Source organism: Lathamus discolor, chromosome 5 (assembly GCF_037157495.1).
Source record: "Lathamus discolor isolate bLatDis1 chromosome 5, bLatDis1.hap1, whole genome shotgun sequence".
NCBI lineage: Eukaryota > Metazoa > Chordata > Aves > Psittaciformes > Psittacidae > Lathamus > Lathamus discolor.
This window is the reverse complement of record NC_088888.1, coordinates 116,521,359-116,632,841: the sequence shown is the minus strand read 5'-3', so window position 1 is coordinate 116,632,841 and position 111,483 is coordinate 116,521,359. Positions and strand designations below refer to the sequence as shown.

Genomic DNA, 111,483 nt, shown 5'->3' with positions numbered 1-111,483 from the left:
AGCAATGATTGGAAAGTCCCCTTGGTGCAGCTAATCCAGATCTCTGGCTAGGAGAGAGGCACTCCTGCCCACAGGCCTTCCCTGCTGCATTCCTGGCAGCTTTTGCCAGCATTCCTTGGACTGCTTCCTTTTCCCCTCTCCCTGAGACCAGCATTTAAAGCTTCAGATCCCTGTGAGCCCTGGATAGGAACACAAGACTGCATCAACCCAGGAAGAGGGAAACCAGCCTTCTCTGCATCATTTTCTCTGTTCTTACTTCAAAGTCATTATTTCTCCTATTAGACAACACAGTTTATAGTTCTGTGCACTCAGGAAGGATAATCCCATGAATGACCTTATACATTACATATAATCTTGTCTACCTCTTTCTGCAGAAGAAATTCACAGGGATTCCAACTGTATCCCAACTATAAATACGAAAAAAATGAGCAGTTGCCAAAAATATAAAGAGGTAAACTTGGACAGAAGGCACTGCTGACAGTCAGTGGTGGAGGTGCCACAGGCATTACAGTGCTGAAGAACTCGAACAATCACAAAGATTGTTTCCACAGTGCTCTAACACTCATTGAATTTCTCTGTAGAAGATACACACAAGCAAAGAACCATTAAGTTCTCCCACTGGAATCATTGAAGGTTGTAATCTTTTGACCTGCAGCGAGCTGCACTGCTCAGGTATGAGTACATACATACAAACAGATCTCCAGAGACAAGGCTTAATGACAGATTTTCCATCAATGTTGATGCTCAAAATGTTCAATTAAAAATATGTAATTCATAACGTGCTGTTATTAATTAGCATTGACAAAGTGTAAGGCTTTGATATTCTGTTTTTCCTCAATGTTCCCATATATAAATGCTTCATACACTAACTGTAGTGCCTTTGTTTTCCTCCCCCAGAGAACAGACACTCCTACTCCCTTTATCCCACATAGCAAGGCACAGCCTGGTATTCCACCCGGTAACTTCTGTAGCCTTCAAACCACCCTGAGAGAAGCAACAAATAAACTATCAGTTGATGATGATGAAGACAAGAACCATATGAGTCTGTTGGAGGTAAAATGGACCTTCTGCCCCTTCTCAGCATGGTAACTACCGGGTTAGGTGCCATCCTGCTGTTATGGGAGTGACCGTTGTAACATCCTTGGTAGATCTTCATCAAGCTACAGTGTGTGTGCTGCCAGGACCAAATGTTCTTAGAAGCTTGAACTGAATCATTATGAGTTTAATGTGAACTCCAGAGGGCCCTGTCTGCAGAGAAGTGGCAGTAGCATGCAACAGTATCACAACATACTCTATTTTCTGACTATGATGGCACTCTTCTGCTCAATCTAAGTTGCTATGCCAACAGATTCACCTAAGATACTTCCACATTTCAGGCTTACTGGAACAAAAAAGCCCTGGCCAATTCTATGTATAGAATGTATAGTCTAAACTTGGTGCTTTCTTTTCATTTTGTGTTTTTTTTTCAGGGTTATTTTTTGTTTGCTTGTTTTTAATTAACTGATTATTTTAGTCTATATCCTTCTTCTAGGCTTTTATTAAAAGTCATAGAAATGAAAGATTAAATGAGGTAATGGTCCTTAGGATGCTTTGAAAAAGCAGGCTGGCTCTATCATATCTCAGATCAGTTATGAGTTACCTGCTGTGTAGCACCTTAGATGCGGAATTCCTGGGGGAGGAGGAGAAGGATTTAGTGCAATCTGCACCAGATAATTCAAACCCATGCTTTAAATCACTGCAAAAACACCAGACCATTTCTCTGCAATTACTTTATCCATGGTCTACAGATTTTCAAACAAGACTTCACTGGAAGTGAGCAGGTACAAATTATTAGCCATTACAGTCAAGAATAAATGCCCAGCTCTGGTAAATTTTCTCTTCTATATTTTCATAATTATTTCAATTCCCACTGCTCCAGTAAAAGAAAATTAACTGCTGAGGATTCAGGGGTTTGAGGCAATGTTCTTTCAGCTCACAACTGTTTCACAAAAATCACTGCCCTATGAATATGAAAAACATAGCAAACTTTTACTTTGCCTTTGTTCTCAGTAGTATATCACAGTGAACTGTGGAACTTTCAGTGAACCGTGGACTGATTTCCTGTCCATCTCCCATGGATTTTCTGGTGGTTTAATACTATGGTTCAACACATATTGCAGCCTTTCTGTCATCATGGACGCTCTGTTCCGATATGTAATTTCATAAAATTCAAAGCAACTCAATTACAGGACCTTAGCCTCTCTTTCAATTTTCAAGAAAAATATTTAACATCGAGGGTGGAGACAAAATGTGCTCAACACTAGCTTCCCTTTCTTAAGAAACCAGAACAGAACTGCCAGTGGGAAAAAAAAGCAGCAATCAAAAATACTCCATGCAATCACTAGATGGTGCTAGTTAGAGGAAATACAGCACGAAGGAACTTTAAGACCCAGGAGCCATCTGTAAGCTGGAAGCCACGTCAAAAAGACTCCCCCACACCCTTTGTAACATCGTAGGCCACTTTTCCCACACAAACACACTACAAACTTGCAGAACCTGGTGAAACTCCTTAAATGCAAACGCAACTCCCCTTCACTTGCTGAGTTTAATTCAAACTAGCACCTGAAGAGCAGCAGCCACTGAGAGCTCTGTGGTCCAAATGGAGATCAGAGACAGACTGAGGTCCAGTTAGCTCACACAGAACTGAACCGCTTGAATAGGGCACTTCTACCAGCATCCCTCATCACCCTGACTTGAGCCTTTAGTGCATGCAGCCTCATGAGCAGTTTCTGCTTTCCCTCAAGTTCAGCAGCATTTCTTAACATGCACTATCATATAGACTATTCACTAAAGCTACAGAACCTTCACAGTTCTTATAAATGGAAATAACCAAACCTGACTTCACCATGACATGTCACAAAGAATTTGCCAAATCACATGTTTCTGTAACCAAAATTACATCCACGTCGCTGTGTGGCACAAGCTAGAACCCAGCTAGCTCTGAACAAGATTGGAATTCAGCATTCTGCCAGTTAACAGGATTGCAACACCTAATGTAATTTTTCTGCAGTGGGTCAGCGCACTCTGTGCTGTCTCAGTCATGGCAATGAATCTGAGTTGGTAAATCTAATCTCCACTGCAAGGCTAAATAATCTGTCTTTCTCTTCCTCTATCCTACCGCCCCCCCCCCCCCCCCCCCCGCTACATTCTTGGGGGAATAATATTAGCATTTATGGAAGTAAACACCTCAGGGTTCTGCTAATGTGCTAATGAGCTACAGCCTTCCACCTTCAGATCACAAGCATGAATCATATTCAGCTCAAAGGTAAAAATACTGTTTCTAGCAGAAATTTGATCTCACGATGAATTCTAGTTCCAGCTCCTCCACAAATTCATCTTTATGCTTTTTGTGCAGTTGCATTTTTCAAGTCAGACAGGGCTTTGAGTTCAGCTCTGACCCCCAACTGCAGCAATATCGAAAATAATTTTGATATAGATTTTCAGGATATACAGAACAAACTATTACTTCAGAAAAGAGAAAAACAATTGATTTTTTTAAGTTATGTAAATTCTATGACTCTAATTCACAGAAGTGCCCAAAATACTTAGTTTTTTTCAGCAAAGAGCTAAGGAAAGCAAAATCTGTATAAATATAGAGCCATAGAATGGTTTGGGTTGGAGGGGACCTTGGAGATCATCCAGTTCCAACCCCCTGCCATGGACAGAACACCTTCCATTAGACCAGGTTGCTCGAAGCCCTGTCCAACCTGACCTTGAACACTCCCAGGGATGGGGCAGCCACGGCTTCTCTGGGCACCCTGTGTCAGTGTCTCACCACCTCCACAATGAAGAATGTTTCCCTCATGTCTAATCTAAATCTCCCCTCTGTCAGCTTCAAGCCATTCCCCCTTGTCCTGTCACTAAAGCACCCTTGTGCTTTAGACACCTTTGACACTAAAGGTTCCACTGTAGCCACATATTATTTAAATGATCCAATTTTGCTTACAGACCACAAACAGCTACAACTGATAGGTATTAGAAAAAAGTCATGCAAAATCTGAAGAACTTGCTTTGGGAACAATAACAGAGAACACGCTTTTAAATTCCAGCCTCTGCAAACCCCTACAGGGCTTGTGCTCTTTTTTCTTGCTAATAGAAAATAAGTCTTACGCCCCAACGTTGCTCATAGTCACTGCAGAGGTTCATCTCTTCCACAGGAGGGAGCTTTTCTCTTGCAAAGTTGACTGAATCTTTTGTAGTTCTCATTTTGGAAATGTGTAGGAGCTCTAAACAGTTCTGGAGTGCCCCACGCCTGACAGCTTCCACACAGTATTAGCAAAGTAGATTCAGAAAATGAACACCCCCCAGAAAACAAAAGATCAAGCACTTATAAGATAAACCATTCTTGAACCTTTGTGTTATATCACACTATTACTCCCCCTCCTCATGCAATTACTTAAATAGAAGAAACCAAGAATGTCACGTCCAACACCGTTTATATCCAGACGTATCTGACACATATAAACTTCACTCACGTGACTGAAGGTATCAGCTACCCAGACAGTACTAGAAAAGAAACAATAAACCATGGCAATTCAAAGAACAGAACATCTTGAGAAGAGATCTGGCCTAACAGATGAAACAAATAACTGAATACAAATTTGAAAATACATTTTAAAGGACACAAATGAAAGCAGTCCTCTCTCTGGACAACCATTTATTAACGCAGCAAGTGACATAAGCTTTACACTAGGGTCAGCCTGGATGGCTGCTCCTTCCTGAAGAAACAGACCACTTCCATCATTCAAAATCCTTAAAGGGCCACACTTGGTCTGCAGCTGTGAGCTGCAATTTCTATCAAGGTAGCACTGTGCTATCATCATATTTCACAGCTGCTACTTCCATTACTATTTCCTTAGCAAAAAATCACAAAATTCAGAGGTGACAAGCCAAGTAGGAGCAATGCTGAAGCTGTGCTGTTTTTGCCATCTAATAGCTGGAGGATTTCATACTCCCTACTGTCTTAAGTTCTAGTCCAGGGGGTATATCCTCCTCCTTATGTGTATAGCTAATTCCCATCATCAACAGTGGGAATAACACATGCACACAAAGGGGACAAGGAGCCCATGAGGCCTGTTGTAAGTAGTAATTTCAAAATACCAGGGTAAACATATTTTGCATGTGATAGCTAATAAGCCTGGGCACCAGTTTCTGTATTTAAGAACACATTACGGGTTTGTGCACTCAAAGCGCTACAGATACCCTACTCGCCTCATTTCCAGCTTTGTACTGTCTAGAACTGGTTCTGCTATGAGTAACTAACTGCTACATATACAGATTTATACACATAGATCTAATCACAGATCAAAGCTCTATGGACAAATGAGGTAGAAAGGATTACGTAAAATACATCTGCTCCAAAGATCTTACAATCTTGATGTATGACTAGCCACATAAAAAACAGCACATGCTGCTTCAAACTCCTTCCTCCTATTAAAGTCATAACTAAAAAAAAAAATATTACAAGGCATCCCTGTCTTCAATACTTGCTCTATTGCTGCAAAGCCAACTATGGTATAAGCATGCAGGCTGTGTTTTGGCTTACACATAACCAACACCAGTAAAGCCAGATTCAGCTGCAGGCCACGGTCAGCTAAACAGAAGGCTAAATGTTGAGTCAGAGAAGTCAGCTCTGCTCTGATAACTTAGTGGTGTTAACTTTAATCAAAGCCCAAGCTAGTATTTCATTAAAAAAACATACATCCAACCAACCTGCAGACCATGTCAGATCACACTCTATGCTCAGGGTAGTTTTGCAGAACAAAACTTTCCCTGTTCACAGATAATTAACCTTGCAAAATGATCAGGCTATATGGTAAATGTAAATTGATAAATATTAATAATGAAACAAAACGGGCCAGACAACATAGTTTGAGAAAAGACCGCAAGTCCTTACACAAGCAAAGGCAACCAGAGAGTTTTGTTTGTGTAACACTTAATAAGTCCCAGAGGGAAAAGGGACAGCTGTGTAAAGCTGCCTTAGTTGTCCCTTTTATTTTTTCATCATGATTATATCTGTTGCTGATGTTTCATAAACTGAAATGTCCAGAGTCTCCTGAAAACTCGGTGTGAATACTGATAAAGTGTGAACACAGCAGGAAAAAAAGCATCCTCAGTGATACATTTTGGAAGGTAGCTGAGATCATCTTGGAAGGTTAAATCTCCTTTGGTCAAGTAAAAATCTTCACTGAGGAACACTGCATTTCAGCACTCATTTGACTTACTTTAAGTACAAGGACTTAAAGTGACTGACATCAAGTTTCACAGTAGGACTTGGAGCTTCAAAGACAGTGTGTCAATATTTACACTCATTCCAGGACTCCTGTTTCTCTAAGTAGATTTTTCCCCCCTACTTTTGACAAGAAATTATGGACTTTTTAAAGATCCTCAAAATAATCACTCTCTCACAACTGGAAACTGCCACTGAAAAACACAGAACACTGGAGTAGATTATACTTAAGATAAAGAAGCAAAGGGCAGAGTACAAGGCATGTAAATAGAATTCAAGTCTGGGCAACAGGATTACTTGGTTTCACTCCAGTTCCAATGATCACTCTTATAAACTGATCCAGAATGTTTTAACCAAAGCTAGATACCTAGATACATAGCTTGATTTTCAGAATTGCCAAGCATCTATCTGCTTTACTTGCTTTGAAAGAAAAAGCCTTAAATCTCAGACAGCTCTGAAAAGGGAACAATTGCCCCTTGTCATGAAAAGCATTTCCTGATAAAGATTAGAAAAACACATGCCAACTAACACCTCACCAAAACCTTTTCATTTTCAAGCATATTTAGCGGCAGTGATACACTTACACACAAAAAGTTCACTGGAAGTTTTGGATGCTTAATTTGTTTGATCTATAGCTGTAAATTTTGTAACAGCAAGTTTATGACAAAAACCTGGTTTGGTGAGAAGAGCTTCACAGTTAGTATGTCATTACTAAGACTGTATATAACTAAATTATAGCCTACTTCTGCATCATGCCTGTAAAATTACTATGGATTGTAGACATAAAACTGAAGCATCAAGTGTGAGGTTGTTGTTTTTAAGTACTGCTTTCTAACAAGATGAAGGCTTAAAATAATTATTTGCCTCCCTAAGGTCCTCTTGGCCTCAACCCTTTCTCTGGAAAAAAGACAAGATAGGGTAGAATCCTCACCAAGCTACGTATCTGCTTATCCCCGAACACTGAGCAGCAGATCTTTTATCCCAATATGGCTCCTTTTTGTGCTACCCTTGAAGAGGCATACTACAATTTTAACTAAAGAAAAGGAGATGTGACTGACGAGTCCAACCGCAGTTTCAAAAGGGCATAAGTTAACTCCTGCCTGGCACAGCGAGAACAAGAAGCAAGTGTAGAAAACCAGAACAGTTATCAGGATGTTTCTCCTTCAATTAGATTGCTATTTGATTGTGAAACTTGAACTTGGGCAACTACAGCGCCTCCAGCTTAGGGGCAAAGGCAATACATTGATTGGGACGCACACTTCTATGGAACATGAAATACTCACGGGATGCCTGGATATCATTATAACATGCATGAAGCTTTACAGGAAGCATTTACAGAAAGCATTAAATACTTTTAAAAGAAGTTTTATGATCCAGTGTGGCTTTAAGGTGTTTGACCTGCTTGATAAAAGAGCATTTACAACATTCTAGGTGATGAACTGAAATTTCTGAGTAATGTCCATTGGCATTTCACAGATGCACACAAAAATGTTCTTGTTTTCCATACTCTGAATACAACAAATAAGAGCAGGAGCTTGTAAAAGCACCTGCATTGAAGTAGAAGTATAAATAGCTAAAAATCAGAATTCTCAAAAAAAAAAAAAAATCTGATATTTAAGAAAAAAAAAATAATTAGAAAGCATATGGACATCTTCACTGAGATTTGAGACATACTGCTCCAAAGTGGAGGAGGTTTGCTGGCAGGACTTTTGACCTTGCAGAGGACCCACACTGGAGCAGTCTGTTCCTGGAGTGTGCCCTGTAGAAGGAACCCAAGCTGGAGCAGGGAAGAACTGTAGCCTGTGGGAAGAACTCATGCTGGAGAAGTTCGTGGAACACTGTTTCCTGTGGGAGGGATCACATGCTGGAGCAGGGGAAGAATGTGAGGAGTTCTCCCCTGAGGAGGAAGGAGCAGTAGAGACAATTTAGGATGAACTGACCACAACCCCCATTCTCTGTCCCCCTGCACTGCTTGGGTGGAGATGATAGAGAAGTCTGGAGTAAGCCCATGAAGAAGGGAGGGGTGGGGGAAAGGTGTTTAAAGATCCGATTGGTAATAAATTAAACTAATTTCCCGAAGAGGAGTCTGTTTTGCCCATGATGGTATTTGGCCAGTGATCTCTTCCTGTCTTTGTTTCAACCCACAAGTATGTAATTGTATTTTCTTTCCCCTGTTCAGATGAGGAGGGAGAGTGACAGAACAGCTTTGGTGGGCACTTAGCATCCACTCAGGATCAACCCACCACAGTAAGTACTGGAATTGCTTTTAATCATGTCTGCAACAGGAAATAAAACTAAAACAAGAATAGATGAGCAAAAGTAATCGACAGTAGAAAAAAGGGCTGAGTCAAGTTGTGGCAAGATTTCAGACCCCATCGGGTTCACACAAACCATGCTGAGTCAGGCCATAACTCTACTGTATCTCCCAATTCCAATACTGTTCTGTAAACTTCTCACATGTACTTGCAGCACACCATTCTCCCAAATACCAGTTGTCCCAGCTTTTCAGGAACTGTAAACCTGGGGGTGAGATCTGTCTGTAATACCAGAAACAAAGAAGTTTGGTTTCCTGGGCACTAATATTCCATATTTGGTTGACTGGTCTTTAAGAAGTTGAAACCTTTTAACACAATTGAAGCTTTTAATACAAATGGGACAATAAGGTGTTGGTCCTCTACAACTTTTTGGTGTTTTAACAAAAATTAGGTGGCTATATCTTCCCTCCTGTAAGGATAATACAGAAATCTTTCTTCTCTGCTCTACAGTCTATTTTCACACAGGGATCTTATTATTTTGGAAAATTTTGCTGGTCAAATGCAGCTGATAATCACTACATACACCCTGTTCCTTAAAGCTAACTAAAAAAGGCTTCTCAAGATGTTAACACAGTAATACTACTTCCCTTGGCCACATCGTTTTTAAAGCTCAAGCAGTTACTGGCATTCACACAAGCAAAGATGCAGCTGTCTACAAGATTTTAAAACAAAAAGGGGTGTGTGGGTGTGGATGTCTAATCCAAAACAGTTATAAAGTAAGCTCCACTGCAACTCACTGTTAACATACCTTAACCCTCATCTGGAAGGACCACATTCAACCTTTGTATCCATTCCTGAAGGAAATAACAGGACTCCAATGTTCCAACAGCATTCTTTTCCACAACAGTGCCAGAAATGTAACGTGCACGGTCCTTTTAGGAGGCTATCAGATCACTCAATCTGGCTAACAGAGGAAAACCTTGCACAGTACAAACATCACACACCGAGAGCTGCAGACTCCAGTTTTCTTATATCTATGTTCTTTTTTAAACAGTACTTGGAATACTCACAAGATGTTTTTATTAGAACTGCAGTCAAGGACACATCAGCTATAATGAAACAGTAAAACTTAACTGCTGCCAACAACATTCTGCTTCGGTCTACAGTCAGTTTGAGCTTCTGCCCAACATTCACTTGCCATCAGACTCCCATACAGTGACACTAAGCTGCTTCGTCTTAAGAGTTTATTTTGCTTTTACTGCAACTCTTCACTATGCAGTTGCGCAGTAGTAAACATGCCCTTAACATCGAGTGGAAGTTTGGCAACAACTTGATTGCAAATGTAATCTACAACAGCTACAAAAGTTAACCATGCCAAAAGTAGAGTTACAGCTCTTAAAAACTCAAGACTATAAATGGTTATACAAAAATCACATTTCATGCTGGAGCTTGCTAGCGTGATTAGCAGTGCTGTGGTACACCTGCAATCATTTCTCTTTTTGCAAATATTGCAGAAGTAATGTGGATGCCCCACTACCTGACTATCTTCAGATCAGGTAACAGTACAAGAAGAGTAATAAATCAGTGGTACCACTTGAAACATGTATTGTTAAACAAGTGAGCACGTCTCCATGGGATCAGGACCTTGGATGGTGAAGTGATGATCTAAAGTGTGCTGCAAAATAAAATGGCACCATAATTTTAAAAGCTCAAAATGAAAGCCTGGTTAATGTAGCAAATAAAAAGTAAAAGCTTCCATCAAGTTTTAAGAGAAATGTTTTAAAAGCTGAGTCAGTAAAGCTTTATAGTTACAAAATACATTCTATTGCAATGTTTTATAAGACATAGGGAGCAGCTGAAAAAGGAATACGTCTGAGATTTATTTACAAATAGGCTACAAAAATAGCCAGCTACTCCGCTTGCTGCTATTAAAAGAAAGCTGAAGTAAAAAGATGAGGCTTCTCTGAAAGCAATTATCTAGATAGAGATGAAAATAAGATAAAACTGAAAATAGAGAGATGCAGTAAGTTGATTGTAACAGAGCTCCTGAAGTGAACATTCTGATAAGGGACTGTGGCCACTTTTCAGAGGCGAGCATATGAGAAGAGACATCAAATTCCCATTCTTTTTAGCATCTCCTTTTTTTACAACAGCACTTGGGTATAAGCAGTAGATATACTTGCCTCAGGAATATGCTCCTAAAGTCACAAAACCACTTCAAAATTAATACACGTTAGATAATTTCCTCACTTAAAATGGCTTAACTCCCAACCCAATACCTGGTTTTCAGTGATTTCACCTACAACATAGTCAGACCCTAAACAAGTAGCTTCAGCAGCAGTTTTGTAATCAGCTTATTTTCTAGCTGTGTCTCCCCACGCTTATCACAATCACACATTATCTGCTCTCCCCAGTTCCTCACTAATGTTCATGCAATCACATGGTCAGCCAGATCACAAGAACGACTTGGTGTACGCTCATTTTGGGGTGGGGGGGTGGGGTGTATTTTTTCAGTCACATTAGCTCCCTGTTTCCACCACACCTGCAGTCACTGGAATACAAGAGTGGCACAAGGGGGAGGTCAAGAAGGTGTAACAAGGACTAGCTGTGCCTCAATCAGATGTGAAGCTGCACTCTGATACAGAAGTTCAGGCCTTGGCTCACTACAGCATTTGCAACCCTCCTCAGCAAAGCACACTGACTTGAGGCCTCAGTTACTATGGTGATGAGCATGGAATAAATGTTTATATATAATTTAATTCTCCCTTCAAGAAAGCAGTTGTCCTTCTCACAGACAGCTACTCTTTAACTAAACTGATGTAGAAAAAGCATTAAAATTTTAAAGCTTAATATTCACTATTTTTCATTAGCAAGTTAATAATGATTTAAACCTATGGCAAGAACTAAAAAGCACATGAAAAATTAGTCAATGAGAATCCCATCTCTTCTAACATTTAAACTGCTAAGCTCTCTAGAGATGAAGTTAATGCTTGATTTTATACATTTTAGAGCTTGCTTAAGAAAAACAGGAATGATTAATAAAACTCACTGTTTAACAAAGCTTAAGAAATACTTACTGAATAAAAAATTAAAGTGCAAGTCCTTTTCTTCTATGCAATCACTAAACTAAATCACCCCTACTTGTAAAATATGAACAGTATTTGCTAACAATAAGCTTACTGTAAAAGCAGTAAGCCAATATAAACAAGTAAGTTTAGTCAAAATGCTTAGTTCATAAATTCATGAGTAGCTTACTTCCTTTTCAAAAGATTATGAATCACTAATTACTGTAAAACCATCTGCCACAAAGATGAATATTCTGCTTAGGGTTTTGGGGAACCTTTTGTCATAATATTTATATATAACTTGGACTTTTTTTTTTTTTTTATTAAGCAAATCCAGTCCTAAAATATGATCACTAGCCATGCTCCTTACCATCTAATATTGCTTTAAATTTATGGAATACTAAATTCAGAGTAGACAAGATGATTTCCTAGGATCAATGACTATAAAAAACAATGACAAACTTAACCAAAGACTGGATTCCTCCCTGAAGAAAAACAAATAATTGGCAAAATGCAGCAGAAACACTGCCAGATGATGAGCTGCCTCATTCTTTCCACTATGATGCCATCTGTTGCCAGCTCTTTCCTGTCCACATGCACTACACGCCCTCCAACTCTCAGCCTGACCCAGATCCAACCCTGGTCTCAAGTCTGATCATGAAATCCAGCTTTACTCACCCGTTGGGTGTCAATAACTACACCTGTGGCTGGAGATGGTGCACTGGGGACAGTGGGAAAGAAAAGAGGCTTCTACTCCCATCCATCTATTACAGCTCTCTTCGCTCACTGAACTTTTTCTCTCTTCTCCCCAGCCTACCAACACAACTACACATTATTCACTCCCCAGCCCAACTGCCAGAATAATTAATTTCAGGAAAACTTTACGTACATGAAACATTTAAGCTAAGAAGGATAATAATTTAAGAACCGAGTTAGGAAGCAGCCAAATGCAGATTCATGCAAGTAGATTTTATGTGGGAAACTTCCAGTAGGAAGGGCAAAGCCAACAGCGTATACCCTTCTTATACTGCAGCATGGAAGGAGCCAATGTACACACCTGGTATCTACCCACACTCTTAAACCTAATGGTGAATCTTAACCCTAATAAAATCGTTGAGTAACATTCAGTCATCCTTTACAGTTAAGCTGTAAATTCCCGCAAGGCAAAGACTTTGCTCTATGCCTTGCACATATTGTTGATAACACAAGGGATAATAGGAAGATGTACAGCTGATCATGAAGAAGCAAAGTGTAATTTTGACTTGCTCTAAGAATAGGCCAAACACCTTCCTACAGTTCGCATGCAAATCTATTACTGAAGACAATGCAGATATTTGAGGGAAGAAACTCAGTTTATAATCTGAATACCTATTCAGGGATCATCCAAATCAAACCCAGATCTTCTCAAACACCACGGTTTACAGCTTTATGATCTTCTATCAAAGGATTTTTAAGTTACAAGCATTTACACATTTATAGAAGCGATCTCTTGTTTCAACTGCCTTCAATTGCAGAAGGCAGTAACTAGATAATTAGGTCAAACCAAATCCCCTTTTATCCTTTAAAAAAACACGTGTCACTATTAATTCATAAAACATTAATTTATATTTACAAGATAATCTGTGGCAAGGGACCAGATGCCCCAAACACTGCCACAAGAGCTATCAGTTGTGCTGAGAGCCACGTAAATGGTTGATTGTACAGCTCCAAGTGCATATTTTTATTAATACATTTAATATTTTGAGTTGTTTTCAAAATTCTATGGTTCAGAGTCTTAGGGATCCTGTTTTCACTTAAACATGAAACAGTAAAGGCTTTAGTTGAGTATTACTTAAACTGAATTCACCATGAATTTAGACCATAGTACTGAAACAAAGAAAATAAATGCAGCTTGTAAGGTTTTCCTCCCTTTTAATACCTGACATTTAATTAATGAGCTATTCTGCTTACCTCTTTTATGCAGATAATAAAAATAAAATAAAAATCCCCTAACACTTGATATTACACTTTGAAATTATTTTCAGTCAAGAAGAACCTGGTTTTTTTTTTCCCCTTCTATGACAAAGTACTTAGGCTGGACATGTCAAGCAATGATGAATTTACCACATTTGAATATCATGTACTTTTAAAAAGTACTTAGAATCATAGAATCATAGAATCATAGAATAGTTAGGGTTGGAAAGGACCTCAACATCATCTAGTTCCAACCCCCCTGCCATGGACAGGGACACCTCTCACTAAACCATCCCACGCAAAGCTTCATCCAACCTGGCCTTGAACACTGCCAGGGATGGAGCACTCACAACCTCCCTGGGCAACCGATTCCAGTGTCTCACCACCCTAACAGGATTATGGATTATACTTCACAAATACAAATGCACACATAAATAATGTGATTGTAGAATAATTTCTAAAACTTCCACCTAACAGTGCTATTGCCTTTTGAAAAGAACATTTCAAAAGTTTATGTTATGAAGTTTACATGCCCACCTGAGATACTGAGTGTGTAAAGTCACACAGCAAATGAATTACAAATCTGCTGGTAAAAAAATCCTCTATTTAAACTCGGTGATGGGAACAGTGTATTAGCAGGAGGGTTCCCAAAGTGACATCCAGAAAAAGCATGTACACTAGAAAACTTGTCTTAAACTTTGGGGTTAACTCTTACCCACCTCACAGAGATTAAAGTGATCAATTTGTTAATACTGGTAGCAATGAATCACTGAGGTCCTGGTCAAGACTTGTCATCCCCAATTCTACAAGAAGCTTAATACTGAAGTGCTTAGTAATCCCTTAAAACAGAACAGAAATAACAGGGTGTAAGCTAAACCTAACGCAGGCAAGAATGTCTGGACCTGGTCCATGGTCTTCATCAGAACAGCATCAGGCAGAAGCACATTACTACAGATAAGGACACATTTGACCAAGGTTTGGTTCCTGAACAGAACCACACACCATATGCAGACATTAAGGATGCTGGAGAGCCTGTATGCTAGCTCTGAGGGAGTAGGCAACTGGAGCTGCCCACAGCAAGTCTTTCATTGGTCTGCTCAGGGATTCAGCGTATCTCCACCTCAGTCTCATAGCTCACTGGAACCAGACAATCCCTGGAAAACTATTTTCATCTCGTAACTGGAAGTTATTTGCAGAGTTATCCCAACACAAATTCTCTCAAAATACAGTTTTCATAGAATGGTTTGGGTTGGAAGGGACCTTAAAGATCATACAGTTCCAAACCCCCTGCCACAGGCAGAGATATCTTCCACTACATCAGGCTGCTCAAAGCCCCATCTCACCTGGCCTTATACTGTTCCAGGGATAGGGCATCCACAAGTTCTCTGGACAACCTGTTCCAGTATCTCACCACCCTCACAATAAAACCCAAAACTGTCATGAAATATACAGGAGAATACTCAAAGCTGGCTACTCATGAATACAGAACTTGAGCAAACACACTGGTTAATATAATGCCAAGAACTCAGTATTTTAAGCTTCTGTTATGTTCTATAGCATACATATAGAGATGTATGCTTTCAGTTAGAACGAACACCCACATATTCAAAACAGAATACATGTTCCCTAACAAATTAACCATTTGAGCAGTAAAATGTGCACTGACTGTTACTAAAATACCAATAAACTAAAGGACCTGCCACTGGAGAGGCAAATTCTTCCTTAACAATTATACAAACCAGATACCTAATTGAACACTGTACAAACCAGATGCATTCCCAAATCTAGAGTTACAGTACTAGAAGTTCTATATTTTTTGTTCTTTTGTTTTCTTAATTCTTATATACATTTCACTCCACATTAACATGAGCTAAAAGACGGTATAGTTCCTGGTTAAGTTTTATTTCTGTTCAGTGAAAGAACTCCCAAGAATCTAGTGCTTTATCAACAGATCCCAAGTGCTTTAGAAGCTTCCAGATCTGACTGCTTCAATGATGAATGTTTTTTATCTTAGTACCAAAAGCTTTACTGGCTTTACACATTCTCTGCTCTTTTTTAGAACCTTTAGGGGCCTTGATCACATAGTAACATTTCCTCTTTAAAAAGACCATTTGAAGGGTCACTCAGATTTTGCAGGAACTGTGAGGCTCTGAAAGCAACACAGCTCACATCTGGGGAAGTTTTTTGTTTTATTTTTAAAGCACTACTTACTCCACACAACTATTTCAAAGGCTCTGGCCTCCTAAGGTTTGCAACAAACAATTTTAGGCTGTATCCAAAGTCCTAAAGACTGTTGACAACCAGGTTATACTGAAAATTATTTCCCTGGAGAATTAATCTAAAATATGTTCTATTTATTGCACTCTGCACAGCAGCACTTAAACTAACAGCCCACACAAGAAGGGCTGCAGGTTGTTCAACATGAAAGGTAGATCTCCATTCATGTGTCTGAGAAAAAGTAGAAGCCTCCACACACACTGGACAAATTCTCTTACCGTCCCAGATGTGGGTACATCTTGCATGCTATCAATCAGGACTGTCCTGGTCAGCAGAGGAAGAAAGGCATTCACCCCCAAAAGGATTACATACATACTCCTCCTCCTCCCTAACAGCAGTCCTTCTCTCTTCCCTGACCCTAAGCTAAATCCAGTAATAACTGCCACTGTATTTGATCAGCAGAAGACTGGGTATGTATTTCCTGGTACTGAGGCATTAGTTAGTCCCTTTTATCCCATGGTACGATTACAGGATGCAGACACGGGGAATGGAAGCCTTCAGCTGCTTGCTACTGAAGTGTTGCTCGAGCTGAAGGGTTCCTATCCAGAAGGGCAAGATAGTATTGATGACCTGTATTTATTCTTTACTACATATGCCAAAATCAGCAAGTAGCATGCTGCCTCACCATGCCATGAGGGGTGTTTCTCAGAATAGCTTCTATTTGCAAGAGGGGCAGAACATAAACATTTCCCAGACATGTCCTACGCTTTTAGCTCTGCTGGTTAGCAACAGGAAGGTAGCAAAATACTCCTGTGAGCACCAGTCAGCCAAAAACCTGCAAATTACGTGGACCAAAAAGCCACTACAGTGTTGTTTATTCTAGTCCAAAATTGGTGTGAGCTATAACAAGACAGACACTGACTGCAACTACACTAAGGAGGTTTGTTAGACTGTCAGTACTGTCTCATCCACAGGCTCTACTGTTACCTTGGGAATAGTGGGCCCAACAGAACCGTATACACCTCAGTAAATCTTCATCCACTTTCAACCCACACAGTTGTAACGTTACTCATAACATGCTCTACTACAACTCTAAACAAGTTGCCATCTTTTTTTAATGCTGAGATTTACATACATTACAGAGTTCTCATGACATTGTGAAGTTAATTCACCTACCAGTGCACTAACTCTCCATTGCAATTTTACCAGCTATCCCTAAGTCTGCAGACAGGATCATGTAATAACTTCAGCTGAATGGGAAAAGACAAAGTTGAATCATAGCATGAATTTTTCAACAGAAATAGTTTTGTCTCATTAGTATTATCCTGATAAGAATAATCTGAACTACTCCTTTTTGTGTGATGATATTTTCTTAAACCTCTGTTTGGTTATTTACGTAAAAGCACATGCACGAAAGCCACAAAATGTTCTGTTGAGTTCCCCACCAGCTGAAAAGCATTAGAATCACTACTGGCCTTATTCTTCCTGCCACAGACAAGGCTTACAGGAGTGGGCTTTTGGAACTAAATTTCACGTTAAGGACAGGCTGGAGTATCTCTTATAAATGCTGCCAACCTAAACTAGGGACAGCACATTTAAGTAAATTATCATCCAGTGGAAAAACTCTTTGGCCTGTAGTAGAATTCCAAAGGTGGTGGCACATTTTCCAGAGAGCACAATTCTTCCCTATTGACAGAGAGAATAAAATCGTACTGTATGACTAAGTCACCCAATATTTGATGGTATTTACTTAGGAATTTCACTTTCATTATGCATACCTGTCTGCAGAGAGACAGAACTAGTGGGGCATAAGTCCAGTATGAAAATATGAGCAAATGTCTTTATTCTGATTTTTGAAATATCCTCTAGGAAATCTGCAAACCTTTCTGGAAAAGGAAAACCTCTTTTTTTTCTTGTGGGAGCACTCAGCAACAGCATGATTGATCAGAAGCTAATGTAAAATCCACTGAAGTTACAAATCCATCCCACACCAGAAAGTAGATGGTACTTTGCCAAATAGGTAGGAGGCAGAAGCATCATGACTTACAGCTTACCACAGTTACAAGCTGCACCCCATCCCTGGCAAATGCCCCCTTTAATTACGCAGCCTCTTGCAACATGGAGGCCCAAAGACTTAAATAACACAAGATCATCAGATTAACACAGATTAACATCAAGCCCAGCCAAGTTATAATTCCTGTAAGGAATTCTTTAACCTCTGTAGAAAGCAGGAACTCCCAGCAACTGTAATAACTCTGTAAACAAAAAAAAAAAAAAAGTTGCTGTCTTTTAACTACTCTTTCTCTAAGGAATAAGAGGAAGCCAGTAAACTAAATCATTTTATGACTCCTTAGGTGACCATACTATGTTAAAAGTGCAAAGACCAAGCATTCACTGGCAGAGTCTACCCCTTCCAGCATCAGGGTGAAAGGATAAAACCTAGGATGTCAAAACACTTTGGATTCAGAACCTGAACCTACTTTATGGGAACAAACCACAGAATCCTTATCCAACAGCACGAGAGTATCTTCACTCTTGTACTGAAAGATGCGGAGCAGGACTGAAACTTCACCCACCACCTAACAGCTGAGGTGATTTTCTAGTCCCATGCTGCAGATCCAGAATATCCGAAGACTAACATGGTAAGAAAAAGGCAGGACCCAATGATGATTCTAACACCAGCGGACAGGCATAGTTGATAGACCAGGTGCTTTGCCCCTCAAGAAAAGAGCATCACCAAAACCAGTTTCATCACGCAGTTTCACTACAGCAGTAAAACCTGTCACAGCTATAAAAATACAGGCAGTATTCTGTACTAGAATCACATGAGTTCCTTGGGCGTTCCTAGATGCGCTTCTGAATTCCTGTGGCAAAAAAAAAAAAAATCACAACCTATGGCAAACTGACCTAGTTGGCAATGGGGTATACTTCCTCCTAGCTCTCAAATTGAAACTTCAAACCAGAGTCCTCAATATGCAGTCCCAAGAAAGTCTCTGCATGGAACAGATGCACAGAGTGGAGAATCATACACGCATGGTGCTTACCCCAGTGTTGTCTCATCTCCTCAGCTGAGGGGGCCTTGAACATTTATATGAATACATGTGATCATGCTGCATCATGTTTCCTTTGAAAGTCCTAACAAGCAGCTTAATTTTTCACACAGATGACGGCACTATAAATTAAAACAGATTACATGAGCACTGAGATCATGGTAACCAAAGCTATGGAAAAACGCATAGCTAAGATGGATGCAATCTACCATATCGTAACACAGACAGCATTTTTTAATGCAATTATTTTCTCTTCCATGACAACAAAAAGGGTTAATAGGCAGAGGACTTCACACTAAACACATTCATCAAACTCCCCACGACACATGCAGATATGCTAAAAGGTATTCCACATGACAACAACATCTATTTTGATTAGCTTTGAGAGAGCCGGGTTACTTACTGGTATTCAGAATTCGTCCCCAACTTAAACTATTAGAAGATCAACAATCAAGCAATTCCCCATTTTTCTCTCTGCCACAAGAGAAAGTATATATTAAGACCTTTTGGCACTGTTTCAGTTCAGACTCTGCTGTTTCACTATTAAATTATCATAGAATCATAGAATGGCTTGGGTTAGAAAAGACCTTAAAGATCATCCAGTTCCAACCCCCTGCCATGGGCAGGGACACCTCCCGCTAGACCAGGTTGCTCCAAGCCCCATCCGACCTTGCCTTGAACACCATCAGAGATGGGGCAGCCACAGCTTCTTTGGGCAACCTATGCCAGTGTCTCACCACCCTCACAGTAAAGAACTTACTGGTCTAGCTTGCTGCCTGAGTCATCACCTTCAGAATCTGTACTGGTCCAAAACCTGAACCAATCAGCCAACACATGACCAATGATAAACAGGTACCATCTTAAAATTATGCAAGTGATTGTTTCCACAGATTGAAGTTACATACATTAATAGCTCATTAATATCCTGTGCAGGCCAACCTCTTCTGCAGAATCAGCTACTACAAAAGATAAGAATTTCACAAGTCAGATATATGCATATCTCTAGCAAAGTTAAACAAAAGCAATAAGCCTTTACAATAGTGGTAGACAAGCACATCAGTGAAAAAAATCAAGCACTGTACTGGTGCTCACAGCACTTACCTCCAGCTGTTGCAAGGTCTTTGAGCAATCAGCCCACAGCTCTTATCAGAGTTCCCCAGAACAAATGTCTTCAGAAAGAAGCTGCCAATTATACCAACCCTAGCTACAGCTGGATGCCATCAAGAAATCTTATCAGCTGCTAGGCAAATAAGATCACTATATGAAAGTATTATGCAAACAGCACAGTCTCAAGAAAAATGTAACCTTTTAGTGTCAATCTTTCTTGCAAATTATTTCCATATATTTGTTCTGCACAGCACTAGTTGATACAGTGATACGATTACAGGCACAGGGTCAAATATACAGAAAGCATTTTCCCCTCATTTATCCAGTTTATTTTTACCAGTTTATTCTAGCCAGAACTGGTAGTAAGTCCAGAAAATCACAAGACCACACTTTGTAACTCAGTTAAGGGGGAAAAAAAAAAAGTACCATGCAGGGATTTTCAGTCTGTGGCTTCCAGTCCTTGGGGGCGGTTGATTACCACAAAGAGCTGAAAAGGGTACCTGAAGAAATAATCCTACTGTCAGGACATTTAACTCGCACCACCTTGGGCAGCAGAATCTACAGATCAGAAGCATTTACAACCACTGTTTCATTAAAAGCACATATGCTAGAGACAACTATATAGCTGCACTTGCTCGAGCAATTTAAAATCCAGCATTCTGCAGTGATGCAAAACAAACCAATGGGTAGCCAACAATCACCCTATTAACCTACAGCTTCACAAGACTTCTGTGGCCTGCTCCTTTCTTCTGGTCTTAAGGCCAGTCCTGTTCTTCATTTTCTAGTTAATGAGAGCAATGTTCCCCTGTGCCTCTAGCTCTTGCATTTGACCTTTTTTTTTTTTTTTCAGCTGAGCATTACTGGGTCTGAGAAGTACCATCTCCTTCCCTCCCAAATGCTGGCAAATCATACATGCTGTCACAAATATGCAAGAAAATAAGGGCAGACTCCCTTTCATTTCTCTCAACTGAAACGACAGATGTAGGTGTAAGAGAGATAAAATAAGAGGCACTTTATCTTTCCAGTCACTTGGCAGTTCTAGTCAGTATTGTATATCTTAAGATTTGCTTATTATTCTACCTGTTGTTACAAATGAAACGAATAAATATAGTGCATCAGTTTTACCGACATTAGAGTTCATTTTACATCATTAGAGTTCAAACATGCTGAGAATGGACGGTTTTCATTTCCATCTAAAAAGGCTTCCCCTTTTGCTCACAAAATACAGCATCCCTGCCCACTGTAGCTTAAACCACTTTACCTTCAGACCAAAAAAGGTGGCTTTCCTTTTTTCCTTCTAGAGCATTAAAGAAGAGTTTATTTATTTTTAGGACACACCTACTGGAACCCACATACATATGCTTAAAAACCATGTATTTTCAAGCTTTACTGCACTGTCCCAAGACTTCACCTGCTTTCCTGGGAAAAGCTGCTTACAGCCTGTTAAGGGTCATGGTGGAAGATTATTTGATTAGGTGGCAGCCCTCACCCTGAGGTTAACAGAGAGATGAATGCTCCATACAAATTGCAGTCAGCTATGTTTTTGCGTAAGGGATGTTTACATGAGGACCAGCACAAGGCAAGACAAGGAAGGATACACTCTGGGGATAAAAGATACATGCTGTATTAAAAAATAAAAAGAACTAAAAATTTAGTGACAGATAAGGCATCACAAATAGCACTTTAAAACAGGCATTCTAAGACCTGCAGCTAGAGTCCAGACACATAAGGAGGAGCATGAAAATTGTTTTCCAAACATTAGGTCAAGCCCTATGCAAATCACATCATTATTGTTAATAACACTGAAGAACCCAAACAGGTACAGAGTTTACATATGTTTATTTATCTGTAGCTAAAACAGCTTCCAATTATATGGGTACACATATTCATCCTAGTTTGAATGGTTGTAATTATGCTGCAGAGGAGCTTTACCAAACTCAGAAACTGACAAAACAACAGAGTTGTCTGAAACTTAGTCTAAAAACATAGTCGAGTATCAGTATTTCCAAAATTACTAGTCAGAAAATAATGCAAATTGTTAAATGCAAGTCATGGTTTTCAGCAGACTCTAATCTACACACTAACAAATGCCATCTTCCATTTTTAACACCTTTTAGAAGTCAGATACAAAAAAAAAAAGCTACTTTGACAAATACGCACAGCAGAAAGGAATTAAAAACTAATTAGTTCATATTTGTACTGCATCTAGAGGTTCAAAACTACTAGCAGTGACATATCTGCATTAAAAGACAAAATTTGTATGTTTTTTCCAAGTTCTTGGCTGTCTGTACTCGCAACTTAAAAAGGTAACAATTAAGCTATTATATTCCTCATTTCTGTTTATTTTAGTCCCATTACATTATGCAATAGAAATTCTAGCCATATTCATGTAGGCAACTTCATTTAGCTGATTTTACTCCAGATTTGCATCAGCTAGATAAGCCTGCAGCGACACAGATGTAAGCAGCAAGATTTGTTTGTATCAGAATTTATTTTTCTTTTGGAGATTTTAAGTTGTTAATTTTTAATTTTTTTTTTTTTTGGCTTAAGTCCAGTCAGTTTTAATACTAGCTTTCAGTGAAATCTCAGAATGTTTTATTTCTAGACATCCTAGCCACTAGAATTGGGTGGTTTTGTTGGTTTTTTTTTTTTGGTGGGTTTTTTGGGGTTTTTTGGGTTTTTTTCCCCCCAAAAAGAAAAGTTGTCCTAGCCACCTCTACATGTTAATAAGAAAAGGCAGGAGATCCCTTCCCTGCATCAGGCCATTTCACCATGTATAACCTCCCACTGGGGCCAGGCCCACATTCTTATAGCGAGGCCTTTTTTGCTGACTTGCTGTTAACTGAAAGCTTACAGTCATGCCTCAGTGTTTGGTTTACCTTTTGTTGATGCAAATTACCTTCTGTTCTCCACTGCTTAGTTTCACTCATCACCATGTTCTTAATTTACTTATTTTATTGCTAGATTTTTTCTGTGCAATCTCCTCAGTCCACTCTTTGTTCTTCCTGGTCAAGATCACCCCATTCTGCAGATGTAAAGGCGTGCTGGATATCAGCTTCTGAACAGAACCCTCGTCAGTCATTAACAGTTTCTAAGAAGTGCACATTTATTGCTGCACTTTGCTTCAATCTGTTAAATGAGAAATTCTGATCTGTTCTTGAACTTCACAGTCACCCCTTATTATTTAGGTTGCCGATCAGGCTTCCGTACAGGAGATGCCCCATTTCTCTTAGCATTTGCACATCAGCATTTGATGTCGAGATTCTAGGTTTCTCTGGAAAATCTGAAGGTAACTTGTGCTAGCCCTCAACCAGCTCAGACTCCCACAAACAGGGCAACAGTGATGCAGCAGTTCCTTTTCCAGAAGCTGGAAGAAGAGGAAATTAGGATTTTAAACTGGAAAGCTCGTACTCAGCTATGGTCCTAAAAAAAAATTAACCTGGTTTTAAACTAATAATTTAGCCCTCCCTTCCCCTACAAATGAGGCTGTCATTCACCTTGAACTTGGCAGAATTGATGGGCATTTCTCTGGCAAAACACATAGCTATTGTGAGCCAAAGATCAAATGCCTGAAAAAACCCATCAACATGATACTGAAACTTCTCTTTGGCAGTTCTAACACAACAATATTTTATATGCAATTATTATTTTCACGTCACCACTTCATTTGTCACGGTGTTAGGTGCTGTGTCGTGCTGCTCCAAAATAAACACATTCAGCAGAACGAGCACAGAAAGAAGGGCAACAACAGCTAAAAAGAATGTAAAATCAACCAATCTTTACTCCGTATTTTGCTCTACCCTTCACAGAGGTTTTTAAAGGTGTCATCTGGCCTACTTAAAGCCTTACAATATATAGGGATCACTCCCTGAGGGGCAGCCTTACTTATGCAAGCAGTTGCATTGCCCTACATCTTGCCTCAAAGGAGTTACTAAGACTGCATCTTTCATCTCCATTTGTGTTCAACTGTATCAGTCCTTTCACTTTGCAGAACACCCAGGGCACAAAGCATTAGCTACCAGCATCAAACCACAAACGTACACATAAACACTTTCATCACAGCACACTTCCTTTAGTTTTATGTAATTCACTATTAACACTGCAGAAAACACGATATCCCAAAATCTGTGTAGCACTGAGCATCTTCCAACCCAGACAGCCTTTTATAACATAACATTGAGACCCTGAGAAAACAGCCAGATGAAGAAAGGAGGCACAACTCACAGCTGTGCTTCCACTGGCCACCTGTGTAGAACATTCTGCATTAGTTTTGTTATTTTCTTCCACAGACAACAAAATCCACACAAGAGCAATGAGTGAAGCTCGAGCATCAAGGTCTCCAACAGCCTAAGCAGGGCGTGTGTGGAGGAACGCAGCCAAACAGCAGCTCTGGAGCACCTGAAGGAACCTCTCCCTGGACAAAGGCCTAATGCAGCAAATACAGACCTATCTTGTAGCAACACTCAACATCCAAGACGCTCTAAAAGGAATCATTACACCACTTCCTCCGCCCGTACGGGGCCCGGCATAACGACCACCACACCCAACGCCTCGCACCCCTCCCGCCCCGCCGCCATTTTGTCCTCCCCTCCTCTCCCTTGCCTCCCCCGCCTCGCTGGCTGGCGTCACCGCGCGCCCCGCCCCCTCCCGAGGGCGGTGCTCGGCGCGGCTGGGGCCCGGATGTGGGAGGCTCCGCCCCCGCCACAGAGCGTTAGCGCTGCTCGCGCCCCCTCCCTCGCTCCCTTTGCGCCGTTGCGGGTCAGTGCCAGCCTCTGCCGCAGTGAGGGGAGCCGAGCCGGAGCCGAGCCGGGCTGAGCCAGAGCCGGCGGCAGCGTCAGGCCCGGGGCGCGGCGGCGCCGAACACGCAGCAGCGAGACCGGGGCTCGGTGGATTCATCTGTGGGGGAGACGCCTGACACCCGCCCGCCGCCATGGTGAGGACCCTCCCTCGTTTTCCCCTCCCTACAGACCCCCCGCTCCCGCCCCGCCGGAATATTCCAGACCCGGCTGTGCCGTGCCGTGCCGCGGGGGTGAGGGGCGAGGCAATGGCCCCGCGGCCTGGCGCGGACGCCGCTCCGCTTCGCAGCTGCTGCCCTGCTTCTGACCCGTCTCCTCCGCCTCCCGCCCCCGAGCCGTCCACGTCCTCCCCAGGGCGAGCGTCTCGCTGGGCTTCCCCTTCCCGCTCTCCCCGCGGGCCACCGCTGTGGCCGTCCCGCGCCTCTCCGGGGGGTAGGCACGGCCGCCCGCCCGCTTCCCTTCTGCCGCCTACCGCCGCCTCGCCCCCGTGTGCCCCGCTGCCTCCTGCCGCCTCCCCCCGCCCCGGCAGCGCTCATGGCCCTCGGGCCTTTCATTCCCCCCGCCTCGTCCTCCGGCACCCCCTCACCTCACTCCCGCCCCCAAACCCGCTCCTCCGCCCCCCCCCCTTTCCCCTCAGTCCGGGGTTCGCCCTCCCCGGCCTGCGCTTCATCTGTTTTCCAGATGTATCGGTGAGCCCGGCATTTTGGTAGCGATGTGCTGTGGGGGTTGTTTTACAGTCTCAATGGGGTTCCCTCCCACCCCCCCCGCCCTTGGTGCAGCAGCGTTTCTCTGTTCGTGTGCAGACCGGAAAGCTATAATGCACGTAGCCCATGGCAGGGAGACAGGCTAGATAATGTATACTTTAATTGGGGCGCGTTTGGAAAGCTGACACTTCAAATATGATAGGCATGTGGGTTTTGAGACTGCAGGAAGAAGGTATGCGGTATGTTCAGGTGTGTGTATTTGAGTCGCTCTGGTTTTTAAATCATGACGATTTAAATTCCCCTTTTGCTGCCGTAAAATTAACCCAGAGATACAGTATGGAGTCCTGTAGTATTTTACGTCGACACTAGGGGTGTCTCCTGCTTTTCACCGCTGCCAAGAAATCAACGCCCTTTTTTAATAAACATTTATTTTAGCCTAAATTGTCCAGTACCCTGGCTTCAGGAAGACTCTGGCAATATCTTGGTTTTACAGCTGGAGAAATAGAAGTGGTATAAAGCTTTTTGTTCTTAACCCGTTAAAAGCAAGGCCAGCTGTTTATCACATTTCACATTAGACCTCACAGAGTCGAAAATGGGTTTCCTTTTGGTTTGAAGCAGGGGTTTGCAGTCTTTCCATTAAAAAATAAAGTTGTAGCAGAAGCTGATGTGCTGTGCTCAGGCTGTCTTTGCATGTGCACTTCAATGTCTGTTAGGTATGTATTTTGAGAAATACTTTGAAATGCATAAAGGTTTGTTTTCAGTTGGACACTAAACCAGTGTGTTTACTGAATGCCTTCATGCATTCTGGAACTACATTAAGACTGTGAGAAAAGGCAGCTTGTATTTTGAGTACCAGGTATTAGTGAAATAAAGACTTGAAAAGAAAAAAGTTATGACTAAAAATTGTGCCATTGTTGCAGTACTGTTAATTACTGTGAATATATAGACGGACAGTGATCATCTTCCACACAGCGGTTGTGCTTTAGTTGGGTCTTCCATGAAAATTTTGTTCTCAAAGACTTGCCTGATACACTAACATGTATAAATGTGAAGAAAATGTTATTTAATCATGATGCCTGTGTTAGTGACCTTTAATGAACCTAACTTTCATGTATGATTTACTTTGTTTTTTCCTCCATTCCGTTGTAACTAAAGTTGTCCTAGCATATTTTGGTGATGCAATAATGTTGATCATTACTTTGTGACTTCTTGAACAGTACTTGTGTCTGATCAGTTGCAGTATGTAAATGCAGATGCTGGGGGGAAAAAAGGTATGCTGGATATTATCTCTGCCAGTAAAGGTGTTTGCTCATATAAGCAGTAACTACACTAGGAGAGTCTTCACTATAGCTGTATCAGTCTGGTGGGTGTGGTAGCAGCTGATCTTGGATGCCTAATAGTCTGAAAACCAAGCTTAAAACTAAATAGCGGATAACCATTAGGAAAAAAAAAAAAACTTTCCTTTTAGCTGTCATTCTTTTTACTGTCACTACACTGTGGATGTTGTCACTGAAAGCATTCACTTGTAATGAAATAGACCTTGTTTCAACCTTTATTTGAAGAGAGCAATTCTTTTTCACAGTTTGAAGTAACATTTCTTTTATGTTTGTACAGGACTGGAGGGCTGTCAGTTCTAGTGAAGGAAGAGGTGAATGTATTGTGTTCATAGTAGGTAGCTTACGATAAAACATAAACATCTAGTGAGTCAAAGAATGTAGTGCTGGATGTTTTGCTGTAGTCAGTTCTAAAATAATCTATTGACAGAGCATAAGATGATGTGTCCATTACATAATGGTAGAAGTAATGTTGATATGCTATTTCTGTCAGAGTTGACTTAGCAAGTTTTTTCTATGAGTAGTATTTTCTAGGAAAAGGTAAATAGCACAGATAGATGGTATTAAACAATCTCGGTTTTGGATAGGTAAATTTTTTCTTTGGGTGGTGTGTATTCTGGTTTCATATGCAGCTCTTGAGCTTTCTAATTGTAGGACAGAAAACACAGAATTCCTCAGGAGTCACCCCAAACCATGTTACATAGTGCACCATGTTCTTAGCTAGACTATTCAGTTGTTTTGACTCACTTGAGTAGCAGTGCTTCTGGTGCATTTTCTCTACCTGAATCTGATCTAACAGTGTTTCTAAATTACTGAAGCCTGCTGTTCCAGCAGAACATTTTTTGCAAGAAGCCAAAAAAAACCCAGAAGACTGTCTTGAATTATTGTTTACTGCTTACCAGGGATTGTATTAAATAAGTTGGTTCTTAGCTGAAGAAAAACCTAGTTACTCCATTACCAAATCATTTCACAGCTATCATTACAGACATCTGAAACTGTCAGTTCAGTTTTGTGACAGGTAGCAGGAACTCAGAGGCACTCGGGTAGTCCATCTTGTGCCTGACAGCCTACTGGTGGTCTTCCACCACAGGTAGAATAACTGGTCTAGGATTCAAAAAGCACATCTTTAGAGATGAAGAAGTATTTGGTAGGGTTATTTAAGCCACTTTGTTTAAAAAATATATTTTATTTTGGAAGTAATTTCTAGAGGCACAGAGGCCCAATTTAAATATGCAAGTTAACCCTGTGATGTACAGATCCTGTTGGTAGAGGAGGAGACATTTAAAAAATGAATTATATTTTTTTCACTGTTTCTGCAGTAGAAATAGATTTCTGCCTTTACATGGTTAAACAGTTTAACAGGGAGAAATGAAAATTGAGCAGTTGAGGGGAAAGTGGTTTGTGGTGGACATGCATCAGGATCTTCAGAATGTTCATCTTCTAAGGCATCTAACTTGGCACTGAAAGGGAAGATTTAAAGGAGTGAGTTTAATAACATCCAGTTTTTTTTTTTTAATTCATATCTTGAAAGAGACGGGACTGAATTCTGTCAGTTGGTGCCAGAAAGGGAGGTCTTAGTAGTTCTGTTATTTCTGGGGAAACAAATGAGGCAGAAATACCCATTTTAGTGCCAAACCATTTCTTGGTCTCTTGCTGTCTCCTCATTTCACTCATTTTTGTATGTCAGAAAGGTATATAGGAAGTTGTTAAGGTGTAGGCAAGCTACTATAAGAAAATTATTTATCAGTTTTGATTGACATAATACATACTTTCAAGGCGCAATTAATCTAGCAGTGAAGATTTTACAGCTTGCTTGTAGCTGGGCTTTGAGTCAGCGCTTACCTGGCAATGTTGCAGAAAGAATAGCTTTTTTTAATTGTAGGTATGCTTAATAGTATTCTACTGTAATTCATAAATTGCACTTGCGTAATATTTTTCAACATTGCTTTGATTTCCCTGCTAGTAAATGAAATCTTTTACTTTCCCACCCTCTTTTATTGCCTGTGTTTAGCTGAGTTTAAGAAAATTGTACCCTCTCCTAAAATGTTACACATCTGAATAGGAGTTGAACATGAAACTATTAAGACTTTGGTTTAGTTATTTGAAATGGTGACCAGAACTTGTGTTTGTAGGAAAAACTTTCTTGTAATTTGAGCTAATATATGACTTCTTGAAAGCAATTTGGTCTTCATTTCCTTGCCCCTCCTCTTTCCTCTCAAGCCTGTTCTCCCTGCTCTGGGTAGTATCATTTGTGAACTTGTAATTGGGAGAAAAATTACACTGCGTTGTTCTTTGTTGATCAGCAGCCAGTTCATTTAGTGACACATTTTCCTATTTTCTGTCCTTTTCTTCTTCTGGCCAGGATATTTTTCTCTTTCCCTAAGCTTTATTCCTGTGTGTTCCTTACAGAAAGACCACAAGGGCAAAAGGGGCTGGCTGTTCCTGTGCTTCCTACATGCTGCTGCTTTGCCAGAATCATCAGCAGAAATGGGGAAGGTGCTACTGTTGAGGTCCTTGTTATGATCATACTCCTCCGCTTCTGGAGGAGCAAGCACTGGGGGAGTCAAGATTGAAGTGATGAGGAAGGAATGATGAAAGGCATGAATCTACATCAGGAGAGGAGTGAATAGTGCTTATGCTTAAAGGTTACACAGTTGGAACCTTCTGAGTAGGGTATAGTAAGAAAATATCTCATTTTACTTGCCTGCCCATTAATTAAAAAAAAAAAATTAAAAAAATTGGAACTCCGGGGAAACTGTAAGAATTTTATTGGCCGACTTGATTATATAATTTACTTAAATATGTTCTTTCTTTCCCAAAGACCCATAAGAGCTTATCTTGCTGTGCTCTCCTGAAGCTGGAAAATATTGTTCTTTTGTTTTATACATATTCTTTTGTTTTATACATGTTATTGTTCTATATTGTTTTATACATGAAAAGGTTTGAGGTCTTTGTGAGGTAATAACTTATCTAAGGCCTTTTTTATACATGAATATGTGATGTCAGAAATGAATATTTGTAGCTCTGAAAATAAGTAAGTCTAAATCAAATTAATTGCTAAAGTAAATAAATTTTGAGGTCTTGAGGCTGATGAAGTATTGGAGTTAGAATGGAGCCACCAGAAAATGTGCTGGCACTGTCCATTTGGCTTAAGGCATGTGGTGGTGCACAGTAATTGAAAGCTTGGGCATACACAGCCTTTTTTCATCATCTCTGTAGCAATGCTACCCACTTCAAGTGACTTCTTTACAGATTACACCTGGAAATGAGCCTTTTACATCCCATAAAAGCTTTTCAGTTTCTTAGATGTCAGTGGCCTAAAATAATCTTGACAACAGCAGTTTGAGAAAGATCTGCTGCAAAGATTGCTTTAATGTGCTGAATGAAGTGGGACAGACTTGGATATGGACCAACATCTTTTAACCTGGGGAACAAATAAATCTTACAGTATGCAAGTTCAAGTATTGTAGGAGTGTTTTCACTGCTGTTTCCCTGGATCAATGATCAGGAAGCCTAAAGTATTTGTAATACATGATTTTGTAGTGATTAAATACAGGACGAAAACCAGTATATTCTGCTTGATGTATGATGTAGCTAGATTGTTTTGGTCACTGTGTGAAATTATGTATTTCCTTAGTAATATCGAATATCGAGATCAGTTTAAGCAGGGCTAAATTTAAGCTATGGCTTGTCTTCCTATTTAGGACTGTTCTGTGTAATTTGAATGGGAAAATTCTGTGGCAAGGTTATTTGTTTGTTAAAGTTTCAGGTGTTTCTAAGAATAAAACCCACATCTCTCAAGTAAAGTAATTTTTGGGGTGACAGTTCTTTTAAATAGGAAAATTTAATCTTGGCATTTTAATGTAGCTTTCTAAATGTGTAGCATGAAATTTTTAATTTGGTACATGCTTTTTTAGGTCTTTTCCACAAAGACCTTTAAAATATTTTATATATTGCATTTTAGATTGTACCTAGCGCAGCCACAAGCATATTATTACTTTAGCTGCTTGGGAAGCTATGTAGATGGTGCAAAACAGGCTGGAGACTATATCTGACTTGTTTGTAACTTGACATTCAGTTGGCTCTGCTATTGATACTCCATTCCACAATTAAGGAAGAATCCTTAGCGATATATATATAATCCTTAAATGCATTAAAGAAGTCTCAGAAACCCTTTAAATGCTTTGGATTAAAGGACAGCATTGCTTATGAACTGCCAACAACAATCTTGGCTTCCAAGCTGTGAACAGGTTGTGCGAGGAAATACACTCAGGTGAATATGTGTGAAGTCTTGTGTTGGTGGACTTTTTTTAAGCAAACTGCTAAGGCAAAGATCAGCACTCCCTTAGTAAGCTGATACAGTGCCTATTTTAAAAAGCTTATGCAGTTTGAAGTTCACAAACACTTTGTATCGTTGTCCAAATCAGGTAAAGTAAGAATTAAAAAAATGTAGTAAGACTTTTGCTAAAGAACTTGAGTAACAAACTGGGAAGGATAGGAGAGGGGATGGGGTAGCAGACAGGAAGCCTGGAAGTGAAGGCCAGGATTAATAAATTTTTGTGAAGAAGCCAGCTACTGGAAAAATTGTTTCAGCTGTGATTCTCACAAGAATATAATCATAGGATCATCTTGAAATGCTGTGGAACTTCTTCCTGTGGTGTATTTGTGACAGGGAATTTTTTTACCTTTTATTTTGAACAGCTAGAAATTTTGAGAAGGAAGACCTCAGCTACAGTACTTCTCTCTTTTTTTGCCCCTTTTCTGTTGTCACCCTGTGAATAGCTCCTTTTTGTACACTTATCAGGTGTTTGGGTATTTTTTAATAGGTAGTAAAAGACAAAACTGCTGTTTCACTGCTGACTGCATAGTTTCTGAATAGCATCACAGAAGTTGAAAGAACTCCCTTGAATTCCCTGTGCTCAAAGATGCTATGGCTGGCAGAGAGGACTTGAAAAGGAGTGGGAGTTTTTTATGTTTTGAAATAAGCTTCATGGATATGGCATTAGGCCTGAGCTTACAAAGAACTTCTTCCATACTTCGTAGGCATAATGACAGAACAGCTCTTTTGGTGTTGTGTATGTAATGGTGTTCCCTTGGGGAAGTTGAATTTACTGTTGAGCCACTACTTAACAGGCTTAGCACCTTGGTGTCTCAGCAGAGCAGTCATGGGTCAGCTTTGTTGATAACACCGAAGGAACATGTCACAGATTTCTCAGATAAAAGCTTGACTGCATACAGATCTGCTAACAAGTCTAGAAAAATGGAAAGATTAATAAAAATTCTAACCAGCAATAACAAAAAATCCCAAATGAATAAACTTGATTTTTATATTTCATTTAATGAAACTATCTTAGCACTCTAATCGTTATTCTTCATAGAGGTATCTAGCAAAATGTCTATTCCCTACATATTCTTAAAGTTTTTCAGGGATTCTCATAAAAATGGGGTTGGCTTTCCTGAAGTAGTTCATTGAAAACACTAAGGTTGGTTATTTTAAGTAATATTAAAGCATTTGTATTGGGCACTGCTGGTGTTAGTTTTTTATTTCATATAGTGCATTAAAAATCAGATTAGTGACAAATACAAAATCAGAGAGACTAGTAAGTTTGAATTGTGTGTAGTCTGGAATGTTAAGTTGCAGCCCTCATGTTGGTGCGAGTTCACTTCTGAAAAGTTTTCTTTTAAGAAGCCAAGAAAAAATGAGCAATGAGCTAGAAGGTGGTCAAATTCCCTTTCTTAGGGAGAAAACAAAGTCACATGAGTAAAAGGGACTAAAATTGAGGGGAAGTAGTAGATGGTGGTTTAAAATTTGGCATTATATGTAGTTACGTAGTAGTACTGTAATGCTCGGTAGTAGGGGCAGAGCAGCTAAAGAAGAATTGGGAGGAGTTGGTTTAAGTGAGAGAGTGGGTGGTTTTTAGCAATAGTTACATTGTGGCTGCTTTCTCAGAAGTATTGTTTAGCATCTGTGCTGTGTCAAAAATGTTTTGTGACGTTAATCCATATTACCCAGCATCTCACAAGGCGTCGTTAAAACACGTTAAGATTAGAAGTGTTCTTTGAGTTGCAGTTCATGCCAGACTGGTGTACAAATACATACGTATTATATGGTGCCTTTAAGGTTTGCAACCAGTAGTTTTGGAACTACAACCTATGAAGATGGGAAGTTGAAGAAAAACAGTAGCCTGTGGTTTTGTGGGCAGATTATGTTTACATGTACAGTTACATCATTCTTTGCAGAGTGGATGCACTTGTGATTTGTGCTGTGCCTTGGATTGGAATGACTATATTCTTGATTGTGAGCTTCCAAAGCAACTGGTAATTATTACTGAAAGACACTGGGGCTCTGCAGGGATGCGTCTACTTCACTTATTCTGGGACTCGTGGACCCTATAAATAGCTGTATTTTTTTCTAATGCTGCTTTGCATGTACTTTCATGCTTGCTTTTATGTACATTTACAACTTACGGGAATTTACAGCTCTTCAGGACAGCTGTTTTTAATTGTATTGTTAGTTACAGCAATTAATAAGCTTTGATTTCTAACAGGATGAAGGAATCTTTTCTTTAGCAAGTGCTGTGACTCTTTACCAAAAATAATGCAAACATCATTTACAGTAATGAGGGGTGTCCCTCAGGGATTGGTGTTGGAATCTGTCTTGTTCAACATCTTTGTCAGCAGCATGGACAGTGGGATGGAGTGCACTCTAAGCATGTTTGCCAATGACACCAAGCTGTGTGTTTCGGTTGATACGCTGGAGGGAAGGAGTGCCATCCAGAGGGACCTTGACAGACTTGTGAGGTGGGCAGATGCCAACCTTATGAAGTTCAGCCAAGCCAAGTGCAAGGTCCTACACCGGGGTCGGAGCAATCCCAGGCACAGCTACAGGTTGGGCAGAGAAGAGATTCAGAGCAGCCCTGCACAGAAGGACTTGGGGGTGTTGGTCTAATCATAGAATAGTTAGGGTTGGAAAGGACCTCAAGATCATCCAGTTCCAACCCCCTGCCATGGGCAGGGACACCTCCCACTAAACCATGTCACCCAAGGCTCTGTCCAACCTGGCCTTGAACACCGCGAGGGATGGAGCATTCACAACTTCCCTGGGCAACCCATTCCAGTGACTCAGCACCCTCATAGTAAAGAACTTCTTCCTTATATCCAGTCTAAACTTCCCTGTTCAAGTTTGAACCAGTTACCCCTTGTCCTGTCACTACAGTCCCTAATGAACAGTCCATCCCCAGCATCCCTATAAGGCCCCCTTCAGATACTGGAAGGCTGCTATGAGGTCACCTAGTTCCAACCCCCTGCTACGGGCAGGGACACCTTCCACTAGGCCAGCTTGCTCAAAGCCTTATCCAACCTGGCCTTGAACACTTCCAGGGATGGGACATCTGTTTTTAAGCTACTAAAACTGGGTTGGAATTCTAATTTTAATCTTTTGAGTACCCTTTTATTAGCTTGTAGCTGAAGTGCTAGGTATCTCTCTTTGATACTGAATGTTAAATATTTGCATTCTTTATATAAATATGATACAAGTCAGTTCCTGCCCTGAAGAACTTGACCTAAAATAGTCTATCTTTTTAATTGCATTTGAATACTATTTCAGATGACCAACTCCTGAATGGACATCACCTCAATGTTATGATTTAAAAAAACAAGTCAGTATTTTCTCCATGACACAGGTCAAATAAAACTGTTTCAAGAGTTTGGAATATTCCATTGCAGGGAAAACCTTAATTGAAAGCAGTGTGGTATTTTTCTATGTGGCTTAAAATGGAAGCTGGTAATACCTGGCAAACCTGTTTAAGGTTTTGTAAAATTCTTGATATTTTAATTACAATGATTTTGATCCTTTTCTATTGGATCACAGTGTTGGTAGGGCCTGTTTTCAAACTGTGTGACTCATCTTTATTCTTTACTGAATTCTTCATGAGTCCCTGAGTGGCATAAACTAAACCAGAGCTTGTTAAAATGTCTCAATTTAATAGCTGACAGCTGTAAGTTCTGATGAAGTTATTTTCCTTTTGAAAAGGGGGGGGGGGAAGCCCAAACCCTAAGTATTAAGATTACTGTTAACTATTACAGATGGCTAATAATACTGGAATACAATCTGTTTTGCACATTCTGTATCTATGCAATAATTCCCTTTCAGCATAGTCTTCTTCTTCCTTTGATTTGCACATTATGCCCAGTTCTGCATCTTTGCTTCCTTGATTGTTCTTGTCAGTTCATGAAACCAAATTACTTTTTCTGTTTTCAGATACATGTCCTTCATGCAGTTCTTTGCAGTGTTCTTCAGCCTCTTCTGTGATAGATCCTGTATGACAATTTTATTTGTCATTTTCCATTTGTGATTTTTTTTCGCTGTACTATTTCCATTTTCTCCCCTCTTGTTGGGCAGCCATAAAACATTTATATCCCTTTTTCCAAACTCACATGGGCCTTTCTAGCACTAAGTGGTGTTAAATTCTCCATGATTTTTTTTTTTACTGGGAGGGAAGGCTGATGACAGCATCTATTTATGCAACCTGTTTCTCTGCTCTTAGAACATTTGATCAAGTAGCCTGCTGTGCTGTGTGACTGTCCTGAATCTGTTCTAAGTCCCTGTGGTTACAGCCTGTGTGAATTGATTATATTCTCTGAACTGGCACTTAAACTTTCCTGATCAAGGAAGTTGGACTCTTTTAAACTCTTAGTAGACTGTTGTCTTCAGTACAGCTGCATCAACTTTATTTTTCCTCCACGCCTTCTCAGATCCATTTAAAAAATACCCGTGCAAGTCTTGCCAAAGCCTTAACCTTTGCAATTAACTCATTACTGAATACACTGTTAAAATCTAAAATTCAGGATAACTGGTTGGTAGAGAAAGATGCGCTGATCACATTGGCTTTGAGTATTTCCAACCTCTTTCTATGAATAGGGGAATTGTATTCCACTGTAGTATAGTCTTTTGCACCAAGGAGTATAATTCAGTTGTATGATGCAGTATAATGTTAGCTTCATTTCTAGAATGTCCTTATTTTCTTTCCCCTCTACACATAACACTTGTAGTGAAACAATGAATCTATGTCCAAATCTCCGGAAAAACTGAAGCCCTCTAAACTTACTAACTGATGCTGATCTCCCTTCTTTTTTTTTTTTTGGCTTCCACAAGTTCACAAGCTGCTTGTGTTGAGAGACCTTTATCAGATGCATTGTGAACAAATACATTAATTGGTCTGTTTGTCAGTTGCTGTCTAGGGATAACATGCTCCCATTTCATTTCCAGCTAGGTTCTCATCTTTCATATTTACCACAGCCTCATACACATGTGAGATATATCTGATCAGTCACAAAGCAAGCCTGTAGCCATTTCTTGCAGAAGCTAGGGAGGAGGTTTGTTTTCTCTACTTGGGATTCTGTGACTATCGCTACTTGCTGACTTGGAAAACCCTCTCCAATGAGAAGTACTATTCCAGTACCTAAAGGGAGCCTACAAGAATGCTGGAGAGGCCCTTTTTACAAGGGCATGTAGTGACAGGACAAGGGGGGGAGGCTTTAAACTGAAAGAGGGAAGATTTAGGTTAGATACTAGGAAGAAATTCTTTACTGTGAGAGTAGTGAGATACTGAAGTAGGTTGCCCAGAGAAGTTGTGGCTGCCCTATCGCTGGAAGTGTTCTAACCTCGACAGGGCATTGAGCAACCTGGTCTAGTGGAAGATATCCTGGCTCAGTGGCAGGGGGATTGGAACTACATGATCTCTAAGGTCCCTCCCAGCCCAAACCAGGCTATGATTCTGTGGTGCTCCTTTTCTAATGCTCATAGCATTGCTGAAGAGCAGTAGATTCTATTAGAATAGAATAATAGAAGTGATCTATTCTGCCTGTACAATTAAGGCTTTTGGTGTTACATGTGATCATCTTGGTACAAACAAAATCAGGAATTTCAGAAACTTCTGGACGCTGAGTCACCCTTAGTTTTACTCACTTTTTTCTGTATTTAAAGTGTCACAAACCATATTTTTAAGAGATGGGAGTTTTGATTCTATAAATGTTGTTAATGCTGGCCTATAGCTTTTGAAAATTACCCCCCAAACAAGTTTAAATTTGCAAGCATGGTAACAAGTACTGAACCTTTAAATGACAGTAATTTCCACAACATACTAAAGCATGTTTACAAACCATTGCAGAGAAGAGGAAGCCTCCCTTTCACACCTCTCATGAATCCAGTGGTGAGAGTGCCTGACTGGATCTATTACAGAGAGTGCTGCTCGGTTTTTGATTATTTCTGTTAATTTTGGGGGGAGGTATTGAAATACCCATTAACTTGGCAGAGTTTTTACTGGGATTGTTCTAGAGAGCTGTTAGCTGAAGCTCCATAGTTATTTTTGGTTTTATAGTACCTGGAAGCTGAGAATTAAGTTAGTGTAATCGAAAGCAGCCGTATGGGAGCGTATCTATATATAGTAAATTATATTTCAATATGGCTTTAGGTGAAGTTAATATCTTCTTGTAAAATAGCTGTTCTGTTCCTATTTCTGTGTAGGGCAGCCAGTTAGTAATTCCCAGTTCTGCTGGACTACTATTCTGTTGCTTTGTGTTGGGGTGGAAGTTTTGAACATGGTCTGTTTTCTTGGAGCAGAAATTGTTTTATCTCCAAATTGTTGCAGAGAAAGGGAGAAGCTGAAAGCACTTTAATTACACACTAAGTATTTTACTTGTGGAACAGGTGTTTTGACTCTTTTGGGTAGTTCTGTCTTTATTTCAGGGATTATAAGATGCTAGATAGTATCTTGAGTATGATCTGATGTAACTACTGGTGAAACTGTGACTTGGTTCACAGTCCTTCCAGGTTATCAGGGATGCTTGTTATACTTTGGCTTCATGTTTTGAGCAAAGGTTTGTTTTCTTTGTTCTGTGTTACTTTATTTTTCCAAATCCGGAGCTGTTTTTTCACACAAGCATGACACAATTTACTGCTTGTAGTTGCTGCGTTCGTGTTTGACGATAAAGGGAAAAAATGCCTTCTTGGAAATGATTAAATCTGAGATGATCATAACTGACCAATGCCCAGTTTATATCTATTAGTATCTTGAAGAACGAGGTCAATGTGATATGTTTTTTGTTTCCCTTTAGTGCCCCATTAAGTGTAAGTTGATGTAATTTTTGTGTTACGAAGATGTTGACCCTTAGCTCTGATAGTCCCATGGCGCCTTAGTTACTGGGTATAATCAGTCACATGTTGTGCTTTCTCTCATACTGTTTGTTATAAGCTTTTGCATTATATTCTTACAAATAAAACTGCCACCTTTGAAATGCTCTCTAGAACTCTTACAGCTCCTCTTTCATTATTCATGAGCATTTATGGTTGGGATTTTTTTATATATATAATTTTCCATTGATATGTCTGTTGCCTTGCAGACTTCTTTGTATCTTCTAACTTGTATTTAGATTCCAATTTTTTTGGTTGGACAGCATAGTTTTGTTTTCATTTTCACTAATGTGGTCTTTGTGTAACAACACAGTCATGGGGTGGATTGATTGGGAAACATCATTGTGGTTATCTTTAAAGTTGAGAAAGAAGGCTGCTGTGGTCTTTGCTTTAGCTAAGGGAATTGAATAAACTTCAGTGAAGAGTCTTCTGTAGTAAACCTAGGAAGAGGTTTTGAAGGTGAAACCAGTATGTCAGCATAAGTGGAAAAAGTAAATTAGCATCTTGCAAACTTTTTCGTGACTCCTCCATAAGCAGTGGAGGACCAACTTGTCATGTGAACTCCTGATTGCGTCAGAGCATACTCTGATTTAGCGATGGCAGAACTTTATTGTTCCCCTACTAAAGGTTGAGTTGCTCCAGAATCTTTCCGGGGAAACTCCTTTCCTGGGCTTTTGGAGAGTTCATTATTCATTTATACACTTAAAATTACAGACTTCTGAGAATTTTCAAGAGTGATGCAAGCTTCAGAAATGCCAGCTCTGTAGTGATTGCATAAGTAGATTGGGTTGTTGCCTCCAAAGAGCAGTAGCTGGGAACTGCCAAAAGCAAAATTGTCTAATACCACAGAGGGGATCGTATATTAGCTCATAAAGTTAACGCTTTTGTTCCTGTGACTGTTTTTCTCTCAAGTTGCATTTACAGATTGCAGGGCTTGTGCAAGGTTTTGCTGTGAGAGTTCTGAGCTGTTTTGTCATGAGAGCTTATGATTTCTTGTACATATGAGGTTTTGCTTTTCTCCTCCATATAACAAAATTTGTTAGTTTTCTATAAATGTGGCAGTCTTTTTTTCTGCCTCACCTTGTTTCAAAAACTGCAGTATGTTTGGTTTTAGTACTGTTAATTATCTACTTGACATATTGCAAACTGAGGGAGATCATAGAAGAGAACTTTATTCACACGTTAGAGATGCAACAAATTATGCAAAGTTTAAAGCAATTCAGTTATCCTGTAGATTTTTTTTTTTATGATGTGTATATCAAACTTGTGGAAGATGATTTGTGCACACATACTCATATCTAGTGAACGGTATTACCAGTGTATGGTCTGATTTGATGACTTCTTTTCCCCTCCAAATTCAGGACAAGGACTTTGGAGTAAAACTGCTTTCCATCTTTGATTCTGCTTTCATCTTACGCAGTTTTGCAAACTTTTTCTTTGGTGTTTCTGCTTGCTCCTTATGTCTTACTCTGTTTTGGGAGGCAATTTTTCTTGGAGGCAGCATTTATCTGCAGCTAAGTAAATAATGTTGTATGTCTGTATGTGTAGATACACGATTAAAACAAGTACTTCATCGTGCCTTCAAGATCACGTAAGTTTAGATTTTTGCTAGAAGCTCTGCAATTGTAATTTGAGTTCAGATAGGAAATGCTATGGCATTTATGTATATGAATAGAAATCATCCCTGCTATAACTGAACACTTTATGGATTGCTTTTCAGTCCTGAACACTTCAAATTGAAAACATGAAAATTTAAAAAGACTTGTTATAGCATTTCAATAGATGCACTTTTCATTTCTATGTTTCTTTTAATATTAATAAAGCCAAAGTTGTATTAAAGGCTGAATCCTCTCACGATTACACTTTTGATTCCTTTAGTTTTCCTGCTTAGTAGAAGCTTTGGCAACGGTAGCTGTCTCTAATTCCGGGTTTGCTTCTTGGTTTAGGGCTTCCCTGTGATATCCTAGAATAGCTACTGTGATGGCCTTAAGCCATTAATATCTCATATTGGAGGAGACCTGTGGACAGTGGAGGATTTAAATAAAGCATAGCAGAAGTGACTGGCCAGCTGCCAGCTAGAGGACAAGTGGCTTCCCTTAAAATGACTGACAGAGCTTGAGCAGGCTGGATTAGATGGTGACTAAGGAGTAAATTGCAGGCTTTCCCTAAGGCTTTGTATGGTCTTTCTTGCCTCCTGCATCCTGAGGGGGGATGTAGTGGAAGCTGGTGTACACCCAAGAGGGAAGCACATTCTACAGAATCGTCACTTCTTTTGTTGTGAAAAAATTGAAGAAATGTATCCAAAATAAGGGTTTTATGGTAAGACTTTTTCCTGCTTCATTTTTTTTTTCTTTACACATGTCAAAGGGAATTATAACACTTCGTGTACCTGCAAAGAACAACAGTGCCAGAATGCTGTAACAGCTTTAACCTGATTTGATCTCTACTGTAATCCCAAATCCAGCAATCCCCTTTGCCTTGGTTCATTATCTCTGATGTCTGCAATGTAAATGCCATGTTGAAGAATTAGGTATTAATCTTTTTTTGAGTTACTTCAGTACTGAAGGTCACAGAGTGTTTTCTTGAGAGGCAGCATTAACAAATCTAGGCTGTTTTGGGGGTAACACATTTAAAACTTGAAATCTCCTTCCAAAGGTAAGTTAAAATAAGCTGTGGGGGATTTTGATTTTTTTTAGCAGTGCACTTTTTTGACTATGGAATACTTGTAGCTTTCCTTGATGTTTACTGTTGATTGGTATTGGGGTGAGGAACTGAGTTAGAGTATTCACAGCAGCTGTAAGACCCTGTCCCTAGTACCTTTGTAGTTTCCCCTTGGAATTAAGATCACACATAAAAAGTGAACACTGACACAGGTTCAGTGGTTTATCAGAATTCTAGTAAACCTTCTAAGAAGTGTAACTGAAAGTGTTGGACCAAAAGTTACCATAGCTTCAAGGGCTGATGATTACACTCATCAGCAGGTACAAGGGAGAGAACAGTTTATGCTGCAGTCGCAGAATGGAGGCTGTAACCAAAGAGGAAGGTGGAATAGAAGAGTATGTTGGCAGGCTTATGTCACTAGTCTTAAACAGCTAGCTGGAATTGTAACAGAGATGCTCAGGAGTTATGGATGTATCATGCTAGATAGTTGTATCCTCTTGAAAATTGTGTCTGCCAGAAAATAAAATGCCTCTGTCTCCTCAAAGGAAACCATAAATTGGTTGGACAACAATGTGTTAACTACAGATAACTTTTTTTTTTTTAATCCTAAATGAAACCTGGTAATTGTCTCTACATCTTTTTAATTTTTTTTTTTTAATAGAAAATATTACTCGACCTTCTAAAGCATTTGACATTTCTGTAACTACATTATCTGGGCCTTTAAAACATGCTTCTCATTTTCTTCAGCTCTTGTAGAATCAACATTTGGATGTTTGTGTATGTGAATAGAAGGTAGAGGAAAACCTATTAGCAGTCTCTTAGTAAAATTAGAGTTGTAAAATAACACACATCTTTCCATAAGCTTGCAAGAATTAGATGATAGCAGTTTACAGTTTTTCTGTGTGTTGGACAAGTTTGGCTTAGTGTCTTCAGCTTGAGAAGCTTCAAGTATTGTGTTACAGCTGAGTCAGAGAAATTAAAAATCATTAGAGAAATTCCTAAATAAATTGAACTCTTGCACTAGAATAAATAGCCTTCCTGCAAGGCTTTTTTTTTTTCCCTTTTTTTTTCCCCTCACAGTTTATGGGTTTTCCCAATAACCAAGTCATAGTTGGCAAAGCAGTTGTGTCCCCTAAGTACTTGGAATAACTTTAAAAGCAAGTTCAAGTGTGGCTTGTGTGGTGGTTTTTGTTTGTTTGTTTTTTATATATGTATAGAATATATATATGGGGTGCATCTTAAAATTTGGTGTATGTTGAATCCAGTCCTTATCTCTGTATATGCTGGGAACTCTTAACAGGTCATAGGAAGCACTAACTAAATACCAAGACTTAGGGTCAATACAGAAATTTCATAGTTTACTTCTGCAGATGCATCTTGTGTTCAGAGATGCAGGAGGAAGTAACTATAATCTGTTGCTTATAATCTATTGCTGTAATATTCACCTGTTTTCTGGTTGAGTAAAGAATTGAACATAATGGATACTCTTCCGTGAAAATACTGTAATTTTCAATAAGGCACCATTGCAAGACTTCTTTGGTAAAGACCATGTTCTGTGTTTCTTCCATGACCCATGCCATTCTGTACATTCAGTACATGAAGTCATTAAAGTTTGGTTAATAATAAAAATTACTACTTTTAATGGGAAGCTTTACTCAGTCAAGAGCAGGAGAGCACAACTCTGAATGAACTAGCTGAATGCCAGACTCTTTTACAAGTCACATTTGTGGTCTGTGCTACTTACGTGGTACCGTTACTGTTGCTTCTATGTTTTTCTTCCTTTCCTTTTCCCATGTAATCCCTTGCTTTTCTGGATAACTTGCAAAAATTCCTTGCTTTCTTGTAACCTGTTTAATTCCTTCTATTGAATATATGGACAACTGAATATTCGCTCCAAAGGATAAAAAGGTGCCCAGGTTTGGCACTCCAAATGCCAGAAATGTAATGAGATGGTTTCCAACTTCCAGATACTATATTGGACTTGTGGACAGACAAGGTGATAGCTGTGAAATATGCAATGGGACTCCTGCACAGATTTGGTTACAAGAAGGAGTGGGGCATAAGCAGAACTGAAGCTGTGAAAACTGTAATTGTTGAAGGTTCAATAAACTGTTGTCTTGGTTGGATTTGGCTTTCAAGTCTTGCACCTTAAACTGCTCTCATACTATCTCAGCTTCAGGATTAGAGGGACAAGGAATTAGGCTGCCCCTTGGAAGAGTGCGTGGGTTTGTTGATGGCCTGGGAAGATAACATAAGATTGGGAAATACAGTACAGCATATTGCTAGAAGATACTTAATTTTGGAACTTACTGAATGTGAGGTGGGTGTCAGGCATTTTTATGTATTTCTTTAATTCCGTCTGCCATGTTCATAGAACCTAGGTTGACAGTATGGAGTCAGCAGTGAAACTGTCACTGCTCTGAAGTTGCTTGAACTTCTACTTGCCTTCTAATTTAATACTCTTGAATTTTTTGGCTTTACTTAATTCTTTTGCATCACAATATCTGACTCAACATTCATTGATTGAATGGCTTCGCAAGCAAAGATTTGGGAAGGGCTTTACCCACGCTTACTACAAGCAAGTGACCAAGGGCATGTGCGATAGGCAAATCTGGTTGGTAAAAAGGCTGTTTAGGCAATCGGGAAGCTTCCGACCAGGACTGTCATCTCCTGAGGCAATCTTGAGCGACCTCATCCGCCTGCATGCAAGGTTGGATCTGCAGCTTCCAGTGCACCTTTGTCACCTGCCGTTTCAACCCTAGCCTGTCACTACAGACAAGTGAGAGTAAACCCTTCCAGCCTGCGCAGTGGATTAAAAAGGTGAGGGCAGGGTGCACAGAACTGGCCCCACCCTTTACACCTGAGGTTTGTCTGCCACAACCTAGCAAGCTAGGACGGTGACAGCAAAGTCCTCAGGTCATAGGTTTTGTAAGTGTGCTTCTCTTAGATGGAAGACCTTACAAGGCTAGACAAGCTCCATCAGTACGATTATAAGAACCTCAGAGGTAGATTTATTCTCTTAGTATTTGAGTAGAAGCATTGTGCCTAAGAGACCTGCTAATTCTGAGGAGATAATTTGTGGGAGTTGCATTCTCTGTGCTTGGAATACTCTTATGCAAAGTAAGCACTTACTAGTTGCTTTGCATGAAACATTAAGACGCCAAGCTTGTGGTGTTTTTGTGTTGTGTGTTTTTTGTGTGTGTGCGTGGTTTGGTTTTTTTATTTGTAGATGTTAAATTCTGGGGTTTGGCTGTTAGTCTGCACTATTATCAGTTCTTATTTTAAGTCCATTCTTAGTTTTGAGTAACTGTGTTGTGATATCCCAGTTTTAAGTAATTTTTTTTTTCCAGTGACTGCAATGAAAAGCCTAAAAGGTGACTTAATTACTCTGAGTCAAACACAAATGCCAAATTCCCTGATACTATCTATAACATCTTTACAAGTTTCCTTCTGTAGTGTACAAATGAGGTATTCCTGTTAAGTATATTGGAAGATAACTGGTAACATGTTTTCCGTGATTCACATGCTCCTCTCGGGCTAAGACACAGCTTCTCTGTATTGAGTAATTTGTTTGAGGGTGTTACAGTGGTGGTTTTGTTGTTGTTTTGCCCCCCCCCCCCCCCCCCCCCCCAACTCCTTCTGAATGTGGTAGATGAAGGTGTTTCTCTTGCTGATTTTTTTCCACACAGACTTTGTTCTTGTTTGTCTTGTTTTAAGCCATGTTTCGTGTGGTGCCTACAGAGACTGTGGGCACATCTTTCATGTGTGCTCTGGTAAACTTGTTTTAGGTGTTAATTGCTCCAGTAAGTCACATATGAATTGTACAAATTACAGTAGGTGAGATCTTGCATGTTTCTGTGACCAACATCCGATTCAGAAATTGAAATATTGAAGTGGCTTAAAGCTTCCTGGGCTTCATCTGATATTAATTTTAATACATATTTAAAGCACTGTGGATGTGCCTGTGGTGTGTTTCTATTAATGCAAAAGTTTTTAGATCCTTGATAACAAATACCGTCCTTTTTAGTTTGCCAACTTCTCTGGTGTTTGAAGAACATGGTGCTGACCCATGACAGCCAAAGCTTTAGTAACTTGTTAAACAGCAGTCACTGTCACCAAACCCAAACTTCTCTTCACCAAGCTGGCAGTTCTTCATTGTTAAAGCTGTATGAAAATGGCAAAGCATGGAAAATGAACTCAAAGGAGGATGAGGAGGAGGAAGAATTCTCTGCAGCAGGTAATTTCCTTAAGTCCTTGTTATGGAGAAGAATGTGAAAACATAGAGAATCATTTTTGTCTCTGGAAGAGGAAGAAAGGTCTTTTGAGTAGGTTCTTTTTAAATACTGAGTGCCGCCTTCTGCCATCTTTTTTCTTACCACTCCCATTCCTTTCTAGTTGTAGTAGTTGGTGATACAAAACACCGTTTTGTCTAACTTGAGAACTGAAGTTGATTATCTTGATGATCCCTAGTTCTTCCCCCCAGCTGACATGGTTTGTTTAACTGTTTCACTTGCACACTGTAATTTATTTCTTGTGATAACAAAGATAATTAATAGTGTAGAAGGTTCAGGAGCAAATATAGGAAGCACAACATATAATGTCTTGACAACACCCCATGAGGTGTACATGCACAAAAACACTAATGCAGAAACATTAGTAATCATAGAATCATAGAATGATTCGGGTTGGAAGGGACCTTAAAGCTCATCCAGTTCCAGCCCCCTGCCATGGGCAAGGACACCTTCCACTAGACGGTTGCTCCAAGCCCCGTCCAACCTTGCCTTGAACATTGACAGGGATCGGGCAGCCACAGCTTCTCTGGGCAACCTGTGCCAGTGTCTTACCACCCTCATAGTGAAGACTTCCTTTCTAACATTTAATCTAAATCTACCCTCTATTATCTTAGAGCCATTTTGTTTCTGTGTGAAGCTTTGGTGCATAGGTCTAACAGCCATGGGTGTAACAGCCAACTGCACTGTGAGGGCAGTTTGCATGTTTAAGACCATATACAAGAAGGATGAGCTTGTTATGCTTTTCTTATGTTGCTTCAGAAACAGTAAATCTCTGACAACTACTCCTGTACATGTACTAAACAGATCTTAGGAGACCATTCTTGCCACTTGTCCCATTAATTCATTGTCTTGCTATAAAAACAAAAGCTTTGAAACAGTGGAACTTTTAAACTGTTCCAGGAGTTCGTTTGTATTTGTAGTCCCTCACACACCACCTTTTGAGGACTGCATTTGAGATGAATCCTAAGCTGACATTGTGGCTTGCTGGCCTTTAAACACAGTTTATGCTTTTATAGAAGCAGAAAATGAACTGAAGGCTGATATTGTAATTTAAGTCTCAGCTATTTACAAAAAGCTGTAGATCGTGCAGAAAGGTAGCATGCAGACAAACTGATTTAGGAAGTGTATTCTACTAATGTGTGCTGAAGAACTGTTTTGCAGTCTGATGTCTTACTGTGTACAAGCTGTTTTGTAAAACACTTTCAACTAAGAATTTAGATTCTGTTCCTAATTTTGCTAATTGTGGATTTCCTTTTTTATTTTCTGTCCACAGCTCTTCATGTCTTTCACAAAGAGGAAACTTGTCAAGATAATCGCACTTAACTATCCTACCTTGGAGGAGCATGTAGAAAACTGATTTTAAGAGATTAGTATTTGAAGTAACTACCAAAGAAAGATAAATCAAGAAACACATTTTTATAGGTAATTTACAGAAGAAATACAGACTTAAGTCCAGTAAGAGGTTATCCTTACTGGCTTATCCAGTCCTATCAGTAAAAAGGCACAGCTGCTGAAAGGAGAAAGAGAGGATAATGGGAGAACAAAATTGAAAAGAACAGTTTTTCTTAAAGGAATAAACTACATGTTATATGAACTGAAATACTTTAGTGACATGTTTTAACTTCTCTCTAGTAAACTGGTACTTCTGCAGTATTCAGTGTTTGGTTGGCATTCTATTGGTAGACTCTGGACTGTTCCTTCATCTGTGATTGTTTCCGTGTATACATAATGATTTTGCTGCTATTTAACCAGGAATAACTTGAAGGGATCTAGGAGCATTCAGGAAAATGTCAAGACTTCTAAAATAATAAGGCTATTCAAAGTATTTGTAGTATCCCAGCCACTTGTTCTAATTGTGTAACTCAAGAGAAGCTACTGCCACTCCAGCAGTGTGATAGTACTACTGTCTAGATGCAGCTGAGGAAAACATGGTTTTTACTAGGCTTAGGTGCCAAGTAAATCTGCTGTTGAGTGTTGGTGCTGTAAAGCTGTGTTTCTTCAACAAACCATGTGTCAGTCATTTCTAAATGTGCTAATATACTGTGTACAAAAAGATACTCTTCATGGTGAGGTGTTCTAAATATAGATCTGGCAGGAAATACTAACATTATAATGATTTTTTAAAGTTGGCAATCTTGAGTTGTATTAGAACCTTGTTATTCTACAGTCATTTGTATAAATTGACTTATCTGCATCAGAGGTGAAATGATGTGCTGTTTGGAGATTTTGCAGTGACTTTTGTCTGTATGAATTAATATAGTTTTAAAACTAAATAAATACATCTGTGAAGTGTTACTTTGCTGAACTACTACTTTCCTGTTCTTAAACAGCAAGAAAATACTTGACCTATTTAGCACTTGTGTTTCAGGGCTTATATTGTATTCACATTTCATAGAGCGTGTACACGTACTGATTGTACTTGGGAACAAACAAGTGACATTTTTGTATTGCTGTTCAGAACATGAGGAAAAATGCCTGCCCCCCAGACCCAAATCATTAATCTTCATCTTTGAGGATCAGGTCTTTGGTATAGAGGAACACCTTTGTGTTTGTCCAGGTCACAGCTGTTCAAACAGGAATCTTGGCATGAGTAGCTTCAACATTTATTTATACAAAAGGAAAAAATAAAGAGATTAAAATCTTTAAAACTTAGATTTTTGGATTCTCCTGTGAAGATGAACACTTGGCACATCATAGCAGGTAACTACTTTTTAAAATACCTTATTTGAATACTGTGTAAAAAATACTGAGTGATTGTGTGGGTTTTGTATTTTCACTTACTAGATTTTTCTGTGTTTTTGTAGATATCCAAGTTCCAGTCCTGGATAGGTAAGTATTATTAACACTTTTTAGCAATAATTTACACAGAAAAATTAAGCTGAGGTTTATTCACTTTTTATTTGTTCTCCATATATTTTTGATACTTCCTTTAGATAATTTGATTATGGCATCAAGATGCGTAGTAAGACTCCTTATGAACATTACACTTAGTTTGTGAACAGAAAAAAGTTATTTCTGTGTTTTAATTTTTCGTGCTCAGTTTTCAGAAGCATTTTATGCTTCTAGGCAGATTGCTTCTAGCAGCTTTTACTAGAAATTAACTGTCTGCCAACACTTGAACAAGGATGCAAGTGCCCCGAACAGTCTTCTAATGTAGTAACAATTGTATATTTGTGTGTGCATGTGCATAAGTGCACTGGTTTTAATTCAACTTTCTCCTTTAATTTGCAGCTTTCCAGTCTGGTGTTTTTCTTGCCTCTTCATGACCTCGTGTCTTGAGCAGCCTAGCTGGATCCCCTGGTTCCTGTTTCTTCTTGTTTCAAAATTCTGCTTTCACCCGTTTTATACCCCCTACCCTTTTATATTCATATACATACACTAGGCTTTTACTACCTGTTTTGGTCCTCACTGGTTTTTCTAAGACTTTGGGTTCCATCCAGTATTTTCCACATGGCACTGTTGTCCTGGGTTTCGTGCCGCAGTGGGATAAGTTTCTCTTGTAAATATCTCAGTTATGCTTTGGAGATGTCAGGAACCTGATGATCCTCCTCTGCATTTTTATTCTGCTACTTTGTCTTGCTGTAAGTAGACACTGGAGAAGTGAAGGCTGTATCTTCTCCTGCTCCTCTTACAAAGCACATGTATTAACTTTTTTAAAGAAGCACGAGTGCTTGTGGATTGTGGGGGATAAGTGAAGTGAATGTGTTCTGGAGGTAAAAAAAAAAACAAACAGGCCCCCCCCATCAACACATCTCTTGGACATGTTTAGATTCATGAGATGTTCTGCTCCTTCCTGTCCTTATTAGGAAATGCAGACGCATGCTTCCAGGCTAAATGTAGTTCCTCCTTTTTTTTATTATTATTTTTTTTTATTCCCCCCTTCTGTCAAGTAATCTCTGTATTTTTGTTCAATTTTGTATAATTTTTGAGAAGTCTTCCTGTGCAAGTGCTCACCTATGGAATCCCTTGCACTCCACATTGCAAGAGAATCACTGCTGGATAGAATGTGTCTTAGACTCATCTTAAATATGTTTTGCTTTCTTGTGTAAAACACTCCCTTAAAAATAATCTTTTGAAGATGTTTGGTTATGAATCTCTTCAGTTACCTGTTCACTTCTTTGCTGACTGATTATGAAAAACATTAAGCGTGTGTGTACTACTGTGTTCTCTGGTTCAAAGGGAGGCATCTGAGGAAAAATACCACTTTTAATTTTAGTGTGTTTTGGCGTTTGTGTTGCAGTAGTTGCAGATTTCAGGATGTGTGAATTCAAAGTGACCGTACCCTCAAAGTTTGAACTTTTCTTCCTATGACTGTGTTGTAGTGCAGCAAGGATTTAAAATCTTAGTTTAACTTCCCATTCAGCTGCAAAACAGGAACATACTAACATAGTGCGTTGCAAAAAATATTTAAGTGTAAAGCTGTTATGTCTGAATTTCTGCTCATGTAAACTGCTTTTTTTGCATCATTCTTCCTTTGTGAATCCTTTTGGGGGGGAATGGGCAGGTGGCTGAGAGGAGAAAATATGCTAGTTTTCTTATCCTTAGTGACATTTGTCATCATGATTCATAAGGACATGACTGTTTCTGTGAATCAAATAAAATGGTAAAGCACATTATGCGAAGTTTTGAAATTAAATATTATTCTGACGTGAAAAGTAGTGTTTGCACAACATACAAGCTGTGAGTTTGGATTTTGGAGTGTAGAATATGGGACTGGAGTTCTTACTGTGTGGACTGCTGATATTTTCATGGAAACTCTCATCGGAAGAGACCTCTCAATGGTTTTACATGTCTTTGTATGTTTTGGTAACATAGAGCTATCCAAATAAAACACTGTCCATGGTTGTTGGATTTAAAATACACGTATGCATTTAAATAACCATGTAACTTGTATTGCTTGAGATCTTTACAGTACTGAAACTTAAAATAGTTCCTCTAAGCTAATTCAGGAATAACAGCAACTTTGTTCTTTTTTTGTGTTTCAGGGAAATGAGGCAAGCTACCCCTTGGAAATGTGCTCGCACTGTAAGTGTAATTGCTACTTCATATTCTTAGGTTAATCTTATTTGGAGATAGACATATACATCTTTCATGTATCAGTTTCCTGCTTGAAATGTTACTCAGTTTATATACTAACCAAAAGAGTAAAATTAAAAGGTGAAATACTATCTCTAGAAATAATAGTCTTTGCTGTTGGATTGTAAAATCAAGAAATGGTCCATCTTAAAAAAAAGAATATAATGATAGTTTTCGTGTCTGATCATAGAACAATGAAGTGTTTCAACTAGTAGCTGAACTGGTGGGGCTTCTCCACCAGCCCTGGTTCCACAGAGATGTGGAACAGCAGCTGGTGGTGTGGTACGTGCTGTGTTAGGAGTGAACTGTATTGCCTGAGCTGTCTTTGCACCCTCAGAGGAAAGATGGAGGCTAAAGGAGCATTTCTTTCCCTGTGTGTGCTTGCAGCCAGGCATTTAGGTGAGAAGCCTCTTAGTGTTACTTGTTTTTGGCCATGTGAGTCTAAACTTCATTGCTCTGTCTGGTGGGGTTATTCTGCCCTGTAAAAATAACAAAGTATTGCTTGCTTAAAGCTGCCCAAAGAAAGGGCTGTCTTGTGAAATGTCCCTGTGGTGTTGTGCTGAGTGTGCTTATTTTTAACTCCTTTTTTTCCTTGAATGTTTTTCTTCAGCACTAAATCATGTGTAGACCTGTGTATGTATGTATGGGCTACCTGATAAAATCCCTCGTCTTTGGTGAATCAGATCTTGTTTATAAACAGGATAATAAATTCTTTAAGGACTGTTTTCTAAATTACTTGCACAACATTAATCATAACTGAACTCCAGCTCTCAGAGGTCAACTGGTAATAGAAAATAAATAATCATGGAGGAATCTTTTTTGAAATATGCTTTTCAGGGAAATGAGGCTTTAGTGATTGGCAAGTCCTCTCTGCCAGTACCCATGTCCACATGAATTATAACTTTGAGTCATCAGTTTGAAAACACTTGAGAATCTTATCCACAGCACTGCATTGCTGTGTTATGCTCTCAGTGTATATTTTGATAAATGTGGACATGTGGGTGGAAGTTGTGTATTTGATGAAGATTTTAGTAGTCTTTTCCAGAATCATGTGTATCAGTCTTGGGTTACTGCACCATTGGCCAGTTTTTCTTTAGCGACAAACCGGCTTCTGAAGATTTTATTTTTTAATTAGATAACATCTCTGCCAGAGTTGTAAGCAGTGTGTTACCATCCTTCTGATTCTAGGAAAAGGTATGGTCATTGCCAGCCTAAAGGTTTATTAACTGAACTTATTTGCCCCCTCTTACTGCAGAGAAAGAGGAGATTTCATCATCACTTTCTGTGGTTAAACTGTATGTAGAGGATATTGTTGTGTAAATCTGAGATTTACACAAAGCTTTTTCTGCTTTGGTGGCCCTTCTCACAGAAAGTGAGCTGGTGCTTTGGGCAACCCAACTGCATACACTAGGGAAAGTGTAGTTACCATAGGCATTTTCTTTGCTTGATTGTGCCTTATCACTGCAATGTGTGACCAGCAGGTCAAAGGAGGTGCTCCTGCCCCTCTGCCTCCGCTCTACTCTGCTCTCATGAGACTTCATTTGGAGTATTGTGTGCAGTTCCGGTGTCTTCAACATAAATAGGACATGGAACTGTTGGAACAAGTCCAGAGGAGGGGCACAAGGATGATCAGGGGACTGGAGCACCTCCCGTATGAAGACAGGCTGAGGAAGTTGGGGCTGCTCAGCCTGGAGAAGAGAAGGCTGCGTGGAGACCTCATAGCAGCCTTCCAGTATCTGAAGGGGGCCTATAGGGATGCTGGGGAGGGACTCTTCATTAGGACTGCAGTGATAGGACAAGGGGTAATGGGTTCAAACTTAAACAGGGGAAGTTTAGATTGGATACAAGGAGGAAGTTCTTTCCTGTTAGGGTGGCGAGACACTGGAGTGGGTTGCCCAGGGAGGTTGTGAATGCTCCATCCCTGGCAGTGTTCAAGGCCAGGTTGGACAGAGCCTTGGGTGAGATGGTTTAGTGTGAAGTGTCCCTGTCCATGGCAGGGGGGTTGGAAGTAGATGATCTTGAGGTCCTTTCCAACCCTAACTATTCTATGATCACGCTGCGCTTAAAAGACTTTGCCTTCCTGAAAAGCTTGAAAGAGCTGGTTTGTTCTGGGACACGGATGTGTACCGTAGCATGTCTGTAAGTCCAGTCAGTATGTATTCACCTTGTTCTTCAAATATTAAATGTTTGTGCTGTTTCCAAGTACTTGTTATTGACAGGAAAAATGCTTTCCAGGGCAAGAGTAATCAATGTTTTTTAAGATTATTTGACAGAGTTTGAATGGTCAGCCTTTTGGGAAGCTGTCAGTAATAATGTCTTTATGCTGTCATCACGGTGGCATCAGGTCATAACCCCTGCTTGGTGGTGCAGTCGCTATTTTGGTATCTTGTTTTATAAGAATAATTTTGTTTTAAAGTTAGCAGTTCCAGGAAGCAAATTCAGGATACTATGCAGAGGATGCACACTATTAAATAGTTGGGCAAAAAGAATCCTCTCTTCATTTGAGAACAGTAGTTCTTTTCAGTGGGTGAATTATGGTTGTTGGGAGTCCTTAAACAGTATGGACTTGCTTCTTGGCTGTGCTTCTTCTAAGAAATCACTGAAAATCTAATACTGTTTTACCTGGTGGTAATTTGGTGTCAACCAAGCAATATCAAATTATCTATGAGACAATTTTATCATAGCAAAGAACTGTGAAGAAAACTGTTTCATAGTAAACAATATTTTACAGTACAGTATTTTGTAATAGAAAACAGTTTATTGTATTTGTAGTATAAAAGAGTATTTTATAGTATGTTTTGGTTTTAGGTTAAGGAGACTAGTATCTCTTCTCTAACTTAGGAAATTCTAATTGACATATCTGAAGTCATGAAAAGGATTAGGCCAGCTGCATGTAAGCATATACAAGACAAGTGGTTGAGTGTGTTCTCAAGGGCGTCATCTTTTTGAAATCTGATCTCCAAGACTGAAATGGCTGTCTTGGCTGAGCTCTGAAACATTATATTACTGAATCAGACCAGACTCTAGATAGAGGTGAGAGTTTTTGCTGAAGGTCTCTTTTATTTTGAGATCTCTGCAATCCATTTTTATGGAGGGGAGAGAAATACTCATTTTATTCTTTAAGCTGGGAACATTTAAAACCAATTTCAGAGCATGTTTTATTTACAGAAATCTAATACCGTAGCAATAATCTTGTTTATAATGATCTCATATTAGAAAAATATGTGGAAGCTCGACTATCTGTGACTGCACTTTGGTCTGTTTTTTGTTATTTATAACTTTCAGCCAATAAGCCAGTATTTTAAGACTATCTGAAAACCAGCCTCTTAAATACAGGTTTAAAAGCTTAGGTAACTACTTAGATTTCAGGTGTGCTCAGCACCTCTGCTGAGAAATATCCAGCTCTTTGAAGGTTTGTATTTCACAGATACCTGTTACAGTGTTGTTCATTCTGCAGCAACGGATGTGCAGTACTTCTGAATATACAAGCAATTTTCCTGTTAAAATATCACTGCAGTGGTTTCACAGAATCACAGAATCCCAAGGGTTGGAAGGGACCTAAAAAGATCATCTAGTCCAACCCCCCTGCAAGAGCAGGGTAACCTACAGTACATCACACAGGAACTTGTCCAGGCGGGCCTTGAATATCTCCAGTGTAGGAGACTCCACAACCCCCCTGGGCAACCTGTTCCAGTGCTCTGTCACTCTTACAGTAAAGAAGTTCTTCCTGATGTTAACGTGGAACTTCCTATGTTCCAGTTTACACCCATTGCCCCTTGTCCTATCACTGGATATCACTGAAAAAAGCCTAGCTCCATCATCCTGACACCTACCCTTTACATATTTGTAAACATTGATGAGGTCACCCCTCAGTCTCCTCTTCTCCAAGCTAAAGAGACCCAGCTCCCTCAGCCTCTCCTCATAAGGGAGATGTTCCACTCCCCTAATCATCTTTGTGGCTCTGCGCTGGACTCCTTCAAGCAATTCCCTGTCCTTCTTGAACAGAGGGGCCCAGAACTGGACGCAATATTCCAGATGCGGCCTCACCAAGGCTGAGTAGAGGGGGAGGAGAACCTCTCTTGACCTACTAACCACTCCCTTTCTAATGCACCCCAAGATGCCATTTGCCTTCTTGGCCGCAAGAGCACATTGCTGGCTCATGGTCATCCTCCTGTCCACCAGGACCCCCAGGTCCCTTTCCCCTTCGCTACTTTCCAGCAGGTCAACCCCCAACCTGTACTGGTACATGGGGTTGTTCTTCCCCAGATGCAAGACTCTACACTTGCCCTTGTTAAATTTCATCAAGTTTCTCCCCGCCCAACTCTCCAGCCTGTCCAGGTCTCGCTGAATGGCAGCACAGTCCTCTGGTGTGTCAGCCACTCCTCCCAGTTTTGTGTCATCAGCAAACTTGCTGAGGGTGCACTCAGTTCCCTCATCCAGGTCATTGATGAAAATATTAAACAGCACCGGTCCCAGCACCGACCCCTGAGGAACTCCACTAGTCACAGACCTCCAGCTAGATTCTGCGCCATTGACCACAACTCTCTGCCTTCTTCCTTTCAACCAGTTCTCGATCCACCTCACTACTTGATCGTCAAGCCCACACTTCTTTAGCTTATCTATGAGGATGCTGTGGGAGACAGTATCAAATGCCTTACTGAAATCAAGAAAAACTACATCTACCGCTCTACCATCATCCCTCCACCTAGTCACTTCCTCATAGAAGGCTATAAGGTTGGTCATACATGACTTCCCCCTCATAAAACCATGTTGGCTGCTCTTAATGACCCCCTCATCCTTGATATGCCTAGTGATGGAGTCAAGAATAAGTTGTTCCATCACCTTTCCAGGGATGGAGGTAAGGCTGACCGGTCTATAATTACCCGGGTCCTCCTTCTTGCCCTTCTTATAGATTGGTGTGACCTTTGCCATCCGCCAATCCTCAGGCACCTCGCCCGTTTCCCACGACTTACCAAAGATGATGGAAAGTGGCCTAGCAATGACCTCCGCCAGCTCCCTCAGCACCCGTGGGTGCATTCCATCCGGACCCATCGATTTACAGATGTCCAGATTGCATAGCTGATCCCTAACCCAATCCTCATCTACCAAAGCAAACTCCTCCTTTGTCCTGACTCCTTCTGGGGCTATAGAAATCCGGGGCCCTCGGGGAGAGTCTGCAGGAGTAAAGACAGAGGCAAAGAAGGCATTCAGCACCTCTGCCTTCTTTATATCCTCTGTCTCCAGGGCACCCACTTCGTTCAGCAGTGGGCCTATATTGCCTCTTGTGTTAGTTTTATTTGCTATGTATTTGAAGAAGCCCTTTCTATTGTCTTTAACCCGACTAGCAAGATTGAGTTCCAAGGAGGCCTTAGCTGTCCTAATTGCCTCCCTACATCCTCTAACAACTGTCCTATATTCCTCCCAAGCAGCCAGCCCCTCCTTCCATAATCCATAGATTCTCCTTTTCCACTTGAGTTTGCCCAGCAGCTCCTTGTTTAACCACGCCGGTCTCCTAGATCCCTTACTTGATTTCCTACTCATTGGGACGCTCCGATCCTGAGCTTGGAAGAAGCGGTCCTTGAATGCTAACCAACTATCTTGAGCCCCTTTACCGCCTAGTACACTTTCCCATGAGACTTCCCTTAGCAGTTGACTGAAGAGGCCAAAGTTTCTAGAGAGATCTGTATTTTTCAGACATTCTTTGCTTTGGGTTATCATATTAATGGAAAGATAACCACATACCTTAACGTTGATTAGAAAATATGATTACATTTTTTGACATTACTTTTATCAGTGTAGAGCACTTGCTGCACTCCAGAAATTTGTTTTTTATGGAGCTTTTTGAGTTGCCACTTGAACACTTTTTACAATACTATCTGAGCATCAGTTATGTAAATAACAGCTTGAAACAAAGTTATTTTAATACATAGCATGGCAGGGGAGTTGGAACCAGATGACTTAAGGTCCTTTCCAACCCTAACTATTCTGTGATTCTATAATGGATCATCCTCTGCTGTTGTGTTGGGGGAAAGGAGCAGAGGATTCACTTTGTAGGTGTCAATATATTAGTATCCAACTGGAAGGAGGTTTTGTGTACTGAAATGGGAGCTAGGCAGACCATTTGCATGTAGTTTCTTGGAAGCATGGAGTCCTTGCATTTAAATCTGATATATGCAAATGAATGACAAAGCAGGTGTTGTTTGCTGTATAATTTTAATACTTGGTTGGAAGAGGAGTCTTTTAAAAATATGGATAGTTCTTTAACAAAAGATCCATAATACTGGAACTGCTTAAAACCCCCCACCTTGTTGTGTTAGTTACAAGGTGAGTGAAATTCACAATGGATTACGAAATAAAGTGTGCTTTAAAACAGTGAATAATTTGCTGTTTCTACAGGGCTACCAGCAAAGCCTTGTAAAGAAAAACAGTTTGCAGGTATTATTTCCAGACAGTAAATTTGTAAGCTCCGGCATCACTACCATTGGACACTCCTGATTCTGGTGAAAAGCATAAGGAAGCACAGAGCCTGGTGTCAGCTGGTGGGCAAAGCAGAGGAAAGGCTAACGTGAGTTTTAGGCTAGAGGAATGCCCACTGCAGCCAGAGCTGAAGGAAGCTCAGACCACTGTGGTGAGTCACAGGCAAACTCTGTTTCAAATGATGTAAACAAAGCTTAAGCCTCCTTATTTTGCTCAAGGAATGTTCCTGCCCTTTTTACACTATTGTGGACTTGGACCTCCTGAAGTAGAACTTCCGTGGATTTCCTAGCATTTTCATCTCTGTCTTGGTCTCCTGAGCTTGTCTTGTAAAATTCTGCCTGCTACTGCCACCATCAGTCCTTCCAGCTCGGAAACCTTTACTGTATGTGAACTGTCTTGTGCCTGGTGTTTCTTACATAGCTTCAGGGTGTTTGTGTGGGCATTAGGTTGTCTGTAAGGAGCCTTCAGAGAAGGAAAGAAGTGTATTTTGTTCAGGCTCTGAAAATGTTGTTCAGTACTGTGCTTTTCAGTGAAATGTTAAGAAAGCCTGTCTGCTGCTACACACTGAGGAAAAATCGCTCTTGTGAGAGAGGGCACATCATCAGAGATGAGGGCTGTTGTATATGTATATTCAGGGAGGAGATCTGAACAAAAGATAAATAGGATATTATTGAAATCTGCTGTTATACATAAATACTGTTTTCATTAAAAAAAAAAAAAACCAACAAATAAAACCCAAACAGAGCAAATGGAACAAGCCCCAAACCTCAGAAAACCTACATGGTTTTTGGGTAAGCTTAGTCCAGGCAGAGAGTCAGTAGAAATTATGGCTGTGACTTGAAGGAGGAAAGAGTAGACAAAACCAATGCAGATTGAAAGCTTATACTCAAATGCTTTCAGCCCTTATTTTATATTCTTACTTTATTTTTAAAGCTGTTTCACAACGACGAAGGTGTTACTGAAATCCTGATTTATCTTTTCTAAGTGTATAAGCTTGTTACATTTCTGCTTGTAGAAAGGATTTTAAAGGTAGATGAGGTGGGGAGGTACTTGCAGTGTATTTAAGGAAAAAATAATGAAATTGTTCTGATAGGAAATTCTCATGCAGTCAGTTATGAAACGCTGATCTGCAGATGTTGTTTTCATCCATATGTTCGTTATGAACGGAGGGTTTTATGCCCATGAACTGTTAAAGGAAATTTTCCTATTCCTGTAATTACTTTGCTTTTTCCTTATTTCCTCCTCCAAGTGCTCTCCTCCACAGTGTGTCCACTGCCAGAAACAAAACACTGGACTAAATTTCATATTTGGTCAGCTTTTGGCAGAGACACCAAGTTTTTCTGTACTGTTCTTGACTTGTTTTTTCCCCCCAAGAGTAGAACTTCTCTCAGATCACTAGTGCAGGCAAACACTTTGCTTGAATGTTTCAAGGTTTGAAATGAGAAACTTATAATCCCATTTCTAGTAGGAACTGCTGCTGCAGTTCTGTATCTGGACTGTGTATTGCAGTTGAATGGATTGACTGTATGAGGTATCAAATTGTATGCGTGTATATGTGGAAAAAGAGAAATGAACATTTTCAAAGTATGAAGACTCTAATTTCATAATTCATGCAGTTGTTGCTTTGTTGCCTTTCATCAAAACACAAAAGAACATTCTTGAGAAATAGTCTTATGTGACTTCCCAATCTCTTCCCCTGCCATCATCTGGTTTTTGTTTTTATTATGCATAATCTTGGCCTCTTTGAGTACCATCTTTAACAGAAATCAGCGCTTCAGCTTCTCTTAAGCATTGCTGGTTTGCAGGTTTAACTATCTGGCTAATTGTGAATGCCAGACTGTTTAAACTGTGGTTCTTATGCCCAGCAGATGATGGCAGAGTGTGTGTCTTCATTGTAGCATCCATTTTAACACTGTGGTGGATCAGTTTCAGAATGCCCCAGTAAATTTGATTTAATAAAATTCAATAAGACTTAATAAAATTTTATTTTTATTTAATTCATATTGGTAGGTCCCTGCTAGGGATGGGTCAGCTCAAGATACAAAGTACCTTTCTGGCAAAAGTTTGTGTAGCACATCTTGCATGGAAGATTTTAGCTCTCTGCTTCAGCAGGCAAATGTGATGGCATAGTTGATCTTGTCTGTCTTCTGTGCCAGCTGGAGTAATTTAAAGCTGTGGAGCAGTGTTTGACTGACTTGCATGTGTGTTAATTAGCTTCAGTTAATAGCAGAACATTGACAGAACTCTAGGTCTCACTTTCAGTCTTTGCTTATATATTTGTGAGGAAAAGTAAATGGGGTGTAACTAGATGATCTTAAGGTTCTTTCCAACCCTAACCTTTAGCTCCCAAACCAGGAGATGAACTGGAATCATGAAACAAGAGTTTGCTTAATGCTGCTTCTCAGAAAATGATGCTGGTAATGACGGCTCTTTATTCCTGGTGTTTTACATCCTGATTTGTAAAAATGGCATTGTTGTGTTCTCATGTTTTCTTAAGTGTAAGTTAGAAATGTTTCAGAGCTTGCAGTTCCTTAACTCTTTAGTTTGTGTGGCAAGGGAGAAGAGATGCATCTGTGTTAATGCTACTTTCATTTTTCTCCGTTCTGAATCTGTCAAATGGTAGAACTATAATGTATTTGAGGCTGCTTAGGTGGCTTAAATTGTTCCATTTTAGTCAGTGCTAATCTTAATATTGGAAGTGGGAGTTCACTGATCTGGTAGGAGGATGACAGCATGTTATATACACTACAGATAATACTTTCCATTTGCTGTTTGGTTTTATTAAAGTGAATTTGTTTTTTAAAGAAATAATTCATGTACCTTTTATTGCTCTTGGTTTTCCCACTAGGAAATAGTTCTAATAGCCATCACAGGTCTTACTTCAGGGTTTCTCAGCATGAGTTCTAGATGCAATTGCAAACTTCTGATTTCAAAATAGATCATTTGAGGGATTTGTGTTTACAAAATAATGGCTAGTTACTTGAAAGATGTAGTCAGTCTTGATTTCTGAGTCTAGATAGGGAAGCAGGAGAGTTGTGGTTGGACCAGGACAACATGTTAACCATGACTAATAAAAGTCGAGGCAGACTGATGTGCTGGCTGGACAAGTCCTTATGTGCATTATTGTAATATAGGTATAAATTGCGCCTATTCAAACATCCATTTTACATTGGAAAATGCATTTACATATGTCGTGTGACAAGCCATGCTTAATAATTTTGTGCTTTTTCAGATGCTGTGAGGATTATTTTTTTTTTTTTAGGACATTAACTCCTGTGGGAGTTGCAACTCTGGAATAGAGCTTGCAGTAGAAATGAGGTTCCCATGTTCACAGCTTGCCAGGGTGGCAGCTTTGCATTAAACTCCAGTGGGTCTAACAGCTTTCTGGCAGCAGGGCAGGGAGTGAAGGTAGATTGAGCCAACCATTTCAAAGACTGACTCCATTTGCAGTTTTAAGATTGTGAGGAAAATGGAAACCCAAGAGTTTCTGTGGGCAGAAGCAAGAGTTGGCAGATACCTTCAGTATATTGGTAAGAAGAAGCATTTTGTGCTGGTGAACTCATAAGCAACCTTAGGGGCTAATTGTCAGCTTTGCTTTGCCATTCTCTTTATACTGTTGCCTTTTAGTCTCATTGTTATGTTCTGTACACAGCTTACCCTGTGGTGGTATGGTACCTTTTGCATGATCTGGGAGGGAAGGTGGTTCTGTGTAGTTATGCCAACAGTAATGTGCTCTTGATGCTGCAGTGCGGTGTCGTGCTGTTAAGGGCACACCTTCAATCATGTACTAGGCTACCACGTAACCTGGTGAAGAAAAGAATTGTAGCTTTACGGTAGTCGAGAGCCTAATTAACTGAAATACCAAATTGCAGACTAGAAACCGGGGAAACGACTTGTAAGCCTCTGCAGATGCTGTTTAGCCTTATTTTTATAGCCCTAGAGGCAGAATCAGATCTGTCACTTGCTGGTACAGCAAAGAGAAGATTGTTCTGGGAGTACTGAACCTTTTTTGCTCTCTGCCTCAGCAGTTGGCAAGGAGTTACCAAGACTGACTAATGGAGAATGTCAGAATTTACTATTTAGGCCAAAAAAAAAAAAAAACCAACCTTGACAGAAGATCAGCTTGTGCTTCTGTATTCCTTGCGTGTTCTCTGCCTCTCATTCTGAAATAGCACAGTTGTGAACATCTCTGGGTTTGTGTTTGGTTGGTTTTGCGAGAAGGATATTGAGAAGTTTAAGTGGAAGTTCATTACTGCCTTGGTAAAGGATCAGGCCTTTGAATAGACTACAATTCCCAAACATAAAGCTGTGCATGTTAGCTTGACCTTATGTATTGGAAAGAGTAAGTGCTGTTTGGTTCTATGCTGCACTTTTACAAAAGGCAAGGAGGTGTTAATACAATGGAAAGTGCATCTGGTGGTCTGTATGTGCCTGGTAGAAGTTGAGAAGCAATTTCTGTTACTGTTGGAGCAAACACACTGAATGGAGCTGAGAAATGTTGAGGAGACTATTCATGCTGCCAAAGGCATTGGTGTGGGGAGTTGGAAAGCTGCAGGTTCTATACGGTGTGTTGTTTACTGTGTGCTGGATGCTTTCTAGGACTTCTAGGAATCTTGGTTCTTCCTTCATACCCAAACATGGTGAGCAGTTAATGAACTAACTTTGATGTTGTAAATGAAGCTGCTGATAGGGAACTTTCTGGTTGTTGTGGGGAAAGCTTTTTTAGCTTTTCAGTAGTAACAGAGTACAAGATTCCTTTTGATCATTTTAATGTATTCACAGACTTAGTTTGTTCCTGGCAAAGTCTGAAATGTAAGGTTGGGTACCGGGTATATGCTTTGAGATCCTCTCTAAATTGCAGAGGATAAATAAGTGGTGCTGCTGCAGGATCTGAAACTGAAGTTCTGGGACAACAAAATCAGGCGTGTGCAGGTCATGGCTACAAGTATGCCTGCTTCCTGCTTGGGATGGAGAAGAAAAATTATCCTGGGTCTTGTCCAAGTGATGTTTTGAGTCATAACTGATCAACAGTGGGACCGTGTTAACCAGCTTCACTTGGCACGTAGCCCAGGAGATCCCATGTTCGGTGTGCTGAAGAATCACTGGTTTTGCTAACATGCTTACTAATAGATTTTCTTATGTGTTAGTCTCAGTTAGCTGTAGTGCTACAGCCTTCAAAGAAAACTCCCTCTCTTCCTTAATTTCTTCATACCTGGTATTTGTAAGAGCTGTCTGACTAAGAACTAGCTAAGCACCCTCAATCCTTAAACATGTTGTGTCAGCATGGGGTATCCAGGGAGTCACGAGGCTAACTGTATTATGGCTGGTGCAGGGAGGAAAAAAGGTAAGGCTTATTTAAAACAAAAAATGGAAAGGCTTGTGTTTGTCTTCAATTTGATTTTATCTTTATAATCTTTCAGGAGTGTTTTAACAGTTGTAGTAAACTAAGAGAAATTCTGGTAGGAAGGCAGTGAAATGTGCATTGTGTTTAACTGGCAAAGGGTTTACCGAAGCCTTTCTGAGAATAGGTGTTGGGTTTTTTTTTCCCTTTCAGTTGATGCTGATGAAATCAAACGGCTAGGAAAGAGATTTAAGAAGCTTGATTTGGACAACTCTGGTTCTCTGAGTGTGGAAGAGTTCATGTCTTTACCTGAATTGCAACAGAATCCATTAGTACAGCGAGTAATAGATATATTTGACACAGATGGAAATGGAGAAGTGGACTTCAAAGGTAAGACATGGTGCTTTGTGACTGTTTAGCAGAATTCCTAATAAATTGAATTTCTGGAGCTTAAGAATTCAAATCTTGCTTCCGGTGAGAAGAGGGGAGAAGAAAAACTTGGTAATCAAAATAAAGTCGTAATTCCTTGTGAAACTGAATTCCAGTAAAACTAGTTTCTCTGGCACATTAGAGCACTCCTGAGCGAAATGCTTAAAAAAGCGTATTGTTTAGTCATAGCTTTCCAGGGCATACTGAGTTAGGACTGCTCATTAAGTATCTCTTGAAGTGCAGTAATTCAGACTCTTCTTTGTGGTGCTAATCTGAAGTATATTCTTACGCTGAAGAGACTGAAAAACTGGGTAGACTGTGAGTGGTGTGTCTGTGCAGAAGCTGTATTTACCCAAATGTTAGATCTGTCTTTTCTTGGGAGTATTCTGAAAAAGCTTTCTAAATTGTGGAAGTGGTCCAGATTTTTCTGTTGACACTTCCTTTACAGGGTTATTTTAGGTAGAGCTTAGGTAGACCTTTCAAGTGAAATCTGCAAGTTTGGATTTAGTATGTTCCTCCAAAATTTAGACTTATCTTAAATACTTGTGATTAGAAGGGCCAGCAGATTAAAAATCTTCACTATCGGTTGGTGTTAAAACAGCCTCTGACCCTTAGAAGTGATGATGTCTAACTTCTGTTCAAGGTAATACTTAGTATGTCTTGTTGCTCATGACATATGAAGACAGGCTGAGAAAGTTGGGGCTGTTCAGCCTGGAGAAGAGAAGGCTGCATGGAAACCTTACAGCAGCCTTCCAGTATCTGAAGGGGGCCTATAAGGATGCTGGGGAGGGACTCTTCATTAGGGACTGCAGTGATAGGACAAGGGGTAATGGGTTAAAACTTAAACAGGGGAAGTTTAGATTGGATCTAAGGAAGAAGTTCTTTACTGTGAGGGTGGTGAGGCACTGGAATGGGTTGCCTAAGGAAGTTGAACTAGATGATCTTAAGGTCCTTTCCAACCCTAATTATTCTATGACTAGAAAAGGTTAATGAGTTTTTAAGTTTAGAAAGCTCTTCAGTCTCACTCCTATCGACAGGCTGACATTTTAAATAAAATGTTAAAATATAAAAGCTACTAACCTTTACAAAACCCATTAAATTTCTGTAGAGAGAACTACCATGTAACTAGAACATTGAGGTTTTGAGACTTTTTCTTGGTATCTGCTTCCAAAGCAGTAATTGTTGTATATAGTTGTTCAAAATCCCCTTGTGAAAAATAAGCAGTGATAAAAGATGATGCTGTATTGTATGTGACATTGAGCTGTGATTAATATAATTATTGAGAGCTGTCCCTCTTGGGTGGGAACAGGAAGTTGTCAAAAACAATTTTCCATGGTGAAATGATGCTGTTGCAGTAAGTGGCAATGAATGCTGCTGCTGTCATCTGGCCAAGTTTTGTTCATTTAGTTTATTTATTTCTGTCAGAGGGAAGCTCAGAGGAAAAAGATGGTAAACTGAAATAGGGGAGATTTAGATTAGATTAGATGTAAGGAAGAAATTCTTTACTGTGAGGGTGGTGAGACACTGGCACAGGTTGCTCAGAGAAGCTGTGGCTGCCCCATCCGTGGCAGTGTTCAGGGCCAGGCGGGATGGGGTTTTGAGCAACCTGGTCTAGCAGGAGGTATCCCTGCCCGTGGCAGGGGTTTGGAAGTGGATGAGCTTTAAGGGTCCTTTCCAAGCCAAACAATTCTATAATGCAAGAAAAGCAAAATTACGTTTTGCTTGTTGAAAGACCTAAACATTTTATTTTTTTAGATTAATCTTTAAGCATAATGCTAAAATAGTCAAGTCAGCATTTTATTGATAAATCATACCTGAATTATTGATTAAATGTCACAAAACTTGTTCAAACTGGAGTAGGCCTTTCAACCTAACGCTGTATTGCTGCACCTCTGTGTTCTTTCTGACCACAGTTTAGCTTCTGGTTTCGCTCTGTTGTTGCCTTTACTACCCAAAACTCCCAAGAAGTCTACTTACAGGATCTTAACCAGACACAGCACATCCCAGGGTTTTATTTTCTTGGCAACTCAGGAGTTTGCTCCTGGAATTGGCATCATGGTTGAACAATGTTAATTTTCCTTCTTTTTTTTTTTTTTTTTTTTTTTTATTTTTTTTTTAATAGCAAAATAGATTGGTTTTTTTTCTTAATTTCTATTAGAGCAGTTTTAACTTCTGGTCTAATTCCTGCTTTAATTAGAGAAAATAATGAGCTGTAAAATTAGAATCCCCACTGGAGTAGCTTTAGTAGAGATCTTAAGAGTTTTAGATCAGATTCTTAAGAAAGTCTGGCAACAACATTACTTAAATACTGGTGTGAACAAGTCTGGTCAGTGAGCACAGCGTTGGATTTGGAGTACTTCCTACTAAAGAACATGTAAGTATGAAAGTTTAGACACTTAAATGTCACAAAACTTAAAGATTTTAGGGTAATTTAGGTTCTTACAATTTCTGAAAAGTTCTGAATGGTTTTTTCCTTGGTTTATTAAAAAAAAATACATTTTTTGTAAATATTTTTCTTGTATTCTCTAGAATTTATAGAGGGAGTCTCCCAGTTCAGTGTCAAAGGGGATAAGGAACAGAAGTTGAGGTGTAAGTATTTTGAGTTTTCCTTAACAAAATTTTCTTAGTTCTCAAAAATATGCTTCTGTTGGTCAACATTGAGAAATCTGCAAATCCAGTGGGAAATGATGAAGGTAGATTGTAAGCTTTTTGCACACATCTGTGGAAGAATTTGCCAGTGTTCTGTGGGGAAGGTTTGATGAGGAGGCTGCCTTCTGAATATCTTCAGTTGCTTCCCATTCTTTTTACTTCACAGAACTGTGTAATAATGTGCTTTAATGTTACTCTTACGCTCCCGTAAAGCAGATTTTTTTGCTGCTATTGTAGAACAGCGCTAAATTCTTGTTTTGAGAACTGTGTCTGAGGAACACAACGTGACCCAGGCCTTTGGAGTGTGGAAGGGATGGGTTCATGCATGGATGTAGGTATACATCCATATTACTTTCCAATAAGTAATAAATTCAGTATTAATGCCATATTTGCAGCAAAGCAATCAGGTAGGATTTTGATTAATCTATTTCCTGGAATGTTGTTATTTTTTGTGCTTGTAAATTAGCTGCTACGTGGGTGCTTTACCTTGTGGTGGGAAAGGTTTTCCAGTTCAGTGTTTATAGTTATTTTACTGCTGGTGCTAAAACTATTTCAGCTGACAATTCTCAAGTGAGGTTTTTCTTTTAAATTCCACAGTAGCATTCTTTATATTGTCTCTGGTTCCAAGGCTGTCAGAAATCTCACTTAAAACACCGGCTTTTTCTCAGTTTGCGCAGGATTGTGTCATTACTTAGTGCAAAGCACATGAATGTATATTGCTCTTTTATGACCACATTTGTTACTGAAAGTTTTATATACCTCTATCTTCTGCAGTTGCTTTTCGCATTTATGATATGGACAAAGATGGGTACATCTCAAATGGAGAGCTCTTCCAGGTGCTGAAGATGATGGTTGGGAACAATCTCAAAGACACTCAGTTACAGCAAATTGTAGATAAAACCATAATTAATGCAGATAAGGATGGTGATGGAAGAATATCCTTTGAAGAATTCTGTGCTGTAAGTAACCTCTAAAGAAAACTTTGATACCTTTGAATTCTAAAAAGAAGAAAAAATGGTAAATAGTATAAAGGGCAAGATGATAAAAGCAGAGTGATTTGGCAATAGTCACTCTTTGACACAGCTTTATTATAGATGGTATTTTTGTCTTAATGGCTTCCAATAGAACAGTGTCTTTAGGGCGTATGAGCCAGTCAAGAATAGGTTCCTTCAGGATGCAGACTTTCCCTTTGAATCCAGCATGCCTGAAGAGATCGCTCAGAGCAAAGGAACTTTTACAGGGTAATTTCTGTGCCATTTTATGCCATACTAAACACAAGACCAATCCTAAACTATTTTTGTATGTAGACAAAAAATGCCTGACATGAAGACATGTATTGGATTCTAATCTCTTTAAAGATAAGTTGTGACTGGCTTGACGCAGGAAGCTGGTTTTCCTTGTTTTCAACAGTTATTTGATTGAAAAAGAAACAGCACTTTTGTTTTAAATGGCTCTGGCTGCTTTATGGACTACATGGGGTAAAAAAAATCAGAGCACGGTGGGCAGCATGTCCTGTTCCCTGAGGGTAGGGGCAAAGTACATCAAACCATCTGAAAGCTGTAAAACCGGAGCGCTAAAACACGAGTGCAGCACAGCAGGTCTCTTTCAAAAAGTGTCCTGTCGGGGGTGGTGTGGGAGGGGAGAAGTGTATGCCACAGAGGTTACCTGTAGGTTAATCCCCCAGTCTCTAAACTGAGTGTCTGCTCCAGATCACCCTTCAGAAAGGTTTATCTCCGCACAGTGTGGAGAGGTCTGGGGAGATTATCACCATCTGCAGAACACAGGGGTTTTACAAGGCCCAGGGTAGCAGGATTTGTGTCAGTTACAAGCAGGGTAACCGCTCAAGTATTGCTCTTGAAAGGGACAAACAGTTGAAAGGCACGTTTTAAAAACTTTGGGGTTTACTGAGCAGGGTGCTTGAATGTAGCACTTGAGACTTGAACTGGTTGATTGTCACCCATGTTGTATGGTTGTTTAATTAGTTGACAGCAAGTTTTAAATTTAAATCGAAACACATTGAAACTTGAACAATTGAAAATGGCAATAATGAATGTTTTTGTGTTAATTTTAAATGGTGTATTAATGAACATACACCTGGGTTAGCACTGAGTCAACAGGCACTCAAGCACTGCTTGTTTCCTACTCTTCGAATTTACAACTTCAAACATAACTCGTTCATACTTTCATGATCAGTGCAAGCTTAAAGGAAAAAACCTGCCCTTTCTCCGAACTACTAAAATAAAAAGGCTCTGTTGTCTGCATGTTTTTTTAGTAGTTATTTTTGTGACATCCTGTGAAAACACATGGTCATCTGCAAAGAACTCAAAGACTTGCAGCCTGCAAATGCCTGCATTAGTGAAATACGTGTTTCTTGCCCTGTTGTCTTCTAACCATCCATCAATATAACATAGCCTTTTTTTTTGTCCTCTAGCTTCTGCCCAGACTCCTTGTCTTGTACTACGGCTTGATTTTCCTAATTTATTGGGATTTTAGTTTCTTCAGTTTTTGTTGACCTCCTGACAAGACACCTTTAATTCCTATGATCTCTTGTTCTTGCAGTTTAGCTTCTTGAATTTTGTGCCATCTAGCTACAAAAATATATTTGTCACATTTGGCAATACTATTTGGCCTTTGAATTTTGTCTTCATTACAAGACTTCCTCTGACCTCGCACCTTTTCCTTTCCTTTCTCTGTGCATGCATCGTGTGCCTTTGAACACTGGTAATTCCTTTTTGGGTGCATGCAGTTCTGTCAGTAATCCTGCTGCCTTTCCGAAGGCCCTTTGCTTCTCCTGTACAGAGGCACAGTTTTATAGGATGTTTCATAAGTGAAGTCAGTGTTTCATTTAACATGCAGAAACATAATACGAAGTCAGAATATGAGACAAAGAGGGAAAGCCAAAATGGTGTCATTTAGACTGTTTTTCAGACCTACCTGAGTGTGTAGATCGTACTAATACAACTACTTTGGTTCATACGTAATTCATTCATGTTATCTCGCAGTGCATGAGATGCAAATTAGTTTGGGGAGGCCAGGGAAGTACTGTAATTATGATCACCCTGAGTGCATCTTCTGAATCAGGCGTGTTCTTTGCGTGTTGCTGATTTTTCAGTTCTCATCTACTTACAAACACTTTTTTTCTCCCAGGTTGTAGGAGGCCTAGATATCCACAAAAAGATGGTGGTAGATGTGTGACTCTGTAGGGCACCACCCAACACTTTTGCTTTCTTCTCCATCTCTGAAGATCTGCTCAAGACGTCCAGCAATGCTCTCTGTGTATTTAAATGGAAGTATTTTCTCTGTGAAGCCACATTTTCCAACATGAGCCTCATGAAGCCAACTAAGTGTTATTGAACTTTTATTCTCTCAATAACTCAGTGTAGCACTTTAAAGTCTGAAGGACAGCAAAGATGGAAAGAGCATATCAGTGTGGTGGAGAAAGGGAAGGGGTTGGCTTTTTAATTTATTTTTCTTCATCTTTTATAACAAGGAAATATCTATCTATATATATATATGTGTGTGTGTATTTATATATAGATATATATGTAGCTTTCTATATGTAGTAGCTAGGTGGGCTTTAATTTAATATACTTGATTCAGAAACAAAACTAGAGTACAAAGTGCCAAGCAGAATATTAACAGTTCAATATATGGATATACATCCTTACTTTTATTTCACACAGTTTTATATATATAGTAGAAGAATGTAAAATTTTAACTGGGTGTTAGGTCAGCTCTTTTCCTTTTCCTGTGACTGTTCAGATGTTTCTATATATTGACTGGCTGACAAAGCATTGCTTCTTATTAATTCACCTTAATTACATTTTTTGTAACACAGGAGACTAAGTTTATTTATACCTGTTAATATATTACCAGGGACTGTGTCTCTTTGCTAAATAACTTAGTACAGTTCTACTTAATATGAGAATATAGTTTAATGCTACTGCCAAGAACTAGCCCTCGTGCATATAGTAACTGTGGAATGCTTTGATGGCCGCTAGATTTTGTCATCTAGGAATTGGGAGCAGTTACAGCTGTCCTGAAGCAAAGGCAGATCTGCTGTTCTGGATTCATTTTAGATACAGCTGCTCAAGGTGTTAGACACATCCATGATTTTTTCTTGTGCTTAGCTTAATGAAATTAGGATTGATGTAACTCTGCAGGATTCCCATCTACTTATTTTCTACAGTACTTAGGTTAGAAAATGTTCTTGCCATTTAAATTCTGTTTTTCAACCATGATAGTTTCCCCTCTGCATTTAAAGAATACTACAGGTAGCATAAATAACTGGTAATATTTTATATATATATATGTATATAGGATTCATACAGGGGGAAAATCTTGTTAACCTATGCCATAGAGGAGGAAAACTTCACACTATCTAAATTTATACCTCTTGCGGTTCTCCAGTCCTTTGCCTGGGGAATTATTTTCTTTTCTAGATTTGTCCATATCATGATTTGTAACGGATGGTAACTTGATATATTTGTGTGATATAAAAGTAGTGAGCCATGTTTTACAACTTTATATCATCCCTTCCCTTTTCTGCAGTGGTACTATTGGCTGGAAGAAAAACATTTGCTAGATTTTTTTAGGACAGTTCATCTTTCCTGTATAGTAGTTTTTCTATTAAAGAGAAAAAAAATTGTTTGTTTTATAATCAGCAGTGGGAAGTGCAGGTTGTCTGAACCTACTTCAGTCAAGCACCTGTCTGCCATAGCTGTTCCTTCAACTGAGTGCTGCACATCATGGGCTCTGTCTGTGAGAGAGAAATCCAGGTGCTTGGTGTCCTTGCATGACATAAAGTTTTGCATGTAGATCGATTTGAAATGTTCCTCTTGTTTACATAATTTGCATAATTTAAAAGATAAATGTTGCCAAACTTTGGTAAATGTTAATGTTCAAAACAAAAATCTCCACTACATGTTAACTTTTCTTCCTCTGGATCAGTACGTGGTTTATAATCCCAGCCAGTGGTTGCATCTGTTCCAGTGTCAACTGCCATGTGCTCTGCTTCGAGGGGGAACTAGTCTTTTGTGAATTTTTTGTACATAAGTATTTGTTACAGACATTTAGCAAATGCTTTTGATTTCTCTTACTTGCTTGTGCATATCTTGGCTGGCATTATAGAAACTAGTGCTAGTGTTATTTCCTTAGGGGGGTTGGAAGGGGAGGGATGAGGTTGGTTGGTTTTTTTTTTTCCTTTTTTTTTTTTTTCGTTGTTTTTTTTTTCCTTTGGGTTTTTTTTGGTGGGGTTTTTCTTTTTTTTTTTTTCCAGTTTGTGTGGGGAAAACTGATTTATGTTGAATGTTTAGTTTTTCCTCTGCATGCTCCATCATACGTTGTGGGAACTATAAGAACCTTCATACTACATGAATACAAAATAAAATATTTGAACCTTGGCTGAGTTGCTTCAGTATTCACCTGGATCTTGCCTGTTCGACTTCAAGCAGTGCTGCAGCCTGCTCTAAAGAAAACAAAACTGCTGTTCGTAGTTGTTTGTCCCCTCTTCAATGAGAAAGGGTTACTGGAAAAACTGCATGGGGTGCAGACAGCCCCCTGAGTAATTCTGGGCTTTATTTCAGTGTTTCAGGACCACTTATGTGTGTTTTTACTAAAAGCATATCTGGGTTTTTTTTGCTAAATGTCCAAATTAGATAAAATACCTTGCTTTAAATCCTGCTAAATTCAGAATGGTTGGGCTAAGCAGAAAGTGGTTTACAGAAACAAAGCCCTAACCTTGAATGTAGGTGGAGAATTAAAGGCAGCTCCTTTCTCAAGGGAAGGTGTGAGACCTCTGCTGGTGGAATCAATCCTTGCTGTAGTGGGTACATCCTTTATGGAAGCTGTGCAGTGCAGTTATTTGGGCACTCCTCCGTGTTTCTCTCTTCCTTTCTACTGCTTTTGGTGAGTATGGGCATGCAGCTGCTTTAGGGTGAAGATCAGGTTACTTTTGTATGTCCTTCCCTCACTCTCCCTTCTTATCTTTTGAGCTAATTGAGGTGAAGGGACATAAACAGCTGATGAACAAACAGAAAATGCTAACTGGTAGTACACTTCTACCTTGAGCTGCTCAGTGGACATCATCTCCCCGGTGTAGCTCATGCTGCCAAGAGCTTTACATTTATGTAACAGGGCAAGTCTTAAACCTCACAGCAACTGAAGACTTGAATGAATCTGGCTATAATCAATAGAATCATAGATTAGTTAGGGCTGGAAAGGACCTCAAGATCATCCAGTTCCAACCCCCCTGCCATGGACAGGGACACCTCACACTAAACCATCCCACACAAGGCTCTGTCCAACCTGGCCTTGAACACTGCCAGGGATGGAGCACTCACAACCTCCCTGGGCAACCCATCACCCTCACAGTAAAGAACTTCCTCCTTATATCCAATCTAAACTTCTCCTGTTTAAGTTTTAACCCGTTACCCCTTGTCCTGTCACTACAGTCCCTGATGAAGAGTCCCTCCCCAGTATCCTTGTAGGCCCCCTTCAGATACTGGAAGGCTGCTCTGAGGTCCCCACGCAGCCTTCTCTTCTCCAGGCTGAACAGCCCCAACTTCCTCAGCCTGTCTTCATACAGGAGGTGCTCCAGTTCCCTGATCATCCTCGTGGCCTCCTCTGGACTTGCTCCAACAGTTCCATGTCCTTTTTATGTTGAGGACACCAGAACTGCACACAATGCTCCAGGTGAGGTCTCACAAGAGCAGAGGGGCAGGATCACCTCCTTCGACCTGCTGGTCACGCTCCTTTTGATGCAGCCCAGGATACGGTTGGCTTTCTGGGCTGCAAGCGCGCACTGAAGCCGGCTCGTTCATTTTCTCATCGACCAGCACCCCCAAGTCCTTCTCTGCAGGGCCGCTCTGAATCTCTTCTTTGCCCAGTCTGTAGCTGTGCCTGGGTTGAAGTGACCTTAAATATTATCTAGTTTGAACTTATGTGCCATGGTCAGGGACACCTTCCACTGGATCCAGGTTGCTCCAAGCCCTGTCCAGCCAGGCTTTGACCACTGCCAGGGATGGAGCACCCACAGCTTCTCTGGGCCACCTGTGCCAGTACCTCAGCACCCTCCGAGTGAAAAATTTCTTCCTCATGAAGTGCTGCACTGGAAACTTGGACACCGAGAGAAATGTTTGCTCAATTTCCTAGTGTTTTTGGTAGTTTCAATTAAGCTTTTTTCATTCAAAAGCCTGAACTGAAAATGTGCTAACCAGCAAGAGACTTTGGAACAAGACTGGCTGGCAGGGCTGGGAGAAGGACCCCTGTTTATATCAAATGGGGACTGTGACAGGTCTCTCATCTCTCTGCCTTCTTAAAATGCTGTGTGCATGAAACAGTGTAGAGTCAGCACTTGCCAGTTCTTTTCCTCTGATGCACTGGCAGGTTCTTGTACGTAACCAATGGCTCTTGGCTTCACAAGGCTGCCTTATATAAACCATTTTCAAGAGGCTAAAAAAAATATATCTATAGGTGCAGATTCTAGGATTAAGTTCAGGTACGGTATTTACCTCTCTCTCACCTTACCGTTTTCATGTGCTATGTTGTTCCTTAAGTAGCAGCGATTCGTTGGGCAGCTTGCTTTTGAACTTCGTGTTCCAGCTGACTCCTCTTTCCAGGAAGATACTGAACTGATGTGTGGTTATAGACACTCAACTATGCTGATTCCTTTTAGGCTCAAACTGTTAAAGGCTGTCTGAAGTTCTGACAGCAGTTTCTTGATACTTTGATATTCAGAGTCAGTAATGAAGCATGGTTTTGTTTGAGGGTAAGTAAAATCAGGTATTCGTACTTCTGATAGACACAATCACTTTAAAATGACTTTTAATGACTATACAGAAATATTAGGTGTGTTGAAACAGGGCAGCATGTCTGAAGGAAATCAGACTGCAGGAGCAGTCCCAGTTTTCTTCTGGGCTTCCAAATCAAGTAGAAGACTGAATGCTTCTGTAGCTCCAGGCCTCTTGTGTGTACAGAAAACACAACTCCCAGCCCCAGTCCTTGGTGGTGCAGCTGTGCTGCAGCTCAGAACCTTTCAGCTGCTCTGCTGGCCACTGCCCTAATATTGCCATAAACTTTGGATGGAGGACTTCCTGCAGAAGAAAGCACAAACTCAGTAATCAAGATAATGTGTGTGTTATAGAAATACATATTTTTCTGTCATGTCTGTGTTAACAGGAAAGTAAGCCCACAGCTGAGAAGGATGGTCAAGGTTAGCCACCACTTCGCAGCCTATAGTTGCAGAGTTAAACTACTGGTGCCAGTGTGGGTTGGGTTGTCCCCTTTAGCATCTTCTAGACAGTGCATTCCAAATAGCCCTGCAGGGAATGCTACAGGCTAAATCAAAGAGCAGAAAGTATCTATCTTCGTCCTGCACCACAGACAGGGCTTCGGAGACAGAATCAAAGCGCTGAGCTCCCTGATTCTTATCCAAACCTTTATCTTGAGGGCAACAAGACAACTCTTAGCAAGCTGCCTGCTCCAAATGCAGCTATGGACCACCAGGGGAGAAAGTTAAGACAGCACAGAAAGCAGTTTCTCAAACTGCAAGATATATCTGTATGCAAAGAAGATTAGATAACAGGACTTACCTAAAATTAGATTGCAAATTGCTGTTCGTGCCATTTTAATGTTCTGAAAAGATCCCAAAATGTGAATTTTTCTGTAAAAACCGAAGTAGCAGCAGTTAATGAGGGGAAAAAAACCTTCTGTTACTACACAGTTAATGAAGCTGGAATTTCAGATCAGTGTACTAGTGCCTTTTCTACATTTGTAAATAGGAACAACCTCAAAACCAGAAAACCTGCAGTATAAACCCTGTGCTGTTCTAAATCCTTCTTAAAATAGATTTTTACAATTTGAAAGTTTAGCAGCAGCAGCTTTAGGAGGAAAAAGGTTATAGGGTCAGTGGGTTCAACTTTGATTATTTGTAAGAAGTTGTTCTTATTCTGTGGGGCATTATTCAATTCCCTGTGTACCGGTAACACCCATCATTCTCATACCAAAAGGTCAAATACTCAAATAGCATTTGTTAAAAATAACAAATAATTTGTCCTCCCACTGCTCTACAGCAGCTTCATAAAATCTAGGTTATCTTTGTTCCTGGAAAAGGACATGGGTTAGTGGAGGGACTGCGCTCTGCCCAGGAGGAAGTCAGTCAATACTTACGCGTCAGCGAGAACGATTCGTGTCCTGGTTACGTTTTCTATAGTGAATTTTGTTTTTCCACCTTTCCCTGCTATTCTCCCTATTGCTCTTGACAGATGATCGCCTTTCAAAGGTTTGACTAAAACGAGAACAACATGCTCAGTGTAACAGCAGTGGTGTGCATTTCTGTAATGCTTGTCTTGCTGGAAGCAACTCAGTGTAAGTAGCACAAAAGCAATTTAAGGTGCAATATATAAGTATCTATATTCACTAATGTTACTAGAACCGAAAATTGCATCTGGTGCTATGTGTAACCAAGAGGTCTCTGGCACCAGAGAGAAATTCTGATACAGAACTGCAGCAGAAAGCATTCCCTGTGTTACTGAGCAATTACTGTTGAGGAAAACAAGAGCCAAAGTGCACTCAGCCGGCACCAACAGAAATTAAATAGATCTGATTCAGATGCTCCAAGGAATCCCAGTAATACATGAACTAATAGATGTTTCTGCTGTCTACTTCCTACCAGCTGCTGTCAGGACACTGGGAGGAGCAAAGCCCATTCTAGTTTAAAAATCTAATGGATGTATTCACCAAAATGCTCCATTTCACCTTTAAAACATTTACCCTGTGACAAGAAAAATCAAATCTCTCTGATAAAGTGATGTACTTTTAAGGATGGAGGTTTGAGGGGCTTTGTTAAGACATCTTAGAAAAATGACAACCCTTTCAAGCCACCTGTACCCAGACAGTAACTGTGTAATGAACAGTTTCCTTAACCCTGGGGGTAAGTGACATAAGTGGAGCAGGGGGAAAGGAACAAAACCAATGTACTTGGAGATGGTACCCACAGCTACCTGACCACCACAGCACAAACTACTTACCATCTGTAACTTCAAACGACTCTAGAAAAAGATCATCTAATCTGATGAGAGCAAGAGCATCCTAAAATAAAGAGAGCTGTTATCAGCATGAGTGTTGCAGTACCACAATGGAGCTGAAAGCTCATGTTTCCTTTACATAAACAGACAGCATCCATAGTATTTCTCCACTTAATGTATCAAACAACAGCCAGCACAGGTCTGCAGCAAGGGGCAGCCCATACAATACTGTGAAGAGTGGTTTTGTTTGAGTTTTTAACAGAGTGCAGGTTATGGGCAGCAAAATGGAGAGTCCCTGCACATGTGGAGCACATCAGAGCCAGATTACTGCTTCATGCTCCCCTCTTGCATGCAGCTAAATGCATCCCCCACTTTGTACTTTTAATGAAGTGATGTTTGAAGGTTACTTTCTTACCCTGCATTACCTTAAGAAATCAAGACTTCCACTCTAGTCACAATTTCAAACACTTATTTCTAGAAAACCACCTGAGGATTGTTATTTCTTCCTGTAATTTTCAGGGAAGCCAATAACATCCTGCAAGCAAATCCAAGCACTCTCACAACTTGGGAGCTGGGAGACTCACCTCTACTTGAAACCCAAGGACAAATGCTTTCACAAAATCAGCCGCTTTTGTTAGAGCGCCGAGATCCTTTGTCTCTTGGCAAGTCTGCAAGACAAGAAGTTACGTTTGCAAATTAAGGCTGTGCAAGTAGGGTCAGGACCTGGGGGAAAAAAATCTTGGCGATACATTCTGACCATAAAACCCTACATTCAGGTGACAGTGCTATATTACCTTTTACTGAGACAGAGTAACTAGTCTTGGTGCTGTTTTATAACAGCAAAGCATCAACTACCACAGCCTGTGTTTGGAGGGGAGGGAAAAGAGAAACTGCTGAACCCCCTCCCCACCACACATCTGACTGAGAACCCTCTCTAGGGGAAAAAAAACCCAAACAAAATAACATAAGCTAAATGCAGCACAGAAGAAAAAGAAGTGGATGGTGCCAGGAAAACCCAAAAGTTGTTCTAATGCCAAGATCCTAAAGATGTTTTAGCAAGTGAAAAGAAACCCAGACAGGTTCAATAAAACTGTCCTGGGTTGAGCAGCAGCAGTCATTCTTCTCCTTCTTAGGAGCTAGTACAGTGCTGTGTTTTGATCTTTTGGCCTTGGAACAGTGGTGATAACGCCGATGTTTTCAGTTGCTGCTCGAATGTTTGGTCTGGCCAAGGACTTTTTGAGCCTCATGCTCTGCCAGGGAGGAGGGGAGGCCAGGAGGAAGGAGAGACAGGACACCTGACCCAAGCTAGCCAAAGAGGTATTCCATACCACAGCACGTCATGCCCAGGATGTAACGGAGGGTGACCCGGAAGGGTTGGGTCGACAGGGTTGGACGAGGTATTGGTTGGTGCTCGGCTGGGGGGAGTGGGGGCGAGTTATTGGTCAGCTGGTGTTGAGGTGTTGTATTCTTTCCTCTTGTTATTTCCTTTATCATTATTATTATTGGTGGTAGCAGTAGTGATTTGTGTTATACCTTAGTTACTGAACTGTTCTTATCTCAACCCGTGGGAGTTGCATTCTTTTTGATTCTCCTCTCCGTCCCTCCAGAAGCAGGGGGAGGGCAAGAAGGGGGGAGTGAGTGGACGAGGTTTGTGGTTGGGTTTAAACCACGACAGTTCTTTTTGGCGCCCAACGTGGGGCACGAAGGGTTGAGATAACGACGGAGATGATCAGATTAATAGTCGTCACAGTGCTGATTTATTGGCTCTCGAAGTTGTTTCTCTTGCTCTCAGAGCTTCAGAATGTAGTACATTACTTAGAGCCGGTATTCCCTGTGGTAGTGTTTATCAAGTGTGGGGCATGGGCTAAGGTTTTTGTTTCACTGTACTTTATGGCAATGGCTTGTAATACGGGTGGGCTCCAAGAGCAGGGAGGGATGGATGTGGCCGTGGACTTGTACCGGGCCGTCCCGCTGCTCTTCAGCGCCCTGGCCCTTGTCCTCGCCTCTGTCTTTGTGAAGCTGCGGGGAGCCGAGGGGGAGCGGCCCCGGGAGCCGGCGGCGGCCGAAGCGGCCGGGGAGAGCGGCCCCGGGGACCAGGCGGCGGCGGGAGCGGGGCCGGAGGCCGGGAAGGAGGCGGCTGCCGAGCAGCGGGAGGAGGCGGCCGAGGAGCCGAGCCCCGCGGAGGAGCCGAGCCCCGCGGCCGAGCCCAGTCCCGCGGCGGCCGAGAGCGTCCCCCGGCAGCCGCCCGCCGAGCCCCAGGAGGATGCAGGGGCCCAGGCAGCATTTCCCAGCACGGCAGAGGAGGAAGAGCTGCACCCAGGGAAAGAGACGCTGGAGGTGGGAGAGCCGGCAAGCACAACAGCTGCACCAGCCCCAGGGACAAGCACAGCAGCATCGTTTGAGAGTTCTGAAGGGTTTGAATGGCCTTTGGGTACCCTTGGGACCTGCCTGCTGGTTGTGATGGGGATCAGCATGTTGGCACACACACAGAGCGTGTGCTACCCACGACCATTTTGTCTGATCTCAGAAGTCAAGCAGAGTCAGGTTTGCTTCCTGTCTGGGGTTAGACCACAATATGGGAGGACCAAGAGATCTTCCCCAGGGCTGGACAGCCATGAGTGGCAGTGTGTGTGGGACAGTACGAGGCAGTATCTAGTCCACTGGGCCCCTCCAGTGCTTTGGAAGCATTGGAGATGGAAGGCATCTGTATGGAGTCCCCACAACAAGCTGCAGAAATTGCTGAAGGGGACAGTGAATTATTTCGAGCCTGGTGGGCCATGACACTTCAGGCCACCAGGGCAGAGATGCAACATAGAGATGGACTCATGATCGAGGGGTGGACTTAGCAATGGACACTATTGCCCAGGTTATTCATGAGTGTGAACACTGCACACAGCCTCTCCTGCTCTGAGAGACTGTAACAAGAGATGGAGCCTGACATCATGGACCAGATGGACTCAGCAGCTTTATAGGTCCATGCACTAAGAAATGATGTTTTTCTCTGTGTATATGTAGATGTATATATATATGTAAGAGTGATGGGATATTGAAGATGTGGGATCTGAGCATGACGTGAATGGTATGGAATAAGGGGTGGATAATGTCCTGGGTTGAGCAGCAGCAGTCATTCTTCTCCTTCTTAGGAGCTAGTACAGTGCTGTGTTTTGATCTTTTGGCCTTGGAACAGTGGTGATAACGCCGATGTTTTCAGTTGCTGCTCGAATGTTTGGTCTGGCCAAGGACTTTCTGAGCCTCATGCTCTGCCAGGGAGGAGGGGAGGCCAGGAGGAAGGAGAGACAGGACACCTGACCCAAACTAGCCAGAGAGGTATTCCATACCACAGCACGTCATGCCCAGGATGTAACGGAGGGTGACCCGGAAGGGTTGGGTCGACAGGGTTGGACGAGGTATTGGTTGGTGCTCGGCTGGGGGGAGTGGGGGCGAGTTATTGGTCAGCTGGTGTTGAGGTGTTGTATTCTTTCCTCTTGTTATTTCCTTTATCATTATTATTATTGGTGGTAGCAGTAGTGATTTGTGTTATACCTTAGTTACTAAACTGTTCTTGTCTCAACCCGTGGGAGTTGCATTCTTTTTGATTCTCCTCTCCGTCCCTCCAGAAGCAGGGGGAGGGCAAGAAGGGGGGAGTGAGTGGACGAGGTTTGTGGTTGGGTTTAAACCACGACAAAAACATATGAATTAAGATGATATTTAGAACAGGAACAAATCGACCTGACAAAGCAGCAAGTATTGGGCTGCTTTAGTTTTTTTCTTCCCCTCCCAGCACACCAGAGGATTTGCTGTTAGGGGCATTTATTTTCAGTCCATGTTTTAACACTGGGCCAAAGCCACCATGGAAGAGTTTGTGCCTATCTGCATTTACAGATCCAAACAAGGACAACTTAGGAAAGAGCAGTCTTTGAAGCTGTAACAAAAGCAAAGCAAGGAACAATAATGACGGAAGGTAGTTTTGATCTGGAGTATGTAAAAGCTCTTCTGAATTGTCATTTACAGCTTCCGCACCATGTCACAGAACTGACAGAAATGGATTTTAAATTTCCAATCATTTTATGTTCCTGACAGATAGGGGCAACCCTAAATGGGCTTCGTCAAGAACAAAACCACCTGGCTTTCTACCAGTGCTGCATACCAAAAAGCACTGCTGAAATGCCAGGTCTTGTCTTTCACCTGCAGTTACTCAATGGAACTGCACGAGTTCCTGCTCTTCCCTCCCTTCAAGTTATTCTTCTAGTTGCTACCATCAAACTTGGGGTAAGATTTTAAGGTTAGGAAGCAAAATTACTGTTGGTGTCTCTGTTTTCACTCTTACATTAGAGGATCTCATACATCAACAGTGCTAATACAGTAGGTTGTATGTCAAAGGCACAGTGTGAGCTTTGGCTACACGCTTGAGAGCTACTATGAACACTCCTGAGGAGTAACCAGAAAGCGAGCAGCTACAAGAGCTACGGTTCTATAACGGTGTCTGTATCCTAAGCTACTGTGGTGCAATCTACAACAGAAAAATCACAAGCTGTTAAACGACCAGCGCTTATCTTCTGCCACAAACAGAAGCTGTTAGATTTGGTGACCCCCTCAAGCCACTGTCAGCTCAAAGTTGTCATAGAAGTATTTAGTAGCCTTAAAAATCTAGAAAGCATTACATTCCAAAATCACGTCTAACACATGGAGTAAGAGTCTCGGTAATTCTTTAGCATGTAATTTTCTCCTATAAAAACTGACACCCCTCAATGTTATGCTGGCCCCTTCTAGAAAGGATCAACACTTCCAAACTACCTGCATTAATCACTTCCTTCTAAGCAGCAACTAACAAATGTGACCAGATTAACCCCCCGTGAGGATTTTCCGGCTGAGACCGCGCAGTTTGCATCGTTCCGAGCACTGTCTGGGGTTCAGGCTGCTTCTCTAGCCTAACACACCCAACGGGAACGGCTGTGAGAGCAGGCACCGCGTTTCAGGTACCAGTGGGAAGCAGAAAGAGTTCTCTTTACCTTGATTTCCACGTTCCTCGTTTTCAGGTTAAACCGGATTTGAAGCTGCAAGTGCTCCACGATAGGCGTGTATATTTTCATCCAGTTCTCTTTTAACGGCGTGTACCTGTTGGCCGGCACGGGCACCTTCCGCACTTCGCCTTTTCCAACCTAGCGGGAAGAGAAGGCCATGAGGCGAGGCCGAGGCCCGCACACCGCTCCGTGCGCCGGAGGGCCGACGGGCTGCCCCGCACGCCCCGGCCGCGCACAGCCCAGGCCGCGCCCCGCGTACCCCGAGCGCTTCAGCAGCCACCGGCGGAAATGCCGGCCTCTTGCTGGGCCGCGGCTCCGCCGTGTCCATGGCGGCCGCCGCCGCCCGCCGCTTCCTCCGGCTCCGCTTGGTCACGACGCTGGTGAAGCCGCCGCCCGCCGCCTCAGCCTCCATAACGAGGCACGGGGTGAGGGGGGGGGGGGGGAGCCGCGCTCCAACCGCCGCCCGCGTGCGTCCACCCCCGCCTGCCGGAAGCGCGCCACCGGTCACTTCCGCTCTGCGCGGGGCCGCCCCCTCCGGTGCCCGGTTACGCGGGGGGGGGGGGTGGGGGAGGGGTGAGGAGGGGGTGGGGGAGGTGCGCGGCGATGTCGTCGGGGCCGGAGCGGCCGCAGGTGGTGGCGCACGTGCAGCGCGCGCTCAGCTACACGCCGTTCGAGTGCAAGTGGGTGCCCCGCAGCGCGCGCCTCCTGTGCCTGGGCAGCGCGGCGCGCGGCACCGGCCTCATCCAGCTGTACGAGCTGCGGGGCGCGCGCGCCGAGCTGCTGCGGGAGGTGAGGCCGCGGGGGGGGGGCGGGGCGCGGGGGGTTTGAGCTGGAAGGGAGGGGGGGGAGGGGGGGGAGCACCCGAGGGGAAAGCGCTTTGCAGCGAAGCACTGGCACGGGCGGCCCGGAGAGGTGGTGGGTGCCGCGTCCCTGGAGGGGATGGATGCGGCGCTGGGCAACCTGATCTGGTTGAAGGTGGCCCTGCTCATTGCGGGGGGGGGGGGGGCTGGATGAGCTCTGAAGGTCCCCTCCGACAAAACGGTTCGATCTCTCGCTGCTTCTGTGCTCCTAGGTGTTTGCAGCAGACAATACTTTTGTTTAAGCAAGGGATTCTTCTCTCTTATACAATCCCCTGTATTTTCTTCCGTACATTTCATTAACCCTGTATCACTATGATCCCTGCTGCGGGGATGAGGCCCGCCAGGCCCTGCCGTGGGGCCACAGAGCCGGCCTGACCCCGGTTGGGGTGGGGGGCACTGGCGCTTGTTCAGAGCTAGCGGGTTAACAGCCGGAAGGGTAAAGCTCGGCGCCGGCCCCGGTTTGCCGGCTGGGTTCGCTGTGCCGGTAAGTCGCGTCGCGCTGGGCTGGCGTGCCTTTGTTGGCTTGTTGTCATGGCGCGCCTTAGGGGGAACGCTGGCGGCTCGGCGCCGGTTGCGTGTGGGGGCGGCGGATTTCAGCGTTCGGTTTTGTGGGTTCGGTTGGGGTCTTTTTTTTTGGGGGGGGGGGTGGGTTTTGTTGTGCGGTTGGGATTTTGTTGTCGGTTTGGGTTTTCTCTTTTTAACTAAAACTGACCGTTGTGGGTTTGCTGGTTTTGGGGGTACCAGCGCCTCAGGCCCATGGAGACCCCCAGGGCGCAAGCAGACCCTGTGGGTCTGTCGGGCCGAGGCACTGCGGGTATGTACGCGAAGCTGCTACCGGTTAAGTGCTCAATTCTCCCGTCCTGGTGTACCGGCGGGGCTCTGGCGGCCCTCTGCCTTGTATTTGCAAATCAGCAGAGACAGCAGCCTCTAATGAGCATCATTACTGAGCTGAAGCGAGATCTGTTCTGGTTTTTTAAGACCACTAAACTGAAGTCTGTTCTTCGCACGAAGAAATAAACACCAAGTGTATTTGCCTTCGATGGGGTTTCCATTGCGTATTACCCCAGATAGCCTGGGTACATGTCACCCTGGACTGGCAAGGAACTGCTGCTGCAGTCTGCGGTTGTGTTGTTTATTAACGTGTGCTGACACGGAATGTATCCTTTCTTTACAAGATTGAAAAGGCTAAACCTATAAAATGTGGAACTTTTGGTGCTACATCTCTGCAGCAGCGATACTTGGCTACAGGAGATTTTGGTGGAAACCTTAACATATGGTAAGCACAGGTATTCACTGGAAGCTTTCTCATTTCGTGTTGTACTCGTCTGTCTGAACCGATGTTTGTGTGTGTGGCTTTTATGTAAGATGCTCTCTGTGCTGCGTGTGATTGAGATCCGGTCATAAGCTTTGCTGGCTACTGTGTTTGGACCATGCCTGTTCTGTAAATCGACGTGAATTCTGCACAGTGGTTTAATTCAGTCTGTTCCATTGGCATCTTCTGTGTGCAGCAACAACCACCTCTTAAAGTTCTGCTCCGTCCTCTTCTGAAAAGAGGCTTTGAATGGATGCATGAGTACCAATTAAGGTAACCTGAGCAACAGCCTAACCTGTGTGAGAACCTAAATCTGATGTCTAGATTAAATACAGATTTTTAATTTTGAATCCTCAAAGGTTTTTTTCAGGTCCCTGAATTATTTGTATATTTTATTTGATGATCAATTTGCCTACACAAATTTAAGTTATGGGGTCAAAAAGGGGGTGTTCTTTATATGGGTATTTCATTGATAATAATAGTAATGATATCTTTCACTTGACAAGGAACTGTTGGTTCTGTTTTGTTGGAATAGCAGCACAGATTAGTCCCTATCTGAAATTTAGAACAAATTCCAAAGGATTCTCAAAGGAAGGGAATCGTTGGCAAAGAACCGTGAAACCCCCAGTTGGATGCAACTTGCATTTGAAGAGCAGGAGTTAGAGCTAGCTGGGCATCAGCGGAGAAAGTCATTTTATATACTTAGAGAGTACAGCTAATTGGAGTGTCTTGATCTGTGGCATGATTCATTTAAAGCCCAGCATAAAAACCGGTTCTTGCTGTGCTGAATCCCACAATCGCCTTTACAAACAGGGAAGTCCAGAACCGAGCAAAAACATTCGGACCAGTCTAAAGCCAAAGCCAAAGAAGGAATCAGAGACTCATGGTTTGTAAGGGTGATGCCCATATTTTGTTCCCACTGTTAATCTGAGTTTATATAATTTGTGCTCAATTTCCTCTCATTTTTATACAAATCCCAAGTGTCAAGGAAAATGCTGTTACCTGTTCTTTTTCTTTCTTGCCTAGGAATTTAGAAGCTCCTGAAATACCAGTGTATTCTGTGAAAGGTCATAAGGAAATCATAAACAGTATAGATGGTGTAGGTGGCTTAGGAATTGGGGAAGGTGCACCAGAAATTGTCACTGGCAGTCGAGATGGTGAGTTAGTGAACTCTGAAAGTCTTTTCAGTTGGTTGGAGAACTCTGATGGCAGGGCACAGTCTGCCATCTGAACTAGTTACAAACCTGTTGCAACTAGTTCCTAGCCCTTCCTATGCTGTCCTATGAATCTTGCTTGGGACAGATTTCCTCTTAATTCTTTTAGAAGCTGCAGATAAGCAAAAGAAACTGTTGTCACTGAGACAGTAAGAATGCAATGTAGAATAAATGCAAAATGATAGCTAGAGAAAATACATCCTGAACAAACACTTTTGCTTTATTACTTTGTTTGTTGGGTTTGGGTTTTGGTTGGTTGGTTTTTTTGTACCCACTAAATGCAGTCAGGCTTTCTTTATGGAGAGAAATGCTCCTGTGTTTTGAATGATCAGGCTCAAAAGCAAAGGCCTTCCCTGGGAAGATTAACAGAATGTGTCAGTGAATCCATAACACAAAATCCATTGTCCTTCTTTCCCAGGAACTGTGAAGGTGTGGGACCCGAGACAGAAAGATACGCCTGTCGCTAATATGGAACCTGTGCAGGGGGAGAGCAAAAGAGACTGCTGGACCGTAGCATTTGGTAATGTATGAGACTATATCCATTCCTTCCTCTAATATGACTTGATTTGCTGAATTATCAGAGCATTTCAGGATGCTATGGAATAGCTTTTTTTTTTTGTATGGGGACATAAGTAGCACATTTTGCTTTTCAGCATTGTCAAATTTATGTATTTTTAATTTTTTATTTTTCCCAAAAGGAGCTGATTTTGTGATAGTTGGGTTTTGGATTCTTTCTCCTACCACCTTTGGTCATAGTCTGTGGTTGGACTTGATGATCTTGAAGGTCTTTTCCAACCCAACTGGTTCTATGATTTCACTGAGAAGCTGTGCAAGCTTTATTTCTGTGCCTAGGAATGTTAAAACCAGTTTCTTCAGCTGCATGGTCCTGAAGGAGTGTAAATGTTTTGTTGATGAGAGTGTAAGTGTCTTGGTCAGTGAGAAACTTAACATGAGCCAGCAGTGTGCGCTCGCAGCCCAGAAAGCCAGCCGTATCCTGGGCTGCATCCAAAGGAGCGTGACCAGCAGGGCGAAGGAGGTGATCCTGCCCCTCTGCTCTGCTCTCGTGAGACCTCACCTGGAGCATTGTGTGCAGTTCTGGTGTCCTCAACATAAAAAGGACATGGAACTGCTGGAACAAGTCCAGAGGAGGCCACGAGGATGATCAGGGGACTGGAGCACCTCCCGTATGAAGACAGGCTGAGGAAGTTGGGGCTGTTCAGCCTGGAGAAGAGAAGGCTGCATGGAGACCTCATAGCAACCTTCCAGTATCTGAAGGGGGCCTACAAGGATACTGGGGAGGGACTCTTCGTCAGGGACTGTAGTGACAGGACAAAGGGTAACGGGTTCAAACTTAAACAGGAGAAGTTTAGATTGGATATAAGGAGGAAGTTCTTTACTGTGAGGGTGATCAGTTGCCCAGGGAGGTTGTGAGTGCTCCATCCCTGGCAGTGTTCAAGGCCAGGTTGGACAGAGCCTTGGGTGGGATGGTTTAGTGTGAGGTGTCCCTGCCCATGGCAGGGGGGTTGGAACTGGATGATCTTGAGGTCCTTTCCAGCCCTAACTATTCTATGATTCTGTGAGATGTTGCAGCACACAGGGAACCAGTTGCTGTTGCACTGTAGTTCCAATTATCAAACATTAAAGCATTAATTTAAGAGAAGATCTATGAAGCTAAGAGCTAATAAAAGACAACAGCCATGCTTTATCTATGCTCTGCATTTTTCTTCTGGAGAGGACAAGCTGCTTGTGTTCTACACCAGCTGGTGTTTCTGGATTAGCTCCGTTTTTGTCTCCAAAGTTTTACAAACTGCTAATAAGTGCACGGATTATAATTACAGAATTGATAGTAAGGACATGGCCTTTCCTGGCAAGAAGGTGCAACTCTAATACTCATTGCTGTTGATATCTTTGTCTTCTGCTTTGATGAATGGAGAAAAAAGTGCCCTCACATTTTCTTCAGTTTATTTCAAGTTGCTGAAGCTTGAGCCAAGGCTGGGTTCATCTCGAACTCCATGCTTTGGGCTGACTTCTTTCAGACACTGATATGTTTCCTTGATCCTGTCAGCGGAGAGTTTTTTGTTTGCAGGCTTCTGCGTTTGTCTAGTGGTGCCTTGGTAACACCCAGGGCTTCTCGACAAGTCTGTGACTGCACTAACAGCTCATGCTTGAGAGGCTGGCTAAGGGACTGCTGAACCACTTTCTGCTCCGGTGCTGTCTGGGGAGCATGGGTTAGAGCAGATAAAGTTTTAAGAGAAGGAATGTATTTATGTAGGTTTACAAGTGCAGAATTTTACGTGGTTTAGGCAGTGTTTGGCAAGAGGAATAAGAATTTTGGTAATGTTTTAAAAGAAACAGACTGCCAGGTTTGAAGCTGTATTTTTCTCTACCCCTCAGGTTTGAAAACCAGACAATTCATTAAATCTTAGTATCCCAATAGTAATATTTTGCTGCCGTAACTCTAAGTTGAAATTGCAGGTTTAGGAGGTCTGAAATTTACAGATTAAAGAAGGTTCGTGTATGCTGATGAATTCTTTCTCTGTGTCCAGGCAATGCTTACAATCAAGAGGAACGTGTTGTATGTGCTGGATATGACAATGGAGACATTAAATTATTTGACTTAAAAACCATGTCACTAAGATGGGAGACCAATATTAAGAACGGGGTAAGGAAACTATAAAAATATATTTCACCCCAGGTCCTATGCAGGTTCAGCAAATTGTACCCCTCAAATTTTTGGTCAGGATAGCATGGGCTATTTGTCAGTGGATTTGTGTTTTCAGGTGATTGTTATTTCCAAATCGGTGATGTTGTCGTTGTAAAAAGAACCAAGGGTTAATACATATTTACAATTAGCAAAACTTTCCCCCATTCTTTTTAGCAGTGGCTAAATTTCAAGGCTGAATGTATTTTTATATATTGCCAGGTTTGCAGTGTGGAGTTTGACAGAAAAGATGTAAATATGAACAAGCTGGTGGCCACGTCGCTTGAGGGGAAATTTCATGTTTTCGATATGAGAACTCAGCATCCAACCAAAGGTTTTGCTTCTGTTTCAGAGAAGGTATGGGGAGACAGGATTTCTTAGTAAGAGACAAGCATTGTGAATATCTGCTGTTGAAGAACTACAGGTCTAAAACTACTGTCTTTAATAATGCTCCTGTAATGGGCACAGACATTGTGGCAGCATAGCTGATGTGGCCCCTGGTGCAGCAGTGAACGGGCTTGTGTGCATCAGCTGCCAGCACTCACCCAGCTTTCCTCCCTTTTATAACCTGATACTTGGGTATCTCTGAGTTCTCTCGGAGTTGCACCTCTGTGCACTCAGCTCTGCCCTTAATCTGGGAGTCATGTTTATTAGAGGCCATATTAAATTGTGATGAGCATGCAGATTCAAATCTTAAAATATATCCCCCAAAACATGAGCCCTCTGCGAGCACTTTTCTTCCTGCAGTCACCAGACCTCATATGAGACACAGAAGAAATTTCTTTATTTTTCCTCAGAACCAAGCATTTTTGGATTGGGATATTGAGGGTGAGTGAAAGAGTGTATTGGAGAGACTCAGTGGCCTGCAGGCTGTTAGATATTGAGAACTCCTGTAACCTTTTTCCTCCACCTGTGACCACTGCATTGATTAGTTTCTTTATAAAACAGGTTGGTTTTTCTCTTCTTTCGTTGAGGTGGGGTTTTTTGTTGTTTTGTGAACATGATGTGGTGCTAATAAATCTGGAGAAAAGGAACTTTTCTGGTGAAGTTCTTCTCCAGGAATGCCTGAATTAGAAAAAAGCTGAATTTCAACTTAGCATCTTTATTATTTTCCATACCACCGTTCAAAGCAGGTAACACGTTGGAAGTACTATCATTAGATGACACAAAAGTATTTACTGAATTAGTGTTTGTGATAATCCAAGTGTGAAAATGGCATTTCTTTCACTCACTGCATTTAAGCTTTTCCTTTTGGATATTTGCAGACAGCTATGCAGTAAGTCAGAGCATGCGTGTTGGGTTTATTTCCCTAAGTGATTTCTGTTGCTATGTGATCTTGCTGTGCCCTGACTAAGATGTAAATTGGAATTGTAGATTGTTTGCACTATATTCCCTTCCAGTAATGATCTTAAGAGATGTCAGAGAGTGAAATTAACCTTGTGGTGACTGCGTCCCTTACGAGCCTGGCAATCCTGTAGTTCCACAGCAGTTCCAAAAGACATGCTTACACAGCCACTTTACTTCTCTCTAACCTTGTTCACGTGGCCAGTCCCAAATAAGTTGAAGTACCGGTGAGCGGTGGCCTTGGTAGGGATGCTGCCTTATCCCTGTGGAAGACCAGGGTGTGTCGGAGGCCTGACTTGGCTTCTCCTGTGTGGGAACTGGCCACTCCTGTGGCAGCAGGTCGGGAGGCATGTTCCAGTATCCACGAGAAGGCCAGGTTCTCTTCATACAAGTGATTGCTGTTTTAATTGCATCTGTAAGTGACTTCTATACAACACTGATTCTTCTTTATTAGGTGCAAAAATCTACCATCTGGCAGGTTCGACACCTACCACAGAACAGAGATATATTTATGACCAGTGGAGGAGCTGGGGGCCTTCATCTCTGGAAATAGTAAGTGATCACTCTCCAGTCTGCAACAGGGGGAATAAGAAACCAGCCATTTAATGGTTTAAGAAAGAATCTTCCTGCAAATGATAAGTTAGGGTCCTGCTTCCAACCTCAGAATATCTCACTAAAATTATTGCTTACAAATGCAGCAGAAAGGGTAATTTTGGGGTCAGTACTTGATCTGGAAGTTGAATTTTTGGGTGAGATGGTTTAGTGCGAGGTGTCCCTGCCCATGGCAGGGGGGTTGGAACTGGATGATCTTGAGGTCCTTTCCAACCCTAACTATTCTGTGATTCTATGGTTCTATATTTAATCCATTAAAGAATGTGACAACTGCACAGGTGAATTTTATCTGTGTCAGTTTTCTTAATGTAATCAAGATCTAATTATATCCTTGGTGAACAAGGTGATAAATGGAAGAAAACTGATTTCTTAAAATTCTTTCACAGTACTAGTTATGTCTGAGAAGGGCATTGAAAGCCCGGACTTTTAATGATTCTTATGTTGGCATCTTCTTATGTTACATGGCAAAATTATTCAGTCATCCTAAATGCAGCGAAATAGGTGTGCTGTTTCAGACGGATAGCTGAGATAAAATTTTCTTAACCTGTGGCAAAAGCCAAACAGTTAAAAAATGAAGTGCTGTAGGAAAGAGGTGTCAGGATTCAATTCAAATGAGGCTTCCTGCCTCGTTTTTTAGTTTCATGAAATGTTTGCTAAATATGCAGTGTGGATATAGCTGGATATGACAAACCTGGTCTAGTGGAAGGTGTTCCTGCCCATGGCAAGGGGGTTGGAAGTGGATGAGCTTTAAGGTCCCTTCCAACACAAACCATTCTGTGATCTAAGGTTATTCATTATTGTTAAGGCATTTGTTTGCATTATCTACAGAACAGAGAAAACCTTTCTTTTAAAAATAAAGAGGACAATGATGTGTTTGTATCAGTGAATTCTAAGTGCAAGTTTTTGTTTTCCTTATTGCCAGCGAGTACCCAGCTCAGCGCTCGAAGAAGGATTCTGAAGGAGCCGAGATGGGGGTGGCAGGTTCTGTCAGTCTCTTGCAGAATGTGACTCTGTCAACGCAGCCGATTTCTAGCCTAGACTGGAGCCCTGACAAAAAGGGACTGTGTGTTTGTAGTGCCTTTGACCAAACTCTGAGGGTGCTGATAGTTACAAAGCTTAACAAAGTTTGACAGGAAAACTTGCATTTCTGATGAGAAAGCAGAAGTCTGCAGCCTGTAAATATGGGAGGGAGAGCCCTCCTCTTCCTAATTTAATTCCTCCCGTCCTAAAAACTGGATTAAAGAAATAGAAACCAGATCTTTCTATTGAAAGTTGAGATACATGCAGTGAGAGTTGTCTGACTGATTGTGCCACAATGACTTGAAGTTGCCTGGGCACAAAGCTTTTACCTTCTAGAAATGTGAATTTACCTTTAAAATAAAAGGTGCCTTTGTGTTAGCTCAACCTGTGATTTCAGAAATCACTTTAAATTGTTTGTGTTCGGTTTAGTCATAGTGTAAATCTGTTCAGACTTGTTAAATAATTTGGCTTTTTTATATATAGGATTGTCCATGATGCGTTCATGCTATGGAAACTGTTATATGCTTCCTCACAGAAAGTCTTTGTTACTGGCTATATTAATTAGAGCGTTTGTTAGATGACTTAGTTTCTACACTGTATGAAAGTATCCTATAATGAATGCTGAGATATTCAGGTTCAATAGAGTAAGCTTTTTATTGGAGATCATACTGAAATTAAACTGTTGAGCAAAATGCACCTTTTTATTATTTTAGTTTGGTTTTGTAACAAGTTTTTATGTTCCGTTGTTTTTATATCTGTTCACAACTTGGTATTCTGCAAATAAAATTATATGAAGTGTTGTCTTAATAGGAACAAAAAGTATATTATTCAAACATCGGGAGATTTAGAGAAGGAATGTGCTTGTATAGGTTTACAAGAACAGAACTTAGATAAAACTGAACTTACTTTGCAGCAAGTCTCTAAAACTTACCTCCATCGGGAAAAAACAGCCTATCTTTTTTTAATGGACTCAATATTTCTTCAAAACCTGATGTCCCTGAGTAGCTTTGTTACCACAGTTTCACCTGAACTTCACTTTGTAATTCCCCGTTATCTCCAGTGTGCTTCTTTCCTGATTTTTACCAGTGTGTGCTGCTACCGGTTCTTGTTAGCAGGCACACCAGTTACTGTCCTCCATTTGTGGGTGTATGGTGAGGGGTTTCTTACTTTCAGTAAGCGCTAATGATTTCACTTGTCACATCTTTGGCTGGTATTAGCTTTCTGCTGACTTGTATGGGCATATGCAAGTTTCAGGTAAAAGTATTTCACTTTTCCCGAAACCAGATTGTGATGGGAAAACGTTGGCTTTGTCCAGGTTAACAACAAAAAAGCCCCTGTGGGGCCATTTGTCAGGAAGCTCTGTTTTCTTCGACTTTGGAATGAGGAATTCCTATCTGACAAGTTCAGGTGAGTTGCATTAATCCTAATCTAGGCACTGCTCCTGAAAGCTAGAGGCTGGTTTACAGAGAAGTGCTAAGGCCTTATGTCTTTACTGGTCCTGCCACCAACTGGTGTCCAAGTAAGGTGCAGGAGGAAGAGGAATCAGCCATGTGTTAAAGCAGGGAGGCAGTGTGGAAGCCAGAGACTACTGAGAGTGGAAAGAGAACCTGGGTTTAAGGAGAGGTGAGGAGCGACACTGTGGCTGGGATGAGATAGTGAGAGATGGCAAACATGCAGACCTGGCATCTCTACCAAAGTTTATCTGTCTCTTCAGTGTGCTGGGGACTGCTGAGTCCTCTACTGCAGCAAGTCCCATGTTGGGGGGGGGGGTGGGTCTGAAAGGTCCACATGAATCCAAACTGGACCTTGCTATACTTCTATGCTACTACAGTGTTACAGTTATTTGTAATAAGAAATTACAGCTTCCCAAAATCTGGAAGCACAGCCCCTCCAAACAACAGCTTGTGTCAGAAAAATTGTATTGGGAGAGCTTAATCACAAACTTGAAAGGGAAACGAAATGCAAATTTGCCTGTTATTGCTGAGCAGCTCTGTTTCGAAGTGTATGAAGTGACGAAGTTCGGGCTGAGAGAACGTGGACTTTTTCTGTCATCCAAGATTCCAGCTAAATACAAGTGAGAGAAAATTGTCCTTACTGACTCCTGGGTATCTGAATTGATTAAACCGGCTGAGGACAAAGAGAGAAGGCACCTGTGGGTAGAAAAGGCTCACAGGCTATTAAACCTTAACCCTTGTGGAATGGAGAAATCATTAATGCCTTGTAGCAGAGCAGGACCAGCAGGAAAATTGCAATTGACCATAAACTCAATGTGTCTGTGGAAGTCCGTGGTTTTAATAGGTCACTGATCCTCAACAATAGCATCCCTTCGAATTTAGCCTTCTATCTCAGGTTTAGCAATGACCAGCAGGGATGAAAGCACAGTAACCAGTAATAATAAACTGGAAAGTACCTGAAACTGTTAAAAAGCTCACTTGCAGTAAAGCAGCCTGTAGGTTTGACCAGTGGGGATCTGTCTCCCTGTGAAGCAGGCATCTTGCTTGGCAGCTTGGCAAAGGGAAGGTGCCCCAGTATGGCCAGAGCCATGGGGATGCCCTGGTGAGGGGGGTTCCCAGTGCTGTGAGCTGGCACCAAAGCTGCTGAGCCCAAGATATCAAGAGCAAGGGCTAATGAGAACTGACCATCTGTCAAGAACGTGCCGTGCTAACCTCTGGCACAGGTGTACGTGCAAGTTAGTTACACTTTGGCTTGGCAAGCAAGTGGCAGGTTGTGTAGCATCTTAGATGTACATAGGTCTGCAAGTGCTCTTTCAAGGGATGTAGGCTACATATTTGGTGGAAGGCAAAGATTTATGAGATCCAGCTGTCTTCCTTAAGACTTGATGCTTTGCTTTCAAGTGTAATATTTAGTATATGATTTTCTTGACACAAGTAATCCCATCTGCTTGCGTGCATAGCACAATGCTGAGAGCATATTCTGAACTAATTTTAAATGTTGTCCGTCTTCGGGTGCATCCCAGCAGGAGGGAACAGGGGGAACTACTGCTCGGCAATCTTGGCTGCAGCTTTGAAAAGCTGGCAGTGTGCAGTTCAAAGAATCAATTCAAGTGCTTTGAGTCTAAAATCACTGTTCAAAGATGGCCTCCATTAGCTTCGTGCTGTAAATAAAATATACCCACCAAAAGGTACGCTGGGCAGCGGAAATCTGTGGAAATCCGGTTTCTTTCTGAGTCAAGCACGGAGTAAAGGCAGAAAAAGCTCTCAGTTTAGGTACCTGTGAGGGAAAACAAAGAATTCCTGAGCGCAGCACTGAGCTATTGGTGGTATTTCTGTTATGTACTTGGCCTGCAGCAAAAATGTCCATTACACCAGCAACTCCAGGGGGAGCCCCTAGTGAGCCTGCATGATGCTGATGCGAATTAGAGGAAGAATTAATAAACAACACTTCTTAAAGCTCCGTGGACCTCAAGAAGCTGAAATGTGTGTTACATCTGGGTACCTAACGCCGGGATTCACACTGTTTGTTGTTTTGAAAATCAAGGAATGCATTTCCCTCATGAGTAGCTGGTTTGATGAAAATACGTGATGGTTTGCAAAGCAGGAGTTTGCAAAAAGTAAAGCGAGCTGGAGGGAAGCACAGGTGAAGGGTAGCGCTGCCCTTGTTCAGGGAAGGCGGGTGGCTGCATCTGTGTACCCAGGAAATGAAAGACAGTTCCTGGCTGGAGAGGAAAGCTATTGCTAGTGCCTGTACTATGCTGCGTCTCCTCAGCAGGTTGGATTTCTGCTTCTCCCAGGCTAAACAAGAAACTTAATCAGACCAAAAGCTGCCTGTGGCAGCCTAGCCTGCTCTATTTATAGTCCTTTCCCCTCTTGCTCAAGACCGACACCTTGCCTCTGCAGGCTGAAGAAGTGTGCTCTAAATAAAATCATAATGCACAGGGCCAAATCCTCTGACGCAGCATGGAGGAGTGCTCTGGAAAACCCCTGCCTTGCGCAGGGCCAGGGAATGGAATGTGCTACTGAGTTTAGTGGCTCTGCCGCGAGTGACCACATTCAGCCAGTATATCTGCTTGACAGCTACCGCTTGTTTCCTGTGCAAACCATCCCTGTTTATGGGCATGGCTGCAGCCGGAACACAGGTACGTGTGACGCAGTTGTGGTGATGGTTTGGTTTTTACCAGGTGTTGCCCAAATCCCCAGCTATTGCAGATCAGGTGGGTTTTCTTCCTTTCACATCAATATAGTGAAATATTTGACTCTCGCCATTTGCACAGCTCCTTGGGGATTACAGCCCTCCAGGGTTTCTCTGCAGGTAATCTGTATGTGGCAATTGTCAGTGCAGAGGCAGGGAGGTTTTGCAGGATCCTGCAGCAAAGGGGATCACAACAGAGTATCTTTTCCCTGTAATACTCTTCAGTGTTAATACTCTTTACTAGTTGTTCTGGAACAGCTAGCAACTAGCCCAGTTACTTGCTGGTGGGATTCAGGACTGTAGCATGAGCAGGAGGTGTTCCTAATAGCAGTCTGTGTGTGGCAGCCCTGCCTTGGAGGCCAGCCTCATTGAACAGTGTGGTCACAAGCTATGCCAATTGGTCTCTGAGCCAGAGAACAAGCCTGGTTAGCTTAGTATTAAAGCTACAGCCTCTGGGACAGATGTGTCTGCTCCAGTTTTCTCTACTTCCAAGGGATGTCCTTCCCTCCTGCCTGTACTCCCCTGCCTCCACAATGGTAGTAAATCTTTAGTCATCATCTCCAGATCTGGGGATGTGCAGAGAGAGCTGGGCTGCAGAACCCTGTGGAGGTACCTCTAAGTTCCCTCCTCTATTGAGCATGGCAGTAAAAACAGCCTGTGCAGAAGGCACACACTGGGGTTCCCATCCCAGACCAATGGCTTCTCGATCTCTTGTCAATGTGCAAGAGGCCACCCAAGGCTGCCAGCCTCTCGGGGTACTTCCTGATCAGAACATTACACCGTGACCTTCTTAAACATGGCAGTGAAGCTGAAAGTTTTTCATCACTATGCAAAGCCCATCAGCAACATAAATAATGCAAGCACAGGCAAGCTCTCCTGAGCTGCTTGGGATTTGAAGGTTATGAAACATTTAAGATATTCTCTGAAGCCAGAGGACGTGTGGGTTGCAGAAGGCATTAAGGCCCCCAGAACTGCAGAGCAATTGAGACCTAATGGGACCTTTTTGTGTGGCAATGATTCAGAAACAGTAGCTCAGCCTCATTACCAGATTGCATTATAGCAGTTGCCCACTCTTTGAGTGATCCAGTCCTGCAGTTCGAACTACTTTCCTTGAAGTAAATTACTGGTTAAGTCTACAAGTCCCAGCTGCTTCCAGTTCCTTCTCTTACAAGTGCAGGCTGCTTACATGAAAACCCACCATGGACAATACTTGTGTTTCATAACATATTGAGGACCTGATTTTTTGTGTGAGCATTTCTGTCAGCATTGAAATGCTGCTTTATCCTCACTTAGCACAGATGTGAGGCACAAAGCCCTGAGTTGTTCTTATTTGTGGATATGCTGGGAGCACTAAAGGAACTGCAACCTCTTGCCCCCTTCTTGTGTCACAGAGCATAATGGAACCATGCACCTCTTACACTACAGTTGTAGCTGTTTCTGGCTCTGGCTGGAGCACCTCTCCTATAAAGACAGGCTGAGAGAGCTGGGATTGTTCAGCCTGGAGAAGAGAAGGTTCCAGGAGACCTTACAGTATCCTTCCAATACCTGAAGGGGGCCTACAAGATATCTGAGAGAGACTTTTTACAAGGACATGTGGTGACAGGACAAGGAGGAACAGCTTTAAACTGATAGAGAGGAGATTTAGATTAGATATAAGGAAGAAGTTCATTACTGTGAGGTTGGTGAGACGCTGGCACTGGTTGCCCAGAGAAGCTGTGGCTGCCCCATCCCTGGCAGTGCTCAAGGCCAGGTTGGATGGAACTTACAACACCCTGGTCTAGTGCAAGGTGTCCCTGCCTATGGCAGGGGGCTGGAACTTCCAACCCAAACCAGTCTGGGATTATGCTGGGATGTTGCTCCAGCCCATCCTGCATCTGTCTGCCAGAAATAATCCAACATTAGTGATGTCCTCTGTATACTAAAGGCTTTTCCCTCTTATTCTCTCAATTTTTTGTCTTTTGCTTATTGATTTCTGAAGCAGAGACAATCTTCTTAGGAGTATTTCCAGCTTGGAGCAGTGTGAGCCTCAGGTTTCTAGGCAGCACTGCAGCAATAATGAAAAATACCAATAAAAGGTAGGTGCACCTAATGGAATCTGTTCAGTTCAGCTGCATCCCATGCTAAACCTTTCATTTTCTGAGTCATCAATCTTCCTGCAGAGATGACAGAATCTCTCCTTTGTGTTTCTTCTGGCATAGCTCAACCAGGCAGTACTTTATGGCCTGTTCAGCAGATGTGCAGGACAGACCCTGCTGCCTCACAGAAGTGTGCACTGGCATGGGCCTGTGGCATCTTCATATCCAGTAGTGTTTTCCCTTCCTGACATTCACATTCCCTTCCTCCCATATCCTGCTGTTGCAGAGTGTAAGAGAAACATAAGAGCAGCCATACTGGGTTAGACCAAAGAGCTTTCCAGCCTCATAGCCTGCCTCTTCAGGGGCTACGTCAAGATAAATAAATGTAAAAAAACCCCTTTAAGATGACAACTGCAATTTGGGTCCTAAGTTTAATTTACTCCTAAAGTTGTCCTAGGCTTCCCACTAAAATTAAGTTGGAATATGAAATATACGATTCTATTATGCACAGAAGCTAACAAGTAAGAATGGTGGCATGCTAATGCATTTAGAAATAAACCTCAGCTTCTAATACAATTTACTTCAACAATCTTAGGGAGAGAGACAGCTATAAAAAATTACAGCTTTCCATACTAATTGGAAGAAATGCAATCTTAGAACAGCATCAGAACAAATACTCTACACATGGTAGATGGCTTTCAGTTTATTTCTACAGTTTCCATATATAAATGCATATAACCTAATAGATATATCTACATTCAGCAAATAAAGCTTTGTATGTAAAGTAACCAGATATGGTGGCCAGCACTTCACCACATCCTGTCATTTAATCTAGTTGGCATGAACACAAGCTCTTTTGATCTGTACTAACTATCTTTATCTCAGTGTAGATCTCACCCTCCCTATCTGTAATGTCAAAAAAGCTTTAATCAGAGGGTTTAAGCTAGTCTTATTGAATTATATTATTTTTCCTCCCTAAAACAAAGCTACATCAAACTCAGTTTCCTTCTTTCCATGTACTTTCACATCTGTATTTTGATTAGAAATGTTATATTTTCAAAAGGGCAAAGAGCCTGTGTTTTAGTAGGTTTAAAGCCCTTCTAATTTAATTTGAGTGCAGAAAAAAAAAGACATTTCCAGAGCACTTTAACTGAGAGGTGAGTCTAAGTTCACTTGGGCTTACGCTGCCACATACGCTGTCCCCAGATCCAGCAAACTGTATCACAAGATGGAAAATTCTGGAGGTTACTCTTCTTTTCCACTGTCCTAAGTGTCACTGCTACAGGCTTTTTAGTTCCTAAAGATGTGAGACATTCCTGTGAGTTAGCCTCAAGACTCTATTCCCCTTCTTACCCTATCTAGTGGCAGGACACAAACCTGGCAGCCTCGTGGCCTCTTGGGCTCTCATTCTGGACTCACCATCTGCCTTGTAATAAATCACTGTAAAATGTCTATTCCTGACCTGCCTCCCTGCTCCCTGCATATATCTGGTCTCTGTAGGATACAGGCAGAGGCATAACTTACAATGAATATGCCATTGAGCCATGAAGCTGCCTGTAACTGTCCTTTTGTGAATGTCTGTCTTCTGACATATCAAAGGAAACATCAGATACTCACCCTCTTCCACTGAGCAGCAAGTGCACATAGACAAGCAGGTACTGGCCAACAGATGGATATTCATGCTTCAGCTTACTCCTGCTACACCCTCTTCTGGTAACTTCCTGGTCTGCCCACACATCAGAGCAAAATTTATTACATTACATTGCAAAGAAACAGGCCTCAATCACGAAACGCCTACCTCAGAAATGCCCAATGTGGGTGAGATCCTTCAGACACAAGTGTACTACACATACGATGTCTCCCAAACTGGTCTGCTCACTCCAACCTGGGATTTTAAAAGGTACTGTCTCACACTCTGCTTTTTAATGATTTTGGCCATAACTTGACTTTAAATATGCCTGGCCAGGAACCATTGTGAAGCGGTCTGCAGCTCAGGTAACACTGGTGCAGACTAATTAACTCCTGAAATAGTTTCAAATGTGACGTTGCACAAGTTTAGACAAATACATTTTTAAATGCAAGCTACAGACAGAGGTAACACAAAATTCCTCAGTTTAGTTTCATCACAATGTAGCTGTACTTTGACTGACTTGATCTCATTTAAGTCTGCTTTGGTTTAGCATTTTCAGTATGGTTGCTGAATCTCTAGAGGTTTAAGACAGAGACTGACAGGATAAAAGGGAATGTTCTCTGTGCTTGGATGTACAGTCTTTCCAGTAATTGCCAGAAAGGGCTTATGGTGGACACCTGATAAAAGTGTCTACTTAGAAAGGCTGAATTATTTAATGAAGTAGCTCTGCTGCTCCCATTAAAGCTCACATTAAAAGGCCAAAAAGAGTGATTAGTGTCAAAAGAAGCCAGACTTGCAGACAAAGCAATTCTACTGCCTCATTTTCTCCCTTAGGATGAGTATAGATACCTATTACAACCACCTTTTGCTTTCAGTCTGATTTTAGCATCTGTATTTTTATTCTGCCTATGATTTATTAACCCTTTTGTTACAAGTAGGTTCTAGCATCCTTGTTTGATTCATAGCAGATTCACAGCAGAAGAATGTAGGCTATTCGTTTTATCTTCTGAGTATCTCCAAAAGCTTTTTCAGTGGCATTGTTTCTGGGAGTTGGAGTTGCCACAACTGATCTGTAAGTCAGGCTGTGGTGCTTTGCATGACCCAGGCTGTAGGCCACAGTGATTCCATTGAGGTTCAGACTACAGGATTTAGCCTCCACATCTACTCCACAAAGCACATTGACTCTGCAGGAGTCAATATATTTGTACAATGAATAAGATACATAATAACAAAGGAGTAATTACATTAAAGATGCCTGTCACTTCGACTACCTTGGAGAAAATATTCAGGATTGTTTTTGGTTGTTCTGGGTATGACAGAGAAAAATCAATAACCATTCATAGGCCTCTCAAATGAAATGGCTTCCATTAAATGCCAGATGGCAGTAGAGCTTTTCTTGGATAGATTTTTTATAGATATCCATACATAAAATCAGAATCTATTTTCAGAGTGGCACCAACACAAAACAGTTGAATTACATGAACTGTATCTCAATCAGGGTTTGGCTAGGATAAATGTAAATCCTTAACTCCTCACTCTTTGCTCTTGAAAACCAAGCAAGCAACGCAGCCATTTTAAGGAGAAAAGGAATGCTTCAAGAAATTCCAAGGCTTACAGCTCTCAGTATAGGAACTCCAGTCAGCTGAACAGGAGTATAAATCTGGTTTACTTGGCAGCCAGTAGCCTATCTATAACAAACGTAAACCACTAGAAGGAGACAGAGAGCCGCATTGTATGATCCTGAAATTCTCCGAGTACAACCTGTACTGCATTAATGTTCTACGTGGTTACAATCTTCTACAAACAGTTGGCTGATTCTGAACGTTGATCAGCATGTGTCACATTTTCCTTTGATCTTGTAATTGAAACAAAATATTTGGTTTAGGAAATAAGACTCTGGCAGAAACTTCTACCTAACATTTGGTAAATCAATTAGTCTGTTAATCAGCTTCCCTCTCTGTATTTCCCGACCTGTGAGATGTGAATACCGAGGTAAGAATGAACTAAACATATGTCAAGTGTTCTGAGGTCCTTAATAAACACTTGGCGCGCTGAAAGTGCAAAGCGTTGTTTTCTTTAGGAGTGCAGGTCTTGCTATTTCTCTGCTTCCCTTCAGGCTGTTGCATTTCTTTATTTTTCTGAAAATACAATCTCTCCTAAATTCCCTTTAACCTGCAGTGCATAATTCCGTAGTTGTGCTAGTGAAAATGAACAAGAAAAAATCATTAAGACTGTGGGTTTTGAAAGTAAGAAATGGTTATGAAAATTCAGAGAAACATTTTATTATTACAGTGAAATATTAACCATAAGCATACCACTCTCTACCCCAGTGGTTCTACTATGCATACGTGCATCCCACAGACAGCTGAAAGACTCTTACAGAATCCCCGTGTTTGCTGCTTTCAGAAACACTGTGTTATGAAAAAAAAAAATCTGTATTATTTTTGCAGCCATTTTTGGTTGAAACTGAAACCCTAAACCTCTGCATCCCCTGGAGGAAAAGGAGACGACAAGATGTAAACAAGTAACGACTCCATCTGAAGATCTTTAGATATGCTTCCAGCTGGGAGCAGGGCAACTCCCATTTGCAGTTCATACTGATTTAATTAGAAGAGACACAGTATAGCACTCAGATGCAAACAGCTCACTTTCGCAATTATTTTGAATTGCACAGGGAGGTACACTCAAGCTAGGTAAGACCCCAAACTTGTAGTCCTGCTCTCCCTATGAGTACATTCTTCCCCCTTCTCCACTCTTGACCTCGTCCTTCTTCAGACTGGACCTGTTTTCCTCTAGAAACCCTGATGCTGACTAAGCCAGCTCTGCACATTCCCTCCAGGCAACAACTAGCCGCAGTCTAATCAGCCCCATGCACTCCTGCATAACCTGTAGTTGAGAACAGACCCTCTTCAACCACACTGAAAAGTTCCAGTGATCCTATCTCGATGTGCCCTGAAGGGGAGAGGCTGCAGGCTTGATTTACAATAATGTTCAGCTGGAGCTCTGAACAGAAAAGAGGTCTTTGGCTAGTAATACCAATACTTTTGATGTGGATGCTGATTTCTGTTTTACTATTTATCAGAATGTAAATCTGCAAAATGTGGATCTTTGGGAGCCACAGCTGTGTTTGTGCAGTCTTCCACCCAGCAAGCTCCTGCAGTGCAGAACTATTCATCCACTGCGTTTTGAACCCAGATTTACTCGCTGAAATCTTGCGGAGAAGCAGGGTAGAAATCACAACCAATAATGCTGTTAGAAGCCAACCCTCGTTTGAGGACTAGGTGAAGATGTGCAACCTGTCAGGAACTGCTGAGATGCCTTCCCGTGAACAGGGGATCTCCAGCGTTAAGGGACCACGTCTAAAACCATTTTGTGCCTTCCTTTTCCCAGGAAGCAAACGGAAACATTTGGGAGCAGCTGGGACACGCCGGCTGCTGACCTCCTCCACCTAAACGAGCTGCGAGCCCAAAAGCAGGTTTTCTGCCTTAAAACAGCGGCCCCGACTCTTGCTCTTACAGACACAAGTCGCTTTCATCGCTGCACCTGGCACATCACCGGCGTTCCGCCTACTCGCGCTTAACGCCCACCACTCCCGTTCCTCCCCGTTTCCCCGGGCCGCCCCACGGCGCCGGCAGTGACGTCACCGCTGGGCGCCGGAAGAGGCCCCGCCTGCTTGTCGCTCTCCGCGCACCCAGAGGTAAGAGCGGCTCTTTCACCTGCCCGCACCCGCGCCTGGCGTTGCGGGGCACCCCTCTCCCCCCCCCCCACTCCCCAAGGTGCGTCTGCCCGCTCCGCCCCCCCCGCCACAGGGTGGTACGGCTCGGGGCCCGGGGTAATGGCGGCGCAGGGGTGAAGGCCTGCGTCGGGGAAGGGGCTGTTCGCAGGCCTTCGTGTGGCTTGAGGGGGCTTTCAGAGGCGTTTGGGGAGCGCTGTCGGGAGGTAGGGCCTCTGGTGGCTGTTCGCGGGTGGGTTGTCCCCGCTCTGTGTTTTCAGCCTGTTGAGAGCCGCGGAAGTGAGGGAGGGGAACCCGGTTCGTGTCGGACCACGGCAACTGAATGCAGTCGGGGAGTCGGGTCAAGTGCTAAAATCCATATATCGTGGCCCTAAAGGGTCGGTGAGGTGCCTCATCTCTCACAGAAGAGAGGGGTTTGGTTATAAACTGTTGAGAAGGCCTCGGTTTGCACACATAACCTATTTCACCTTCAAAGTGTGCCATCAAGGAACCCATGTGTGGCCTAAGAGCCGAGTCAGGCTTCCAGGGGACACCTAAGTCAATGTGACCGAGCCCAAGGTGTTCTGTTGTCACTGTCCCAAGCACGTGGTTGATCCTCCATGCCTTCCCAGAGCTGAGGGTCAAGTTTTGTGCTATACTAATTTTGCTAGTGAGCATAAGATCAATGCATCACTTAGTTACCCATAAAAACGAGATAAAGGCTTTGCAGCTGGGGTCATGGTTTGAGGATAGTTGTACGTAGGAAGGCTGTACCATAGGCAGTAAGTGGTTAGGTTCCTATTAAAGCTCATTAAAACGGTGTTGTATCTTGAGCACACCAAGAGCTTAGTAATTGTAAGAAGAGTGTGCTTTTCAAAGAGAAGATACAGTTTGTACATGTAGGCTGTAGTTAAAATGGTTAGTATTATTTTCCCTTAATTGAATGGCAGGTGATGCTTTAGATTATTAAGCTCAAGTGTTTTGTGAAAACGTAGCTCTCATTATGGTCCTCTTATATTGCTGCAAAGGCAAAGATATCCCCTTCCTTACACTTTGTTCACAGCTGACTGCAAGCTCAGTTGCTGCTAGCAACTTAAAAGGGACTTTCACTTGCAAATTAAACTTCAGATTATGCTAATCAATAGACTTAATTTTTGAAGCAATAGTTGAAAGACTTGATCGTAAAATAAATCAAAATTGAGGGGTGTCTGGCACATTTCTTGGGTTTAAAAATAGAAAAGAACACTGCCAATCTAAAATACTTGGATATTGCTAATCCTGGCGCAGTATGACCCTTGCTAAAGAAATCAGAAAGCACTTAACACAAGGCCATACCCCTGAATGTGAGAAACTTGGAAGAGATTGTGAGAATTTTTAGGCTTCCTATCGGAAATGTGGTGCAGGAGTTACACAAACCTTTTTGCTGAGCATGTTTCTTTTTGAAGTGGTTTAAAATTTTTAAAATGAATTCTTCATTGGTGTAATTGGTTTGCTTTTCATATGAGCTGCCTGCATTTAGTAAAGATTATTTGCTTGTAATGACAGCAGTAGAAAATAGTAGGATGTATATGCAATGGTGAACTGAGAAGAACATCAGTGTCTTTAAATAAACAGTGCACTGGGATGGTACTGGTCAGCACAGCTCCAGCTAGGTGTTACAGAACTAGGCTGGAAAAGGCAGCACAGAAAGAAGAAACAGGTGACTGAGTGGTAATAGTGAGAGTGAAGCTTGATATTGTTAACTTTATAGAAGATATGATAACAGACTGTGAAGGCTTTGAGACTGCAGACTTTATTACCTTTGTCTGAGCTCTCTTTCTTCACTTTATCTGCTTTACTCTGTTGCTCATGCAGGCTTGCTATAAGGCATTCTGCTGGGCCTCAGAATACACCCCACGTTTAGTTACCTCTTCCCACAGGCAGTGCTCCCCATGCCTGCTGTTCTGCATAAACTCCATTTTTCTGTGCTGGGAAATTGCTCAGGCTCCTTTTCCCAGCTGCCTCTATTATCCTGGTGCTTTGTTCTCCCTTCTGTGCCAGGCTGTGGTTACTGCCATACCTCTTTTCCTGTGCCAGGCCAGGGTGCACTGTTGTTCTCCATCCTACAATGTTTTATTTCATCTCTTTCAATCCCTGTGGAAACTATGTGTCCCCAGATAGTTTTCCCTAGTACTCCCTCACTTCTGTGATTTTGCACATCCTTTTTTTCGTGGATAGTAGTTGGTTTGCTTTTTGTCAGGTTATCAGCTCTTAAATTTAATTTAGGGGATTGGTAGAAGAGATTTTCCCTATTTTTTCGCCTGCATTAGTAAGACTGGTGCTTAGAACACAACATCCCACAGTTACTGTTCAACAACAACAACAAGAAAAGGATAAATACACTTCTCATAGCTGAACAGTCTTGTTAGCACAGTCAAATAATGAACAGCCAAAACCAGACTGGGGTTGCTAAAAGGAGAGAAAGGTACTGCTGCATCAGGCACAAAGGAGTTTAGCAGCTTTAAAGGATGAAAAAACTCCTTGGTTTTAATTCTGGATATTCATGGTGCTGATACGAGTAGAGAGCAGCAGCAGATTCAGAGGTACTGAACTCCATGGTTTAGAGCACACAGGAGCTATAGACTGGAGGTAGGCTATTTCGTGTTCCCTGCAAATTTGGTAGGACAGAAGTATTCAGTATTAGTTGCTGTCATGAGCAAAAAGCCACTGTGTGTGAACTGTTGTGCAAGGAGAGAGTATTTTGGTGTACAAGTTCTGGCTAGGTTCAGTGCAACCAAAAGTGTATATTTTAAAGACCATTTGAGACATACAAATATAAAATCACTTTAAAGCCCGAGTCTTGAACTAAGCTGTGGTGGCACAGTCTGAGTGTGAGAGCTTTTACGAAGACGTCTCACTCAGAAGTGTTCTGGACATACCTGAAGAAAGCTGGTTTTATCATTGTACTTACTAATAGGTGTACTGACAGGTTGGAACTGAACAAGAGCCAGGGGATACTGGATTTGTGCAGAAGAGGAAATTACTGTCATCAAAGATGTGGAATCTAGGACAGCTGAATACAGAGAATAAAAATGTTTTACGAATCATGCAGACTGAGTTGAAGGTTTACATCAAAGCTGGTTTGTGTGGATATAGATGGGGCTGTAGTGAATCTGGGTGGTTTAAGCCAAGCTGAGATACCTGTTTTCCTCACATGATATCCACCATGGGCCGAAGTGTAAATGAGCCTGAAAAATGTTAATCCCTCCCTTTAAATTTTAATCATAGAATCAGCTAGGTTGGAAAAGACCTTTAAGGATCACCAAGTCCGACCTTACCCCAGGACTTGCCAGGTCCACCATTAAACCATGTCACTAAGGCCCTCTTCTTCTATCAGAATAACTTTGCAAATCCTTTGAGGCTCAAAAGACATTATCTCGGTGGCATCAGCAGGAGCCTGATGGCTATGAGCTGTGCATGCTGAGATGCTGACGAGCAGAGCTTTGAAAACTGGGTTAAAAATGATTGCTCAGCTGTTGCCCATTTATAATACAGTGCAAATTTGGGTAACTACCATGGCTCAAGTTGCAGTATTTTTAAGGGGATCTAGATAAGCCTGTTGGTGCATACTTGGTATTTCATGGTAGGCTTAATTACTTTTGCTATGGAAATCTTTCTTGCAGACAAGACTGTGAGTTGCAAGCATGCTCTGACTAATTGTAGTAGCTTTGCTCTCCAGCTGCCCCAAGCTAAATTGAGAAGCATTAGTAGCAAAACAGATCTGTGGATGCAGAGATGACTAGTGGGCAGCTAATTATTTATTAAGCAGCAATAATGCTGAGAAGTGTCTGTCACAGATTAGAGCCTGTTATATTTAAACCTTTGCAAACATGAAATAAAGTGGATTTCTCTGCCCAAAAGAGGTTTGTCATCAAATAATTTAGTCATGGTTGCTGGTAGCTTTAAGATGCCTGTTGCTCTGTTTTCTCTAGCCACAGCAGTGAACTACAGTGTTGGAGCAGAGGGGAGATCTCTGCCGTTGCTTGCACATCAGCTACATTCACTACAGGTTGTGAGTCAGAGCTCAGGAGAGGGAGGACAGCGTCAATTTTCAGGAGCTGACAGAGATGGCTTGTCAAACTGATGTTGTTAGTGCATTTGTTTTGAATTTGAGAGTGTTTTTATATGCTCCAACCAAAAGGGTTTGGGTTTGTTTTGGTTTTCTCTGTATAATCTGTAAGATATGCATGAAAAGAAGGAAAGTCTAATCTGAGTTTTGTTAGATGAATTATATGAAAAAAATCTGAGCTCAGTATAAAGACAGAGACTTCTACTGCTTAAGAAGTAGCTAAGAATTAACATGAAGTGTGAAGCAAGTCGCAATATTAAGCGGAATGAAGGATGCCAAATTACTTTGTCTCCTGTTTGCATGTACAAAATATTTAGAATACGCTGTATTTATCCTGAACTTGCAGTTTTAATTCCAGTTGAAAGCCATGTATATAATATCAACACTGAGCACTTTTAAATGGTGTCTTTTGGGCTTTCCTGTTGCCTTGTTGATATATGCATGTGGCTTCCATTACTTTCACCATGCATCTTCAGCAAAATCTCCCATAGAAGTACCCAGGGCCTAATTAGAGTTTATATCTTTCAGTATGACAGACACAGTTTTGCTGTGGGGGTGGGCAGGAAAGGAGGTTTGGTTTTGCTTTTTAAGCCATCTGGCAATTACTTTCTAAGGCTTGTGTTAGAACACCAGATGTATTCAAAAATTATTCATAAAAGCCACCTGCAGATTGTCTGCAGTTTCCCTTTTTCCTTTTCCTACCTTTGTATGCCAGTCATGGGTGTGAAGGGAGTCTGCAGAGTTCTTCTCTTCATTCTCCTGAAAGATAAATGTGAAGATGGAGGATTTTGCTAGTTGCATAATCATCTGAATTTTGTTTGTTTTTATTTAAATGTCTTCTATATAGCATTTAACTCACTTGGATCTTAGATCAAAAGCCAGATTAGCACTGTGGTGAATTGCTTCTGATTTGTCCCTTGTTTAGACTTTCTAAAGCCTGCAGACCATAATGTATTTTCTCTTGCTTTCTCTTTTTCATATTTGTGTATTTTCTGTGGTTTGTAATGTCTGGTATTTCCCTCCCCTCTTTGCAGGTTGAGTGTGTTACTTGCTGTAGTTTATACTATGTCGACTGGAGGGAAAACAAGGTGTTCCTTGCTTTCTAAGCAGAAGTTTACATAAATGTAGTTATGTTTCTGAATGAGCAAGAATTTACTCAGAAACTTTCAGAAATTTCAGGATGTTCAGATGTGGAAACTCGTAACAGTTTTTGATCAGACTTAAATAAGATGAATAAATTTTCCCATGAAAATTGTTTACATTTGTGATTTAAAGTCCTTTTCTTCATCAAAGATACTTCTCTTTTATGCTGTTTTCCCAAAAACTACATGGCAGTTTTTAGCGGTTGGGGTTAAAAGGGATAATTGTTTCTGGTAGGTTGATGTTATGAAGTCATACCACATTTTTCATTGCTGTATTTTTGCCTTGGTGTCCTTAATCAAAGTGGGCCTTTTTTCTTCTGTTTTATGTTTACGGGTTGTGAACTTTGCAGTCTCAAAATTATGGATCTTATAAAGTATTATCATTGTGCACACCACCACGAATGTATTCTGCATTGTGTTATTACTTGATAATGAAAATGCTGTCTTATCCTTGTTTCCTTTAGCTTTCCCCATTATTCACATGCTTATCCAGCAAGTATTTTTGTAACTTCTCTGAATATTCTTCTGAATATTTGTACTGTCTTTAATTTTTTAAGCGGGGTCTCTGTGCCAAACAAAATTGGTTGAAAGTCAGCAAATTCATCAGAGAAATCCTGTGTGGTAAACATCGACTTCAGGAACTGAATTAAATTTCTGCTTGTTCAAAATGTATGAACTTTGAGGAAAAACTTGTTTATGATTTAATAACCGAGACAGGACTATTGAGGGCAGTATATCCTTTAGGTATGTTTAGAGAATCACTGATGTGGTCTTAGTTCTTCCCATCCTTGGCTTTGTCATTCTGCAGGTGGACTGTGCAGTCTGTGTGTTGATTTTGGCAGACACAGTTTTGTGGAGTTTCCGGTGTACACATTTCCTAATGTAGTGTAAGTTTGCTCTTGCTGATTTAATGTTATCAAAACTATTTTAGGCTGTTGACTGCTGCCTTATTGTTGGCATGTGCCAACACTGTAACATATCCTGCCTGGAGATTAGTAATGCTGAAACAACAGTCTAATGTAAAGAGAGAGATCCCTACGCAGCAGGAGTAGGAACTTGCTAGTTCCTGTTGAAATGAAAACACAAATTCAACAAGCTCTTCCCCCTCCCTGGACAGAAGGAGCTGACTTATCAATGAAGGGCACTGTACACAGGCTAATATGCAGCTTTGTTCCATTGAAGGCTGATGTTCCATTGAAGGTTTTTTTTTCCCTTTCCTTGCTGACTGACAGTGTCAAGTAAATACTTCATGATACAAGGGCAAACTTAATTCTTTCTCGTTCATGAGGCAACAATCATAGCAAAATATATTTTGGACTGTATCTGTTATTGTTCTTTTTGTCTTCCTATTATTTCTCTGCCTCATTCTTTAGGTCTAGCTTTGGATACTGGAAAGAGTATCATATATGCTCTAGTGACTGTTTATCCTTGCAACTGCTGTAAAATAGCTCGAGTTAGTTTTGATTGATAACACATTGCTGCTACAGGTTTTTGTTGTTGTTTTTTCTATTCCTGCTGCAGTTGCTGGAGTTGATTCTCTGATAAAGGGAGAGAGAAAAGTTGGAATTTGTCACTATGTTCATGCCTGTCCATCAAATTAAGACCATAGTAGATTAAGTATTGCAGTGATAGGAAACTCTGTAGAGGACTGGCTTGGATTGCACCTCTTTCCCTGTATGTGCGAGTATGGTACATGTGTATTGACAGACACCTTCTAACCAAGCTTAACTTTATTAACGCCAGGGAAAATCTAGTTTCTTCTGTAGCTTTGAATTATTTTTTTTTATGCTGTGTTATATGACTAAAATTTAACAACATTGTTTCCACGCTTTAATCAACCTAAGAAGGGTTGATTATGTCCTGGTTAGAACAGAATGAAACACAAACAGTACTATTGTAAATGACAGAAATAATTGTATTGGCTTTTTGCCTTTTTGTGGGTAGCATTTTATAGGTCCAGCTCAGCTTTCTTGCTTGGGTCCTTTCCAGCTGACTGAAGCAGTATTTACATGTGTGAGTTCCATGCTGGGGTAGCGAGGGGACCTTCAAAATGTCATGGGAAGCATTGTTATTCTGTACTTGATCTGAAAAATACCTCTGACCAGGATGAAAAGTCATGCAGCTGAGTGGGATTATAATTTTTAACTATGCAAACAGCAACAGTGAAATTGGGCTTGTTAACTGCCTGATCCTATTTCCGGAATCACGCTGGTGTGATTAAAACTGGAGTTGGAGAAAAGCTTGAGTAGCTTCACATTGGTTTTCCTCCCAATATTCCTCCTGTTTGATTTCTAGGAGACAACATAAATAAAAAGAAACCTCTTTCACACATACCATGCTCTTGCCAGGAAAAGGGAATGATCAAGTCATTATCTAGAACAAACTCCAGTGATGCGACAGTTGTTTGCCTTGGTGTTTGCACTGAGTGTGTGGCTTGGTGTTCATAATTGAAGTGCAAGGTCCCCAACTTAAGTTAATTTCCTCTGTACTCAATGGCTGGGTAGTGGGATTACACTGATGCTAAGTAGGAAGGACTGCAGTGATCCAGGTGCTCCCACTGTCCTGATGTAGCTCACCAATGGGCATGAAAATTACGCTCTTTTCTGACAACATTTGCAAAGTTGTTGCTCAATCAGTAGAAGTTGTAGGAAATAATATATAAGTAACATTGACTCCTCATGATACGGGATTTATGATTTGAGAGGAATTAAAGGTATCAGTTTTAAGCCAGCAGCCAGATGGCTTGGCAGTAGCCATAACATGTTACCATGAATGCTGGGATCAAAAAGGAGTGCTTTGGGATTTTTCACCTCTTTGCTTATCTCACAGTTGCTGTGCATAGATGTCTCTACAAGATTTCCAGAGTATTCTGAAATCCCCAAATCAACTCATCTTTGTTACCAGTAGAGTTACATTGCAGATTATAATACCCCATTGAGAATTAAGAAAACTGGATGCAGGTTCACAGGAAGAGTTTCTTGGACCAACTCCTAAATTTAGCATTGGAAGATGTTAATTGACCTTGACATAACTGGTGCTGCATAACCGCTTTAAAGCTGAAGTAATGTCTGTTCCTAAGACAGGCTGAAGCCATATCTCTGTTGGTTTTCTCTTTGTTTAGTGTCCTGCCTGTTGCTTGCTATAGCTCTTTATATACTGTGATTTATAGAGTGCTTCTTTTAAACAAGCAAATAATTTCTTTCTATCACAGACCATAAAAGCTTAATACTGCTTTGGGACTGTTACAACAGGAGATAATACAGTCATGTCGTTTGTAATGCTCCTTCATGCCATTTTGCACAGCAGTTAGGCGATACCCATGAAATTATAGGACCTTTAACTGTGTCACTATTGACATTACCTGCTGGAACTCTTCAGAAGTAGGCATTTCTTATAATGTTTAATGAATGTATAATAATGTTTTGTATTGTAAAATATAGTCTTTTGCCTCCGTAGAGACTTAAAGAAAAGGATTATTAGTTTTGTTTCCTCTTTCCAGATGGAGGCATCAGAAGAATACCCCACTGAAATTCATGATTATCTTGCAACATTTGAACAATGTCTTGGTTCTGTAGAAGAGATGCTGAAAGCAATGATGTTGGTTTCCAGGAGTGACCTCCAAAAGGTAGGTAATGTTGCTTTTGACAACCTTTTTGTTACTAATACATGAATATCTGGGAACCCCAACTGAAATAAAAGGGTCTGTTAGGCCTTTCTGTAACACTTTCTATGCTTGATACCCAGTATTTGAAAATCTTACATTTCTAAGATACCCAGATGATCTTACAAACCAGTGAAATACATGCTTTTCCAAGCTGAAAAACGATGATTTTACCAGTGAGTCACTTAAGTAGAGGACATTCTAGCTTATTCCTGACCTTCCTTAAAGTGCATGCTGAGTGCTCTTTCATAACGGAGAGGTTATTCACACTTTTTTCTGAGACGTTTTCACAACAAACTTAATGGAACGTTGTATATGCAGTAGGATATAAAGGTGAATTGACAGCAGTGAGAATTGATCTGATTCTAGAAGTCTAGACTTGCAGAACCTGGTGCTTAAAAAACAGCTGTCTCCTCTAGCTGTGTTATAAGCCTGAGTCTGTAAAATGTGTTTTTTGCTCAGGGCATAAAGACAGAGCAAGGTACAGACTGAGGACTTCATACAAGCTTCTCTATCTTTTAACATTTAAAGCCTAATATGTAATTTCTTTCTATAGGGCAAGAAAAAGCTAGCACATGAGGGAACTTATTTATCCTCTGAGGATTTCTAACACAAATAAATCATGAAGAAAACAGTCTTGACAACACTGATCATTTGACAGTATCCATGTTAGAAGTAGTGAGCCGTACAATGATGTTATCAGAGGTTCTGGAAATCCTATAGGACTAAAATAATAAATTGATTTTGACAGTCAAGGAAAAAAAACCTCATTACCTTTATTCTTCCTTTGCTTTACAGCCCTAAGTATTCCAGCATGCGTTGAACACAGTCTACCATGTGTAGTGTTAATGTTCATTGACTGTAGCATAGCATATTCACATTTGGGCTTCAGCAATCTTAAGACTTATTTTTCCCTTCCACTGATAGTAACAACTATTTTGAGTTAAGTTTCTGTGGAAAAACAGGAACTTATTTCTGACTATGGGAACAGTAGTCTAAGAGCTATGTGCCAACAGATATTTGTGCTTTTGGCCACTTGGGACTGTGGCATCCGACTGGGAAAATTACTTGAGTACTTGGAGAGAATGGTTCTGTGATTGCACAGAAATAGGCATAATGTGGTCTTAGTGAACCTGTGGTGCAAAAATACCTCATTCAGTGTGTATTTTCTTTCATAATTATAAAATGTGCAAATGTATTGGTTTTGTTTTGGTTTTTTTTTGTTCTAGTTAGAGCCTCTGGAGCAAGCAAAGCTGGATTTGGTTTCAGTGTACACGTTAAATTCATTGTTCTGGGGTAAGTATGTGGTAGGAGGAAAAAAGTATTTATGATGCCATTTGAACACCTTCTAGACAGCTGCAAACATTAAATAATCATATTTTATAGCAAAATAATTAGAAACCTGTAATTACCCCAAGGATCCAAATTATTGCCATTTGTAGAGTTAATGATATTGAAACTCCAAATCGAAAATAGAAATTTATAAAAGCTGACTTTGTACCTGCAATGAAGATGTTTCTGTTTTTTCATAGCAACATTAACTATTGTTAGATTTTTCTTTTAATTTAGCTGCAATATTGATGATAATTGCTTGTCAGATACTTTCCACCATTCTAATGGGTTTATGTGGAAATTAGTTTTCTTATGTGACTGATTTATAGGGTCCTCATTCATGACAGCTTTCAGATTTAAAAACTTTGTTTTTTATCTTGTAGTATACTTGACTATCCAGGGAGTCAATCCAAAGGAACATCCAGTGAAACAAGAACTGGTAAGATTCTCACACTGCAAGCGCTGCAATATCTTACTTGCGCAGGACAGTTAATTCATATAGAAGTAAAAAAAATATTTATATCTATGGTTAAAATTGATGTTGCCATAATAGCACGCATGCTACATAGTGTTATATAACTGTTCATGTGCCCTGCTGCGCTCTCTAAATTAAGAAAGTCGTATTTTTAGTTCCAAATGGTACTGTTTAAAGCAAAGTTGTAGAGTCTGCTGAAATTAGAACAAGAAGATAAATGATGTC

At 41.2% G+C, this 111,483-nt stretch overlaps 4 protein-coding genes and 1 long non-coding RNA gene across 12 annotated transcripts in view; 3 read left to right on the top strand and 2 right to left on the bottom strand.

Moving 5' to 3' along the window:
• Nucleotides 1-16,939: 16,939 nt before the first annotated feature.
• Nucleotides 16,940-19,959, bottom strand: LOC136014506 (uncharacterized). The gene is made up of 5 exons (XR_010612744.1): nt 19,910-19,959; nt 19,714-19,767; nt 19,212-19,282; nt 18,803-18,930; nt 16,940-18,013 (listed from the first exon to the last, which is right to left on the bottom strand). It is a non-coding gene; the product is annotated as an uncharacterized LOC136014506 (long non-coding RNA).
• A 4,636-nt stretch (nt 19,960-24,595) lies between these two features.
• On the top strand, nt 24,596-70,267 carry PPP3R1 (protein phosphatase 3 regulatory subunit B, alpha). Of its 3 annotated transcripts, XM_065682285.1 has the most exons (8): nt 24,596-24,848; nt 47,451-47,593; nt 47,698-47,722; nt 49,879-49,918; nt 62,001-62,177; nt 64,746-64,805; nt 65,640-65,824; nt 68,013-70,267. In XM_065682285.1, the coding sequence occupies exons 4-8, from the start codon at nt 49,906-49,908 to the stop codon at nt 68,058-68,060; spliced, it is 483 nt and encodes a 160-aa protein (XP_065538357.1). In that variant the 5' UTR covers nt 24,596-24,848; nt 47,451-47,593; nt 47,698-47,722; nt 49,879-49,905; the 3' UTR covers nt 68,061-70,267. The 3 variants fall into 3 exon arrangements, with proteins under 3 accessions (XP_065538357.1, XP_065538356.1, XP_065538355.1); XM_065682284.1 differs by lacking the exon at nt 47,451-47,593; XM_065682283.1 differs by lacking the exons at nt 47,451-47,593; nt 47,698-47,722.
• Nucleotides 70,268-72,672: 2,405 nt separating this feature from the next.
• Nucleotides 72,673-80,409, bottom strand: PNO1 (partner of NOB1 homolog). Its single transcript, XM_065682282.1, has 7 exons — nt 80,171-80,409; nt 79,900-80,049; nt 75,475-75,558; nt 74,894-74,954; nt 74,034-74,151; nt 73,457-73,527; nt 72,673-72,958 (listed from the first exon to the last, which is right to left on the bottom strand). The coding sequence occupies exons 1-7, from the start codon at nt 80,321-80,323 to the stop codon at nt 72,891-72,893; spliced, it is 705 nt and encodes a 234-aa protein (XP_065538354.1). The 5' UTR covers nt 80,324-80,409; the 3' UTR covers nt 72,673-72,890.
• Nucleotides 80,410-80,494: 85 nt separating this feature from the next.
• On the top strand, nt 80,495-89,781 carry DNAAF10 (dynein axonemal assembly factor 10). The gene is made up of 8 exons (XM_065682281.1): nt 80,495-80,700; nt 81,947-82,047; nt 83,110-83,240; nt 83,716-83,817; nt 85,844-85,959; nt 86,221-86,355; nt 87,797-87,894; nt 88,877-89,781. The coding sequence occupies exons 1-8, from the start codon at nt 80,515-80,517 to the stop codon at nt 89,082-89,084; spliced, it is 1,077 nt and encodes a 358-aa protein (XP_065538353.1). The 5' UTR covers nt 80,495-80,514; the 3' UTR covers nt 89,085-89,781.
• A 10,580-nt stretch (nt 89,782-100,361) lies between these two features.
• Nucleotides 100,362-111,483, top strand: part of C1D (C1D nuclear receptor corepressor) — an 18,822-nt gene continuing 7,700 nt past the window's right edge. For 3 of the 6 annotated variants that reach the window (XR_010613364.1, XR_010613363.1, XM_065682276.1), the window contains exons 1-4: nt 100,362-100,525; nt 109,290-109,415; nt 110,681-110,747; nt 111,167-111,222. Coding sequence is in view for 4 of the 6 variants with exons in the window: in XM_065682276.1 (XP_065538348.1) it covers nt 109,290-109,415; nt 110,681-110,747; nt 111,167-111,222 (249 nt within the window). In the remaining 2 variants the exon portion in view is untranslated. Of the gene's footprint in view, nt 100,526-106,598; nt 106,678-107,311; nt 107,471-109,289; nt 109,416-110,680; nt 110,748-111,166; nt 111,223-111,483 lie in introns of those variants that run through there. The other 3 variants (XM_065682278.1, XM_065682277.1, XM_065682279.1) reach the window with 3 other exon arrangements.

What these genes read in the sequence shown, in the direction of transcription:
- PPP3R1 (XM_065682283.1), top strand. An exon ending in CTTGGAAATGTGCTCGCACT is followed by an intron (nt 49,919 to 62,000) that starts GTAAGTGTAATT and finishes TTTCCCTTTCAG; the next exon opens with TTGATGCTGATGAAATCAAA. An exon ending in TGGAGAAGTGGACTTCAAAG is followed by an intron (nt 62,178 to 64,745) that starts GTAAGACATGGT and finishes TGTATTCTCTAG; the next exon opens with AATTTATAGAGGGAGTCTCC.
- PNO1 (XM_065682282.1), bottom strand. Translation starts at nt 80,323, where the DNA reads ATGGAGGCTGAGGCGGCGGGCGGCGGCTTCACCAGCGTCGTGACCAAG. An exon ending in CGAGGAACGTGGAAATCAAG is followed by an intron (nt 75,559 to 79,899) that starts GTAAAGAGAACT and finishes CTTGTCTTGCAG; the next exon opens with ACTTGCCAAGAGACAAAGGA. An exon ending in AATTTGCAATCTAATTTTAG is followed by an intron (nt 72,959 to 73,456) that starts GTAAGTCCTGTT and finishes TTTCTTCTGCAG; the next exon opens with GAAGTCCTCCATCCAAAGTT.
- DNAAF10 (XM_065682281.1), top strand. Translation starts at nt 80,515, where the DNA reads ATGTCGTCGGGGCCGGAGCGGCCGCAGGTGGTGGCGCACGTGCAGCGC. An exon ending in GCGCCGAGCTGCTGCGGGAG is followed by an intron (nt 80,701 to 81,946) that starts GTGAGGCCGCGG and finishes TTTCTTTACAAG; the next exon opens with ATTGAAAAGGCTAAACCTAT. An exon ending in TGTCACTGGCAGTCGAGATG is followed by an intron (nt 83,241 to 83,715) that starts GTGAGTTAGTGA and finishes CTTCTTTCCCAG; the next exon opens with GAACTGTGAAGGTGTGGGAC.